Source organism: Anthonomus grandis, chromosome 3 (genome assembly GCF_022605725.1).
Source record: "Anthonomus grandis grandis chromosome 3, icAntGran1.3, whole genome shotgun sequence".
Classification (NCBI taxonomy): Eukaryota; Metazoa; Arthropoda; class Insecta; order Coleoptera; family Curculionidae; genus Anthonomus; species Anthonomus grandis.
The window spans coordinates 35,516,754-35,621,070 of NC_065548.1; the positions used below are offsets into that span (position 1 = coordinate 35,516,754).

Genomic DNA, 104,317 nt, shown 5'->3' on the forward strand with positions numbered 1-104,317 from the left:
CTCACAAAATTAATATTGGTTAGGCATCTTAGTACATGTAAGGTAAGGTCTAATGCAATGCCAATATGGACAATTAAAATACACGTAATTGAACGAACTTTTACATACCAAGAACGTAATAATTAACGTGCTAAAACGAATTAGAGATTTAAAGTTTATTCCTTTAGGGCCAAATATGAACTAAGATCCTTATCTATCCAACTAAGTTTTACTCAGAGCATAGCCGCAATGTCTTACATTGAACCATTAATAGACTAAGACATTCAATTTCTTCTGGACCCAAGGACTTTACCCAGTGCATCCTGTGATCGAGATCATCCTGTAAGGTGCTATGATGGGGACAAAATAAGAACCAAGATTTAAACCTAATCAACTGTTTTTCAGTATTCTACTCAACTAAGAGAATGCCTTGTGAAAGTGCCTAAAATAACTTAGCACTAATATCTTCCATCGGAGAATTAATGGACTAAATATTTTTTTCCTGAACCTTATTCATGCGATAAAGATATTGCTGATGTCATGAGACCAAATATGAATAAAAAAAAATATATAAACACAACAAGCCTATCTACTACTCTATTCAATAGAACCCTTGTAAAAACGTCCTGAAACACTTTAGGCGCAATATCTCTTATTGGACCATTAATGGACTAAAACTTATCTATTTTTTATTTAATCTTTACATTAGTAAGTTAGGTAACAAAACCGTTGGTCACAGTATACATTTTAACGAAACTAGCTATAATTTTAACTTTTACGTTTTTATTTGGAATACCTTGGATGAATTCTGACATTTTGTAACAAATATTTTTTTGATTTGACATTTCTAGAGTTTTATATATGGAGTTGCCAATTGTATTTGTTATGATATATTATGTTATGATTGTATGGATAAATATTTTCACATTGTTATAGATACCTTGTATCCCTACCGCATCTTAAGAACTGCTCTTACGTGACTTTTCACTACGTTAAGAATTTGCCAGTCCCTGCAATTTTTTCCAAATTCCGTTATTTAAAAACATGATTTTATTTAGATAAAGCAAATTTCACAAGTGTGCAAAATAATTTCCAGAAACAGCTTTCAGTAAATGCGTGGGCTGGCATTATATTGGAGAATATTTGATAGGACCGTTTTTCCTACTAGCAAATACGTAAACGGACAGTATTATCATCAGTTTTCTAAATATGTAATAACTCCCAGTGCTGCTAGAAGAGGTATCAATTCTTGTCACAACAAATGTAATTGCATGATGCTGCACCAACTTACTTCAGCATAGAGGTGAGAAATTTATTGTATACATTATTTTTATCTGTTGGATAAATCGAGGAAGATCTCAGCCTTTAGGGAACTCTCTAAATCCTTAGACCTAAATAGCCTGGCTTTCTTTTTTTGTGCACACTTGTAATGCCTTGACCCCCGTCCAGAATGAAGAGGAGTCGAAAAGGAATAAGAGCTTTATGTCGCATTATTGGTAATACTTCTATAAAGCGATGCATGTCGTCAAGAGACGCACATTTTTAACAGTTTTGTGTTATAGTTAATTAAATAACTAATTAATTTTTTGTAAATTTTTTTAATGTTTAGTGTTTTTATCTGATTGCTAATAACACTGGCGATTGATCTAGAATAAATATGTTTATATAATACTTGTTATTATAACTGAATTATTTACAACATATTCTTTAATGTCTTTACTTATTTAATATCGTTAATTTTTATAAGAGATTCTCACATGATATTTATATACAAATAACTAACAATATATTATTTCTATCCATCTAAAGAGGCATAAATAAAAACCTTGACCGTTCTGACCTCATATTTAAAAGTAGATCATATTTTCCAGGCAATTTGTTTTTGTTGGCAACAGATTATATTGGCATTAATAATTAATACAAATCTTCTGAGATTTGTATTAATTAATAGTATATCTGCATCAGAGTTGTTGTCATTAAAAACAATTAAAATAATAGGGTTTTTAGGTTGATGATATTAAAAGTTCATCGAGTTTTTCCTTAGTTTATTAATAAAAAAATATACAATTACTTTTAAGTATTACATTTAAATATTCGGAGGACAGTAATACAAAATAATGACATATTACTTTTTCTTTTTTTATGATATAATAAATTCCCTAATGGTCAGAGAAAACGTCACAATATACATTTTAAGCCAAATATTTTTTAAGAAAACAGCAAGAATCTAATAGTGTTTTAAACCACACATCTCAATTAAGGCTAGCCACCAGCCATTTCTAGCTGGAAACCTGGAAATTATTTAAAAATTTACGAAAATTAATAAAAAAAATGAAATGAAATGAAATGAAATGAAATGAAATGAAATGAAATGAAATGAAATGAAATGAAATGAAATGAAATGAAATCAAATCAAATCAAATCAAATCAAATCAAATCAAATCAAATCAAATCAAATCAAATCAAATCAAATCAAATCAAATCAAATCAAATCAAATCAAATCAAATCAAATCAAATCAAATCAAATCAAATCAAATCAAATCAAATCAAATCAAATCAAATCAAATCAAATCAAATCAAATCAAATCAAATCAAATCAAATCAAATCAAATCAAATCAAATCAAATCAAATCAAATCAAATCAAATCAAATCAAATCAAATCAAATCAAATCAAATCAAATCAAATCAAATCAAATCAAATCAAATCAAATCAAATCAAATCAAATCAAATCAAATCAAATCAAATCAAATCAAATCAAATCAAATCAAATCAAATCAAATCAAATCAAATCAAATCAAATCAAATCAAATCAAATCAAATCAAATCAAATCAAATCAAATCAAATCAAATCAAATCAAATCAAATCAAATCAAATCAAATCAAATCAAATCAAATCAAATCAAATCAAATCAAATCAAATCAAATCAAATCAAATCAAATCAAATCAAATCAAATCAAATCAAATCAAATCAAATCAAATCAAATCAAATCAAATCAAATCAAATCAAATCAAATCAAATCAAATCAAATCAAATCAAATCAAATCAAATCAAATCAAATCAAATCAAATCAAATCAAATCAAATCAAATCAAATCAAATCAAATCAAATCAAATCAAATCAAATCAAATCAAATCAAATCAAATCAAATCAAATCAAATCAAATCAAATCAAATCAAATCAAATCAAATCAAATCAAATCAAATCAAATCAAATCAAATCAAATCAAATAAAAAAAAAATCAAATTTTTTAATAATTTTTTCCTGATACTCCTATATTAAGATTTAAATAAAATCTCTGATAATAATGAACAATCAAAAGTCTTACAAGCTAGACTAATACATGTAAGTTAGCTTTTGGTTCATATTGCATCGCTTTTTAGACAAACATTAATTCGAAAATCTATATTAGGCGCTTTATTATTCAAATAGGAAAAAATAGGCGTATTCATGTATTTAGAAGAAATATAAGCTTAAACCTTTAACGATATCGTTCATTAAATTTAATTCAATTTAAGTCTAATAATTCCTAAAAGCAATAACTTACGTGAGATATAATAGATTTTCTGTTATATATCCAGAAGCTAACGTTTTGTCTATCGACGTAGCTAAATCATTATTGAGGTAAATTAAATTAAATTTATAAAATTATTTTCTTTTCTGTATTTCTTTGATTTTTCCAAAAACACTTTAAGCCTTTTTTAAACTGACATTCGTTTAATTTGTTTAAACAGTTTAAAAAAGTAATAAGGGCAATATAAACGTTCTAACCGTATCGTAGGCGTAGTTCTAACCGATCTTCCTAATCTGAGCTCTTGGGCTTTAAACTGATAAGCACTCCTCACATTGTAGTACAAGCGTTCAACATCTTTATGACTGTTCAACTAATAACACCTTACTCTCACTTTATCAACGCCGTCATATATCATAGGATCAGAACAGTCAGTATTGTTTGGTCGTTTTCTGACACCTGTTAGTGTCTGTGTTATATCATTTATTTTCAAGTTTATACGATTAAATTTGTATAAGTATATCGCAAATATCGTTTTTGCTTACGCCTTTTGTAATGGGAATGATATTGTTTAAGAATCGCGTCGACGATTTCCACACTGGAGAAATTGGGACAAAAACATATTTATCAGAGTTTAAACAAACTTTGCGAGTACAGTACAGCACTAAAATATTATCTGAAAGAGCCACTCGGCAAGGTTTAGAAGAAGTAGAAGATACTCTGAATTTGCTAGAAGAAGATGCAACGACCAGCTACCGAAGAAATGCTACTCAATTGATCATTCCACAAAAAAGAGTAATCAATACGCTTCACGAGCAAGGCCTATATCCATGCCGTATACACAGCGCCTACAACTGAAAGATTATGTTAGGTGTATGTAATTTTGTGGTTGGATAAATAATAATCGTCCTGTTGTACACACACTTTGTACCAATGAAGCAACATTGATCCGTCATGGCATCACTAATACTCACAACTCGCATGTATGATCAGACAAAAATTTACATGCAACAGTCAAAGCTAATTTTCAGTTTTCGGTAAACGTGTAGTGTGGTAAGCTCAATAGTTATTTAATTATTTCACACATTTTTGAAAATCGTCTCTCAGAAAAGAAATACTTATGTTTTTGCAAAATAAGTTAAAACCATTATTAGAGAGAGTACCTCTAAATATCAGAAGTCATAAAAGCAAATATCAAAAGCGAAGTTTAGACAAAGAGTTTCTAGGATTATGGAATAGTAGTGGTGGTCCTATGAGTTTGCCGCCAAGATCTCCAGATCTTGTACCACTGGACTTGTTTGTGAGGCTGGCTTAAAAATGATGTGTACAAAGTAAAAATCGACATTCAGGCCTCTAAATATCAGAAGTCATAAAAGCAAATATCAAAAGCGAAGTTTAGACAAAGAGTTTCTAGGATTATGGAATAGTAGTGGTGGTCCTATGAGTTTGCCGCCAAGATCTCCAGACCTTGTACCACTGGACTTGTTTGTGAGGCTGGCTTAAAAATGATGTGTACAAAGTAAAAATCGACATTCAGGCCCCCTAATTGCGACAGTGTTTGTCAAAGAAAAACACGAATCACGAAAAATAATAAGAGCTCTTCACAGACGAAGTAAAATGTATTTAGAGTATTTTTGAACAATTCTTAAAACAGCGCTATAATTAAAACCATGTTAATGCAAAATATTATGTTACACTATAAATTCTTTCTTTTGACTTTGCTGTTTTTTAAGTATATGATACGAATTTTTATGAAAGAACAGCATCAATTCCAACATTGCTGGCATCTGTATCCAAAGTAGACGTTTGTCTAGGAACTGTATATGTTAAAATTTAAAGAAGAAGTGTATAGTTCTGTTTTTAACCCTTAAAACGCTTCTTCATAATCTGCTGATCAATTAAATACTAATTTGGCCTCCTGTGTACAGATTTTGCAAGGTTAGTGAAATTTCTTTTTTAATCTTCTATAATCTGTAATATGTAAGGCTCAGAAAGCTTCTTAACTGATGTTCGGCAGTGGTTCGTGGAGATTTTCGATTTCTTCTACTTTATTCAGATAAATCCTGACACAAATAGCTCTTGAACGTTCTCTAAATGTTCTTTAAATTTCTTTTTTACGCATAATAACATCATTCAGATCAAGTAAGCAAAATTTTAAAGTCACTTTACCTAACACAGTTTCTGTAAGCTTTTCATATGTAAGTGCAGCATTACAAAGTCCAAAGGGCATGGCAGCTGTAAACTGCCAAAGTCTTATTCCAGTCGAGAATGCATTCGTTTCTTATTCTTCTGTATGCATTTTTACCTATCATCAACTATACTATCCATTCACTCTTCAGATCCAACATTGAAAATCATTATGAACCTAATAGCGTGTATAGGGTAGAGTACATTTTTTGTAAGGAATTACTGTCTTTCTTAATAATATCATTCAGTCGGCGATAGTATATACAAAATCTGGTTGATCCATCCTTTTTTTCTACTAATAGAACTAATGATGTCTAAGGACTTTCGGATGGTTCTCTCAACTTGCTTCTCATTTCTTGAGGCATTTAGGAAACTTCACTTCTTCACAGCTTTCTCTCCAGTATTAATTGGATCTTGCATCAAGTCAGTACTTCCGAGGTCATTATAGCGCAAGGAAAACACATCTTGATTTTCTTCAATGAGACTTTACTGCTACTCTGGTCTATGGTCTAATTGGCATTTTTTTTAAGGATTTTATAAATACTATATTTATACTATAAATACTATAATTACAGGTAAATTTCTGCTGAAATGATAATTTTCAACAGCCTTCCTTATGGCTGCTACTACTTCAGAATATACGCTTGTTCCCTCCTTTTTTCAGGTGTTGCTCAGTCTTTCAAGTTTACTATCCGAATCAAAACAGTAGATTCCTTCTGGGTAAAAAACGTTCTTGCTGAAAGAGTTCCTTGCACAAATATCTTATAACAGCATTCCGTATGCTAAATCAAATAATTTTTTTCAACTTTTCGTCCAGTTGTGGCACTAAACACCACCTCTGAATTGGCTGGTATGGAACTGTCTTACAATTAACTTACCGAATCTTAGTTTTCGTTGTTAATAACCTGTTATATACAACTCTTTTAGACTGATGAGACATTCATAACATTTAATCCTAATATTATTTTAAAAATAATTTCTGTCTTTAGTCCTGGAATGATGCTGGCTGAATATTGTTAAGCCAATGGTGACTTTAGCTTCTTGTAGTCCTTTTAAATCCTTTTTCAATATAATAATGAATTTTATCAATAAAACTTTGGTATGGGTATAGATACTCTTCTTTAAATAACTATAAAATAATCTGGTGGAAATACATTGATGATATTTTTTCTATAACGACATAGACTTTAACATTATTTTTATTTCCAAAGAGTGGACTATTAAATTCTCTCTTGAAATGAAGGCTCATGGTCAGCTTTTCTTTCTTAATATTCTATTAAAAAAAGATTTAGAAAATTTTGAACCGAGTATTTATCATAAACCAACTACTAAGATATCTACCAATAGATATCTTAATTTTGAATTCTAATGCTCCAATAATAATATAAAGAGGAGTGGTAAAAAGCTCATACGATCGCGCAAAAATAATTTATAATAATCAAAATTTAATAATAGAAAGAGAAAGATTTTATTAAAAACATCTAAATACAAAACAATTATCTAAAAGAATTTTGAAAAAATTGCTTGAAAGAGTTACTCAGAGAGATGATCAGCGTATAAAATTTAAAAATTCAGAGATTGGAGGGACACAAAGTCAATGGTCTCAAATTATGTTTATTTTTTAAAAACGGTTACACGTGTTTCGCCCTAAGGCATTTATTTTATTTAGCTTTGACACCGGATTCAATGTAAACATCAGCATTATTTTTTATTTTTTATGTATTTATTTTTATTTCAACTTAAATGTTTGTGGTGTTAATTTAATAGCTTTACCGGTAAGTCATATCTTAATATTGTAATTTATGTCTATGCATTGTTGTTTTTGTAATAGGGTTGCCTTCTTTTTTCTTTTAGATCTGACGATGCCTTAGGATGAAACACGTGTAATCGTTTTTAAAAAATAAACATAATTTGAGACCATTGACTTTGTGTCCCTCCAATCTCTGAATTTGTATTATTAGGAGGTCTCTTTAAGAAAAATGGACTACTTTTTTGTATTAAATTTAATCAACCACTTTTTACCACGAATATTTTTGAATTGCAAAAATAGGTATATTATAATAGATTTCATATCTATTAACAAAAAATAAACCTTTTAATGAAAATGAATCAAATAAAAATGTAATATACATATAAAATCGTTTTACTTGTAATTAAATGTTTAAATTTGGGGAATTATTGCTAATAGTTACTTGTCTTGGTGTGACCTGGTGGCGTGACGTCGGCTGTGCGATAGATTGTCCCAGGGACATTAAGATTATTGTTTCGCTCCGAAATCTTTCTTTATGTTGCAGTTTATCATCTCAAGAATCAAGAATCTTTTTTGATTTCACCAAGACTTTTGACACTATAAAGCACAAGGTACACTGTCCCCTGAAAACGTATCTTATTACTTTAAGGTTTTTGTTACTTTACAGAGGTTTTTTCGTTCAACATTTGAACCTGTGTCGTCGATAAGAGCTTACTCCTAAGGAAAGATATTTATACTTTTATCTGGTACAATTCTTCCAAAATTTGAGGAACTATTGATAATTACTTGTCTTGGTGTGACCTAGTGGAGTCGATGTGCAATAGTTTTTTCGGGAGAAAATGAGTATAGTATTTCATCCTGTAAACTTACTATCATGTTGCAATTTAGTATAGAGATCTTTTTTGACTTTACCAAGAGTTTTGAAACCATAAAGATATTTATCTTTATTAATAGGTATATATTTATATAGCTACTTGTTTGGTTAATTTAAATAATACATGGATTCCTTCGCTAAAGAGAGAGATAGAACAAGACATCTTAAAATTAATTGAAAATTCTAACTATATTTTATTTATGTATTTTCTATTATTGAATAAAATTAGGATCACACTCTAAGTATTAAAAATATAATCCTTTTGTTTTCTTTGTATTTGTTACTTTTTAAAATAGCCTATTAAAGTCAAATAAAAAATGTCTTTGAAAGTTTTTAGGGATATAAAAAAGATAGTTTTGGATAAAAGTAATAGATTTAATTACCGAAACCTTGGTTCAAATTATTTTTTCTTAATCAATAAATAGGTTTTTTGTTCTTTGTAATTTCAGTGAAAAGCTAAGTAGGATATTAACAAGAAGAAACGAGCTCAGAGGCCGATAAATTAAACTTGGATATAAAAAATAATACCTCAAGTAAATTGTTATATTTAAGAATTATTGGACTTAAATGGAGAATAAATGAAATATGAATAAATGAAATATAACGAAAGGTCTCATTAAAGACTTAAGTTCATATTTCGAATCTTGTCGATTTTAAGTATCTCCGATTTTGCAATATTTTAACATTTGAGCAGAAAGAGTACTTTGAAAAGAATAGATTAAGAGAAAAAAAATTGCGGACTATTCACATATGTCACCAAACACTAATATTTAATTCATTTAAAATATGCCCATAAAGAGGTCTACTCTAGTTTAGTTGATTATTGAAACTCGTTGCTATTGCTAATTACATTGTCAAACTTTTAACATATAAACACGCAGTTGCCAAGTTCTGTATATTTCAAATAATAAACTTAATTATTACGCTCAAGCTCAACGTAAGTAATAAAAAACAAGCATAGTCTGAAAAGCATATCCTATTTCTCTGCCAAAATGATAGCAGTGTGTTGAGCACCCCCCATGTGCTCAAGACAATTTATCCTAACTCTAAACTAACTTAATCCTAACTGAAACAATTTATCCCAACTCAACATCTGTTTCGAGACACCCCGAACATTGATGTTCTGGCGTCCGGGGTAGTGTTGGGTTGGGTTGGGTTGGGTTGGTTGGAAAATTTCCTTTTTCTTCCTCTCTTTTTCGATTACAATCTCCCTAAGCATCCCAGTCACCGTATCCCATTTTTCCTCACTTTCGTTCTGCTTCATGTTCTTCCGCAAGCGGAACTAGCTCTCAATCTTATTTCCTGAAATTTCTCACAATCAAAGCAGGTATGTTTAGGCGTGTCTCTTTCTGGTGAAAAGAAGTATTATTTTGCTGTTTGCGAATTTTCACTAGGTACCTTCCAAATATCTCATGGCCAGTCATAGCTTGCATCAATTGATTTGTCGGCACTTGTGGGTGGATTAAGCCGTCACGTTTTTAACAAAAGTCTTAGCCCATCCTTCACACTCATCCCAAGTGTATTGCGATCTTAAAAAAAGTTCTTGTCTAGTTTTTGCCCTATGCTATTTTCCATTGGTTCAATGACAGCTTTATTTGCTACTACTTTACGTGGAGTTCCTGTAATTGCCAATACTGTACGATAGGCCGAAGTGATTAGAATAGCTAGTCTCCTATTTATCGACCCCAATATGTTTGTATATTTTCTGGTCTACTCAAATAGGTTCAGCGTATAAAATTGCCGAAATTACCGTTTATTCTAAGAAGTAGTGATTTAGAGCTTTTAGGACCTCTAGTCTTTGGTATAATCCCTGATAATAAATTTCTCATATAATTATAATTTGCTTTCTCAACTATTTTTGAAACATGGGTTTAAATCTTTATCTAAGAAGAGACCTAGGTATTTAGCTCACACTGCGCTATTTACTGTTATTTCTTCAATGTCAATAAATATGGTACATACTTTTCTCCCTCCCTTCGATTATTATTACCTCAGCCTTACCAGGTTCGACCATGGGTCTCATGTCATTAAGGCGTGTAATAATTTTATTTACTGCAAATTGGGATTTTTCCTCTAATAGGGTTTTGTTTTTAGCTCGCACTACGATACACAAATCATTTGCGTAGGCAATCATGTAGGCTCCGTCTTCAACCCTGACCTGCAAGATTTGATTATAAAAGATGTTCCAAAGCAGTGGGCCGGAAACGGAACCCTGAGGTACACCATACGTAACTGGAAATTTTTTTCCACAAGTTAGAATATATCTATCCCTCAGGTAAGAGTCCACTATTGCTCGCAAATATCGTTTAACTTTTCCAGTTTTTGGTGCTTTGTTAATCTTTCTCCATGAGTAAATGCATTTTTAATATCAAGCATAATCATAGCGCACACTTCTTGATTTTTAAGGGCTTTTTGTTTAATATAGTCTTTTATTTTTCTCACCAGAGCGATAGTATCGATAGTGCCTTTTCCCTTCATGAAACCATATCGTTTTTCATTTATCATGTTGTTTGTGACGGCTTCTTCCATCAGCCTTTGTTTTATTAGGTACTCATATATTTTTTAAATAGCATTTTATACAATATTTTTTAAATAACATTTTTTAAATGCATTGTGGTCCATAAGTTATTTTGTCATTGCCTTTTTCGGCTTTTTGATCAAAACCAATCTAGAGATTTTCCAGATCTCAGGAAAGCTGTTCTCCTTTTTGTGGCATTCATAAAACATCGCAAGAGTTGGTTCTAAATTATTTAAAATAAATACTTTAGCTATTTCTGGGCTAATATGCGTCGCAGCTCTTTTAACTTAAAGCTGTGCTAAGACATCTATAAGTTCATTTTCCTTAAATGGTGTAACGTCTTTATATCGAAGGTTCCAGCTGACTTTGGGTTTAATTTTGTCTTCGGGGAATAGCACTTTAATCTCTACTTTAACCGTCTTTTCGTCTGGTCTAGCATTGCTTCTAAGTTTTAGTCTCTTTAAGGTTATTTGGTAGGCTTTGCCCCATATATTTTCTTCCCGCTCATTGCATAGCTCATTCCATTTTTATTTCTTGCATTTCTTAATTTCATTTTTCGACTATCACTAATTCATTTTTTTTCCTTGTTGTATTTATTGTTCATTCCAATAGTATGTTGGTCTGCAGTTGGTTTCATTTATTCATATTTTTCTAAGTTTTTATTGCAGAGGTCTCGTATCTGTTTTATGAATTTTTTTGGGCTTTTCCTTGTATTTGTTAAGTTTAGCTACTTGGCATAATCAGCAAATGTTTTAAGTAAACCAGGTGTAATTTTCCATCCCCCAACTTTTTCGTCCAGTTCATTGTTTGAGCTGCTTTGTCTTTCGATTTTAAAATAAATAGAACAATGATCGCTTAGATTCTCTGCATGATCTTCAAGATTCCATTTTACAACTCTGGAGTACAGATTTGGTGATGTCAGTATGAAATCAATGCGTGAGCTGCCCGTGATGCTCGCAACCGTTCAAGTGACTCTGTTTGTTGGACCCTATCATTAGCGTTTTTGCATTTAGATCGCCCGCAATAATTACTTCTTTGTATTTTCTCTTTTTATAGACGCTTTTACCATGTATAAGTCTCTCTAGGTGTTCACCATTTTTTTGTGGTGGTAAGAGCCTCGTATACTCATCTCTCTGTCTGGTTGATAGATTCATTTTAAAGACATGGCACCTTGCAGTACCAGCTCTATGTCCTAACTTTTGACATGACGGGCAATATACTTTTTCGCCGCATTCCCTAACGCTATGACCACATCTGTAGCATAAGACACTTCTGTTGGGCCCGGAGCAGTTTTGAGTGGTGTGGTTATATTCCCAGCATCTATAACATCTCTCTATTTCAATTCGTTTTGGTACTTTACATCGTACTAACCCTACTTTTAGGTATCTATTAATAATTACATCCTTTGCCTCTTTTGATAGAATTGTAGCAGTAGTTATTAATTTATTGCTTGAGAGCTCTCTTATTTAGTTTAAATAAATGTCTTCAATTTTTAAAACTGGTGCCTTCTTCATAATAGCATCAAAGATTTCTTGCCATTCTGTGGTTTTTTCCGTTCCTCTAATAAATATTTTTCCTTTATGTTCATCTACCCCAGTATTTATTCTTCCTGTATTTATTAAGAGCTTTCTTTCGCCGCTTCTATATTTTGTACAGCGTCTAGGTTTTTTTTCAGTGGTTATTAACAGTTTTCTCGCTTTAGTTTTTCTAGTTGTCCGAATACTTTTTTTAAGATCAGATTCGCCAATTCTATGTTTAAAGTTTTTTAGAACTTGTGAGTAATCTTGGTTTTTACAATCGGCATATGTTTGCCGTTCTCATATCGGTGGAGACTTGTTAATACTAGAAGACTTTTCTACATAGGACTTAGAGGTGTATATTTTAATTTTAATAACTGTTTGGTGAAATATTGCTTCCATCATTTTCCAATAAACAAGATAATTTATGTTGCAGAGAGAGATCTTCATTTTCCTTGAACTTTATGGCAACTAGCTTGTGTGAGAATTCAAAAGTGCCCTTTTTTGTTTTAGTTTTCATTGTTACTTCAAATGTTTCGTATTTTCCCATCAAGTTTTCTAATTCAGGAAACCGCAACTTATAAATGCTTTGAATAGCCTTTTCCATCTCATAGTCGCTTGGTTCAACTAAAACTACTTTTATTGTATCTGTCCAAGCATTTATAGGATTTTCGGTAATAATTTCTGTTTTTCAACACATCCTCATTAAAAATTTTATTGAATAATTGCTTCCATTTTTCAAAATCAGTTATATAACGTAGATCTTCCTCTTCTACAATATTCTCTTGGTTCTTATACGTTTGTGTGCCAATCGTCTTCATACTTATCTTGTATGTTAGTGCAAGAGGTACTTGCTCCGTCTATGTTTTTAATCGGGCTTGTTTGTATGTTTACTTCAAATGTTATTTTATCAATAGTTTTGTTTTTCTCCTCTGCTAACCATTCCATTATTGATTGTCGCTTTAATATTTCCACCAGTCTTTTTAATTTTATGTTTACTTCTTTAATTTTTCTTTTAGTATTATTTTCTATATGACTATCCAAGACTTCGCCTACTCGAATGATGGCTTCTATAGTCTCGTTTACTACATATCCTTCTGTGCATCTTGTTTTCTTGTATGGGTCATCTTCAGTAATTGATTTGTCAAAACAAATATCGGACACCTTACTTTCAGATCACAGTTTCGGTAGTTCTCCCAGACTATTACTCCTATTTCTGTTGAGCACTAGTCTTTTTACCAGACTTGACATTTTATTCTTTGCGTAAGTACATGCTGTCTCCCCCCCAGAATCCGTAGAACTACCGGAAAGAGATCCGGTACGGGATTCTTCACCCTGCTGGGTGGTACCCGCCTGGGGTAATATTTCCTTGTTTTTACTGTCCATGGTTTTCTTGTGTGGGTACCTTTCGGCGCCGAAAAAAAACGGTCTCGGTCCGTTTTTTTTTTAAATGTAATTTTTAATTCTAGGTTAGAAGGATTGGATCAAAAAGGAAGCTTCTAACCCTTGTCGGAGGGAATAGACAAATACGCGGATCCCAGGGAGCAAGGGAATTAGGTAAGTATGGATAAGGTAAGGTAAGTAGGAAGCGTTTACATAACGCCTGAGCTGTCCTTAGCAGGGAGACATCCAACCTCCAACGTGCGGCAAAGTCCAGTAGCTCCTCGAGAGGGAACCCAACCCAACCTAAGACACGGGCACAAAAGCTTTGCTCTATCTAACGCAACCCAAAATCAACCTAATCCAATTCAACCGAGCCCAAAACACTAAAAAAATTAGTATGGGAGAAAGAAAAAATTCTTTAATCAAAGAACATGTATGGCAATATATGAAAAATATTTTTTTTTAGAGTGGATGAGATATGGCATATTTTAAATAAAATAATAAATTTTAAATAAAATTTGCCATATCTCATATTATTTTTTTAAGTCGAAAAGAAAACTAAAAAGTACCAAAACGACAAATAATTCATTATAAGCGTTGATTGAATATTTGAGAAGAAGCGCAACCTTATGGAGAAAATGTACCTTTAAATATACCCGACATAGTCTCTTTGATGTTCTTGAACATTATGCAGTGAGATGCATTCTGTTGGAAGTCGTTGAAAGTTATTTATCCTCAAGAAAGCAATACACTAAAGTAAATAACAACTTGAGTTCTCCAGAAATAAACTTCTGGACAAAATTATCGCACCACTTGATTTTTAGATATTTTTTTAATAATAAAAAAAATGAATAATAAGAATTGTTGCATGATAAGAACTATGCATTATTTATTAACAGAAAAAAAATATTCTATTTAACAAAACGAGATTTAAGTAAGTAAATTCAATACAAGAAAAAAACCATCGATTTTCCCTAACTTCAATTTTGAGACAAAAATAAAAAATAGACCCAAAAAAAACAATAATGAATTCTTGAATTCGTGGGTTTTACAAGGAATTTTTTGTAAGTGTATTTCCTATTGTTACTTGCGTGCGAATGACTGACATAAAAATATTGAAATAATTACTTTATTTTAATAAAAAAAAATATTATTAATATTTTTTGTTGTTTCGTGTTGATTACCGGCGTGAACAGGATCAGCTAACCATCGGCAGGCGTGCGAAGGGATCTGGAAAGGAAAAGGAAAGGATAAAAAGCAACCACGTCTGGACTAGGTGAAACTATTCCAAATTAGTGGAACACTTGGTTGGTGGAACTATGGTTGTATTGGAACCTCTTATAAACTTTTTCTTTTCATATCTCTTATTCACTTTTTTCTTTTTTTTTTGGCCGGCGAAAAGAAAAGGAGAGGCGTTATTGTGTAAATATCAAATTTGAGACAATGAAAGAAATTGAACAAAAATTTTCGACATTGCCGGGAGCTCAATAACAAAAGAGGAAAAAAAATGGGCTGGATGATATTTTAATTTAAAATCTTATGATAAACTTGTAAAATCATAAAAAAATAGCCTAAGACCAAAAAGAGTGTCTCCGATCCAATTATTAGAAATTCAGCCTTCCCAAGCCAACCCAGCTTATTTTGCTTAGTAAAAAAAGTCATAAAAAAAGAATTCCACATATAATCTGGCATATCAATTCCCAGTTCAAATTAAGCGGCGCTGTACTCGCGTCGAGCGATAATGTGTGAGTACTGATTCGAAACTCTAAATATTAATGCTTAAATTTTTTAAACAGAAAAATTTATAATGGTACAGGATATTTGCCCATCCAGCGAAAATGAATACTATGTAAGAAATAAATATTTTTTTAGGATTTAATTATAGTAAGCATTCTACTAGTGTTGTCAAAGATATTTTAAAAAAACTACAATCAAATGATTAAATATTATGATATAAATAAAACAATACCCATAAATTAATTTCGGTGGGTTGAGTGAGGTTCGTAAGGGTTTTGGTACAGCAACTGCATTAGCGAAGGTATCAAAGGATATTTTATGTATATATATATATATATATATATATATGTATATATATTTATATATATATATATATATATATGTAAATAAAGAAACAAATACATAGTTACAAACATGTAGGTTACAAAATTTCTAAAATATAACTAATTTTCAGTAACTCGCAACATTGTGGATATTAAAATACTCATCATAGATCCGGTACACAACACTAAAAGTGCCTACAGATTAAATAAAGCCGGATAACAAAGCGATAACTCTAAATTTAACAGAAATTAAAAACAATAGGTACAATAGTGTGTCTTAACTATAAAACAATATTATAGGTATAAAATTCATCTTAGCAGTAGTATTCTTTGGTCAATAAAATTTTTTTAATACTACGTGTAAATTGTCTATTGTTCTCTATACTTTTGCATTTAAGAGGCAAGCAATTATATATTTTTTTACTTCCAAATATTATGGTGTATTTTGAAAGAGATGATTTTGGAATGTATCGACTCAAATTCTCACTATTCAACCTGGTGCTATAATCATTGTTACTGTAATCATAAGGTCCCTTGTAGTTCTTGTGGACCAACTCGACTGTCATCAAAATAAATAAGCAAATGAACGTGAGAATTCCCTCCTCAACAAATAGTATTATGGCAACAATGATCTCTAAAGCCTGCGTCACATAGGTATCTTACTGCTTGCTTCTGTAGTACAAGCAGTGAGATTTTAGCGGATTTTAGGAGCTGAAGGCTTGCATAACCCAAAATTGAATTTTGAAGCGTAGCTGAGACACCACCAGGGTAAAATAAACTTTTGTGCTGTTCTTTTGTCGAGTTTACAGTGGATCAATCTAATAGCATAGCAGGCTGAGGCTAATCTCCTTCTCAACATGCTAATATGTGTTTCAAATTTTAGTTTTCAATCAATAAAAATGCCCAAAAACTTCTGTTTTACCTATAGCTTCTCCACTTAGTGACAGGTTTGGATTTCTCTTAAATATTATGAGACTGGTTTTGCTTATATTAAAAGTATGTTGGCATAATACCATTTTTTACTGTTTGAATATCTGTACTTATTGTCTGTTCCAGATCTGGGTTGCCTGTTCCCTAATATAGTATTGTGGTGTCATCAGGTGACGGAAGCAAGCTCATTAATGTAGATAAGAAAGAGTAGTGGGCCAAGCACCGATCCTTGGGAACTCCACACTTTATGGTTTGAGCTGATGACACTGTACCATCCATACTAACTACCTGCCTCCTATTTGCCAGGTACAACTCAAGCCAAGTCAAAGTACAACCTCTGAATCCATAGCAAGACAACTCTTGCAGCAGTATTCTCCGATCAACACAATCAAATGCCTTGGAAAACTTCCAGAACACCGCTACAGCCATCTCACCTCTGTTTAGACCCAAATAAAGCTCTTCTAGTAAATAGAACGTAGCATCTGTAGTATTCATCTGGCTTTATTTTTTCAATTATTTTTGAGAGTGTCGGAAGTAAGGAAACTGGTCCAAAGCAAGACGGATCATTAGAATTCCCACCCTTAAATAGAGGTCTCACCAGAGAAAACTGTTGGTGAAAATTTCCTTGTCAAAGGGGGTTCCTTTGAGGTCGGTAAACTCTTCTTTAAGTTGGGAAGATTAATATAAATTTTTGTTAAAATCACTGTGAGCCATCACTACCTGTTGATTTTTTATTTTTAATGGTTTCCAGTATATTTTTAATTTCATTTACATCAGTATGATGCAGGCTAAATGAGTTAGACACAGCTACATGAGCTAGATAATCCATATGGTCAATATCTTTATATATATTTTTTCCCAGTTTTTCTGCTATTGTACAATAGAAAGTATCAAAGCTGTCAGAATTCACAGAAGTCTGGCAATCATTAGCCTTGTGATATTATTCTCTCAAATTGTTTACTGTATTTCAAACCTCTTTCGATTTATATGTTGTATTAATTTTGGTGGTGTCATAATTTTATTTTCCATTTTTAAAAACCTTACAGTAGACTGATTGATACATATTGAAGAAATCTATTACAAATTGGGAGGGAAAAAACTTTCTTAGAGTATGTAAAAATCTCAGATTTTTTGAAGAAATCTTGATCCCATTTGTTTATTTTTCTGTTATCCATGATGTTATCCATGTTAATGTTACCCATGATTTTTTTCCTTACCTTTATTATTCGTAGTGGAAAATGTGTATTAAACAGATCAATCAATATAAAATTAAATTCGTTTAGTGGATCTGGATAAGTCCTAATCTCGTCCCAATCTATTTTTAGACAATTATTTCTTAATCTAATAAAATTGTTTTTGCTATATATTCTGCCTTTTCTTTTATTTCTAATAGTCCTAGTTTTGAAGTTAACATCAGAAATTATGACTTCATGATCCGATAAAGCAGTACTCTTGTCATGCAGAAATGATGGTCAGTAAAATTTGCGCAATAGTAATCAATTAAAGTGCTTGAAACATTAGTTACACAGGTTGGGTTATTAACTAACATTTTTAAATTAAAATACAAAAAAAATGTAGAAAGAGTTTAAGCATGTACAAAGTCCCTATCAAAGTAGGCTATATTAAAATCACCAGCCATAATAATTTTAGATTTTAAAGGTAATAATAAAAGTTAAATATTTAATCTATTAAAAAAATGTTCAACTCTGCCACACTCTAACAGAATGTATACGCCTCATTACTACTTCTGATCCCGTTAAGACTGCATTCACTAAGTGCTCGGTAGATAAGTCACACTCAACATTATTAGAAGGCCTTAAACACTCGTATAAACCGTTTTCTATGCAGGTGGTGGCAGTAACAATAAAACGCAATGTTCTGTATCATTCACAATTAAAAAACTTTTTTGAATTAAGCTTGCCAGTAACCGCTTGCCCCTTGAATTTAGAAAAACATTATTTTTAAAGAAGCAATTTAGTTGGAACTTAAGCTGTAAGTCAAATAATCTAATATTATTTGAATAAAAGCTTAAATTTCAGATACAGTCTACAACTTTTCTATTTACAGAAGAAAACAATATAAAGCTATTACTATTAGAATTAATAGAAATGGTGCACACGATAAGGTTTGTATGAAAACATTTGTTGGCTAACTAGGTTAAGTTTTTTATACTTACATCGTTGTTATTATTTTGCTGGACTACTCAAAAGCATTCGACACGATCATCAGTTACGGATTTCGAAACTTAAATTTTATGGCTTTGATTTACTTACTGAATTTCTTACATCTTATCTATCTCAAAGAGCTCAAAACATCATAAAAAGGTAATAGTACCGAAAAGCTAAATATTATAGCTGGAGTTCCATAGGGCTCGAGTTTGGGACCTTTACTTTGCACTATTTATACGTCGCATTTAGTAACCTCTTGCAAACACTGCAAGATTGTTGCTAATGCTGATGATACTTAATTGAATTTTTTATTTGACCCTATTATGTGTGAAATCATGAACTTGCACAAATTTGCGTTTATCATCAGAACATAATTTAAATTGCATTGCAAAAAGATTTGTATTGATCATATTTTCCTTAAGTAAGTAGACGTGGCTTCACAACTAAAATTTGATCGTTACGTTGCTGAAGTTTGGAAAAAAGCATTTCATAGTTTAAAGTTGTTGTATTGTAATCATCAATATCTTAATTTGAACTTAAGAAAGGTAATTCTCTGACTTTTTAGTTCTTTCAAGATTCAAGATCCAGTAACGCAAAATGTATATTGTAGATTTATTTTTGGTCTAAACAGGCGTGACAACATATCTCAAAAATTGGGTTTACTTCGATGCCTAAGAATGGAAAAGCGCTGAAGACTTCATTTGGGTGCCTTTCTACATCAAATTATTTTTCTGCCGGAAATACGCAATTAAATAGTATTTTTATTACGAAGTCAACACTCTACAGTGTTAATACCAGGCACTTGTACAATCTTTCTAAATTTAGGAGTTACTAATGAACATCGGCTGCTAGAATCGTTTATCTATTAAGTGCGTTTATGTCTCCTGCAGTTTTAAATTACAATGTATGTATTTTTTGTTAAATATTATTTAATTATTTTTAACTTAATGTGTGCCATGTTTCTGTTGCCACCGCATTATAACTCCAAATATGATTGTCTTCGTTAGTCTTAAGGCTAAGTTTGGGGTTGGAATTTTGAAAGTAGTTTTGTCTCATATATTATTATAATTGTTAAGGATCTCATGGACTTATACTACTCTAATTGTGTTTTGTTAAAGGCAACCAATTTTTTTATGTAATGTGATCGTAACGTAGAATAACAAAATTTGTTAGACCATTTTGATATTTTTAAGTGTTACTTAATATAGGTCAGATTTATTTATTTATGTATACGATACAAGATGACTCATCAACTGCAGTATGCATAAATTATACAAAAAACCTTTTGTATAAGTTATCCAGTGTATAAAAAAGGATTTCCAATTGAAAACATATGCGATATGCACTATGCGAAAAGATATGTACTATTCCTCTCTCCACTTTCGCATCCACAAAAACTATCTGTCCCTCCCAAAAAAATTGAAAATAAATCATCATTCATCATCATCATTCCACAAATAGAGAAACAAAATCTTCAAATCGATCTCGAATAAATTCTTATAATAAAAATCATAATGGAAATAAAAACATATACTCCAGTAGATTAAAACTTCTGAAATAGCTTTAAAGATATCATTAAAAGTAACGATCTCTGATCCCAATTAACAGATTGGAGATACAACCATAGAGTACACTAAATGACAAAATATTAAATTACAGAAATCATAAATTAATATTGAATACTGTGATACTATTTACCTATTAAATCACAATACAGTGTTAGTGCTAAACTAATCAAGACTCTTTAATAAGTTTGAATCTTCTCTTGCAGATGGTAATGTCGTTAGCGAAACACATGTCGAGAGTAACATAAAGATTTTTAGTTAGTAGTGAAACAGTTTTCTGATTTGAGTGTTCTACCAAAGGTTCCAATCATACAGTGTTATTTTTACCCTAGCGGAGAAAAAATTCATTTTAGCGGACAGCGGAATTTTTAGCGGAATAATTTTATAATTGAGCGGATTTTGGCGGTTTAATAAATTATATCTTTCCCATCTTACTCTTCGGACGCCCATGCTGAAGTGTGGGCACTATGCAGCGGGAATACATTCGCCCGAGCAATAATTGGTTTCGGTCAATGCGCTGGTGTATGAGCGCCCTCTGAATATTTGAACAACAAGCCGTGTTCGGTGATTCCCCTGGTCTATTTATTGAAATTGCACTATTGATTTAATTGTGTTGTAAGAATTGCGTTTCCAGATGGTTAATAAATAGTTAATTTAACATCTACTGAGTTAAAATAACGGTAAGTTTTGGTAACAATGTTTAGAACCATTATACATTTTATTAGTTGATAATATATTTTAGTTAGATCCTATATTTTGAAATGGCAAATACGTAAGTATAGTCAAAAGTTTAAAGAAGTTTGGGTGAAAGATCCCATTTTATCGCCATGGTTAACTTTCGTTGAGTCAACCAACGAAAAATTGGCAAAATGTAAATTTTGTATGACCACAATTGGAAATAAATACTCTGATTTGAAAAATCATGCAAATAGCAAAAAGCATAAGAAGAACGTAACGATTATTTTGGGAAATACCAAATTGCCTTTTAAGCCAGAAGGTCAACTAGACTCAGTAAAAAAGGTCAAGGGTAAACTAGCAATATATATTGCATGTCATTTTTCGATATTAAGTATCGAACACTTGATTCCCACTTGTAAATCCTCATCTAAAGGTTTTCTAAGTGTTACATAATAAAAATACGTTCATTTATTGTAATCTTTTTTAGGTTTTGAAGCTAAACAATTGCAAATGCAACGGAACAAATGTTCTGATGTAATAACAAATGTAATTGCACCTTATTTCCGTAATGAGCTTACAGATGATGTTGGAGATCAACCTTATAGCATATTAATTGATGAGTCCAATGATATTTCTTTTACCAAATATTTAGGTATATCTATTATATATTTTAGCGCAAAAACTAATAAAATTATTTCAACTGGCTTGGGACTAGGAGAATTGGATTCTGGTAATTCAGACGGGATTTTGCAATGTCTTTTGGGTATGTTAAGAAATTATAATTTAAAAATTCAAAATTTACGTGGCCTAGGAACAGATAATGCAGCTGTAATGACTGGTGTAAACAATGCCCTTAATAAAAAGTTATTGGCCTATAATCCCAATATTATTTTAATTCGCTGTATATGCCATTCATTACAGCTTGCTGCATCAGCTGTAACAAAAGAACTGCCACGAAATTTAGAATTTTTAATTCGTGAAACCTATGACTGGTTTTCAAAGTCCTCCATAAGACAATCATTATATAATGAATTGTATGAAACAATTAATGACGGTGCTGAACCTCTTAAGATAGTGCAAACTTGTGCAACTAGATGGTTGTCTATTGAGCCAGCTGTTAGTCGCATACATACTCAGTGGTTAGAGTTGAAAACTCACTTTCAAACAGCTAAATTAAGTAACGATAAATGTTATACTGTGGATTTGTTACATCAAATGTACTAAGATGACTTCAATTATGCTAATATTTATTTTTTAAAATCAATATTAATTGATGTTAATAGAGTTAATAAAGCTTTTGAAGCGAACAATGCTGATCCAACTAAGTTATTAGATGATCTGATGAATTTACTGACCCCCATTAGTTAATATTTAATAAAGTTAATTAGTTATTAAGTTGTTGTTATAAAGTTGTTACACCAAACACAAAATTTAATGTATTCACCGATAAGCTGGAGGATTATATTGATAACAGATGTTACCTCGGATACCTCTTGGAAAATCAATTAAAATCTTTGGTAGCAAAAGATTTTAACGACGAAGACGGCCTACGCGATCGATGTATAAGGTTCGTTGTAAGCTTAATTACCGAAATTAAAAGTCGAATCCCTGACAATATAGCGGTTTTAAAAAAAAATTCATTATTTTCGGTTCGAAATTTTAAAAAAAAGTGTTATTTTTAACCTTAATTGTGATCATGACTACTGTGATTGTCAATACTAATAATAAAGATTTACTTATTTTGGAACATTGGGATGAAATACTTATTAGAGTAATTAATTTTAATCCGATTACGGATTAGGATATAAAATTGTATACACCATATACTGCCCTATTTTTTTAAAATATTTTATGTTACATACTTACTGGAAACAACCCCACTGACTTCTGACATCTTTAGCCTACTAACCACAACCAACCTGTAAGAATTTGGCAATAATGTAACGTAAGTTGCTGTTTACGCCAGTGAATAAACACTATGAACCATATTATATTGTGTTAAGTTCGGCAACATTGCAGCCAACGCGTCGCAGCGGTTTTTCGTCCGTTGCTATTAGCAACGATCCCTAACAACTTGCTCGACCCGAGCGTAGGGATGTGCGATACTGAGGAAAGTACCGGTATTTCGGATCGTATCGTATCGTTTTAAAAGTACCGGTTGGTTACAATATCGACAAGTTCAGTACCGATATTCCAAGTACCGGTACGATTTAACTAAATATATATATTTTTTCAAAATGTTAAATTAGCGCGGACTGGTATGGTCAATACTGATATTTTTAGTATTATTTATTAAAATATTATTTATTAACAGCATTTATTTCGAAATAACTACAAGTGGAAATTTGACATTTCACTTAAATTAAAACCGAACAACAGAAAATATTAAAACGTAAGACAAAAATAATTATTCTAGAAATTGAAAAATAATTACAAATTTCAGTAACTTAATTCCAACGAATTTAAAAATAATAGCCTTGAAAGTCTATCTCCAAGAAGTCTGTTACGGCATTCATCCATTATCGCATCAGCCTTTGAAAATAGGCGTTCACATGGAACTGAAGTCCCTACTACTGATAAATATTTTATTGCTGCTTTTTTTAGGGGATTGACATTCTTCCAATATAAAAATACATCCGTTTCCAGCGGCTCTGTAGGAATATTTAAATATGCTTTTAAGTCAGCATAGAGAGCGTCGTTCATGTCGTTTTTTGAACTGCCTGATGAATTTGCCAGTTGCTTATGATGTGACCAAATATTAGTATCCTCTAAATTCTCGTTTTCAACCTGAACTGATGCAATGGTTTCGTTGCATAAAATATCATCTTTACATGTGGTACTTATAAATTTTATAGCTTGAGAGCAGGCCAATATATTGTTAAAATGTAACTTCTTAAACCTAGGGTCAAGAAGTGTGGAGATTGCAAGCAAAGACACTTGTTCTATTGCTCCAAATCGATGTTTAAGTTCGATCAGTGTGGTTTGAAGTAATGCGTTTGCTGCTTCTGTTGAAGGCTTTAGTTTTTTCATTCTCATTGTTAAGCAGTTAACAACGGGAATTATTTTTGATATTGTGAGATACTTCCCCCACATATTTCCTTGGACACTTCTTCAACTGGCTTTAAAATTTCCAAGACATCTTTAATTGTTTCCATTTCCATTCCTTCTATCATAGATGGACCCTTACTATTTTCTAGCAATATTGGTGCTACATAAATTGAGAGTTTTAAAAACCTTTCCAGCATATAATGAACTGAGTTCCATCTCGTAGGAACTGACTGAACTAATTTTAAAATGTCCTCTTGGGGTTGAGCTTTTTTCAATTTATCAGCAGCCACTACGCTTTGTTTGAAAAAAGTTACAATATTTTTAACTTTATTTGTTATAACTTTAATATTGTCGGATTCAACAATTATTTAAGAAGCAACAAGATCGAGGGTGTGGGCAAAGCAGGGTAAATGTTTACTTTTTCCAAAAATATTTGCAACTGCTTTTACCATGTTGGCTCCATTATCCGTGACAACAGCAGTTACTTTTTCGAGGTCTATTTTCCATTGCTCACATATGTTTTTTAAACAGTTGCCTATATATTCTCCTGTATGACTCTCATTTAATTCATGAACACCAAATTGTAATACTATTTAAATTATTTTCATAATAAAAATGAAGAGTTATTCCTAAAAAACTTTTAGTGTTGAGTGTGTCCGTCCATATATCAGATGTAATAGTTAAATGTTCAATCCCTTCTAACCTGTTTTTAGAATTTGCGCTAAGATATCATATTTATTATCAATAAGTTTCGTTACCATTTTCCTGCTAGGTATTTTATAAAGTGGTGCAATAGTTTTTAACAAATGTCTGAAACCGTCTTTTTCAGTGGTATTAAGAGGCATGATGTCCTTCGCTATCATGTATACTATGGCATTAGTGACTCGATCAGATTTTTCTCCACCTATAAAAATAGCCAATAATTATGAAAAATGTTTTGAAAAATGTGTACATGCGAAATTTTTTCTCAAAAAAAGGGATTTTTGTCTTGACAAATTGCTAGTAGGTAATTTAAAAGTTGGTAAAAACTTGAACAAAAAATTTGACATATGTAAAAAATAGGATTAATTTCATTAAGTGCATCCCTCATAAGCCCTTAATTCTAAATTCTGCAAATCCAACCCACACTCCAACTGAAAAACCTAATAATAAAACGATTCAAAACAACACACTTATTAAAGGGGCCCCGAAAAACAAAACACCCAGTAATACAGTAACTCCCTTAACCTTAATTTTATTAATTTTTAGGTGTTAAAGGTAGAGTTTAACACCTAAAAACTAATAAAACATTGTCCTAAAAACAAGCCCTAAAGAGTTAATAATTATTCCTGAATTATAAGAAGTTATATCTAAAACCGGAAGTATCATATGCAATTCTAACCCAAACTAAGTTTAAAACCTAAAAATTATGGAATCGTTAAAAACATCCCTACAAAACACCATCATTAAAGGGTCACCGAAAAACAAAACCCCCAGCATTATTTACATATCCACTCAAAATCTCATAGGGGTCATAGTCTCTATAAAAAAATAAAAGGAAGCAATAAGTATTTAATACTTTCTAAGTACCTACCTACCTCTTTTTTGTTAGTTGCCATTGGATTTTTTTCCACATTGTCATTGTCATTGTACTTTGGATGTCGCCTCATAAGATGCTTCCTTAAATTTGTGGTCCCTTCAGAACTTTTAACTTCAGCCAAGCATAATTTGCAGGTTTCGCCGGCATTGGTTTTGATAAAAACTTTCCACACATCACTAGAACGAGGCATAATAATAATTTAATTATTATGACGTAAACTGTTCACTTCACAAATATAATTCAGATTCAGATGGCCAAAAGAATGAAAATAATAAAAGCTGGGGAATCCCGGAATTCCCTCAACACAGCAAGATTTCGCATCTTGCTTCTTCTCAAATAAAACAAAAGTCAATACGATAGGATAGATCATAGAACATATAGCTGCAACCTGCAACACATCGACCGTCGAACACCAATTGCGTGCGTGGTGGGTTGCATCTGCCAACACTACGGATAAACATAAACAGAAAGAGTAGAAAGACAGAAGGAAACAGGAGTAAATCCGTGCTTCACTACTTTATTCATATTAATTTATGTGGTATCTTTTTAATTAAATTAAATTTATTTCATAGCATTCTTCGATACGGAATACGATAGGTACTGCATAAAACTCAAACGGATCGGACCGTATCGTACATTAAAGTACCGGTACAAAATATCGAGCATCGGAAGAAAAAATACCGGTACTCGAGAAAATCGTATCGTATCGCACATCCCTACCCGAGCGTCCAAGTAGGAAGAAAGCATCAAGCCAGACTAGAACGACGACTTTACGTGTGCCCGGGTCGGAACAATAATTTCACTTTAATTTGTGAATTTTGATTAATAAAGTTTTTTATTTTATACAATAACCAAGTGATTTATCTAGACAAGTTCAAACATACAGTCCATCAATCCAATAATAATCAGTTGCATTAAGAAATCTTTATTTAATTTTCTTTTTCAGAATTTATATTTTGTTTTATTGATTTATGTTGAAAAAAATAGAAAAGTTACAAAAAAAACATAAATTATGGTATTTATATTATGCTGTATATAATATCATGTCAGGGATTAAGTTAAGTTTTTTCTTAGAATTTATATTTTGTTTTTATTTGCTTACACTAAAAAAAAATAAAAAACGTGCATATTAATTTGTACATATTTATTTGTGGTATATCTAGTCATTATTAATTAATTTATTCATAGTGAAACGCCAGATTTATTTCAAGAAATCAGTTCCTGTTGTTGTTATATTTTGTTTTCCATAATATGTGAATATATATTATTTTGTTATGATTGTATAGATGGTTAAAAAATATATATGTTTAATTTTTTATTTAGCTGTGTTTATCACATGTTTCTTACAATGTTTTAAATACTTATAGAAACCATGGAAAGTGCAGAAATTATTAGAATTTTCAGTTAAAATATGCTTTATACCTGCAACAATTCCATTTTTACATAAAAGGTCTGATTAATACTATACTTACACTTGACAGTATTTAATTTAGGATGTATTGTAACTATTTTTTTATGCATTTTAAAACCCTTAGTTAAATTTATTATAATTTATCTTAAAATATTTAAAAGACAACTTAGTTTTGTTTTTTTTTATTTAAAATTTGCTCCTATACCTATGGTGCCAATTTATAATTATTGATTAGTATACATATATATATATATATATATATATATATATATATATATATATATATATAATATATATATTAGATATGTATATATCTAAATATCTTTAAAGTCCAGACTTACTACATACTACTTTACTACAACTCATCTAAAGCTTGTCGCCCTATCAGACTTTTGCTTGAAATCCATAGAGAGGCTGTGACACAAATATATGAAGGTTAAGATTTTGATACTTAGACCCGCTTTATCCTAACCCACACGCATACACTGCAGGGAGATCGACGGATTGGGCTCTACACTTAGTGAAAGGGGAGTGCAAAGGTCGATGGACCACAAAGAGTCCGCCATCGGTGTTTCTATTGAAATCGAAGGCGCGTTTAACAAAACAACCTTTTGAAAAATAATTCAGTTGGTAAAAACTTGAAATACTCCACATACGTTCTCAACCATCATTCATTCATTCGTAGGTCTCCGAATCGAAGCGATATCAAAGAACTTATGGAATTATATTCACGCTTTTAAAAAGCGGTGGAATGATACTCAAGGCTGCAATTTGTCCAAGGAGCTTGGCAGCTATCCGGATAAACTAGAGACAATTTGTTATTTGTATATATGGATATTGGTCACTGTAAATTAAATGGCCACCTTTTCAAAAGGAAACTAAGCAGGAGTCCATTATGTAGGGCATGCAATCAAAGACAATGGAACGCATACCTTGCGATTGACCTGCTTTCTCGTTAATACATAGCGTAATTCTAGACGTATCCCATGGCACTCATCGCTTAAAGACATCAGGGATCCCCTACTTTAACAGAGGTGCATAATGATCCTACTGAGGCCTGTACAGTGGTGTTCGCACCGTCTGCTGCAAATACAGATACAGATTATACTGAAAGCATTGGTAATTGAAGTAATCTACTGTTGGTTCAATTAAATCAAGTTTACACTTATTTTTTATTTTATTTTCTTTATAAAATATGATAATTTTGTTGAAGAAATTCTTTTTGCATTCCTTAGTATCGGCTATCACATTTTCGTTTCCCTAATGGTTAGAAATCCAAATAAAGTTTACAATTTGAAAATATCGAATACATTTAATTACTCAGTCTTAGATGTCTTTTAAATGAGTCTGTATTTAGTAGTTTAAATTTTCAGTCTTTAATAAAAGTTAAGGCCTCATCTTCTGTAGTTGTGCTCTGAGTATACTACTATTTTTGTGCAGCTATCAACTTTGCGAAAAGTGATTTGAATTTAAGGAATAGAAAGTGTTATGCAATCTGTTGCCTGAAACTAGTGTATCATACACCAACAGATTGGACCAAGTTTGTCAATTTTTAAATATTTTTTCTTAATAGTAAATGTAATTGCTGATGAAGATGTAAAGCGTCTATTGAATTCATTAATCACCTCCAATTAAGAAATAAGAGAAGAAATTAAGCAAAGTAAAGAAGCATGCACTAAGTGAGAAAGTTCGTAATCTGAAAGAGGAGCTGCGAAGTGAAGTTAATGACCTTAGGCAAGTAAATAAAATTTTGCAAGAAAAAGTTAACAGCTTAAAGATAAGAGTACGTTAACTGAAACGATTATTATAAAAAATACAAACTGGTGGTACATGGAGTTGAAGAAAGGGACCAGAAAAAGAAAGTAACCACTTGCTTGGACCTGTTCAAAAAGAAATTGAGTCTATTCACTGTGGATTTAACGATCTTCTAATCCCTGTTGAATTTAACAGCTACTTCTTGCGAGAAGACGCTTAAAATCTGTAGAACACGGATGTCTACATACTTCTGATGATGAGGACCGGTAACTTTATAAACCACAATGCACGAATAGGAAATAATAAACTTATTGTAGAGAAAGAATCATTTACGTTGACGACATATAAAAAGAAAAACTGGTAAGCAACCACTTAGCAAATGCAAAGCGTGACACCGAAGAATCCTCTAGAAAACGAAAAAGGTCCTTCGCTAGAGTGAAATGAAAGGAAAATCTCACCAAGAGAACTACAAGAAACTAGGCTCAAAATCAGAATGGTATAATTTATAATTAGATAATTGGACAAAACAATTTTTAATTTTTTAGTTATGGGATAAATGAAAGAGTCGGTTCGATTAATAACACATTTATTATTTGTTTGGTACAGTTTTTATCTTATTCTACGGCTTAAATTTAATACAAAAAGGATGTTTTGTACTGGAATCGTTAAAAAAAAATTCCGAATAACCACACAACACAAATATAGAGAAATGGTCAAAATAATCAATAATAATTATAAATAATAATATATATATATATATATATATTAAATTTAAGCCGTAGAATAAGATAAAAACTGTACCAAACAAATAATAAATGTGTTATTAATCGAACCGACTCTTTCATTTATCCCATAACTAAAAAATTAAAAATTGTTTTGTCCAATTATCTAATTATAAATTATACCATTCTGATTTTGAGCCTAGTTTCTTGTAGTTCTCTTGGTGAGATTTTCCTTTCATTTCACTCTAGCGAAGGACCTTTTTCGTTTTCTAGAGGATTCTTCGGTGTCACGCTTTGCATTTGCTAAGTGGTTGCTTACCAGTTTTTCTTTTTATATGTCGTCAAGGTAAATGATTCTTTCTCTACAATAAGTTTATTATTTCCTATTCGTGCATTGTGGTTTATAAAGTTACCGGTCCTCATCATCAGAAGTATGTAGACATCCGTGTTCTACAGATTTTAAGCGTCTTCTCGCAAGAAGTAGCTGTTAAATTCAACAGGGATTAGAAGATCGTTAAATCCACAGTGAATAGACTCAATTTCTTTTTGAACAGGTCCAAGCAAGTGGTTACTTTTTTTTTCTGGTCCCTTTCTTCAACTCCATGTACCACCAGTTTGTATTTTTTATAATAATCGTTTCAGTTAACGTACTCTTATCTTTAAGCTGTTAACTTTTTCTTGCAAAATTTTATTTACTTGCCTAAGGTCATTAACTTCACTTCGCAGCTCCTCTTTCAGATTACGAACTTTCTCACTTAGTGCATGCTTCTTTACTTTGCTTAATTTCTTCTCTTATTTCTTAATTGGAGGTGATTAATGAATTCAATAGACGCTTTACATCTTCATCAGCAATTACATTTACTATTAAGAAAAAATATTTAAAAATTGACAAACTTGGTCCAATCTGTTGGTGTATGATACACTAGTTTCAGGCAACAGATTGCATAACACTTTCTATTCCTTAAATTCAAATCACTTTTCGCAAAGTTGATAGCTGCACAAAAATAGTAGTATACTCAGAGCACAACTACAGAAGATGAGGCCTTAACTTTTATTAAAGACTGAAAATTTAAACTACTAAATACAGACTCATTTAAAAGACATCTAAGACTGAGTAATTAAATGTATTCGATATTTTCAAATTGTAAACTTTATTTGGATTTCTAACCATTAGGGAAACGAAAATGTGATAGCCGATACTAAGGAATGCAAAAAGAATTTCTTCAACAAAATTATCATATTTTATAAAGAAAATAAAATAAAAAATAAGTGTAAACTTGATTTAATTGAACCAACAGTAGATTACTTCAATTACCAATGCTTTCAGTATAATCTGTATCTGTATTTGCAGCAGACGGTGCGAACACCACTGTACAGGCCTCAGTAGGATCATTATGCACCTCTGTTAAAGTAGGGGATCCCTGATGTCTTTAAGCGATGAGTGCCATGGGATACGTCTAGAGTTACGCTATGTATTAACGAGAAAGCAGGTCAATCGCAAGGTATGCGTTCCATTGTCTTTGTCATTATATATATATATATAGATATATATATATATATATATATATATAAATATCTTTAAAGTCCAGACTTAATTGGAATAATTAAGCAATATCTTGAGAACTAAATTTATATCAAATATTAAAATCTATTTTTCCTCCCTTTTAATTTACTTTTCTTAACTTTTAAATTTAAAATTAACAATTTTAATAAAATGTGGATATTTTTAAATTGATAAGCGTATTGTTAATTTTAAAATAAAACAAAATTCTATTTAAATATATCTCTCATCACTCCTCACTTAATCGCACGCATCAACCTCTGTAATTCTGCAAATTACTTTAAATTTAAATATTGCGCAATAGATAAGGCTTAAATTTCCCGCCACACGCCACCCAAGTTGTCTCGATAAACATTATTACTGATAAAAAATTCTTTTTTGCATATGACATAGGTGTCAGTATTATTATCCAACGATATTCAAGTAAAACTGTTCGATGGTACAAAGGTCTTTTCATTGTTTTGGTCCCAAAAGTTAAATATACAAGTTATATTCTATACATATTTGCCCAATTTCAAAAAGAAGTGTAAACTTGATTTAATTGAACCAACAGTAGATTACTTGAATTACCAATGCTTTCAGTATAATCTGTATCTGTATTTGCAGCAGACGGTGCGAACACCACTGTACAGGCCTCAGTAGGATCATTGTGCACCTCTGTTAAAGTAGGGGATCCCTGATGTCTTTAAGCGATGAGTGCCATGGGATACGTCTAGAATTCGGCTATGTATTAACGAGAAAGCAGGTCAATCGCAAGGTATGCGTTCCATTGTCTTTGATTGCATGCCCTACATAATGGACTCCTGCTTAGTTTCCTTTTGAAAAGGTGGCCATTTAATTTACAGTGACCAATATCCATATATACAAATAACAAATTGTCTCTAGTTTATCCGGATAGCTGCCAAGCTCCTTGGACAAATTGCAGCCTTGAGTATCATTCCACCGCTTTTTAAAAGCGTGAATATAATTCCATAAGTTCTTTGATATCGCTTCGTTTTTTTTAAACTTTATTTATTTTGTTAAACGCGCCTTCGATTTCAATAGAAACACCGATGGCGGACTCTTTGTGGTCCATCGACCTTTGCACTCCCCTTTCACTAAGTGTAGAACCCAATCCGTCGATCTCCCTGCAGTGTATGCATGTGGGTTAGGATAAAGCGGGTCTAAGTATCAAAATCGTAACCTTCATATATTTGTCTCACAGCCTCTCTATGGATTTCAAGCAAAAGTCTGATAGGGCGACAAGCTTTAGATGAGTTGTATACTACAGCTTGCCTTGTTTCGCAAGAATCACGGTAGGGTTAATTAACGTAGAAGAGATCTAGCAATAGTTTTCAGACATACTCATAATATATGTCCCTTACTTTTAAATATGCATTACAAAATTCTCTGGTTAATAATTTCTTATGTGTTGCAGCCAATGTTAAAATATGTATAAACTTAGATTTATCATCTTATGTCACAGCATAATGAGTATTTTTTAATGTATAATAAGAATGCAATAGGTCTTATTCTAATATAAACAAAAGTTCTCAGAAGGCTTCTATTATATGTATATAAAAAATGTGTAAAAGAAATATTTTATTATTGTTCTCCCGTACGAATAATCTTAATAAGTCCTTCTATGTTATTATTCTTTATCGCATTTCGACAATGGTTGATCATAATGGTTGAATTTTGACCAACTAAAAGTAATCAAATTAAGTAAAAGCTATTTTATTATTAATTAAAAGATTACCTCTCAATCTGGATGCTTTTTGGATTATTCCGTTAATTTTCTTCATCGCCTCAATGCCCTCATTGTAATTTTGAACTTTGATATTATAGCCGCTAATCAGATCTTTGTTTAAGCCACTAAGAGCATTATAATGCATTTTCATGCCTTTTCTAAAAAAAATATTGTTAAAAAGTAAGTTACTGAACTGTATTTATTACTGATAATAACATTAAAATGTTGTGAAAACTAGAGTATTCTATTAAAAGTAACAACAAATCTTTGCCAAAAGGAGTATTTTTAAGAATGCATTGACTCGTCTTTAAAACTTTCAAGTGAAACTTTTGCTCAAGAGTGATATAAATTAAGTGAGTCAGGTAGAACTTTACAGTCCCTAGGGGATCTGTTTACACAACTGAATTTAAGTAAAGCTCAATCATTAGTAAAAAGTAGTTAAATTCTGTTTCCACGTCAGCTGCTCTTGAAATCATTTGACAGGAAGCCCATATGAAATAGAAGATCCAACTGAGTTGACTAAAGTCATAAATAAAACTTTTAAAAAGCTATAAAGGCCGAGATATTAGTAAAAATATGAACAAAAAATAAAAGAAAACTATTTTTTGCTCTACTATTTTTTTTCCGAAATTGGTAATCAGCAAATCTTAATATAAATCGTAACCTGCCAATTTCCACTAAAAATAAATCTTAACAAATTTATTTTTTTTTTAAATAAAGTATTAATCTGTCAACTTTTTGTCTCAAATAGTTATGACGAATATTGCGAGGTATCCGCATGTTACAACTAATTGATTCTAGCGATTATAGAATCAGAAAAAATAGATAAAAAACATAAAACATAAACATTGAATTATCAAGAGCACTATGGAAAAATTTCAATTTTTTATTATTTTATCATGTACTACTCCAGAGTATCTTTAAAAAAGGTTTTCACCGATTTGAAAAAGTCTAAGACCATAAGAGTCTATGTACGGTACAAAAGTAGTCGTTGATATTTATAGTTAAAAGTTTGGTGTAAGTGAAATGCAGTAAGCTAGTATGAATAATGCAGCATATATCATAGTTGGTTGCAGTTGTTGGAGTACATAATTAATGAAACTATGATAAATAATCAGCACCGTCAGTTAACATCCATTATTTGTTAAAGATTATATACAATATTTTAAAATATTTCTGATATATATTTCAGTTCATCTCTGATTATTCCAAGGTTTCTGTATCAATGTTAAACTGTGTTGCATAAATTTCTGCATTCACAATATTCCACATCTTATTAACTGCTTTTAAATTTTATATGGGCAATGTTTTTCTAAATTTTGCAGCTTTTTTAATACTAGCAGAGAACCACATCGAGAGTTTTACGACTGATTTTGCTTTAAAAGAAGACTTTAGAGAGGCCCAAATGCAATTAATATTACAAAAAAAATTGACATAGAATTATGGTATTTATTATCTTATACTTAAATACAGTTATAGCCAAATTTTAATACAACTTATTTTTTTGGTACGTACATATCGTTAAGCCTGCTATCCTCAGCTTGAATGATCAAGTGTCTTATTTCAGCCAATCGATCTGCGACATCAGTACCTAGTTTTAATCGAGCTTCTTGAATTTCGCTTAAAGTTAACATTAAATTTTTCAAATTTGCCTCATCCCGAGGAAATGATGCTTTCGACTAAAATTAAAAAATAGTTCTGTAATTTTTAATAATTCTATTAAGCAGTGTAGAGCAGAACATTACTTGCAGATTTTCCAGTTTTAAGTATCCAGATAGTGATTGTATTAAATCTGCCGCTAAAAACATATTGTTAGTGAAAAATGTGGTTTTTCCAGATATTTCAAAAACCATGACTAGTTCGGTATTGTCTCGTAAGGACTGAATATTTACTGTTAAATTTGGCCCTGAATCGAATTCCAGGTCATTGGGAAAAATAAAATTTTGATTAATCCACATGCAAATCCGTTGTAGACGTTCTGTAATTTTAAATTGGACGAAGCCTAAAAAAGCATTTTCAAGAAAACGGTAAATATCTATAAACTTAATAACCTTCAGGTTTGGTGTTTACAGAAGAACAATCTTTTAAAGCATACATAGAGAATGGAGGTAATTGCTTAGTAATTTCAAAAACATGAAATTGGATACTGTTAGGATATCCTACTAAAGCCTAAAATAAAAAGACTTTATTTAGATATTTATAACATAACTATACTAATAATATAGGAAAAATAATAAAATCAACCAATTAATAAAAGACTTTACTTATCTTTAAATGAATGTCTACTGCATTATCTCTGGGTAGAAATAAGGGTATATACATATCAGACTTTAGTCTCGATGTTTCTGGGTGAACAACATAACTTTCTCCTTTAAATATTCCCTCTGCAAATATGATAACTGCCCGTATTATTGTTGTATTATTCATGCAGACGTACAGTTCCACATGAGGCTATAAGAGAGTTTAAATTTATATATTATTAAGATATGAAAGATAAATTTATTTGATAGACACATTTAAAAAGCTAATATGCGCGGATTAAAACCGAACTAAAATACGGAACTATGAAGGAGATGGACTGTTTGAACTGTTGTTGTCGGAAACTTAATTGTGAGATGAAAATCATACTAAGCCTTTTAATAAAATAACGTGTTTACTTCTCCACAATAGTGCTTCAGTGATTTAAGTAGAATAGTACATAGAAATTGTGAGCAGTATGAAGGTCAATATGAGGTCTGAATATTTTTTTAAATATTGTTCTGAATTCATTAAAATAACACTTCATAGTGATAAAACAGTATTTTCTGAAGTATATAAATTAAAAAAAGCTCCGCAACTAGTGATCAATATTAGTGATAGCCAAGAAAGATATCAGTTAATAAATGGTAGTTATTTTTTAGTTCATTTCCTCATACTATTGATCGAATTTGTCTTACGTAATAAAAACGACGATGTCAATTTGACTCAATTTTAGCTGTTGGAAATCGAAAATACTTTCGGGATTTGTCTTTAGTTGATAATGTCGTTAGTGGGTAAGTTTGTAATCACAATACAATATGTCATAAACTATACCAAAGTTTTGCTTAAATATAGTTACATATATCCAGTAGAACATTGATCTGACAGTCCGTTGAAATAGGTGGATATTGTCCTTCATTAGCTAGGCTTGATTCGATGAAGTAGCCAATAGATTTTCTTGCTCATTCCAAAATTTCTTAAAAGTACTAGACTTTGACCTACACAATACCCTATCCATATATAGAAACACATATTAAATTATTTTTACCCGAATATTTATTATCTTTCGTTGGTATCTTTCTTTTTATTTGTTATTCGATTGCAGAATACTCGTATCTTTTAAGAAGTGCGGTTATACTTGAGAATGGACCAGCAGTTCAATACTTAATTAATCCAGTAAATCATATTAATGTATGAAAATAGTGAACTAGAACGTATAAAGAATTATTAATAATAACAATACAAACAATAATAAAGTTCAGTTTAAGTAACAAGGCTCATATTAGTTTAAATGTCGTTTTTTCGCAATTAAGTATGTGTTTTTATGAATCAAATGAATATATATTAAAAAAGCTATCTAATAAATGGCATAGAATATCCTATTAACTCTCTTAATAGAAAAATTTGATTGTAGACTAGTAGGAATCAATCTGAAATTTAATTTCTTATTACGAAAAAGTTCTTATTATATTTTAATAGTGAATAAAAATGAATGAAATGAATGAATGAATAAAAATTTCTTGAACTATGGCACTTCGTCGTTATACCGATATCACAGATTTACAGAATACAGAATATTCTGTAAATCTATGCCGATATATCCGGTTTTCAAGGTGAATAAAAAAAGAAAAGTTGCATGATAGTCTCTGCTGAGTTAAAATATTAAAATTAAAATAGCCTCCCGTTCGGATCTCCAGGTGGAGGCTGATCTGGCATGAAACATTTAAGAGTAGATCTATGTAATATTAAAAGTCTAAACACGAACATAATCGCTGTGCTCTATTTATTAGAAGCGCTATCTTGCTCTCTACCTTACCAGTGGGAAAAAGCTCTGATGTTACGTGGTTCAAAATAACAAAAAGATCCACATCGTATTTTTACAGAATGCTTTTCACTGACCTCGATGATAAAACGGACGATTTGCAAGCAAACCATCCAAGTGCAGAAATTGTTACTGCGGGAGACTTTAACCTCCATGACGTCAACTGCTTGATATATTATAATAAGCCTGATTAGTCACGGCCAAACTCAGATTATACAGAAGCCAATTAGAATCACTTATAGATAGTGAGACTTTTCTAGCCTCCTGGATCTGTTTCTCGCGACGGATTCTGACTCATACAATACTTCCATACATGCACCACTAAGAACATCAGATCACAAATTAAAAACTGCAATATGTGAACTAGAAATGAAAATTCAGGATCTCTTGTTACCTTGAAAATTACGTGCAAGCAGACGGTCGATACCTACAAATAAAAATAAAATGAGAGAGTGAAGAACAAACTCAGATGTTTGCATGAAACTCTTCCGTAGCCAGAAATAGTCTTTCGTTACAGATATCTTAAAAAGCTTAAACAATAATAAGGCCACTGGCCCTGATGGAATTCTGCCAATAATATTAAAAAAATGTGGGATCGTGCTGACTCCACCATTGTGCAAACCATTTTGCTCTTTAATACAGAAGATGTTTTATCCTTAAAGACTGGAAACTTGCTTGCGCGGCTTCAACCGATACCTTAAAAAAGGAAAATCGGTGCCTATCAATTATCGTCTCATTACTTTAGTCTCGGCAATCGCCAAGATAATTAAAAAAACTTATTAGCCAGTAAATTTTGAAATACTTGCAGCTCACCAACATCATTAGCAACAGCAACAGTCAGTATGGTTATCGAAAACACAGGTCGACAACCGGCGATCTGTTGGCCTATGTCTGGATATTTTAAAGGCATTCGATAGCGTCTGGCCTGAATGCTTTTTTTTGTCATGTAGAAATTCTTTATGGAAACCGGTTGTTCTTGAACCGCTGACATGGAGTCCCATACTACCATACTAAGTTGAAGTAGTGATGCACTACTTCAACTTTTACAACTTCTCTGCTGGGTCGTACCAGTTCACCGGTAACCGATAAGTTCCCTGCACTCAAGACCTCTTAAACACACTGTATCTTTATGGTTTGCCATTAACTTTTGCGTCTTGGCTTGCAAACTTCCTTGAGTACCGATCCATCTCGGTTGCCATTGATGGACACACCTCGCAGAGGGTTAAAATTAACGTTGGGTTCCCTCAGGGATGCATCTTGTCTCTTATCCTCCGCCTGTTATATATCAACGACCTTTTCGACAAGACTAATCCCATTTACAGCTTCTGCTGCTGATGACAGTATCGTTATTGACTAAAATTTTTAGTTTTAATATTTTAGCCAATAACGATACACGATGGTATAAACTTATTTTATTTTATATTTTTTTATTTATGTTAGTGTGAGTCAGTGTGTGGTTTTTGTATTTCGATAGGTCTGATGATGCCCTAATGGGGCGAAACGCGTAACCTTTAATAGACGCTGATTTATGAGACTTGGACTTTGAGTTTACTTTTTTCCCTCCTTTGGTCATTTTGCTTCAAAGTTTGAACTGTTTTAGAACTAGGATAATCGTAAAGCTTTTACATTAGTTCGAAAACTCTATAAATATGATTTTAACTTAGCTTCTTTCATTTTTTGGCAATATTACAAAAATTGTCACTGATTTAAAACTCGCATACGCGTTGGTTCTCTATTTTCATAATACTCAATTTCCGATTTGTTTTTCGTAGGCCTTTATGTGATATGCAGTTGTTGGCGAGTGTCTTACATAATTGTTTTAAAATGCCATATCTGGATATTAACTCTTTTTGGTTGAAAAGTGCTTTTGTTGATTAGCTGGAAATGTGATTAAAATATATTAGTAAGCCAAACTAGTGTATCTTATTTTTTGAAATATTATACAGGGTATTAGTTAAATATTTTGCCAAGCTTCAATGAGTGATTTTTTAAGGTGATTTTAAGATGAAAAAGGTATATAAAATAGCTTACAAACATCCAATAATGCTTTGTTTATAAATATTTTAAATACTTTATACTTTATTATTTTATACTCTAATACTTTTCAACATTTTTGTATTTGTTTTTGCATTCAGCAACTAGTATTTTTACAGTCCTTTTTTTTTAATAATATAAATTACCTAAATGTTATGATTGTACTTTTACAATCGCGTTCTGCAGATTTAACTATTATTGTTTTTTCATTATTAATTATAATTCTTAAGTGATTAATATAAAGCAATTAAATTGCAATAAATACTTTCCTTAACGTTTTTGATTAACTGTATAAAAAAAAATCTTTTTAAGTTATGACTGCAATGTTTTGACATTCACGAAACATCTTCCGACAAGGACAGCTCTATGAGATAAAAATAAAATACTATATTTTTCAGACTAATCCAACAATAACCCAAACAAAAAAAAATATCAAAAAATACTTTAATAATTTAAGAATTATCTTTGCTGTAATATGTTGGATAAGTTCACGTAAAATTACATTTAACATAAAGAATACTCATCAATAGACGTGTATTAACTAAATCAAAAAAGTTTAATCAGGTCGGCAAAATACTAAACGGGTTTTTGTAATATTATCGAAATATTTTTAAATCAGTAAAATAACACCAAGAGGCGGTAATACATTTTAAACGACAGTGGTACTACATTCCCTTTATCAAAATAAAATTTTTTGGTAGCAACATGATGCTTGCTAATCAAGGGAAGAATTTTTCAATTGTCCACCGATACGCAGAATACCTTCATTATCCATAAATGGGTTCAAGGACTTACCGATTTACCTTAAGGTTTTACATTTTCTTTAACTTTATGGGTTTGAATGTCATCAGAAAAGCATTCGATTTAGCTAGAATAACTAGGGCGTTGCAATGCATTTTGACGCTCTAAGGACGTTAAATCTCCAATTTGACGGATGATCTTGAAATCTAAGGCAATAGGCGGTTACATTTACCAACTTTTTGTAGTCTGAAAACAGTTTCTTTCGATATGGGCTGAAGTAAGGATTATGGACCTTGGATTCAATTCTAGGATGTCAGTATCGGGTGGTTTACATTTAAAATTCGAAATGTAGATGCTTTTGAAAGAAATGAAGGTCCGTGCCACCATAACAAGCAAGAATTTAAATCTTGAGGGTTGATGCCCCTAGATTATTTATTAGTATTAGTTGATGCCCCTAGATTACTTATGTCTACTGGCAAGGTACTAAGGAAATTCAACAGAGAACTATAGGAACTATATGAAAATATATTTTATCCGGATACCAATCTAGGGCATTTGCTCTAGTAGTGCTCTGCAGTGTTCGGGATAAGATTGAGTTAAAATATTGCGAAGTGAATCGATTGAATGTACATAGATGAACCCTCCAAAAGCATTTATTGAGCAGTAACAAAGTACATGGAGCTCTACGAAAATTGCATTTTTGATAGTAACTTGTTGAGGAATTCTAAAATAGTCTACTAAAGATAGGTGATAGGTAAAATTCTTCCAAGTTCGAAAAACATCTGTGGGAACAGGATCATTCCAATCGACCATGAGAAGCCATAGCTTTTGAAGTGTACGTAAATAAATTTTGTCTGGGATTTCAGGATATCCCTAAGATTTTAGCACTATGTTCATCATTCAGCATGAAATAAGTGTTAACTTCCTTAATTCGAATCACAATTTTTTAAGGAGAGCAACAAGATTTTTCCCAAGAGGGATAAGTTCTTCTTTAGCGTCTGTACCCGAAGCGAATCGTCCACGTAGCAGTCCGCACGTAACACCGGACATTCATGGAAGTAGTTATTTTTAAAACGATCGGCAATTTCCTTAACGCAGCGAGTGGCTTAATAGAAAGAACTTGCCATACCATAAGTGACAGTGTTTAGGGTAAAATGTCAAATGTGGGGTTGTTACTCCATATTATACGCTGAAGATTGCGTTTACTTGGCTCTAGCAAACCTTGGCGATGTCTTCGATATGAACATAATTATGTTTACGGAATTTCACAATGATAAAAAACAAATCGTTTTGAATATTAGGGCCAATTTTAAGGTCGTTTACATATAGGCCAGTGCTTGAGATGCAAAAGGTGTCAAAGACTACTCAATGGGTTGTGGTGCTATCAACCTTCTCGACACAGTGGTGGAGAAGATAATAGCAAATGATAAATATCCATATTTAGCATCAATTGATTGGTAAGGCTGCATTTCGAACATGTGACCCAAAAAGATATATTCTTTAGAGAAATCTATGTATAATTTTTTAATCTCTGGGTGTTTATCAAATTTCTCCCTAGAGAATAAAATCTCTTTAAAGCAGGCTGCAAAGGGTCACCCAGATTAAAAAAAAACATTGGGTTTAGTATAAAGTTGTACTAGAAGCGCCGTCTTAAATCTCGATAATTGGTTGCTTAAAAATGTTCTTTACATTTTTGAGCTCTTCCTTAGAGAATACTTGGGGTATTTGCTGAGTGGTTTCTTTGGTCAATCAAAATTTTTCAAGGCTGTCTTGGAGATTATTGGTACAAACCAATGAGTGGTAATGTGTTTTAGACGATGATGCATAGGAAATATTTGACAGTAAAGAAACTGGTCCGCTTATCAGCCATCCAAGTTGGGTCTCTTGCAGAATGGGGTTACCCAGTTTTTATTTGCCTAAAATAAAAGATTTCGTAAAATAAAATTGGCCCCAATTACGAGGTCAATTTCCGAAGAAATGCGAAAGCTTAAGTCAGCAAGAATGATATTATTGAGAAGTTTTATATCAGAAAGATCAATGGGAATTTGAGGCGTAAGCTCTGTAATTTTATTTATCACCAAGGCTGGTATCTTAGCTGAAAAATTATGAATCATGGACTTTATTTAAAATTGGACCACTTAGTGAGGTTTGTCAAATCAGGGCCTATGCAGGAGACTGACATATTCGCAGATTGATACGGTATATCTTTTAGCTTAAATACCTTTTCACTAATAAAGTGTGATTGGCTATCATTATCCAACAGGGCCTTGCAAATAATGAGTTAGTGGTTTTTGTCATAAATACATAAAGATGTTGTAGATAGAAGAATAAATGAGTTGGGATTTTGGCTGGCATAGGCTGCAGGTTTTGAGTTGTTTGGCTTGTACTGGCCGAATCTAAATACCCTGAATTTATTTGGCGTTTCACACATAAGGCTACATTTTGTTGGTCACCAAAACTAAAAGAGGCATGCCGAAATGCAGTTGAATGAGATTGATGATTGGTGTTATTGCTTTGGCTCAAATTTCTAGTATTAAAAGTATTTGCATAATTTGAGTTCAGTTCTTTTTTAGGCTGTGAAGCATTAGGTTGCATACATTTCAAGTGGGATTGATGGGGTTTAGAATTCCAATTGCTATTAGAATCGTAATTAAAATCCTGATTCGATTCTCTATATAAGAGGGTATGATGCCTGGATTGACATCTTCTACAGCTGTGGAAAGAGTGACATTCTCCATGTCTGTGGCCAGAACACACGCAATTTGTGCATAAATTTGCTTTCCCTGTCTGAAAAAACTTACCTGACACAGACAAGTCTAACAACTTTCTGCATGGATAAATAAAATGTATATTTTACACATAAGACACACTACTTTAGGGCATGAGCTTAAAGCATTTTTGGTTATTAAAGTTTTTGGTTCATAGAATTTTTCAAACTTACTAGGAATCTTTTTATTATTAAATTGTTTAAAATGTTTTAAAAACTGCTGGATTTTTGGCCTTTCAACATCTTTAGTGAAGGCTTTCCATTCCTTCCGGGTGAAAAAATCTAGTTTTAAGTTCAATAAATATATAACAGGCGTACACCATTGTTGTACCAGTTCTCCAAGGTTTTGTAAAGATTTAAAGTGGTTTTGGAATAGGTCTAATAATTTTTGTAACTAAATGTGGGATTCGTCTTTGATAACAGGCAATTCGAAAATGCATTTAATGTGGGAATGTATGATTGCCTATTTATTTTCATATTTCTCTTGCAATAGAGACCATGCTGTGGCATATGCTCGATAGCTGCCAACGAGCTAATGATTTGAGCGACCTCGCCGTACAGGGTAGAAAATAACAATAATAATAATTGCAAATTTTTACACATTGTTAATTTATATACTTTTATCTATTAAAGAAATTAATGTGTCCCTAAAATTAGCCCATGCCTCATAGGAGCCAATAAATTTAGTTAGGGGGTAGACGAGGACCATAGGGACATATTGATAGAAAAGGGGGAAATGCAGAAGTCTTAGGGCTACATTAACAAGTTTATCAATTTTTTCTAGAATTGCCTTGGCATTTGATTCAGTTTCATTAAATAAATTTTGAAATTCAGCACGCTCCTTTTCTTCGCTATCTGATTCTTTGAAATCATTAGCCCGATACAATTTTTAGCTGAAGAATTTTTATATTCATTAAGAATGGGCTCAATTGTAGTTATTAATTGTAATGTAGTTGTCTCGAGGATTATCTAAATATCTGCATTTATTTTCTAAAAATATTTGAAATCTAGTTACTTTATTTGTTAGTGCATCGCGATGATATTCAATAATATTGTAGTCATCTACATGGGTTTTACACTACTCTTGAGATGTGTCATTTAGTTCAGCATTACTTTTTTGCTTTTTTTGTAATTTTTATTATACAGGGTGTTCCGTTGATCATGTTACAAACTTCTAGGGCAGATAGAAAACGTCAAAAGAAAAACAAAAGTTCATATAAACATGGGTCCGGAAAAGCTTCCTCAGGGAGCTAGAGCTCTTTGAAAATAACCTTTAAAAACTAGTTTTTTTTTAATAGCCGGATCCAGTGTTTTTGCTTTCTTATTTTGACAGTTTTGACATGAACTGATGAAATGAAAAAAGGAGGAATGAAGCAATGAAGTTATTTTATTTGTTAGAAAAGTGGATGTCTTAGCTACTTTAGCTACCGCAACCAATTTTGGGAGGTAAATTATTGTTTGTGCGTTTATTCTTTTGAACCTACTAAATAAAAAAAATATTTACCAGGGGCTTCAGAATCAGGGGGGTATTTGGTAAATTTAGGCCCATTTCTTTAAGACTTTAATTTCTGCCCGTTTGGGCATTAGATTGTGATGTTCCTATGCTTTTTACATAAAAAAGGTGCTCTTAGTAAAAGTCGGTAAATATCACCGTTTTTGTGGAAATTGACTAAAACCAAACTAAGATACAGCACCTGAATTAATTATTTTATTAATAATAATAATGCTAATTCATTGCCACTGTCAGTATTTTTTACATGATATTAATTCCCTTTTTATTACGTTTAAGTAATGGAAGATTACACTTTTGCTGAATACGCCGATATGCTTTTAATTTATAGGGAAGTTCGATGTAATGGTAGAGCTGCTTCTCGACTATATGAAGAGCGGTTTTCCGAAAGGCGAATCTCAGCTCACACACTTTTTGAAACAGTCAATCAACGGCTCAGGGAGACTGGCTCCGTTAAAATAAAACGCCAAGATAATGGCGCGCAAAGGAACATCCGAATCCTGGATTTTGAGGAAGAAGTGCTTCAGCGATTTGAAGATAACCCATCAGTAAGTACTCGAGCAGTAGCTGATGCGATGTATGTAAATCATGTTAGGTTATGGATCGTTGTTAAGGAAGACATGCTATCAGGTTCACAATGGTTCTCAACACTCGATCTAAAGAGTGGATACTGGCAGGTAAAGATGCATCCAGAAGATAAGGAAAATACCGCATTCTCGACTGGAACAGGACTTTGGCAGTTTACAGTAATGCCCTTTGGACTCTGGAATGCTCCAGCTACCTTTGAGAGACTTATGGAAACAGTTTTACGTGAAATGACTTGGGAATCATGTTTAGTTTATCTGGATGACGTAATCATACTGGGTAAAACATTTGAAGATCATTTGAAGAATATTCGAAAGGTATTTGTTAAGCTATCAACCTGAAGCTAATTCCTAAACAGTGTTGCTTATTTCAAAAAGAAGTTCGATACCTTGGCCATGTAATATCGGAAAAAGGTGTCAAGATCCAGATAAAGTAAAAGCAATCGAAAATTGGCCACGACCCACTGACAAACACCAGTTAAGAAGCTTTTTGGCCCTTTGTACCCATTACAGAAGATTTGTAAGAAATTTCGCTAATCTTGTAAAACCTCTACATAAGCTCACGGAGGACAAAATGGTATTTAGCTGGTCAACAGACTGTGAAGAAGCATTTCAACGGTTAAAAAGAGCACTATGCACATCTCCAATTTTAACATATCAGATTCCTGGACAAACTTTAATTTTGGAAACCGATGCAAGTAATGTTGGAATAGGGGCCGTTCTATCACAAAAATATGAAGATGGCGAGCAAGTGATAGCTTATTTCAGTAAAACGTTATTAAAACCAGAAAGAAACTATTGTGTCACCAGACGAGAGCTATTGGCAGCAGTAAAAGCTATTGAACATTTCCCTAAATATTTGTATGGTCAACGATTTATCCTTAGAACTGACCATGCTTCGTTGAAATGGCTGTTTCAGTTTAAAAACCCCGAAAAACAAATAGCAAGGTGGCTTCAACGATTACAAGAGTATGACTTTACAATAGGACATAGGAAAGGCGAATATCACCAAAATGCCGATGCTTTATCAAGAAGACCCTGTATTGAAACATGTCAACATTGTTTTAAAAAGGAATCAAAACAGCATCCAGAGATATTTACTTGTAATCGTATTTGGCCTTCACAGTTCTAAAGAGTGGGATGTAGCTAGTTTCATCCAAGATCAGTGTGATGACCCAGTATTTGGTCTTATTTACGAACTGAAATCTCGAGAAATTTCAAAACCAGAATGGAAAGACATTTCTGACAAATCTCCAGAACTAAAAGCTTATTGATCTCAATGGAATTCATTGGTTATAAAAGATGGATTGTTAAAAAGAGTCTGGGAGAGCGAACGCATTCCGGAAGTTCTTGAAGCTGTTCATGGCGGTGTCGGCGGAGGACATTTTGGAGTTAGTAAGACCTTGGCAAAAGTGAGAGAAACCGTTCTCTCACTGGCTGAACAGTTATCCAGATGTTGAACGCTGATGCCAAAAGTGTGAGCAGTGTTCGTCAAGCAAGGCCCAAGAACCCGGACAAGAGGAAAGATGATGCCGTATCTTGTTGGTGCACCCTTTGAACGAATTGCCATAGACGTAGCAGGACCCTTTCCTACTAGTAGCTACGGAAACCAATATGCTCTTGTTGCTATGGATTACTTTAGTAAGTGGCCCGAGGTTTATCCGATTCCAAACCAAGAAGCAACGACAGTAGCTGAAGTGCTGTTCCAGAACTGGATTTGTCGATTTGGTGTACCCAGAGAGATACATTCAGACCAAGAAAGGAACTTTGAGTCACAAATATTCCAACAAGTATGCCAGTTGCTGGGAATCAATAAGACCCGTACAACCCCACTACACCCTCAGTCTGATGGAATGGTTGAAAGATTTAACCGCACATTTGAAACCTATTTGAGGATAGTGGTAAACTCTAAGCAAACCGACTGGGATACCTGTATACAACCATTCCTTTTGGCATATCATTCTGCTATCCACAAGTCAACTGGAAAAAGCCCGGCAAAAGTTGTCTACGGTGATGAACTTCGCTTACCTTTGGACATTATTACTGGAAGACTCCATAAGTCTGAAACCCTTGAGGAGTACGTCAACCATTTACAAGAGCGTTTACAAATTGTTCACGAACAAGCGGGATAAACTTCATCTAGAAAGTAACAGAATGAAATCACGTTATGATCGGGACGATCAAACTTGAGAGGGGAGCAGTATTATGAAAATGTAAATACGTTAATTATTCTTCTAGTTTTTGTACAATTTTTTTAGTATTCTGTAGTTAAAGTTGATTCGTAGGGTTTCTTTACTCAGTGTTTGGTTTTTAAGTAGTTCATCTTGTTCGAGAGCCCCATTTTGGCCCCAATGTAGGTTATTTAGGTTATATTATTGTAAATCTCTGTAGTTCTAATTTTCTAGAATTTGTATACTTGCTTGCTTTGACTGTCAGTATTCTCCTAAAATTATTGGTCTCTTTGGGCAAAAACAATGAAGATAATTCTAAATATTTCGAAACTGTTCCATCGGGTTTTAAAAAGGACGCGCTTCGTGACAATTCATTCAGTTTTAATTGTTTAGTCAGTTTTTACCTTGGAAACAATTAAACGACAGTCAAGGCGAGTTAGGTTAGTGTTTTTGACGTTGACAATAAAAGTGTGTTCCCGAATTTCGTTTCAATATTTCTTAAACTTTATACTGGATAGGCCCCACTGAATGGCCTCCTATGTTACCGGAATTAACGCTTCTGGATTTCTTCTCGTGGGGTAGTCTTTAAATCTAGGGAAGATATGGTGGAGCGCATACAAGAGTCTTGTCAACCGACTTGGTAAATGACAATTTGATTGCTTCATTTAAAACTGTTTCTGTTCTAGTTGGTATTTTGTACTCTACGCTTACAGTATACTTTAATAATTGTGAAGTAAAATTAAACGTTGTAATGCCTATGAAAAAAATATGTAATTTTTCCTTTTAGAATAAATTTTGATAAAACAGTTAAAGTTAATGGCAAATTTATTGGTATCTAAACCTATATCTATATTCTATCTATATCTATGTTCTATCAAAACGCATTACTAAATATAGGGTGATCCAGTTTAAAAAATTGCGTAAAATTGAATTTAAAATATCATTATTTGAGTATCGATTTTGATCACTCCGGATATAAATAAATAAATATTGGAATTTCATAAGATAAAATGAACTTAGCCAAGGACTCATAGATTTTTCGAAGAGATAAACAACGTCGGTGGGAAATATTAAAATTTTAGTGAAACACTGATTTTCGTGAAATTTTTTTAAAATTGTTAATAATTAGACAACGTCGCGTTTTAGAGCAAAACAATTTTACGGTTAAAAAGAGAGTCAAATGAGACTCTCCTATATTATTCCTATAAACTCTACCTATATTTTTTTTCTGAAATGAGACATTTCAGAAAAAAAATATAGGTAGTTAATTTTAAAAAAAAGTTCAAAGTATGTATCACGCTTTTTTGACACCCTGTATCAACCACACTAATTTTAAAAAGTGGTCCCTCTAACTCAATTAACATTCCCACTATTAAAGGTTTTTTCCGTTTCACGGTTTAGCCGCAATCGAGCACCGCGATATTAAATGGACACCCTGTATATATATCTTCTTCTACACGTTCCGTCTCCTCGTCGAAGGTTGGAAATCATCAAGGCAATTCGTACTGTATTTACAGCTATTCTAAATAACTGATATAATGTTAATCCAAACCAGTCCTTAAGTTCTTAAGCGACGATGTTCTTCTCCTTCCTTGGCTTTCTAAATACATCAATTTAAAACTCAGAATCAGAATGCTACGATGCTATGTATTTTCAACACTTCTCTATGGATCGGAGGCTTGGACGCTGAAGAAGGTCGGAATGGATAAGCTTAAGGCATTTAAAAGATGGTGTTGTCGACGTTTACTGAAAATATCATGGACCGATAGAGCTAATAGAGAATATACTGGTATATCTATAGAGAATACTTTGGACATGTAGTAAGAGGATCTAAATATATGCAACTCCAGAATATCATGAAAGGAAAAATTTATTGAAATAATACATACATACTTTGGTAAATCTGTTGTTAAATCAAAGGATAAAATAATAAAAATCCTTCCAATGGCTAAAACAAGTGTAAAATTAAAAGAGGTAGTTTACATGACATTAATATTGCTTTAAGGATAAGTGGGATGATAGAGAATGGACTAATCTTATATTTTCCCGGCTTTGAATTGAAACATCAATTATTGCATATTCCACTTCGCATTTTCCGTTTTTTATGGCATCCATTTTTCTAGCTTCAAACTAGTCACTGGGTTGCATGCACAGGTTGAAGCAAAGGGCTCTTATTGGCCGGTTCGGGCACGAGATAAAAACGCTAAATTGTTACTTTCTTTTTCTTTAGGATTCAAGCGATAAGGAACGCGTGGCGAAGGACTAATGGAGTAAGTTGGATGTTTAGTTATTATACAGAGCCGCATTAAGAGTATTATATAACAGCATATTAAACTGAATAAAACTAATCAACTAAGACGCAAAGATTGCATCCTTCTTATTATAAAAGGATACAAGTCTTAAAAAAAAAGTTTCCAGCTCGGGTAGAATTTCGTCTCAAAAATCTTTGGATTCTAAATCACTCAAATGTTTCTTGAAAAACTATGTGGTCGGATGAGGCAACGTTTTCACGAAGTAGGGGTTTTAAGAGTTATAATACACATTTTTGGAATATCGAGAATCCGAGGGTGGTTCGACAACCCAACTACCAACATAGATTTTCTTTTAACTTATAGGCAAGTATGATAGAAGATAAATTGATACGCCCAATTATGCCACATAAATTAACCGGTCGTCATTATTTACATTTTCTTCATTTTGGAGATTTACTGGATGATGTTGCCATCGGCACTAGGGTATTTTTCAAGACACTATAGCCGACTGGTGAGAAATTGTACGGACAATAATTTTACAGGCAGATGGATAGGTCGAGAAGGTTCAATAAGCTGGCCAGCTCGCCCTCAAGCCTCTGGATTATTATCTTTGGGGTAATATGTGTAATAATATTTATGTCAGAAAAATGTATATCCCAGAAGAGCTTTATAGGGGTCCCATTCATTATCCTAGCTTTAGGTCAAATAAACATTTAAAATTGTTAGATCAAATCAAAGCATTCGAAAAAGATTCAGTTTGTGCATTTAAGAAAATGTAAACTTGTTTGAATATTCTCAGATAAATTAGTATTTTGATTTCTTTACAATTTTATTTATCAATTCTGCTTCAAGGCCTGCTACTAAATTCTTATGAAAATTGTTATTATAGATTTTACGATGCAGGGACATTTTTAAATGCATTTTTTTCAAAAATTGCGTCTTCCAGCGATACCGATCAAGGGGTTTTCTTTTACGCAAAAAACCGCGAATTCTTAAAACTTAAGGAAAAAAATCGTTAGCATATAAAAATGTTTTAAGTGTTTTTTTTAAGCTCAGCAGATAAGATTACGCTCGTGCGTATCATTTAGGTATTTGAAATACCTAAATAATACGTAGGTAGGTATTTGAAATACCTAAATAATACGTACGGTATTTGAAATACCCAAATGATACGTACCTGATTAAATAATAAAATTTATGAATCGATTATGAATCTCAGCATTTCGAAAATGAGTAGAAAAAAATATCTTCAGGTGCCCCCTTTTAAAGGGGCGTAGCACCCTTAAAGGGCGTTTACCGATATGTGTTTATAGGAAAGAGTGAGGTTATTTTTGACCAATAAATACAGGGTTTATGTTTTGACCTTTAATTTTGAAACGCCCCGTATTGAATATTTCTTATTGATCAATCATTTTAAATTGTAATTTCTTTGGAACAAACCTAGCAACTCTTTTACTAATAAATAGAATGCTACTTATATGTAACCAAATGTTTAAGAGTTAAATAAGTTAAATTTTTAAATGTTTACTTTGATATATTCTATACTAATCTACATCAACTACGAAATATGTAGGTTAATGTGTATAAGTGTAAGTCTACATAGTTTAGGTGTAATTAGGTAAATTATTTCTATCAGTTTCTTTTCTTCTTTATCTGTTTTAATTATTCGGATTTTTTTACATTTATAATGTATAGTTTATCATTTTTGTTCTTGCCATCCCATTGTTTGTAATTATCGGCTTGCTGGTGTTTGCAATGGGTGCTAAATAAATTAAATAAATGAATACTTTGTTGGCTGGAAAAAAAGTATTTTGTTTTTGGCGAAAGCGCTAGGTAAAAGGTTATTGAAATAGAATTAAATTCAGGAGCTTTGGGGAAAAATATTATGTCTATAATTTAAAAGTATTTATATATATGTTATCAGAAAGAGATATATTAATATTTTTTGTTTTGGATAATATTTTTACCTAAATTTAATAATTTTTTTCAAAAATTCTTACTTTCTTTCGAAATAGATTCTAAATATAACTTCTATTCGTTTTTAGACCCCTGTATTAATTTGATTGCTTAGATGTTTAAATGACTTTTACCTCTTGCATTTTTGTAACCTTTTTCATCAAAAAAGTATAATTAATAAATACACATTCTTTGGGTAGTATAATTAAGTCTTCAATAGTCCTAGTTTTATCAGTGACTCTTTTTGGGTTTTTTCCTATTTATTGTAAGTTAAATATTTTTAGGCAAGAAAGAAAGAAAGTCTTGAACAATTTATTTAAATTTCATTTTTATTTATCTAAATCCATTAAATTGAAATGAAAAACTCCACCAAAAATAACCTTGTTGCAATTCAATAAAAATGTTGGAAATGAGACCCTGAAAAATACTTAAAAAATTAAGAAACTGTCTTTTTGGTGGTCGATAAAGAGACATATTATTATTCTATGAAATATTTTTGAATTTAATTTCAGTCCATAGCTGTTTCACATAAATTTATCAACTCCACCATCCTATCAACCCGTAAAAAAGTATAACACGTTATATTCACGTAAGATTCAAGAATATCAAAAGACGTGTTTTGGAAATTACTAAAATATCACAAATTTCTTCAATAATATTGATTTTACACCCATAAAATGAGGTCTTAAACTACGCACGTTTAAAAAAGCTATATATGCAGTAATTTTATTCTAGTATATTTGTTTTTTCATGCGCTAATATAATACTAAAGGAAAGAATATATATATACATACATACATATATATATATATATATATATATTCTTTATATATATATATATATATATATATATATATTAATATATACACATCGGAAAAGTCTAAGGATATTTTTATTAAATAATAAAATTATAAAAAAAAAATTTTTTTGGTGATCAATTTAAATCAAATTTGAAGATTGGCTCATCCTGTAGATTTCTGTGAGACAAACAAAATCTTAACACTGATAACAAATATTTTAGAAATTTTTTCACAAAACAGAAAAAACCATGGTTTTTATATTGCAATAAATATTCGGGTAGTCTCGATTTCGTTCATGGTACAGAGTTACTGCTTTGCAGAGTGAATAAAAAAATTGTGTTTTATCATGGAACGACGTCCTTTAACTTTGGACGAGATGAATAGAGCTGTAGGACTTCTTCAAGGAGGCATGCGGCAAATTGATGTAGCTGAGCGTCTAGAAGTCTCTCAGAGCGTTATAAGTCGATTGTGGCGGCGTTTTCGTGAAACTGGAAATCCAGCTAAACAACATCCAGGACGTGACCGCGCTACGACAGCTGCTCAAGATAGATATTTAGTTTTAACTGCTAGAATGCAACCTAACATTACAGCTCCTGAATTGGTTATTAACTTGCAGAGAGCACACAATATTACCGTAGGCCGTGATACTATAAGAAATCGTCTCCATGAAGACAACCTCCACAATCGAATGCCACTTAGGTGTTCACCTCTTTCCAGAGGCAATCGCGCTGCGAGATTAGAATGGTGCCAAAAATATCAGAACTGGAATGAACATGATTGGGCTACAGTTTTATTCACCGACGAATCCAGATTTGGATTTCATCCAGATTTACGTCGAGTGAGGGTATGGAGACGATCTGGAAATGCAGAACGGTTAAGACATGTCCAGGAAGTGTATACATACAGAGGGGGTACAATTATGGTATGGGCTGGAATAATGATGGGCGGTAGAACCGACCTCGTTTTTCCAGATCGCTTCCTTACAGCTCAGCAGTACATCGATACCATTCTTCAACTTGTTGTTCGTCCGTTTGCTGGCGCTGTTGGCCGAAACTTCCACCTAATGCATGATAATGCGCGTCCACATGTTGCACGCGTAGTGAGAGACTGGTTGGAGAACGAGTAATTTTGGTAATTTTTTTAGTATAGTAAAAGAGTCTTAATTACTATAATTCGGCTATTATTTATCCAGAACAATTTAAAAAAATATAAGGTAATTTATAAAAATATCCCTAGACTTTTCCGATGTGTTGATATATATACAGTGCTTTTCTTTGAAGCCCCCCCCATTTATTTTTTGAATGGGTCAAAAAAAATTTTTGAAACTTGGCATAAGTAAATTGGTCTATAGATACTATTTTTCACTGTAAACTAGGTAGTTGTAAATTCCAAGATGGCGGCTGGGCGACATCTTGAGAAAAATTTTTAAATAGAAAGGGGGGTCGTGTGGTACCTCATTTTAAAGGTCTCAATGAGTATTTTATAACCCTGAAATATTAGACCCATATCTTAACTCGTTTCAAAATGGCGGCCTAATAAAAAAGTATTTTTTTTTATTTTAACGTTTTACATTTTTATGATTTTTGAATAGGTAAAAATCAGTGTACGAAAATAAATGTATCACTATTTTATTTTGACATAAAAACGACAGTTCTAAATGTCAAAATAACACATAAGCGCCATCTTGAATAAATTCATTAAATAGAAATCTTGTGTCACCTCATTTAAAAGGTTTTATTGAGTACTTTTAATATTTCTTATATATATATATATATATATATATATATATATATATATATATATATATATATATATATATATTTAATAATATATTTAATATTTCTTATATATAGGTATATATAATATATATATATATATATATATATATATATATATATATAATGTATAGGTATATATAATATATTAGGTATATATATATATATATACACCTAAAAAATTACGTAAGAAAAAAAATCTAATATTAATAATATAATCCCATTCTTCTTCTCTTCATGTTTGTCAATATTCTCCCATCTACTCTCCACACTTATTATATAATTATATATATATATTATATATATATATATATATATATATATATATATATATAATGTATAGGTATATATAATATATTAGGTATATATATATATATATACACCTAAAAAATTAAGTAAGAAAAAAAATCTAATATTAATAATATAATCCCATTCTTCTTCTCTTCATGTTTGTAAATATTCTCCCATCTACTCTCCACACTTATTCCTGCTAATCCTTTCATTCGCCACCATCAACAAATTAGAACTACGTAGAGTTAGCTCTTCAAAAATTATGAGTTTGGTGCCGTTTTTGTCGAAAAATACAACATTTATTTGTGTCAAAGATAAAATCTGTATGTTAAATGGCCTTGGTCTAAAGGCGTTTCTTTTTTTCTTGATCAAAACCCGCTCGTCTATTTTCTCCGACATGACAGATAGCTGACTATCTTCTTGGCCAGTAAATCAAAATTTCATTATTGTTAAATATTTCTTTGACAATTCCTTTCGATGACTGATTAACAATAAAGACCAATTCACTTTTTTTGCCGTTCGGTAAACACTATTGTACTTAATAGAATAATAAATTGATTGGTAATATACATCTACCAGTTTAATCTACCAATTCCTCAAGCACTAACTTTATAAATGATTTGATACAAAGCTAGAATGACTATTAAGTAATACTTGTACAAAACACTGAACAGATGCTTGTACTATAACCGGGGATATTTTTAATTTAGTAGGAACCAAAAAATAATGTACTTTTTACTACGAATGTACATTTCGAAGAGGTCAAAATAATTTTATAAAAAAATGTCAAATCGTATTTCAGAAACAGAAAATTTCATGTTGCCACTATCTTGACTATAATTTCAAAAGTGCGTCAATAGTAATTTAAAGTCAAAATAAAAATAGAATTATTAATGATATTAGTTTTGCTCTTACTTTTTGTCCATTTTCACCCAAATTTGTACTAACCACAATCTGCATCCTGGTGTTTGATGAAATTACTCCGCTAGCTTCATAACTCTCTGTCTCATTTGCCACATTAGTATTATATTTAGCATTATGTTCATAATGTTTCAGTTCCATTAGTAGACCTTGCTTTCGACTTAATAGCTCTCTTATCGCCTCTTGTTCTACACCATTTTCACCATTCGTTATCATTTTTGTTGTTGTGTAGCCTCTAACTGAATTTATACTTGTCAACATCTTAATGTGTCTTGATGTGTATTATCAATTGTTTTAAATTATTTAAAGAATGCAATTTTATTCACAATAACGTTAATCGTATGATCCGTAAGAAGAAAATACTGTACCTTCGCCTTCTGTAGAAACGCATATTAAATCATTTTTACCAGAAGACCTGTAATCTCCCTCAGTAATTCCAGCTATACTTGAAGACATGGAATCTTTAAATAGCACTTCTCCTGTATTTAAAGATCTACAGTCGATTTTACCATTGGACCAGCCGGTCATTAGTTGAGGACTTGGTTGACCCAACAGATCGTATTGATGCATAGAAATAGCAAAGTTCTTTGACTAAAATACAATAATTAACCAACATTTAGACCATTGAATTATATCCATATTGCATTACGTACCTTGACTCTCCACAATCTGGAATCTTTTTGATAAACTCCAAGAGTACCATTTGATACTGAATACCCAAATTTCTGGTCTACTAAAGGGATCAAACCGGAAACAACTTCACTTTCATTATATTCCATTATAGTCTCTTCACCACTAAGAACGCGTATTTTAAAATCCTCCGAACTTGCAATAAGCTTTAAATTTAATAAAAAAAACTTAAAACTCAGTTAAAATTCACAAAAATAATATTTACTTGATTATTGTTTTCACAATCCATAATAATTATTGAAGTAACCACGTCTCCAATGGCAATCCAAAAAATTTCTTCTCCCATGTGATTAAAACCCTTTATTGAAGAATTACCACCAATTAAAACTATTGGTGTTTTTAAATTCTTTAATGTCCCGACAGTAGCTGATCTAACACCATCTTCTAACTCCATGTAGAAGATGTCTTTGTTATCGTGCACGTGATAGATCAAAAGATTCGTAGCTGTTCCTAAAATGACATTGATCATATAAAAAAATTAATAGTTAAAAAAGAAGGTGGTGATTCTTAATGTGAACATTTAAAATAACCTTATTTTCATTGAATTCATCCGTTTTATACATTTAAATATAACTCTTATATTAGTAATTATACTGATATTTTAAAATTAGTATAATAATGTCTAACTTATTATTGCTTTTAACTTATATTCTAACTTACTAAAATTGAATAACTTATTACTGTTATTGTATAACTGTACCCCTAGCTGCATTAACCTAGATACAATTCGTCTTATTCGCATATAATAATATTAACCAAGAAAGTTAATTAATTAAAATGAAATCAGATAATAATTTAATCTTATTTGTCTTCTCCTTATGAGTATAAATAGGCAACCATTACTTATCTTTTTCATCTAATCTGTATATCATATTATATAAAAACTAAAATTTGTCACAAAATCGATCAAAACTTTTACATACAAAATAATTGAAATTATATAGTTTTAAAACTAAAAATGCATTTGAAATAAAAAGGCATTTGAAATAAAAGGCTGATTTTTTGCTAAAAATACTAAATCCATTGCTTGGAAAATATTTATTACAAATATACATAACATGGTTAAGATTCTTTTTACAAGCTGGCATATCGTATGCTGTACAATAAATACAAAAATCGTCTGCAAATTGCAATATTTTAGATCTTATTTGCAGCTTGTGAAAACCAGCTGTATAAAGATTAAAAAGTAAGGGGCTCAAGACCGAACCTTGAGGTAGGCCTGCAGATGCTGTCCTTTAATCTGTTGTATTATAACTAGTTTTTATGGTAATATTTTTGTTTGTAAATAAATTAATAAGATTATGAGCAAACCCTTCAGGAACACCTAAACCAATAAGCTTTTCTAACAGGATATAAAGATTAACATTTTCATAAGCATTTTGAATATCAAGAAATAATGCTCTCAAATAACTATTTTCTGAGTATGTTTGTTTGTATGTCTGAAACAAGATGTGCTAAGCAATCGCTAACACTCTTACCCCTACGAAAGCCAAACTGATAGGTCGGAAAGATGCATTTGGACTCACACCACCACTCCAGACGACTTTATAAAATTCGCTCAAGAGTTTTATTAATACATGAGGACAAAGTTATTGGTCTGAATTCACCAGGTTTACCCGGCTTATTAATTAAAACTATTGCTGACTTGGAATTAATACTTTCTCCATTAATAATAACACTATTAAAGGCTTTAATTAACAATTGTTTGGCAGAATTAGGAAGATTTAGCGAAATGCTGTATGTGATATTATCCAGACCAGGACTTGTATCTTTATGTCTTTTAAGATGAAAGTTGAATTCTGAAAATGAAATTGGTTAGCTTAAATAATGGTTTTTATCCGATTGTTTTCTTGGGATATCTTGGTAAACCGAAATAGGTGCTACTTTATTTAAAAATTCATCAGCAATATCATTAGTTGCTGGCATTATATTACTGTCAACCAAAGATTTCCGGATGCAGTTTACCCTATTCCAAATTTTTGTTGGAGAGCTTTGAGCATTAAGACTACTACAAAAGTTAATCCAGCTCTCTTTAGATTTCTTTTTAAAGTATAGTTTGCACTTGGCCGATATTTTTTTATATGCTATGTAATTTTCTAAATTATTATTTTTACGGTAAAAGTTATAAATATGTTTACGTTTATTTGAAAGGTTTTGACATTCTTCATCCTACCAGGGAATATAATACTTATTATTTTGTGCTTTTCTTTTGGGGAAAATTTTATTAACAACTTCTGTTATTATATTAGAAATAAGTTCAATAATTTCATGAGCGTATTCAGGTTTATTTGTTATACAAGACATTATGTGATCAATTTCGTGTCTATAGTTATTCCAGTTAGCTTGTGTAAGTTTCCAACCCAAATGCTGTATAGAATTATTAGTATTGTTAACGTTAAAGTTATTTAAATTCAAGACAATTGGGAGATGGTCTGAACCATATGAATCCTGAAGTATCTTCCAATCTGAATTTTGAATCAGATTGGATAGTAAAAAAATAATAGTAACATCAATAGCAGAATTAGACTGATTAGGACCACCAACTCTGGTTGTTTGCCCTTGATTCCTAATAAGTAAATTCTGAAAATTATCTAAGGAGTTAATTAGTGTAGTACCAAAATTATTAGAGGTATCAGAACCCCATGCTATATGATGGGCATTGAAATCCCCACCTATAATACAATGCTCCTTTAATTGTGAGAATATTCGTTCGTAGTCGGAAGTAGATACCTGAACATTGGGAGGTCTATAAATAGATACTAACGAGATTTCCTTTTTGTTAAACATAATGTTAACTCCACACAATTCTTGTTTATTATTTGTTAAATTTACAAAGTCAATTATTTTATAAGGTATTAAATTTTTAAGAAAAATTGCTAATCCGCCCTTACCTTGAACCCTATCTTTTCTTATGATATTATATCCTTTAAATCGAATTTTATATTCTGGCTTATACCAAGTTTCACATAATAGTATAGCGTCTGTACACTTGGTGTCAATAATAAGGTTTTTTTAAATAGTTATGATTAGAGTAAGCAGATCTAGCATTCCACTGTATTATATTTAGTTGTTGTCTTTTATTAGCTATATTTCATCAATAATATTAACTAGAGTATCGTTTAAAATATCACTAACACATTTAAGAATTTCTGGAATATTAGTAATGGTGTTAGAATTGAGAGATTGACTTAATCCATTTTTAATGTTTTCATGTATTTTTTGTTTCAGTTGTTTTAAATTTTCTTTAGATTGTTTTTGATTTATTTCAATTAAAGGGGAACCGGTATAAGACCAATCAAAATAACTTCGAATAGGTTCATAATTAGGGCTTCTATCCTGAACTCGCCGTTTTTTATTTGAATTACTATTGTCAGTAATTGGCTGGGAGTAAAATGATGGATTATTTATGTTTTTAGAAGGAGTAGGTTGCGAAAGTGATATATTGTTAATGTTGTGGGCATTTTTGTGATTGTATTTATTGGGTAATTCAGGAAAATTGTCTTGATTGATAGTTAATAAAGGTGCAAATTTATTTTTTTGCACTAGACTTGAATACGAGGGCATTTCGATGATTTTTTCGGCTTCTTTAAATGAAATGTTTAAATTGGCCATAGCTTCTTTGACTTTTTTTGTCTTTGGTATTTTTGACATTGTTTGCTAGTTGAAGAATGTTCAATTGATTTACAGTGGATGCAAAAGGTATTGCAATTTGTACATTCATTGTCTGTTATAATTACTAAGCAATTTTTACATCGTTTCTTTCCTCGGCATTGTTTATTTGTATGTCCAAAATTAAGGCAGTTAAAACATATCGTAACTGGACTGTACCACGTTTCTACTTCATATCTTAGTTTGTAAATATATATATACTAAGGCAGTTGAAGATTATCAAAAGTTACAAAAATTTGCTGTTTAGGAACCCTAACTGTTTTACCTTCATCATTTAAAATAGTTTTGTATCTTCTTTGCAGTGATTTTATAGGGATTGAAGACTTAATAGCACTAAATAGACTTTCTTCCGAATATGAAGTATCTACTCCTCTGATAAGACCTTTTTTTTGTATTAAATATGAAGGAATATAAGCAACTAAATCATTTACTTTAAATACTAGGTTAACTACAACTTTGTTTGTACCTTAAGCAGATTGACAAACAATCTGTACCCTATTACGACCTACTGGATTAATATGATTAATATATTTCTCGTCTCCTCCTAGATTAAGGAGTTTTTCGCTTATTTTAAGTGGATGTAACTTTCCAAAATGTAAGTATTTATGCTCAACATATATGATAAATGGGCCTTCACTATTCAATCTATATTTTAGATTACAATCAATGTTATTTATTTTTTCTGATATAATTTTATCTTGGGAATTATCGTCTAATATATTTTCTGCACCTGAATTATATTGATTTTAAAAACTTAAATCATGCATAGATACATCTTTATTCTTTTCGACATATGTGATATCCACTACTTTAATATTTTGCTTATCGGGGGGTTTTTCGCCCCCCCCTTCAACACTGCCACCCCCAATAATATTAAGAACATGAGAGGGTAAGCGGTGTGATAATTGTTTTTAGTTAAATTGAAATAGATACAACCCACAGAATTGCTGCTAAATTTAATCCTATTTAAAGAGCTACTATTCTTTATAAAAACCGAAGTAATTTTAAATACGCGTCGTTATCTTTCGAAGCAGTTAACCGTCCGGCACCTATCGCAGATAAATCGATACTGGGGCAAAAAAAAAATACTAAAATAAAATTATTTTAATTAGTTTGGCTCTAGAAGAGGCAAGGGAAGAAGAATACAGATTTTCGTTTTTAAGGCTTCCGCATACACTGACAAAAAACATTGGCTCATTTTAAATACCAGATTGGCCAGTTTTGATAGTATGTTTCTTGTATGATCCAGTATGTATATACATGCTCACATTTCAATTTAGGCACCGATGATGATATAGTATTAGATATTTAAATTTGAAGAAGTCCATTGTTGTAGAGATGTTGTCAGATAAGGCCCTTCAATTAAATTTAATTATAATCAAATTCTATATATTTCAACAAGTCCGCTCACTATTGACAGTCTACAAAATTCCCCTCCTGCCGACGCGCCTCGTCTCGCCCATCAGACTAAACATTCGCTCTTACCGTTGATTGAATAAGATGAAATTGATTGAAGATCCGCAATCCCATGTTTTAAAATGTACCCCGTCGACTATCAATTGTCGTTCGATCGACGAAACTCGATAGTTTCGTTCACCGTGAGGTGCTGCCTCGAAGCGGCAAATCTAGGAACGACTCATTTAAGCTGCTTGGATTTGGCTCCTTTGAATGAGGTTTGTTGGCGGCCGTGTTGGTTATTTTTTTTAAGACATGGATAATGCTGCCAACTATGTTTTTATTGTTTTTTTTTTAAGATACAACAAACACATTGGTGTCATTTAGGTGGTCAAGTAATGAGCGATGTACTATTTTTTACAAAATTACCAACAAAGTTTAATACAAGTTATAATTCCAACAACAAACATGATGTTTTCTTCATTCTGCGTTCAAGAGGGTCAAGTTTTTAAATAAGAAGCCTGTTGCACTTAATTTATCAAAAACCAATATACAAAAAATATGTGAGACAAATTTTAAAATATAAGTAGGTTTCACGTAAATATTGTTCTTTACAATTAAAATAATTCATAAGACTTAATATCTATAGTAATATAACTTCTTAGTCAATAATTTTTTGTAAAAAGTAATAACCCATTTAGTCATAGGATTCAATATCTGAAAAACTGTGCAGCGTAGTGAGATCTGTAAAGTACACCTTTTTTGAATGAAAAATATTGACAAATAAATACCTTTAACTGAAATGAAAATAAAATTAAAAACAAAAGAGTTAAAAGGGTAAGTGAGGAGATATAAGTTCAAAATAAGGATAAGCAGTATGGATCTCGGAAACGGTAGAAGATACAAGGTGGTATAATTAAAGGAAAGTTGCCCAACATAGTTTCCTTTTATAATAAAATACTATAAATTCCCAGTACTTCCTAGATTTTGGAAAAAACTGAAATTTAGCAAAATCGTTTTAAATTTTTTTTGGCGTTATTTGAAAATGTATACCAAAATTATTTATTAAATGAATACATTATTGTGACCACTTTTTTTCGCCTATACAATGACACCTTTAAATTTAAAATACGATGTTCTGTCTTTAGAGAGCCATAATCAACTTTGTTCTTTCCTGTCGGCGCTCTATTGACCATTTGCAGTTTTAAATAGCCCTTTTAATTACCTTTTTAATGAGGTATCATATGTCGAATGAGGATTTAGAGTGACCGCTATAATATTATATACCTATCTCTCTTTAGCTCACGGAGCTATTGCCAAAATTACGTGTTTTGCTGTTTTTGTCTCTTTTTATTATGAAGTCCTTTATAAGCCACACTTGTGTATATTATGCAAGAGAAGCAGCTTTTAACTATGCCAGTAAAGAAAATAAATTAATGTTTATCACTCGAAATGAAAATTAAAATTATCTTTCGAAGTAGACCTGTCGAAAACATTAATAGATATCAGCTCAAAGCGCCCGAGTTTTCAGGGCGAAAGATGCAAAGCAGGCAAACAGTGACTGTTAGCACAGATGTATATAGCTCCGCACCGTGCAGAGCTATATTATACATCTGTGCTGTTGGCACACGCCTTTGGCAAAATTCTCGGGCTCATCTAGGTCGAAACGATGGTGACGCCATCCCATTGTCGGGTACATTTTCGTCCATAAGGTTGCACATCTCAAATATTCAATCAACGCTCTTCCCAAGTAAGCATCTCGTCAGCTAATTCGGTTATAGGGTGACATCGCATCACTCTTACCATTGATCGGGTGTGCCTATATTATTCCCAGATGTAAACAATTACTTTAATTTATGAAATCAAACTATTTCAATCTTATTAAGGGAAGAACGGTTTGAGACTACCCAGGTGCTTTCACCTTTTGTAGTACCATGGGAAGAAGTATTAATGAAATAATAAGGTGTTCTTATGATAGCCTGTCCTAATTCATAGATATGTATATTCTTGGCAAGTTTGATACTCATTCTTATCATTTCTATAAGTATTTCAGATTTTTTTAATATCAAAAGTAAAAGTAGAGTAATTTCAACACTGAATACTACTGAAAACAGTTCTTTGCAGTGCGACTTCAATAATCAACACATAATACTACATTAGAATTATCTAAAGTATAATTTTGAATGAGAAATTAGTAATTCACTAAAAGATACAAATTCAAAACCATTTTGGTATAGTATTAAAAAAAACATTTTACGATATAATTAATAAAATCTAGGAGACCCATTTGTTTCTTTGATGCTAGATGTCCTACTCTTGATTAAGACACTTCTTCATTCATGTATTATGTGTTAAAATAGTAATTCTTCAGGTTTCGATGGTATTTGCTATGAATTTTATAACTTTCTACCTGGAAACTGGATTCTTTATATTAATTCCTGGTTTAATAAAACTGGGTGACTGATTTTTTTTCCTATGGATCAGTCTAATGTAGTTCTTTAAATACTTTACAGAAAAAAGACCAATTCAACTTTCTAAGAATTCACGGGGGATTAATGCACTAAACAAGATCTTTACATAAATTCTCTCTGGACAAGTGAAGTCATTGTTCAGTTCGCCTATCAGATGCTCAAGCTGGAATTAGGAAGGGAAGAGGTTATGCAGACAGCATATTTTCCGTGTCATTTATTTACAACTGCGGGCAGGTAGACTGGTAGAGCATCTATTTAGAGCTTTTATTGATTTTAACATATGGTTTCACTAGGTGAATTATAAGCTATGGTGCCGCAAGCCCTTCTTTTTGCTGTTAAGCTCAAAATTTATTCGTTTTCTAAGATGACTATATCAGTACTAAAAAGTCAACTCTTAAACCAATTTTCAAAGTCAAAGTCTTTTTTCACTAATTCAATTTAGATTACCGGGAACAAACATTTTTAGAGTATAATACCATTCCCATCTATCATCCCTTAGCGAGGGTGGAACTAACCTCAAAAATGTTTAATGCAATAGTGGGTCGAGTTATACCTTATTTGAAAGGTCTTTCGATTCTCTTTACGGCTATACCTAGTTTAAAGAATTATATCAAATTCAAAATAATCATCCACTTTTCTCAAAGAGACTTAGATAATTATATGACCAAAGAAAGAGAAAGTATACTCTTAAATAAGAGTATACTATAAGTATACTATGTTTCCGCATTAAATTTCGCAAATTCATCGTAAGTCCTGTATATTTAAGAAACATTTTTTGACGAAAGGACTTCTTATACATATCTATTAAAATAAGAGTCTACAGATCTTAAGAAAATTAATTAACTGTATTCAAATAAACTAATTATACTTTTCAAAGCATTCTTTAAAAGGCCAAGGAAATTCCATTAGAAAATTATTCTTTTTTTATAGTTCTTTCATATACTTGGAATAACATAAAAACTTTCTTAAAATACATCATAATAAATAAAAGAGCAAGAAATAAAATTAAAAATAACGGAAAGATATTTTTTATACTTTTCAAGCTTCTAGTTTCACAGTCTTGATGTCTTCCAGGCGTTGTAAATGACTTTAAGTAACTGAAAGAAATAAAAAAATATGTCTAAAAATAACATTGAAAATATGTTTCCAGATCTGGAAAAAACTATTCCACATGCGTGAATACAAATTTAAAATTTATCCAAAGGTCTGGTAGATTCTAAACCTGACAAGTTACTAAAAATAGCTGAAAAGCATAAGCAAATATTTTCAATACTAAGACATAAATACTGATATAAAATGGATGAACAATATTTTTGTATTAATTCCAGACATATTGGGTCAATTTTTATGCCTTCCCGGTAATTGTAAAGCCCCATTGTAAGTTATTTTTCATGTCTTTTCATGGATTAACATTTAATTTTATTCGATTTCAAGTAGAAAAATTAACACAAAAAAATTTAAAAAAACAATCCAAATACCTGAAACAAAAATAAAACTTAAAATACTTAGGTCTGAAAAGTTACTACCAGGCTGAAACTAACTATCTAGGCAGGCTGAAACAAATTTGCCTAGAAAAATATAAAAAAATATTTTTCTACTACCGCGTGTAAAGTTCGATATACAGATATAATCATTTAAACCTCGCCTATAGGAAATAGTCTATGAGCGTAAGCGAGAGGGGACATATGGAGTCCGTATGAGACAGACAGAAGGCACAATACATGCCGTTTCCAAATTAATACGTTTGGCAACACTGATATTTCTGCCGCACGGCTCTCCGCTCTTTTATCGAAAAACGAGACAATTCTTATCCCCACCACACTGCACCACCAATATGAGATTGCATCTTAGACGTTTAACGATAACGTTATTTTTATTCCTAGCTTCCTGCTTAATCAGCAAAGATTAAATTTAAAACCGCTCGCCATTTTCTTGTTAAAATGTGTTTTCTTGAGGAAAAAAGGCAAATTATTAAGTGGTATTATGCCGGCAATTCTGTCTATGAAATATCAGGCAGAATTGCATGATATTTCATTGCAAAAAACCCAAGAAATTTTCCCACAGGACCATGAGAGACGGATGGAATTTTGCCATGAAGTATTGGAAAGGGCAAATCGGGACGATTTTGTTTTCAGATGAGTCCTTTTTCTCTATTTGTGGTAAACATAATCCGTCCATTACAGTGGGTTATTCGAAAGAAAATAAGCTCATAAGCATACCAACACGTACACAATACCCTCAAAAAGTTAATGTATGGGTAAAATAATGTAATGTAATGCGCTATAATAATGTATTTTAGGTGATTTAATTATGGGCCCTTTTTTATCGATGTAAACCTTAATGCTAACAAATACCTTAATCTTTTGAGGGATGAAGTTCTTCCTGCTATTCGAGGGCTCAATATCAATTTAGAACAAGTTTGGTTTCAACAGGATGGTTGTCATAACGCATTAGTGGTACGTCAATTTCTCGAAACGTCTTTCCCTGATCGAACAATCAGTGGAAACGGTACTATTAAATGGCCCGCCAGAAGCCCCAATTTAGCCCCCAATGATTTTTTTCTTTGGGGATACCTAAAAGAACAAATTTATAGGCACGAAAATGAACGGGCTACTAATTTAGAAGAGCTTTGTGTTAAAATTAGGCAAGCATTTAATAGATCTCCATTGAAATGTTGTCGAACACGAGAATGTCATTTTATGATCGATTGACGTACTGACTGCTAAACAGGGTGGCCTTTTTGACCCTGACATAAGATCATTTTAATTTTTATTTAATATTATCAAATTAACTTAAATTTTTGCTTTATTTTGAATTATTTTTTTTATTTCCTGTCCAATATTTAGTTAATTTATGTTTACAACATTATTGCAGTCGGTTTTTAGTTTATTTTTCGCTGTTAGGACAGTCAGCAGCAAAAACTCAAACGAAACAAATTTTTTTTAATTTGCCACAGAGCAGTGCATCCTCGTTCTAACGCCTTAAGAATACTGAAAGGTTTCGGTTTAAGGATGTGCGATACGATACGATTTTCTGGAGTACCGGTATTTTTTCTTCCGATACTCGATATTTTGTACCGGTACTTTAAGGTACGATACGGTCCGATCCGTTTGAGTTTTATGCAGTACCTATCGTATCCCGTATCGAAGAATGCTATGAAATAAATTTAATTTAATCAAAAAGATACCACATATATTAATTTGAATGAAGCAGTGAAGCACGGATTTACTCCTGTTTCCTTCTGTCTTTCTACTCTTTCTGTTTATGTTTATCCGTAGTGTTGGCAGATGCAACCCATTTTCTGAACGCCTATTTTCAAAGGCTGATGCGATAATGGATGAATGCCGTAACAGACTTCTTGGAGATAAGACTTTCAAGGCTATTATTTTTAAATTCGTTAGAATTAAGTTACTGGAATTTGTAATTATTTTTCTAGAATAATTATTTTTGTCTTACGTTTTAATGTTTTCTGTTGTTCGGTTTTAATTTAAGTGACGACAAATGTCAAATTTTCACTTGTAGTTATTTCGAAATAAATACTGTTAATAAACAATATTTTAATAAATCATACTGAAAATATCAGTAATGGCCATACCAGTCCGCGCTAATTTAACAGTTTTAAAAAAAAATTATATTTAGTTAAATCGTACCGGTACTTGGAATATCGGTACTGAACTTGTCGATATTGTAACCAACCGGTACTTTTAAAACGGTACGATACGATCCGAAATACCGGTACTTTCCTCAGTATCGCACATCCCTATTTCGGTTTCAGGCTTCGGCGGGGTCCGCTGCTTCGAATATGTTGTCACAACGTTGCCAGACCTACCGCGATATATAATTCCTATAGGCGAAGTTGATCATATCTGTATATATTTTTTTATGTTATCTTCGGTAGTAGAAAAAATTTTGTATGCTACATGTGTCAAAATCCCATTTTTAACGTCGTAAAATCCCCTTTTTTAGTCACGGGAATCGTGGAATTTTCCATTTATAAAAAAAGGATTATTTTACACACTTGTAACATAAATAACTATTCCATTGTCTGGAGGATATACAAAAAATTACAACAAATACCTGTATTAATACCTTTAGGTATCTGGAAGGATCTTAAAATAAATTCAAGTGTCTAAAATTACATTAAAAGCCGAAACTTATATAAAAAATTCATATATAAAAATACAAATCATATATAAAAAAATTTAATTATAAAGCGTTTGCAAAATCTTACAATTTATTAATAAACAACGTGTTTAATTTAAGAAAAAGAAAGAAATTACACTGGACAATAAAACACTTGACAAATAAAATTTTAGTTTTTTTTTATTTTTATTTAAGTCCTTTACTGGTAGTAACTTTTCAGACCTAAGTATTTTAAGTTTTATTTTTGTTTCAGGTATTTGGATTGTTTTTTTAATTTTTTTTGTGTTAATTTTTCTACTTGAAATCGAATAAAATTAAATGTTAATCCGTGAAAACACATGAAAAATAACTTACAATGGGGCTGTACAATTACCGGGAAGGCATAAAAATTGACCCAATATGTCTGGAATTAATACAAAAATATCGTTCATCCATTTTATATCAGTATTTATGTCTTAGTATTGAAAATATTTGTTTATGCTTTTCAGCTATTTTTAGTAACTTGTCAGGTTTAGAATCTACCAGACCTTTGGATAAATTTTAAATTTGTATTCACGCATGTGGAATAGTTTTTTCCAGATTTGGAAACATATTTTCAATGTTATTTTTAGACATATTTTTTTATTTCTTTCAGTTACTTAAAGTCATATACAACGCCTGGAAGACATCAAGACTGTGAAACTAGAAGCTTGGAAAGTATAAAAAATATCTTTCCGTTATTTTTAATTTTATTTCTTGCTCTTTTATTTATTATGATGTATTTTAAGAAAGTTTTTATGTTATTCCAAGCATATGAAAGAACTATAAGAAAAGAATAATTTTGTCTAATGGAATTTCCTTGGCCTTTTAAAGAATGCTTTGAAAAGTATAATTAGTTTATTTGAATTCAGTTAATTAATTTTCTGAAGATCTGTGGACTCTTATTTTAATAGATATGTATAAGATGTCCTTTCGTCAAAAAATGTTTCTTAAATATACAGGACTTATGATGAATTTGCGAAATTTAATTTATACATAATTAAAACATAGTATACTCTTATTTAAGAGTATAGGCGAACTGAACAATGACTTCACTTGTCCAGAGAGAATTTTCAGAGAATTTATGTAAAGATCTTGTTTAGTGCATTAATCCCCCGTGAATTCTTAGAAACTTGAATTGGACTTTTTTCTGTAAAGTATTTAAACAATTACATTAGACTGATCGATAGGAAAAAAAAATCAGTCACCCAGTTTTATTAAACCAGGAATTAATATAAAGAATCCAGTTCCCAGGTAGAAAGTTATAAAATTTATGGCAAATATCATCGAAACCTGAAGAATTACTATTTTAACACATAATACATGAATGAAGAAGTGTCTTAATCAAGAGTAGGACATCTAGCATCAAAGAAACAAATGGATCACCTAGATTTTATTAATTATATCGTAAAATGTTTTTTTTTAATAGTATACCAAAATGGTTTTGAATTTGTATCTTTTAGTGAATTACTAACTTCTCATTCAAAATTATACTTTAGATAATTCTAATGTAGTATTATGTGTTGATTATTGAAGTCGCACTGCAAAGAACTGTTTTCAGTAGTATTCAGTGTTGAAATTACTCTACTTTTACTTTTGATATTAAAAAAATCTGAAATACTTATAGAAATGATAAGAATGAGTATTAAACTTGCCAAGATCATACATATTTATGAATTAGGACAGGCTATCCCAAGAATACCTTATTATTTTATTAATACTTTTTCCCATGGTACTACAAAAGGTGAAAACACCTGGGTAGTCTCAAACCGTTCTTCCCTTAATAAGATTGGAATAGTTGATTTCATAAATTAAAGTAATTGTTTACATCTGGGAATATTTGCTTTATCTAGATTTTGATGGTATTGGTATAAACTGCTTCCTAGTTCAGCTTAAAATATATATTAAAAATAATAAGTCATTTTTATGACGCATTTTCGTTATGAGGCACATAAAGGATAATCTAAGGCTGGAAGGAAGTGTGGCTTTACTTTTCGTTTAAAAACAAGGAATGAAAATATTGTATAAATTGTTAAAAGATGATTAAATAGTTATATGTTTTGTTAGTCAGGTCTTAGAGATGCAAAAAATATCTATCTTAACTAAATATACATTTTCTAATTTTAATGTCCTGTTCTCAGATCTTAGCCTTCCCTCTTTGGCTCTTGGATTTGCGCCAAATTTTAGGTAACCCGTAACTTAGCAACTAAGCTAGATTAACAACCCAACCTAATTCAAACTAACTCCCTTTCATATAAAGGTTTGATCCGACATAATCTTTATGTTTTTCAATATTCTTGTTAATATTCTTGTTTAAAATTTTCTGATTTGTGAGTATATCATGTACAGTTTCCCCTGTATCCAGCTTGATCTTAAGCGGGCATGCTTTTTGTGATTTGAGTATATCACTAATACGAAATACTTTATTTTTGTTGCTGGTAAAACAGCAGAAAAGTGCCTAGAGAAAGCCTTTAGCCAAAAGCCTTACTTCATTGCCGCTTAAAGTCACCGGAAGTCCTAGTAATATAATATCTTAAGAAAATCTGAAAGACATTCTGGATGTTAGGAAGTCTTTCTTGTTTAAGTTATAAAATCAGAATGTTCATTAATTAAATCAGTCTCTTTTATTACACCATTTAGTTTTTTTTTTCATAAAGTTTTTCGGGTTTCTAAACTTGGCCAAGCTTTGATAGACTATTTTCAGACCTAAGTTTTTAAAAACCCTATAAAAACCTTTTGCCAAGATAGGATCAGATAATATTAGATACGATTATTACCAAGATAGCATTAGATAGCAACGAAAGTTTGCTTATTTTAATCTATTGATTATTGATTTAAAGTCCGGGATCTATAACATTATTTGTAACCATTATGATTAGAAACACATAGGGCAAACAAAAATGTCAGATTTAAAGAACATGTAGTGATAGGAAATATGAAAGGGTTGAAAAGTATAATTGAAAAGTTTTACGTCATTTTGTAGGAACAAATCATTTAAAATTAGTAAAACCAGTTACAAAATGAACATTGTGACATTGTTTTATGATGTGAGTATCACACCAAAGGTTCTAATTATAGGACTACCAACAACATCTAGTACCATTAGCAAAATATAAAATATAATTTTAATAAAAAAGCCATGGGATTGTAGATGATTTTGTTAGCATTTAAATTGAAAAAAATAATATTCTTTTGTATATAGAGGAATAACTTTCCACTTACACATACTTTTAATTCAGTTTAATTAAACTAATGGACTTTAAAAACGTTTAACTGTTTAAAAATGGGCATTTATATACTATAACTATTTTACTTCCAAAGTTAGCAAAAATATTGAAAAAGCCAAGGATTGTAAGTGAGGCACCTTGTGTCCATCGACTGCGATCCTAGGTCTATATAGCTCACGCCTAAGTATTTATACTTCCTCAATCAGGTCCGCCCTATTTAGGAGTTCGATAATATTCTCTTAATATCTTCCATCTCTTTTTCTTAATATTTTCCATCTCAGGTAAGGCATTGCTGAGATAAGGCATTGCCTGATTCTCTCTAGTGCCGGACATCTGCATAGGATGTGCTCTGGAGTCTCGTCTTTCTCCATGCATTCGGCGACTTTTCAATCATATTCAATCAAAGCCAAATCAATCGTATTCATGTGGTGAATCAGTCTGCGGTGGCCGGTATACATTCCGATTAGGGCTTTTCCGCTTTAGGTGCTTCCTTTTAAAATCCCTTATAGTATCGGTTACCTTCCTTGTTACTTCCGGTATGAAAGCCTTCGCATGGTTGTGTCCTGGTAATCCCTCCCAGTAGCGTTTTGCTTTGTTGTGCACCATGTTTGAGATTGTGTGTTTTGTCCTATTGTAGGCAATGTCTAATCGTGGTGGACCTGGACCTATCAGGTTGGATTCTGCTACTTTTTTGGCTAGCTTGTCAGCCGCCTCATTTCCTGTAAGCCCAGCATATCCCATCATCCATCTTAGGGTAATTTTGTTCCCTTCACCAAGCAGTATGACTTCATTTTTGCAGCTCCATGTTGCTCTTGATGTGCAGGTAGGGGATTTTAGCGCTTTTAGAGCTGGTTCTGTTTTCAAGTTGCATTTGGTTAAGGATTTTTGCACAGATTTCATGGTATGTTTATTGTTTGTTTTCTGAAAAATTGATGAGTGTTTCCCAAGGCAGATAGATCTTTCTGTCCTTGGGTTAGTGCAGTATATTCCAGCTCCTACTCCAAAATCGATTTTGTAGTCATCTAAATATATGCGGATGTCCGCTTTTTATAGTTCCATTCGTTTCTGATCCCAGTTCGCTTGGTGTTATATGTTGACCGAATATGAACTCTTGTTCAGACTTTGTTTGCCGAGATACCATTTATAACATGGTGCAGCCTGTAAGTAGTTCTTATAGCTTCCACCTGCAGGTATATGTGTACAGTGGGGTTAGTCCAACTGGTACTTCAATGGCGGCTATCGGGGTGGTTCTGATCGTCTCCGTAATGAGCAAGCAAGCCTGCCTTTAAGGGCTGTTAAATTTTATTTTGGCCAGCTGTTGTGTTGCTTTTCTTCACCACACCACAGAGCCGTAGGAAATCGTCGGTCTAATGACCTGTGTGTATAACTACTGCATCTGTTTTGAATTCATTTTTCATGTTTTGCTGTATATCTTGCGATAGTTCCATAGGGACAGTTTTGCTTTCTTGATTGTTTTATCAAGAATTAAGTTCCAATTAGGCGTCCTATCTAAAGTTATTCCAAGATATTTCGCCTCCGTTGCAATATTAATAATAATATAATAAAATATAATATGTATATATATATAAATATATAATTAATTAAAGCAAAAACCCGGAATTCATGTTTTAATGTTAAAGGTAATTTTGTTCCCTTCTCCAAGCAGTATGACCTCGATTTTGCAGCTTCATATTGCTCTAGATTTGCAGTTAGGGGATCCTAGCGCTTTTAGAGCCGCCTTAGTATCACTGTAGATTTTCATGGTTTTGTTCTTTTAAGTTGCATTTGGTTAAGCATATTTTATATATAGTATAATATATTTTTATATAATTTATTAAAGCAATATATATATATTATCTTACCTATTATTAAAAGATCCTTGTCATCGCCAGGAATTAGACTTCCTGCTTCCAAAACCGTTATGGTTTGATTAATGTTAAGCAAGGCAATTTCTTTATTTGATTCAGACCAAATCACTTTACCAATTGTAGAAGGATTTCTACGGTGAGGACTGTGTATAACAACCTTCAATAAAATATGTTCGTAATTAGTAAAGTCATATATAAAAACACAAAATGTTTATAACAAATTGTAGGTGAATTAAACGGAATCAGAAAATAGAATTGATATAAGCAGAATAAAAAAGTAAGTCCACCATTAAAATATAAAATTAAATCTATTTACCTAGAGATAGACAATATTAGCATAGAATTAAAATTGGATAATAAGATGAGAAAAATGAGTCTAAAAATTTGAAAAGAAATATTCTTTAGTACTTAAGTAACATCCTTTCCAATTTCTTTTTTTATTTTATAAATAATTAATATCATATAGTTTTTCTAGGCAATTACAGGGAATTTTTAAATGCCTCCAACATAATGATACTACTAACTTGCTATTTTATGGTTATTATGTTTATTTTAGGCGTGAATTTGCAGCCGTTGTATGTTCACCATATTATTTTATTGATTATCCTACTCTAAGGAATGTTTAAGAAAAAATTTATATTTAGTTATTAAATAAGTTTTAAGCAGTATATCCTTATCAGGGTTGTACACATGACAAATTCCTTGTTAAAAAAGTTTAAAATCACTCAAGAATAACTTAAGAAGCGTAAAGAGAATGTACATACAATTAATATTATTACATAAACTTATTAACAATATGTTAGATTACCCCTATCTACTTAAAAAATTACATTTTATTGTACCACGTTTAAATTTGCGCATAAATGATACTTTTTACTTGCAGACTCCGGTGATTAGGCAATTTAAGACCCAATGATTTTTTGATTTTTTTTGATATGTTGAGTAAGCTTAGCTTAAATCCATTAAATTAGGACAACTTTTAAGAAAAAAAAAACAACAAAAATTGGTCTTAACAACAATTAAGACCAATTTTTGAATGAGCAATTTTTTAACAAAAAAAAACAAAAATTTATGTTATCTATGGACCACGATTTTCCCATGCTTCTATTTATTTATGGTCACAAATATTAAAAGTATACTAGAGGATTATCGCGGACTAATGACTTATATATTAATCTATAATATTTTAAATTTATTCTTATATTAAATAAAGAAAATATAACGATTAAAAATACAACACTTTTTAAAGTTGTTTACCAAATTGCTTTATAGTCTGTCCAAGAGTTAGTCTAGTAAGAACCAACGGTTACTGTCAAAAATGTCAAATGACGTCACGGTTAAGGCTATCGCTTAAATGGGATGTTTTAATATTGCGGTCGATCGGTTATTTGTTTACATGTTTATTCTGTGGCGCTGTATTGTTGTTCTTAAAACTTCATTATTCGTCTGGATGGAGTTTAAACAAAACGCACTTATAGGTAGCCATAGTTTTACAGCTCTTAAAAATATTGAAAATACATTTTTGTATATTTTGACGAATAAATATAATATTATAGTAGTTTTTGTTTATGTATACAATCCGTTTTCGATTTTTTTTTTATTTCTCAGCTGTCAACCGCTATAACTTTCCTCCTAAGTAGTTAAGTAAGTAAGCTAAGTAGTAGGTTACTGGCGGTGAAACCGATGACGTGATTCAACGTCTCTCGGTAAATACCAAATGTTGCTTGTATGAAGCGGTATTTACTTTTGGTTTTAACAACCTCTCGCTTGGACGGCCTATTAATTTAGGAACATTGACGTGTAAAAATAAATATCAAATTATTGACATTTGACACACAACTTATTCAGAAGAATCAAACTAATCACTACAGCGTTGCCGAATTGTAAACCTATTTTCTTAGCTTTTATTTCTTATATATTATCTTATTACATAAAGCTGGCAAGCCAAGTGGTTTACTTTGTTTAAGGTTTTATTTCCATGTCGATTTTTTTATACAAGGTCTTTATAGTAACTTGTGTCACCATCTTATATTTTGGTACATTAGCCGCAGGCGAATGCGACATGGGATGGGATGAGTTAGGTTGGGTTGGGTTCTTTTGGTTGAGTTGGGTTAAACACCCTTACCAGCCCTTACACTCTTAAATTTTACATATCAAATGAGGGATCTTTACTATTTGTTTTTGTAAAAAATTAATAAATTTTTTAAAATAATATTAACCGATATTCCATGTTGAAATATAAACATTGAACAAAAGAAAATTCACTGGAGTTTATTCCTTCCATTAACTTTGTTAATAACTGCCGAACTTTTACTAAACTTTATGGATTTTTGTCCAGTATGACAACGCTGCCGCATACCCTCCTGCAAAATTAACCTATTGGGGAGTTTTCGCATAGCAATGTCTTGAAAATGACGTCATTTAGTAAGAAGTTTTTTTTGATTTCTTAGGGCAAAATATGGTTCATCCAAATTTTTTTTTGTTTTAAAATGTTCTATAGACCCGTACCCTTTCTACAAAGCAAAAATTTTTTGCAAAATCGTTGGGTCTTTAATTTGCCTAAGCGCCGTTATTTGCGTAATCATTGGTAAGTTTACGCAAAAATATATAAATAAGTTACTGTGGTATGTAGTCACTTAACATTAACAGAAAAAAAATAAGACGCGATCAGGAAATTAAGCACCCCTTTAAAAGTCGGACGATAGCAAGCTTTGTATATTTCATAAACATTCAGTCCATATTTTATTCTACGACACAAAACAAATTATTTTCTCTCTGTGTTGCTTGAAAATTATACTATAAGAATTAGATTTAATAAAAATTATTTTTGTCATGGAGGTACTATGAGATTAATACGAAGACATTTTGTCTGTCAGTGTAATTTTTATTTAAAATCCGTTAAGCGCTTTCGGTCTGTAGACCAATTTCAGAGTCGCTCTGGGACAACAAGCTTAAAGGTTAGTAACCAAATTTAAAAAAATTGAATAAAATTACTTACTTATCAAAGAGTACACCACAAACACACCACATAAAAACAAACGCAAAAGACATGAACTATTGTACAAAGGTTTAAAACAGGAAAACTGACATACATTTAATAACAATTAAAAACTGAAAATGAGATGGCTGATGAATGAAATGACAATTGACATAGGCCTTGGTAGACAAAAGAAAAGCAATGGTTCAAATATCTCATCTCGTCATGGATAGAAAAACCATCATGAATAGAATTAACACTGTTCTCGCAGACTAGGAAAAAGGAATTACTAATTTTAAATACATGTATAGTATGTATACGGTTTAAAAAACTAATAAAAAAATATATTTATTCAGTACAACAGCTCATTTGTTAGTCAAATAACTAAAAAATGTGCTACCTTTTCTTAATTCTAGTTACATTTATACTTTTATAAAGCTTATAGAAGCAGAAAAGAAATATGATTAAATAAGCATTTGGGAATAAGAATGTATGTTAAATGGGAATAACATTGTATAAGGGGGTACAGAAATTCTCCCCTACAAAATGAAAGCATATCCTTAGGAGGGTATATTTTCATAATATTGAATTCCTAAATCAAGTAAATTGATTCAATAATTATTAATTCCTTAGGAATTCAATGATGAAACTAAAATAATCAATTAATTATAATATATAACACTAAAATAGAATCTGTCTAATTTAATATATCAATATTAAAATATTAGTTCATTTTAAAGTCTCTTTAGGGGTTTTAATTTTAAAAGAGAACTTCCTGAAAACAATATACAAAGCAATAATTATTAAACATAAGTAAAATAAAATTGTCCAAAAACTTGTTCTTGAAGCATACACAGGTGACCTTGGAGATACACATTGGAGATCCTTAGCTTGGATTTTCATTTCTTGTTGGATGTCACCAACGGCTTTAAAATTTACAAGTTTCAGGTCAATTGAGGGTGGATTAAACATTGTTTTGTCTCGAGCGATCGTTTTCCAGTTCAGGGTTGGAAATTTGATTTCTTCCTAGTTTAAGTTCGTAGTTTCGTAAGATTCAAAAATCATTAATTTGATTAAAACTGTACAGTCTTAAGAGACTTCCATCAAGTAAGAACCATTAAGTAGCTGACTGGATTTAGAATCGCCACATTTAGTTTTAGCAACCAAGGTAGTAGGGGTAGTAACTGTCTATTTACCATTAATTATTTGGGTAACGTGAACATCATGTAGATGAATTGCAAATGGTCGGTAAGTGAGACGACACTAAAAAGCACCCGATTCCCGCCGGTAATCGTGTATGTTCGGAGAAAAATTCAGTCGTTTGACGTGAATGACAAGAATAACGACACGAATGTCTCCGCTTTTTTTGCGTTTGTTGGTTGTTTACTTCCGTAAAAAAGCTCTAACTAATTTGATCGATTATTGCGATAACTAAATATATACGAATACTGAACTTTCCTTTGTTTCTTTGTGAAATATTGACCATATTGTTGCTTATAGTGTTTTAAAATAATACCTGAAAAGCTGTATTAATTCCAATTCAGCGATTTTAGCTGTAAAGATGGACGGCCCTACTCAAAACCATCAGAATCAGGACCAAACTCAACAAAAATATGTGCCACTTATGCAGTAAAATGTTTTCTTCCATTTCAGCTAAGAACAAACATATAAAGGTTATTCATAAGCAGCAGCTCCCAGATAACCTAAAGTCACACATTTCTTATCCCTTATGCATTTTTAGGTAAGTCATGATATCAGAAAAGAGTCCTCAAAAAACTTTACATTTTTGCAGAGAAGAAAGATTTGAGGAATGGTTAAGAGAGCATAAAATAAGCACAAACTATGCACTTCTTTGCACAAGGAAAATTGAAGACAAGATTGAAAAAGTATATTGTTGCAATCGAAGCGATTTTAGAGGTAAATTTGTAGCAATTTCAATTCTAGCAAAGTATTTATTACATACTGTACATATTCATTGTACTATTTAGTGAAAGATTGTTAAACATGTATTTAATGTATAGTTGTTTCTAGGATTTGAAAGCAAATGTAGTAAGAGAACAATAAAATGTAGTGGTTCCATTAAAATGAATGGTGTATGTCCTTCTCGTTTAAATGTCAAGATTTATGATGCAGGTAACATTATATAGTCCTTTAGGGTATCTACACAATGGGCCTGGATGATCACCACCAGTAGCATGGCTGTAAGCCTTATTTTTGTATTGTCCTTATGGTGTGTGAGCATTGTGAGCGAAGAAAGGGAAGCGATTCTGTTTTAGGTGAACTCCTTGGGGAACGTTCTTCTAATAATATTGAAGCTAGCCATAGTGTAGAAATTGAAACATTTGTTAATGAGAAGACGACTGAAAATCAACAAGTAGCAGTACAACGATTGAACAAGCAATCAACAAGAGAAATTGAAATTGAGAGTGTATCAAACTATTTAAGATCTTTAAATGATGAAACTTATGATAAGTAAGTTATTTTTTTTATAAAATTATATAAGATGTATATATTTTATGATGATGGTATATTTTACATATACCTGTAAATGTCTAGGTGCATGAGACAACTGACATCAATGATGGAACAGGTAAATAAGACAAATACAGGTAAACTAAAAATGGAGAAACAAGTTTATTTTCCATCAAAGAAGAAGCAGATATAAAAATAACAAATTGTATATTTTTTTCTATTTATCAGTATTTTCTTTATATAATAGTAGGTATATTTTTATAGGCTTAAGTATATATGTATATGTGTATTATAATTGTTTATGTAAGTTTTAGGCAAATATTTGTAAAAACATTACCTATCTCATAAGTTTCTTGCAGTTTCTTCTTATGAGTATCAATCGAAACTGCGAAACTCGAATTGTAAATTAATATTTTAGCATAAAATAATTAAGTTTCTTTTCAAATCAGTCATATACATGTCTTTGCAGCATTTATAAAATAAAACTTTTAATATATGATACATTTATATAACAGTATAATTAATTATGTAAATCCATTGTGTTTTCACTTACCAAAATTACCTCTCTACCAGCTCTACGTAGGTATAAAAGTTATTTCAAAAAGATTAATAACATTTATATATTTAAGATTAAAATTAAAGTACAATACTACAATATTTTATAAATTTTGTTTTCCATTTATTTATTTTTTCTAAATATACAATACCCTATTATTTAAGTTGGGCTTTTCCTTTTGATATGTCCACATATAGAGAACTTAAAAAAATAATAGTTATTTGTATAACAAAAGGGAGCAAAGTGCATAATTTCCTTACGTGGATGACCCAACTAGCAATTTTAGTTACGGCTACAACATTGTTTGACAATATTACTTTATTCAAGTAATAAATCGGTAACTTGGTACCAAAAAAATATCTTATAAGTTTAAATAACTGCCAAGTAAAAAATAGTAGTAAGAAATACGTAATATTAACTTAATACTTGACTATATAGTAATTATTACTTTGCGGTAACTTTGATGATAGCTGATACCGCTTAGCAACCTGACCTAATTACCTTTACAACGTCATTCCTATAAAGTAGAAAATATTGGTCGGTGGGACGATTAAATGGGAACTTTTAAGTAAGCGCGATTACAAAGTTAAATTTCAAGTTCTTGCGACTACATAGGAACATTATTCCTATATTCCCTTATATAGGAACTTATTTCTAAGTCATTTTTACATTGAAGTAACAAAAGAAACTTCTTGGTAACTCTAACAACAATTCGCCATATTTTTTTTAATTATTTGACTCCATTTTGTGAAAAGGTATTGCACGATTTTATAAATTTGCTAAAATCGGAATACCTTTACATTTTATGCAATTTTTATTAAATTATGGACTTCTTATATTCATAGGAGAAAAAAATTATCTACCTTCTTTAAAAAATTAAATTTAAATATTTAGACTTGGTATATTTTTTTATTAAAAGTCATTATTTTAATGAGGCGTTCTTTATTTTCGTCCTATATTGCCTATGTTTAATAGTAAAATTTGCTTCGTTTACATTTTTCCACTGCGGTAAGCGATAATATCAGCTATATTAAATACAATATGAAGTAGATTAACCCCGATACAACGCCATCACTTAGAATAAAGACGGACATATAAAATTATTTGTGTTGACAAAGAAAAAGAATCAAAATGTTTGCATAATATTGTCTCAGTAACTTCTTATTAACTAGCACTGCACAATTACTACTTTATGACATCCCGAAAACCACTATGGAACGTTAAAAAGAAGTTCCCGAGATGATAGAATTACGTATTTGCTACAGCAAAATCATTCCCAATTTTGGTAAAAAAGTGGTAACAGAACGGTGCCTAAACGGTTTCCGCGACTAGTAACCACAACTTTAAAGTATTGTTTATAGTCGCGATTACGTAGCTGTTGCCAAAAATGCTAGTTGGGGAAGTTTGATCCAGCAAAAGCATCCACAGTGAGGAAATGACACTGCTCCTACATTATTCATATAATGTTTTCTACTTTCATTCTTATTAATAAGCACAATTTAATGTAAAAAATTAATTTTATAAAAAATAATAAGCAAGATATAGTCAAATAAAAAAATTCAATTAGGCAGGGAAATAAAATTAAAAATTTTCTTATAAGGTAGTAGAAAAATAAATTTTTCAAACACTTTCTCAAAAATAAACTATAGTAATTTAAAATAATATCCAAAATAAAATAAATCCATGTCTGCCCAAAGAAATTTTAAAAAATATTTATTCAAAAAAAATAACTCATTTTCCATTCCATTGGATCGTTCAACCAAACTGCATTTTTTTTATACTTACATTAGGGTATTATGTATAAAATTAATAATTCAATTTTCTTGTTTGCATCCTTTATTTATATTTAATTTATTTAAAGAATCAATAATTATTATTATTCCATTAATTATTATTTACATTAATTCTTATTGCCAGAAACCGCTGCTTCTAGCAGCAAACATTGCTCTTTTGTTAGTTGCCCGCCATTCACATAATATTTAAATAGCCGAATGGTGACGGGAATCGGGTGCTTTTTAGTGGCGTCTCGGTAAGTGGTAGTAGTTGACCTTAGGGTAAGAAGTTCTACAGCACAGGGTGGATGTTGGATGATCTTCTATGTTCTGGCATAGAAACAGGTTAGGTTGGATTTCCATGCACTTTTTATCTTTGTAGAAATGTTTTGTATTGCTTAATGACAGATATTGTTTATAGAGAAAATTGACAAGAAAGGATTGATTATTTGGTACTGGTTATACAATTAAATTATAATACTGAAACATATTTTTATCTACCAGTGGATGTTTGAATATGAATATTATTTGAAAATCTTTAGTAAAGCTTTTTACTTCAGTTATCTTTTTTAAGATCAACAGATTTTTTTATACTATCATTTAGTGATAATTTATCGTTATTATTTAAATGATTAAGAATTTCTTTTATTTTTAACAATAATTCACCAAGATTATTAATTGCATTATGAAGAATATTAATTTTTGAAAATGTTAAAGCTACTTCAATTTTGTCTAATATACTAACAAACGACTGGTAAATTAAAATATTTATCAAATACTCGTAAATATTCATCTAATATTAAATTATGTAAATCATTTTTCTTAGTTGTTTCTTCATTCTGAAAAATCCCTGTTTTTAATATTTGTTTATTGTGTGTTATATTTAAAATAATATCTTTAAATTTATTAATTGTTTTATCTAATAAAGATATTCGATTGCGTGTGTCGACTTTTAATTTATTTTGATTGGGTTTTAGCGTTTTTATATTTTTATCAATATTTTCCGCATCTGTTTGGTCCGTTTTAAGTTTCCGTTGGTTCCGTGGACGGTCCAGGTCCATCTGTAATAGTAGGCTATTTTAGTCTCATTGATATGAATTATTTCCTTTTTTTTTGTTTTTGGGTTCTCAAATTCTAATTTATTGTTTTCTAAAATTTGAGTCCTAAATATCTATCTTTAATTTTTCCGGATCGTTTGTCTTTGAAAAAATTTGAGTTTTATTTTTGTGGTTATGTGCATACTCAGTATAAACATGGGAACCAACTAAATTCATGGGATCTCTACTATCAGTATGACCATATACTAATTCGAAAGGTGTAAAATTAGTACTTGAATGAATAGTGCTATTGTAAGCAATAATAGCGTATGGCATTAAATTGGCGATATCATTATTTGGATCTGTTTGTCTAAATAATCGAATGTGTTTGATAATGGTTGAATGTAAGCGTTCTTCTACTGGTGAGTTTGACTCGTAATGATTAGGTGTGGTAAAATAAATATTAATATTGTGTGCTTTTAATAATTCAGTGACTACTTCATTTTTAAATTCATAGCCATTATCAGATATGTTTGGTACGCCTATAAATGAGAAAAAATTTAATAAGTTATTCACAACATGATACTGCATTTCCATAGTAAGGTAAAGCTTGTGCAAATCTATAGAATTTATCGATGAAAGTGAGAAATTTTATATCTCCTATCATAAGGGTGTCAATATGTATTATTTCAAATGGTTTACTTGGAGTTTCTGTTAAAACTAGTGGTTGATTAGGGAGTTTTCTATTATATTTAGCATGTTGGCCATGGGTACAGTTGTTGATGTTATCAATAACGTCCTTTTTCATTGATTTCTAGTAATAATTAGCTTTTAAAAACTTTAGTGTTTCATCAATACCTCGATGATTGGTTTTACCTTCGTGTCTATATTTGATCATTAAAATTCTTTTGTCTTTTTCAACATTATTTACTAATTTAGTACATTCAATTAATTTAAAGTTTTGGAAAGTATGTATAGGAGGGCGAGTTAAATATTTTTTGAGAAATTTTATTATTGGTGCCATATCAGTTGGAAAGGTGAATGATATTATTACCATCAAATATTTCATGTGATATTTTTGTATAAGATGGATATGGAGATTTCTTAATAATAAATTGGTGTGATTTCTTGCTAATTATTTCATCTAATATTGTCACAGAAACATAATTTTCATCAGAATTAGTTATATGTACAGTTTAGATAGGTTAAATGTTTTGGGGAAAATTTAATTCTTTGCTTTCTTGTTGGTTAAATGAAGGTATCAATTGGATATCTTCTATAATCTTTTTTTGTTTTGAATTTTCTAGTGTCCTAGTATTTCAGAAATTTATTCAGGGTTAAGAAGATTCGGATCAAATTGATTTTCGTTATTTAAAAATTGTTCTATGTCAATATTAATGTCTCCTGGATTATTTATATTGGATACGGTTTCAATTGCATTTAGGGTTATGCGAGAAAGAGCATCTGTCTTAGTGTTTAAAATTTTTTTTTTATAAATTATGTTGAAATTATATTCTTCTAGTTTGGATTTTCAACGCATTAATTTACTATTAGGTTCTCAGAGGTTGATCATCCAAACTAAGGGTCGGTGGTCTGGTCTGTATAAATAGTAAACTTTTGACCATATAAACAACGGCTAAAATGTTTACAGGCCCATACAATGCCTAGATATTCTTTTTCAATTGTACTATATCGTTGTTCACTTTCATTTAAGATTTGGGAACCATAAGCAATGGGAAGATCGTTGGGTACTGTTCCTTGTGATAAAATTGCTCCTAAAGCTAAGCTTAAAAAGGACCTAATATCTTTTTGTGTCTTAGGTAGAGGGAAATGTTTTACTGCGCTATTTATTTTCTGGATTTAGTTTAACTCCATCTTTAGTGATTTGATGTCCTAGGTAAGCTACTTCTTTATGTAAAAATTTACTCTTAACGCCTAACTGTATTTTAAAATTGGCTTGACTTAATATTTCGAAAATGGATCTTAATCTGTCAATGTGTTCTCAATGTGACGTTGAGAAAATTATGATATCGTCTAAATATACAAGGCATATTTCTTTTTGAAAATCACGTAAAATATTATTCATTACTCTGTGAAAAGTGGTGCATTTTTTAAACCAAATGGCATCCTTTTAAATTCGTAATGTCCGGTATCTGTAGAGAAAGCAGTTTTTTGTGTATCATTTGGGTCCATTCCAATTTGATGAAAACCATTTGCTAAGTCAAGGGTTGTGAAATATTGTGATTTACCTAATTTACCTAATATATCTGAAATGTTGGGTAAAGGAAATCTTTCACCTATAGTTTTGTCATTTAGGTGTCTATAATCAATTACAATTCACCATTTATGTTTTCCTGAAGCGTCCATTTTTTTGGGACTACCCATATGGGGCTACTCCATGGGGATATGGATTCTTTTATAAAACCGTTTTTAACATTTTTTCAATTTGGGAATGAACTTCACTTTTATGTATGTGTGGATATCTATAGGTTTTCGTGAAAATAGGAGATTCGTCTGTTAAATTTATTTTGTGTTTTATTTGATTAATAAAGGTAAGAGGTGTATTTTCGCAAAAGAAAATATCACGATATTTATTGCATAGATTTCGGATAGCTTTATATTCTTCAGTGTTACAGTGATTTAATCTTAAGTTTTTTAAATTTTGTTTTTGAAGTTTCACCAGAGAAGGAAAGACCAGGATACTTAGGTTTCACATCTTTAAGCAACAGTTAGTTGGGAAATGTCAAAGGAGAATTATTAATCATTTTATTGTACCAACGATCTTTTAGTCCTACTGGACCTTTTGGCGAATCTTCTATTGCATCAAGAACAGGGAAGGGGACTACCAGGGCTCGGCCACTTGGATGGATCACGGAAAAAGTCAACTGCTGCAACTTACGGACCAAGGACCAAATCTGTTATTAGGATCCTTTAACCCTTGAAGCCACTTTATATTATTAGTGGCTCTTATAACTGTAAAGTGGACGCCCTCGATATAGGGTCTCAACCTCTCGATCGCCCACACCAACTATTGAATTATTTAAGTTAATATTATTTGGGTTAAGAAGTCGATTCCTAATAGTCCGTCAAAGGAACAATCAAAAGAACAATTTTGGAGAACAATCAAACAAATAAAATTTATGAGATTCATTTTGGTTGTAGTTTCTAACAATTGAAGGTTGCAGGTCGTTTATTATTTTGGTTAAATTAATTGGTATAATTATGATTATTATTTAGGTTGAAGTTTTGTTGAGGTTCATTATTTATTTGTGGTGATCTAAATGGATAACCTGGATGAAAAGGTCTTTGATTATAAAAGATATTTGGGTTTCTACCAAAGGCATTATGTCTTCTGAATGGATTCGGAACGGCAAATTGTCTATTTTGTATGAATGGTGGTCTAGGAGTATTCGTTTTAGAGTTATAATTATGTTGTGGTTTTGGTATATTTGGTTGTTGTTGTGTGGGTCTAGAATCTAAAATTCTGTTTTTGTAATTCATAAAATTTTCTTATTCAGTTATTTTGAATCGGTTGTTTCGTATATTTTTGAAAATAAAAGGCGGCGAATATCCTGAGGTCTTAGACCAAATTGTTGAGGTGATTCATCTTTCTTCGGTCGCGAATAAAGGATATCTTGAACTACATAATTAATCGGTCTTTGATCAGCGAAGGTGGATAAAAAAGATTGTTTTAATAGTTCCTAAGTGGTAAGTTCTACTCTAGAAGCTACTAAATCCGCGGCTCTGTCAGTTAATTTGTTTAATACAGTGTCAAATAAGCAAAGGTTAATTGGGGCTGCTGGATTTATGTCTTGTGTCTTACGTCTTGTTGTCTATGTGCTGTGAAGAAATTTTCACATGCAGAAATGAATCTGTTGATTTGTTTTGGATTACCATCAAATTATGGAATATTATCAGCTTGGTATCTGATTAATTAAATATTTGGTTCAGGCATGTTTATGAATAACAAAGTCAATCAATTGAAATAAAGTGTAACGATAACAATTGAAGTAAATTTAATGAATATTTCCTTATTAAAATAATTGTTTTAAAAATAAATATTTCAATAAAATAAATAATTCAATATTTTTCCTTTTTGTCAATATACGAGATAGAAGGAGAATCTTTATTTCAATAGGACGAGCCATGTTTATCTCTTCCCTGGAGGCTACGTATGAGGATTGGACGATTCTTGCCCCGCACCAATAGGACAACTTTGGAGTTTGGATCAGAAGATGCTTGTTCTTCACCTAGTGCCAATAGGACGGTCTTCCCTGGACGATTCAACTCTTTGTAGTTCACTAGTGTGTCGAATTTTATGATTTGGTATACCTCATTATTCGTTAAAACGAAAACGGTTATTTTTTCGCGATGAAATAATTTCCCGCTTGGTGTGTCCTACCGACTGCGCCAGTTTTTTTTACGGTTCAAAAAACTAATTCTTTAAAAAATCTTTATTCAGCAATTCGACTAACAAATTAGCTACCTTTTCTAAATTCTAGTTACATTTATACTTTCATAAAGCTTACAGAAGCAGAAAGGAAATATGATTAAATACACCTAGCTAAGCATCTGGAAATAACAATATATGTAACTGTGATGTCTAAGAAATTGGCGCTATTATCAATTTCCGATTCCAAATGAAATTTATTAGGTGCATTTAGATTATTACGAGAATTAAGAATGTTTAAAGAATCGATGGAAACTATTAGGAAATAATCATTCACGTATCTAAACCAGTTTAAAATTTTATTATCTATCATCAATATAGAAACAAGAGTTCCCTGTTCATTATTTAAAAATAAGTCAGCCAAGAATGGTGAAAGTGGATTGCTCATGGCAAGGCCTATTGATTGACTATAAAACTTGATATTAAAAACAAAAATAGGTTAGGACAAGCAAAATTTAAGAAATAAAAGGATCTCAATAATATCATCAGTGTCCAATTTGTTTAATTGTAAAAACCGCTTGACAAGCGGTAAAATTTTGAGAAGTGGAATTGAAGTGAAAAGGTTACTTACTGTTGTATACCTCCCTCATATCAATTGTCCATGGTGAATAGGTTAGGGTTACTTAAGATTGATTTTGGTATTATTACTAATATCACTCCGCGTGGTTGCATTGCACCGTTTTGTCAGATAATAATATTTAAAAAAGAATGGAGTTGTAAATTAATAGTTGTCTTCTTAAGACAAGTCCAGTCTGATACACAGCAATGACAAATGAGGCCAAAATAGAGTTTCCAGATAACTCTGTACTCGTATATATGTATCTTTTATTTTTTGTATAAAATCAGTTGAATTTTTAATGCAAAACCAAAGTTTATTTTTTAAACAAGAAGAGAGACAATTTAAGCAGTAGAAACATTTTAAAACAGATGTAGTTGTGAAACTAACGACAGGAAAAATGGGAATGTCATGTTTCTGGATTTTTGGCAAACCATAAAGTCTAGGAATGCAAAAATTTGCTTGGATTTTAAATAAAAATTACACTGACATGTAAAACGTTGTATTACTCCGTCGCTATGGTGTACAATCTATTCTTTAAGTCAAGACTATGATACTAATAGCTTTTTTCTGGCAATAAAGACGTTTGATAATTGATTATCTCAAAATGAAGTTGATGTTAATAATATTGTTTGAGTAACTAAAGATACTTCGGCCATCCTCCACTAAATTTATTTAAAAAATATTAATCCGACATGTTTCTGACATATAATCAATAATATGTCCATCATCAGGGATACTATAAAGGAACCAAGGAAACTTTTAAGATATAAATTAAAATTGTTGAATTACAAAAGGTATTAAGATTACTTATATAAATGAAGAGGTTCCGTCAATACATCTTATAGATCCAGTGCCTTAGACAAGGTTAAAACGTTAAAACAACTAAAAATAAATAAAAATGACATCTACAATAATGATAAAAAAAACTTAATTAATTAACAAACAATTGGATGTTGAAGACTAAAATTTATATTAAGATACATAAGAATGGTACCAAACATGGATTTATGGATTTACAAAAACTTTAAAATTACATCATTATGACAATAGGTTAATAATAATACAGCTATTGTTTTGTAAACATAAACTGACCACAAAGAACCATATACTTTTTAAACGATAGCATGCGCCTTACTTAAAGTATGGTACCTGTAATTTGCAAAAATTGATTTTAATATGTTGGCTATAGCTGGCGGTACTGGAAATAATATTTATAAACATAATATAAATGTTTTTGACTCTTTAAGTTGAGAGAATAAAAAGGCGTTATAAATTAGCACTAAAATTTAATGAACTAAAACAGTGTGTGGATGAATGAGTTATTTGATCATTAACACATGTAATACCATTATTCTGTATCGCTCTATTTATCTCTAAAATGTCTAGTAAATTTAGTTCATTACTTTTATAGCAGAAATGTAAAAATTTGGGGTCTAAAAGAGGATCGAAGTTATGGTTATTAAGATGTATGTGTTTAGCAAAATTGGATTTTATATTTGAAGGGCAAAGATTGCGTCTTCTAGCCTTTTCTATCTCTTTACAATGTTCCGTAACATGAGTAATGAATTTTCTACCTGTTTGGCCGATATAAAAAACGCCACAGTTATCACTGGAGCAGTTTAGTTGAAAATCACCCGACAGGTCAGGAGGTACTATGTCCTTTGGGTTTACTATAAAGGATTTCAGAGTATGTACGGCTTTAAAACTCGTATTAATAAAGTGAGAGCTAATAATGTTTTTTAATTTATGCGGTCCATTAACACAATTAACAAAGAAAAATGTAAAATGGGAATGGGGTTCATCACAGCAAAACGCTTTTGATTTATTAAAACATAAACTTTCGAGTAAACCTATTTTGGCACCTTTTAATGAAAAATTAGAAACGGAAGTTCACACCGATGCGAGTAGTAAAGGTTTGGGCGGTATTTTATTACAAAAACAAACAAATGGAAATAAACAACCTGTCGCTTATTTTAGTAGGGTTACGAGTACCGCCGAAAAAGTTTATCATAGTTATGAATTGGAAACACTGGCTGTTATTGAGTCATTAAAACGGTTTCGTGTTCTGATTGTAGTGCGGTTCGGTATAATTTTAATAAACGCGACCTTGTCCCTCGAATCGGTCGATGGTGGCTGCAGATTCAGAATTTTGATTTTGAAATATGTCATGTGGACGCGCTTAGTCGGAACGCAATAACTGCAGACGTAAGCATTGATATTTCCCAAATTTCTAATATTAATGATTGGTTTTTGACGTCTTAATTAAATAGTGGCAAAAAAAATGATTTGCTAAAGGAGTATGTTATTAAAAATAATCGTTTATATCGTAAGACTTCTGCAGGTGAACGATTAGTAGTTCCTAAGTCAGGTCGTTGGCAAATTATGATTAAGTATCATGATGAAATTGGTCATCCTGGTCTTAAAAAATGCGAAACGTTAATAAAAAATAAATTTTGGTTTGCAGGAATGACTAGATTTATTAAAAAATATGATTGTGCTTGCATAAAATGTGCATATAATAAGGGAAATTTTGGAAAACCTGAAGGTGAATTACATCCTATAAATAAGTCAAATGTTCCTATGGAGACAGTTCACATAGATCATGTTGGTCATTTTCCAAAAAGTTCATCCGGTTTTATGTATATACTTACAATTATTGATTCATTTACAAAATATTTTATAGTTATGTTATGTAAAACGTTGGGGTCTAGGGAAACTGTAAGACATTTAAACCAAGTTTTTGGGATGTTTCTTGGGTACCCAAAACGTATAATTTCCGATAGAGGCGTTACCTTTACGACTCATCATTTTGCTGAATTTGTCAATGATAAGCAGATTGAACATATTTTAAATGCAGTTAGTACACCTCGTGCCAATGGACCAATAGAGCGATATCATAGGACATTTTTAAATGCCTTAAAACCTTCTGTTGATAATGACAAATACTGGGATGAGAAAATTGTTGAAGTTGTTTGGGGTATAAATAATACGATAAATTCTAGCACGAATTGTACTGCATTTCAGTTAATGTTTAATCACAAGGGGAAAATATTGCAGAATTTAGAAAGTGACATGTCAGAAAATACTGATGTTAGAATAAGAAGGCAGGCAGCTGCTGTGGCAATGGAAAAGATCGCTCGTCAGATGAAGGATGTTTATGATAAAAAGCATAAGCCTCCTCGAAAATATGCGAAAGGTAACCTTGTGTTATGGAAAGATGCAAATTGTTGTAGTCAAACCGGTATAAGCAAGAAACTTGATTCACGATATTCTGGTCCATATGTTATTGTCAAAGTTTTGGAAAATGATAGATACAAAATTCGAAGTATAAAAGGGCTTAAGGGTTATAAAAAGTTTGAAACGGTTGTAGCAGGTGATAGCTTATGCCAATATTATAGTATGCCTGGTGCATCTAGTAATGACTCTAGTTCTGATGACGACATAAGTATAAACGACGAATAGAATAATAGTAAAGTTATGTTTAAGTATGTTGTGTAATGTGTAAAAAAAATAATAAATTGTATTTTAAACTGGAAAATGTGATGACTTAGACAGTATCAAGCATAGAGGAATATACGAGTATATATGTATAAAGTATAAATAGGCAGGTTTCTGCTGATGGTCGGTCAAAATACTTAAAGAGAGGTTTTCGAAATTATGAGCAGCATTCTGCCGAAAGTTATGTCATCATGTTTATTATGTTGAGAAAATACGATGATATGGTCACTTAAGCTTGCATGTTTGTTTACGTTGGCGGTGCGTATTCTGGCCAAATACGAGGCGGTTAGCGTGTACAATCATGTATGCGGGTGTGATGGAATTTTGACCTGTTTATTGAAATTTATGGCGGTAATATGCGTAGTCCTAAATATAAATGCAAAGTGTTGCATTGTTCCATGTTTGGTGAAGTCTGAGAAATCCTGAATATTAGTTGTGATACCTCAAAGAATTATTGGTTTCCAGGGTAATGTTCCCGAGGACGTGAACTAAACAGGATGGCCGATTGTTATAAGCAGGAATACGAGCCTAAGTTTGATGTGCGAGACATCATCCGCTGTTCCATTGCCGCCGGTATGAATAATAATAAACAATATTGTGCTGATCCATAGTAAAGAATAAGTGTTATTTAAGCAGATTTAGGTTTAGGTGTGAGATCGCTTACGTGTTAGATATTATTATTAATTCGACCGTTCTCGTTCAGAGAGTTAAGTTGACTTTTGTATCCCTACATTATAGAATAAAAACTTTTAAACAAAATATAATATATCATTATAAACTATATAAAAACCGTGTTTTTATAATAGTAATAAACTAGATTTATTACAAATTTTAGAGATAAATAGAGCGATACAGAATAATTGTATTACATGTGTCAATGACCAAATAAATCATTCATCAACACACTTTGTTAATTTATTTAATTTTAATGCTAATTTATAAAGCCTTTTCATTCTCTCATATCAAAGAGTCAAAAACATTTAAATTTTATTTACAAGTATCATTTCCAGTACCGCTATATGTAGCCAACATATTAAAATCTATTTTTGCATATTACAGGTACCATACTTTAAGTAAGGCTCATGCTATCGTTTAAAAATTTATATGGTTCTTTTATTAATATTAACCTATTGTCTCATGTTGGTCCTATTATCATGCATCGGAATGTAAGTTTTAGTCTACAACGTCCAATCATTTGTTAATTAATTAAGCTTTTTATCATTATTGTAGATGCCATTTTTATTCATTTTTAGTCGTTTTAACCTTGCCTGAGGTATTATATCTATATGATGTATTGACGGAACCCCTTGATTTGCGTAAATAATTTTAATACCTTTTGTAATTCAATCATTTTAATCTATATATGATTAAAGTTTACTGAATAAAATACAAGTTGCTTCACTCGGCGAAAAACCTTTTATATTTCGATCTCAAAGGCAGGCCGCTGAGCTCCTCGCCGACGGGGAACTAGCAAAAAATGTAAAGGGGAATTCTGGTAAAAAATAGTTATTATTTTACGCGTTGCGTCTAATTCGAACTGTAGGGGAAGACGGAGCACGATTTTATAATAACTTTATTATCTGGCATAAAATTATTATTTAATGTACCTACTTGGAAAAAATATGTAAATTGATAATACTTTAAATTATTTGTTTTTATAGCCACCAAACTAAATAAATTTTACATTATCAAAGTTTACGTAATTCAAGAACTAAATGGTTAAATTTGTTTGTTAATAATTAGGTACTTAGGTATCTTATTAAAGGTTGTTTTGGTACGACTGGTTTCATTAGGATTTATTTTTAAATCAAAGTCAAAAGTTTGTGTGAAAAAATGCATATATTACTGTTACTAAACGTAGCAACTAAAGATAGACATAACTACTAAGTAATGACATGTTTGAATTTTCAATGATTGATTACTACACTTTTTGACGTTTTTGTTATTTTGTCAGACTAATAATAGCATTACCAAAGTATAGGTATTGTTTTAAAATTAGTAGTGAGAATTTTGTTTGGTTTGTTGCCAGTGGGGTAGAGCTTATGCAGTAGTGCAAATAATATTATAATAATCGACAAATTTGTAATTTTTATGTTTCCGACTCAAATAACCTTTAAAAGGTATTACATTTTTTAATACTTAAAAAGCGGATAAATAGCTCTGGCAAAAGTGCAATATTGTAAAAGAAGGACAAAAGATGTAGAGGAAAATATATTTTGCCATTTTAAAATGTAAACAATGTAGTCTCTTAAGCTGGATTTATACAGACAAATAAAGTAAATTAAAAATAAAATAAGAGTTAAATGTACAAAAGTTCCATAACGCATTTATATTGCAAAATAATATAAGAATAAAATAATAAGTTGACCAAAATCCAACTTTCATATTTTATTTTATGTGAAAACGAAACTGCGCACGTTATTTTGGTCACAACACACCCTCTCAAGCCAGAGAGGTACTATAACCTGGCATGTAATTGGTAACCCTTATTTCTTATTTGTTATTATATATATAAATATATATTTTATATATATAGTTTCATTTTTCGGACATCTAAAGAACATTAAACCACTTCCACGCTTTGTAAAACAACTGTCTACCGAACAATAAGTCGACATTTTAATATAATAGATTATAATAATTTGCCAGTCCACTGAGTCCACCCGGTACAACTAGTAATAAAACGCTCGCACATCAAAACGATTTAAACTCTACTCACTGTGTAACCCAACAGATTCCATTGTAGGAGCCACAGATGTAAATAGCTCCGCACCACAGTATAAAGAACAAGACAGTAGGTTCACTCTCTTGCGGCCGTTTGAAGTAGGGACTTCTAAACAGTGCCGACTTTTTTTACGCGGTCGTAAATCATTATTTAGTTTCGACGGCAATCCTTTACGATACGGGGGGTGTTTGAAACATTTTTAATAAGGAATATTTTTGTACATCGCGGCGGGCAGCGTGTAATAATATAGAATTTTTTGAAATTAAAGGCACTTTGTATTATTGTTAAAATGAAATTGAAAGAATATTATTAAGTATCTCTTTTGAACAAATAACTGTAAGAAAAACACTTGGTAGATAGCTTTAAAATTAAGTTTATTAGAATGTACACAATTAAATCTTAGCTTTACGTTCCTTTCATGCTCTTTTCTTAACTGACCAAGAAACTACCTACCTAATATTACATACACTTAATTAATAATAACTTCGTTAATATACCCATTTTTTAAATATTTAATAAAATTTACATAATAATGTGATAACAACACTCAGCATATGGAACTCGGTAACAGTGAAATATAAAAAGGCAGTTAAATAAAAAAAACTTATTAAATGCCTAATTATTTGCTTTTTAAATAGAGGATGAAAGAACAAACCACTAAAATTCAAATAAAACGAAAATAGGTGTTTTACAACCTAGAATTCATATAAATATGCAAAATAAATATAGTTTTACATTGGGGATTATAGTACACATCAATATTTTGAAACTTAAACCCTTAGAAACCACCCTTAATGACGAAAAAAATGCAGTTTTAAGTATGGTTAGACGGTATAGGTGGCTAAAATTTATATCATTCAAATGATTGCAATGCAACTAATAATAAATCGGATAGCTTTCACTATTAAAAACCACCACTAATAACAGAATATTACCAAAAATTTTGCATTTTTTTAGATTAAAATCACGATTTAAAAAAAATATGTACTCTAAATCGCTGACACTTTTTGAACATATTATTGGTACCTATATATAGTCCATTGTAGAAGGCTACGCTTTAATTTTTGAAATAAATACATAATTTTTTATGATAATTTTTTTTAAAACTGCAATTATTTCTATTTTATTCCTAACTTTTTTAATTTTTATGCTAATGACTTACAATCAAGTTTATTTTTAAAGTTTTTGATAGTACATACTTGAAAAAATGTGCTTGATATTTGTCTAAAAAACGTTTTTTTTTTAATTATTTCACGTTATTATTTTACGTCATTATATTTTGTTATCTAAAAAAAGGGGTTATGTTCACACAGTTGTATCTTAGCGCCTATAGCACCTAGATAAATCAAGCAAAAGCCAATCTTTTGTTTTTAAACCAACTTTTGTTTATTAGATTTTTTTGTAGGATCTCAATTTTCCGAGATATTTAAGAAATACCGAAGAAAAGCGTGTATTTTTTTCTGTGAACTAATCCATTTTTATTTAAAAAAAAATGTATATCCCCTTTTACTCCTGCAGCCATCTACGCAACATATCGCCGGCATTTTTAATGTACAAAATTTCCGCACAACGCTATTATAGTTCTAATATTGAATACGCCCCCGTATAACGCAGTCGCCACCGGGCAGCAAAAAGGAGTAGCATCAGAAAGCGAGTGAGAAAGGCAATATTTTGGGCGGCGCTTAGAGTGATCCTTCTATTCTAGTTTATGTTCGGTGTCCGCACGTAGCGCAGTATATTATTATATATTTATTAGTAAATATATATTATATATTTACATCTGTGGTAGAAGCAAAGTATATAGATTTCATATGTTAGACTGTGGTAGGAGTGTCGCCCGGCAAATGAAGTGAGGGGCGGTGAATAGGTAATTCGGCGCGTGGAGCCCAGTGAAGCAACTTGTAATTTATTCAGTAAACTTTGATATGACGGACATGTTATATGTCCGAAACATGTTGGATTACTATTTTTTAAATAAATTTAGTGGAGGATGACCGAAGTATCTTTAGTTACCCAGTGACCTATTAACTCTACTGCAAGAATGGACTACTTCTTCAATATTGTTTGAATTAACGGAAAACTATGTATATGTATATAAATGATGTACAGGGTGGCCATTTTATTAGGAACCTATACCTTTTCTCAGAATCTACAGGCTGTGCAAAAAATTTTTGTGAATGTTTTTGTTTTAAGCGAATTTTTAAATTACTGCACCGACTTTAACACCAGAATTTTAAATATGACACCCCGTATATTTTTATATTTTTAGGTTCCTTGGGAGAAATAAAGGTACTTTTTATAAAAACTACCTCTCCGAATTTTGTGTAGTTTAGAGAGATTTTGAATTTTTTTAACAAATTTATGTCGTCGGCATACAGTGTTTTGAAGTGCTGGTAATTAAGACTTTTTAATCTACAACGACTTAAGAAGACTACCCCCTATTGATCGACAGTGACCGGGTGTCTCAGGTAATAAGATATATTTTTAAATTTTCAATTTGCAATATTTCAATTTCTTTAAGTTTAACTAGAATACCCTGTATTTTATATAATATACTTAAAAAGAGTAAAAAAAGCTATTCATCGATGCATACATGTATATGTCCTATACCAACATCTAATAGCACCACACCTTTACAGACCGTCTTTCTCGCTTTTTCACTTCTAAATTATTTTTCTTATTTTTGTCGCTTCAGTAATGCGTATTTTCCCTATTGAAAATTAGTCTTGATGTGTGAAAAGTTGATTCATCAGTCCAAATAATCTCATTAAAGACATTTTCATTGAAATTCATGTTCAATAACCTATCACAAAAGTTTAATTTTCCATCATAACCTCTTTCTTCTAAACGTTGAACAGGTAAAAAATTAAATGATTTATGGCTATTAATTTTTAAACAATCTTGAATCACGCTTCTTGTCATATTTAACTCCAAAGCGGCTTGCCTGGTTGAGGTTTCGAGTATATCCTCGAAATATAGAAGAAGTTCTAGCTGTTTCTCTTCTGTTAGAACTCTTCGGGGTCTGTTCTTAGGTCTTGGTAGTAAACTACCATTTGCTTGAATTTTGCATAGATTTTACCAAATAACTTCTTTTCCGGAATTTGCTGTAACGGAAATTTACTTCTATACTCTCTAAGCGCCAAAGCCGGACTTTTTGAATTTGTTAAAAAACATTTAAGCATACATACTTTTTCCTCCACTGTATACATTTTTAAGAGAGATTTCAATTAAAATAAATGCAAGTTATATTAATAACTACTAAACTCACAATGTAAATTTGTCAAAATATTATTCTGTTGCTATGGATACGATAAGCGCGGATATTAACTATGGTTATTTCACAGCCTACTATAGTGAAATATTAAATTAGCAAAATTTGTCAAAAGAGTGTTATTATTGTAGAGAGTTGAAATTATATCTCTCCAATCAAATTTTAAATATTTCTTAAGCTATTAGATGTTGGTATAGGACATATACATGTATGCATCGATGAATAGCTTTTTTTATTCTTTTTAAGTATATTATATAAAATACAGGGTATTCTAGTTAAACTTAAAGAAATTGAAATATTGCAAATTGAAAATTTAAAAATATATCTTATTACCTGAGACACCCGGTCACTGTCGATCAATAGGGGGTAGTCTTCTTAAGTCATTGTAGATTAAAAAGTCTTAATTACCAGCACTTCAAAACACTGTATGCCGACGACATAAATTTGTTAAAAAAAATCAAAATCTCTCTAAACTACACAAAATTCGGAGAGGTAGTTCTTATAAAAGTTACTTTTATTTCTCCCAAGGAACATAAAATTATAAAAATATATGGGGGGTCCCATAAAAACTTGTGGTGTTAAAGTCGGTGCAGCACTTTTTGACAATATTCTCGGATTTCTCTAAGCCTTTTAATTATGTAAATCATATAATTAATTTATAAGTTGCAGCACTACGTGTTCAAAGAACAGCCGCTAGATGGTACGATATCTCAAGAGTTCTAGGGCCTATTTTTGTTTCTATTCTTTATATAAGACATTGTTAGTCTTGACATCAGCAGTTAAATCTATATCTTTACAGACGATACAAGTTTTATTTGCAGAGACCTGGATATAAAACTACACAAAACCGGATCAAATGACCTAGTCACTATTAAATCTTGGTGCGATTCAAATCTATTGAAGTATTGAAATGCTTTCTAAAGCTACATTGTATTATTGGTGTAATATAACATGAGATATGGAGAAATCATAAAGCTATTTGTATAAAAAATTCTTTGAAATTGCAAGCAGAATACTTATATTATACAAGTTTTTAACATTAAGTGCTTCTTTTCGAGTCACCACTTTCTATTCATCAAGAAAGTACCATACTTTAATGTATTATTTCTTGAGGTATATAGTTTTATCTTGTAAATCATATCAATATAGCAAACAGTAAAAGTTAATGATGCAACAAAACGATTATTAAATTTGTTATATGATAAGTTTAATGTTCTCTTTATAACTACATATATAAGTATAAAACTAACCTTATCGGTGTTCGTAGCTGCAGTAAGACATGGATGGGTTCCATCATATTTACCAATAGTAACCAAACCTGGAATAATCTTATAACCCAAATGTAAAGTAAAAACTGGCCTTAATTTAAATCGCTCCATGATAAAATTATGTTTACCAAATAAACCTGTATGTACTGTATTCGTTTCCCTTAAAAATGGTGTCGATACAAACAAACCTTGTGTGTATATACATATGTATCGATTTCTTTATAATTTGATTTACATTCAAATAATGCTAATAAAAAATATCTTAAGAATTAGAAACAAATTACTTAAAATTGGTTCTTCATATTTATGAAATATTTCAGCAGCATATATTTTGAAATAAATACAACTTTTTTTATAATGTAAATAAAGTATTATTATGAAAATGTAAATACGTTAATTATTCTTCTAGTTTTTGTACTATTTTATTAGTATTCTCTAGTTAAAGTTGATTCGTAGGATTTATTTAGGTTTCTACTTACGTTTAATTTAATATTTTTATCTATAGTGTCTAGTTTTTAAGTAGTTCATCTTATTTGAGGGCGCCAATTTAGGTTATATTATTGTAAATCCCTGTATTTTTTATTTTCTAGAATTTGTATGATTGTATTATGAATTATTTTTATAATTGTAATATTTTTATTTTTATTTGCTTGCTTTGACCGTCAGTATTCTCCTAAAATTATTGGTCTCTTTCGGCAAAAACAATGAATAGAATTTTAAATATTTTGAAACTGTTCCATCGGGCTTTAAAAACGACGCGTTTCGTGACATTTCATTCAATTTTAATTATTTAGTCAGTTTTTACCTTGAAAACAATTAAACGACAATCAAGGCGAGTTAGGTTAGTGTTTTTGATGTTGTCAATAAAAGTGTGTTCCTGAATTTCGTTACAATTAATGTCAGAAGTAAAGGATATTTGGAAGCCTATTTTAGTGGATGCCTTTAACAAAAAGTCAGGCCAAGATGGAGACCGAGAAATTGATAGAGTTCTTATAAAGGAAGTTTGACGAACAGAAACTAGAACAAGAAGAAAGAGATCTTTTAAATAGAGAAAAGAATAAGAGAAACGAGACCGTAAGCAAAAGGAAGAACAAGAAGAAAAACACCGTAAACAAAAAGAAGAACAAGAAGTACGAGACCATAAACAGAAGGAAGAACAAGAAGAAAGAAATCTTAAACAGAGAAAAGAACAAAAAGAACGAGACCGTAAACAAGAAGAGCGAGACAAGAAATAGGAAGATTTATTAAAGACAATTAAATCTGACCTGAAAAAAGAAAACGAAGACCTGATTAGGACCATGAAAGACGACCTAAAGAAAGAACATGACAGAAAAACGAGACAGAAAACAAGAACACTTTATAAAGACCATGAAAGAAGACTTACTGAATTTAAAAGATAACCTTAAAAATAATTAGGATGAAAGAGACAGAAAACAAAAGGAATGAGATTTACAACTTAGAGCAGATCTGGAGATAAATGAGAAACAATTCATGACTAACTTTGAAGCAACAGTGGAAGAAGAATTAGGGCAAGTACAAAACAAAATGCAAGAACTAGAGATGAAAGTAAAGCGAAGTCCTCTTCATCCCGATTCTGGAATGCAAACAGTGATTAAAGTAAAGCCACCAAAATTTGGCACGGCAAAGAAGCATGGAGTCCCTACTTGAATCAGTTGAGTGAATAAAATGAGGCCGATGCAAGGGGAAATCGCTGGGATAACGAAGAAAAGGGAATCAATCTTATCCTATACCTTAGAGGAGACGCTACAGAAATCTTAAGAATAGTGCCATCTGAGGATCAGCTCAATTTCTACGTACTGGTGCGTACCTTAGAGATGAGATACGGTGAAGCCTATCTACAATAAAGGCAACAAACTTAATTCAAATCTAGGAGACGACAACCCGAGGGAGGATTTCCACCGATGTTGCTCGATTAGTTAATCTGGCTTACCTTTCAGCCCCAACTTCCGAGAGATTTGGTAGTATCCGGAAAAATATGCGGCCGTGAATGTGAGATGGTGGTGAATACAAAATCAAGTCATTCTATCGGGAAGCCGAACATCGTAGCTCACTGTAGGATTTCAGTACCACCAAATTTAATTCTGGCGTCTGCGAATGGAAAAAATTTTTGGATTGCATAAAGCTATAGTCACCATTGGCTTAACACTATTCCAACAGCCAGTACTAGTGGCAGCAATCTTGGATGATGTCATATTAGGATTAGATGTTATAATAATAAGCTAATAATAATAAGCTTTATTTCCAACAGGTTACATATACCCAGTTACAGGAAAATCAATTAAATATATAAATGTACGAATGCATGAATTGTATTAGAATCATGCAACTAAACTATAAAAGAACTATAAAAGAATTGCTATATAATAAAAAAGTACTTGAAAGAACGTAAGAAAGTACTTGAAGTGAACTTGAGAAAATAAATAATGAAAAATCAACACTAAATTAGAATAAGAATCAAGAATTAATTTAAGTCAAAAGAGCAAAAAAAAATGAGTAAATAAATGTATTCAAGCTAAAAACTAAATAACTAAAAACTAAATAACCTAGCCTCCCCCACCGATCATACGCAGGTGATTCAAGATAAGTGCCAAATCGTCATGGTGAATGTCACAAGAATCAGCAATAGTGTTAAAGTTTTGACACATAAAGTGAATAGGACTCTGGTACAGAATGTTGGACCTGGCTGTGTCCAAGTTAAAAGCTGGACACTGTCTGGATCCTGGGCGTGGTACATAAAAGCAAATTCTTTGCAAAAGGGATGGGCAGTCAATTTTATGGTTAAGTAAATTAAACAAGAATTTCACCGAATGCATTTCTCTCCTCTCCGCAAGTGACCGTTCAGTATATCTAGAGAGCAGCAGGTTATGGTCAAAACCCCTTGGAGGATAGACTCCATCATCCTTAAATGCCAAATATTTAAGGAATCGCCGTTGGACTGATTCTAATAGGTGAATGTGCTGGTTGTAAATGGGAGACCAAATGAGGGAGCAGTAGTCCAGCCTGGATCTAACAAATGCATAGTAGAGAGTTTTGGCAGTGGCAGTGTTCAAAAAAAGTTTGCAATTTCTAATAATAAAGCCTAGCATGCGAGTAGCTCTAGAAACAGTATCTTCGATGTGAGGGATAAAAGAAAATTTTTGGTCAAAGGTGATTCCAAGATCCTTGAAACAGATAGACCTTGCCAGAGACTCTCCATTAACTGAGTAATTAAAGGCAATTGGACTTTTGATACGAAAGTAGCTGGCCACATTACACTTGGAAACATTAAGGTTAAGCCGGTTTAAAGTGCACCAATGGTGTACAGTATTGATGTTCTCTTGCAGTAGACCACAATCTGCTATAGAGTCAATCCTATGGAAAAGCTTTAGGTCATCAGCATATGCTAACCGAGAGCAATTGAGGGTGGAGATCAAGTCATTAGCGAAAACGTTAAAGAGAAGGGGGCCCAAGTTAGAGCCCTGAGGAACTCCAGAGGTGGGTGAAAAACAAGCAGATCTAAAGCCTTCGACCACTACAAACTGAGAGCGGTCAACTAAATAGGAGTTTAGGAGCTTTATCAAGCGATCGGAGAATCCAAACTGGCGTTCAAGCTTATTTAATAGGATGAAGTGGTCAATCTGGTCAAAAGCCTTTTGAAAGTCTGTGTAGATAACATCGATTTGACTTCTATCATTAAGTGCTTCGCACACAAACTGAGAGAAGAATGCTAGGTTTGTAGTACATGAGCGGCCAGAAACAAAGCCATGTTGATCGTTGGCCAGCATGGACTTAACCTTGGGAAAAATTAATTTATAGAGAGCCAACTCGAATAACTTTGAGAAATTGCACAGAATGGATATAGGGCGGTAATTCTCTATTGTTCCAGCATCGCCCGTTTTAAAGATAGGGCAAACTTTAGCTTGCTTCCAGATATTCGGAAAAATACCTGTGTTAAGGATCAGATTAAAAATGTGGAGCAGAGGGTCTGTAAGTGCAACAGAGCAGTCCTTAGCTAAAAAACTAGGAATTAGATCTGGGCCAGAGGTCATTTTGCTTTTGAGACACTTGCTCGCCATTATAATGTCGGTAGCCGCGAGCGCGACGACGTCTATGCAAGTTAAGGGAGGTTCAGAGACGACAGGATGATCGCTGGGAAGTGAGTTCGTGTATACACTTCTGAAATAATCTCCAAAAGCGGACACAATGCTGTCAGGCGTATTGTATGATTGGTTAGAAAGCTTCATTGAGCCGGGGATTTGAGACTGATTACGTTTGCTTCGAATCAAAGACCAAAATTCACTCGGATCGGAGGTTATTTTGTTCTCAATACTATGGATGTACATTTTGTAGGCTTGTGCAGTTAGAGCTTTAATTGTCTTGCGCAGAGATCTAAATATCTCTAGATGATGTTTAGACTTGGAAATCTTAAAATCACGAAATGCTCTTTCCTTTTTATATATATTACGAATTATGTCCGCCGAAAACCAGGGAGGGAAACGTCTTTTACGTTTTACCTTAAAGAGTACCGCTCTAGCGAAAGTGTTGTTCAGTATATCATAAAAAACATCACATGCGGAGTTGACGTCCTGCTGCACCATGACAGGCGACCAATCAGTATCTAGCAGCAGCTGATACAAAAGCGGAAAATTAGCCTTTCTAAAATTAAATTCCTTTATTTCAGCTTTATTAAGGGGTAGGTTATTGAGAGAGATAAGGCCTGCATGGAATTCAAATGACAAAGAAGGATGGTAGGTATCCTCCGGGACAAGAGATGCACCGCTGTTAAGTACAGAGATATTAAAGCTTGCAAAGATTAAATCCAAACAGCGAAGATTGTTATTTACCACGTTATTGAATTGCTGATAGTTTAGGAAATCAAAAAAATTACTTAGAAGTTGACGTTTACTATTGGGAGATACCGAGTGTTCAATATAAGTGGGGACATTAAAGTCTCCCAGGATCACATGTTCAGAATAGATTACATTAACCATAGAAAAGGCTTCGAGAAAGCGTTCTAATTGCACGGAGTCGATGGAAGGAGGAACGTACAATACAAAAATATACAGTATGAAATTATTAAATTTGACTCTACATCCTACCAGATCGATTTCCGGTATTTCTTGGCTGATCGCAGAGAGGTCGAGGGCTTCCGAGGAGAGGTGGTTCAGAATCCCCAGTAGAACACCACCACCCCTTGAAGCAGCAACAAGGTCAGTTCTTCTGTCAGAATGGTACATTACGTATGAGTTGGGAAGGATTTCACCATCAAGTATATCATTTTGGAGCCAAGTTTCTGTGATGGAAATAATATCATAGCCAGAAGTAGACGCAGCACTAAAGCAGGTATTGGTCTTGGAGCGCAGGCCGCGGGTGTTCTGGTAATAGCAAGAAACTAGATTTTTTAATGAGGGGGAGGTGGTTGCCCTTGGTTTTTTGCCGCTATTGAGGGAATACCATTGATATACTTAATGAAGAGGTTATCCTCACCACGGTCCCTGCGCAGCCTTAGTTCTTCCTTGACTTTATTAAGGTGTTCCAACTGAGCCAGGGTAAGGTCAGACTCAATGTATATCTTTTTTCCTGAGAACTTACTCCTGTTCTTCAGTAGGATTCCGACATCCCCATGGTTCACCAGTGTGAACTTAACTGGTCTGCAGCCATTACAGTTGGGTTTTCCAAATCTAGACGCCTTGGATATAGGAATATTACGGCCACACACATCGTTAAGCAGAGTAGAGATGTCTGCTGTGAAAGTCGGATCTTCAGACGGCTCGGACTTTAGGTTAAAAAGCATTAAATTGCAGTTACGTTTTTGCCTCTCAATAATTTCCTGCAACACAACATTACTAGCCTCGGCGTTTGATTGAGTAAGTGGTGGTTGCTGAGACTTGCCATTGGAAGCCAATGGTATCTTAGATGAGGTAACCTCCACCTGTAATGCATCCAACTTTGTCCTGACCCTTTCAAGTTCATCCAGTACAACAAGCAGTTTAGATTTAGATATGTTATGAATACTCAGCAGTTTAAAATGTTATCCAAGGATATAACCATACCAGCAAATTTAGAGATGGTGGTTATTGCTATAACTACAGAAAAAGCGGGAGAAACTGTTTTGATTGAGCCCATGGAAAGCTGCAAAGAATAAGGTCAAGGAATTTTTTTAGCCAAGACGTTATCTACGCAGAAGAAATCTACGGTTTTTGTTCGAATGGTAAATTTAAAAGGATATCATCAACACCTGAAACAAAAAGAGAACATTTGCGTATGCTCTAAAGTAGTGGCAGTCATGAAAAATGCTAATAGAAGTCGTTATTCAAACAGACCTTTTCCATTTCATTATTCAAACATATTTTGTATGTTTACAAACCTATTTGAAGAATCTTCTACCAATTTAACCATGGACCAGTGTAGTAAGTTGCGACGTCTTTTTGAATAAAATTAAGATGTGTTTTCCTTGCACGGTAATGACCTGGGAAGTACTGATTTGGTGCAGCATCGAATTAACACTATCGTAGCATTGTCTGCTCCAATAAAACAAGCACCTCGAAGGATTCCGATAGCTAAACAAGGTGAAAATTCCTCAATGCTTCAAGAAATGAGAACACAAGGAGTGATCACACTTGATCTAAAGAGTAAATACTGGCAGGTAAAAATACTGGCACCCAGAAGATAAGGAAAAAACCGTATTCTCGATAGGAACAGGACTTTGGCAGTTTAAAGTCAAGTCCTTTGGACTGAATGAGTTGGGAATCATGTTGAGTTTATCTGGATGACGTCATTATATTGGCAAAAACATTTGGAGATCATTTGAAGAATATTCAAAAGGTATTTGTTAAGTTATCATTCTGAAGCTAATTCCTAAATAGTGTTGCTTATGTCAAAAAGAAGTTTGATACCTTGGCCATGTAATATCGGAAAAAGGTGTCAAGATCCAGATAAAGTAGAAGCAATCGAAAATTGGCCACGACCCACTGACAAACACCAATTAAGAAGATTTCTGGGCCTTTGTACCTATTACAGAAGATTTGTAAAAAATTTCGCTAACCTTGCAAAACCTCTACATAAGCTCACGGAGTCCAAAATGGTAATAAGTTGGTCAACAGACTGTGAAGAAGCATTTTAACGGCTTAAAAGAGCACTGTGCACATCTCCAATTTTAACATATTTTATTCTTGGACAAACTTTTATTTTGGATACCGATGCAAGCAATGTTGGAATTGGAGCCGTTCTATCACAAAAATATGAAGATGGTGAGCAAGAGATATTTCAGTAAAACGCTATCAAACCAGAAAGAAATTATTGTGTTACCAGACGAGAGCTATTGGTAGCAATAAAAGCTATTGAACATTTCCATAAATATTTGTATGGTCAACGATTCATCCTTAAGAGTGACCTACTTCTCTGACATGCTTCTCTGAAATGGCTGTTTCAGTTCCCAAACGGTTTTTAGTTTCAGAGCTCC

General features: G+C 31.7%; 1 protein-coding gene across 1 annotated transcript; it reads right to left on the reverse strand.

Moving 5' to 3' along the window:
* Positions 1-32,469: 32,469 nt before the first annotated feature.
* Positions 32,470-96,986, reverse strand: LOC126733980 (Bardet-Biedl syndrome 2 protein-like). The gene is made up of 12 exons (XM_050437481.1): positions 96,838-96,986; positions 72,265-72,427; positions 55,685-55,929; positions 55,443-55,625; positions 55,158-55,380; positions 54,784-55,028; positions 35,187-35,378; positions 34,979-35,096; positions 34,673-34,929; positions 34,443-34,606; positions 32,937-33,085; positions 32,470-32,883 (listed from the first exon to the last, which is right to left on the reverse strand). Exons 1-12 carry the CDS (start codon positions 96,964-96,966, stop codon positions 32,783-32,785), a joined length of 2,169 nt encoding a protein of 722 aa, XP_050293438.1. The 5' UTR covers positions 96,967-96,986; the 3' UTR covers positions 32,470-32,782.
* Between the last annotated feature and the right edge of the window lie 7,331 nt (positions 96,987-104,317).

What these genes read in the sequence shown, in the direction of transcription:
- LOC126733980 (XM_050437481.1), bottom strand. Translation starts at nt 96,966, where the DNA reads ATGGAGCGATTTAAATTAAGGCCAGTTTTTACTTTACATTTGGGTTAT. An exon ending in TTCATTTAAAGATAAGTAAA is followed by an intron (nt 35,097 to 35,186) that starts GTCTTTTATTAA and finishes TTTTTATTTTAG; the next exon opens with GCTTTAGTAGGATATCCTAA. An exon ending in GATAGCAGGCTTAACGATAT is followed by an intron (nt 33,086 to 34,442) that starts GTACGTACCAAA and finishes TATTTTTTTTAG; the next exon opens with AAAAGGCATGAAAATGCATT.